Source organism: Triplophysa dalaica, chromosome 9 (genome assembly GCF_015846415.1).
Source record: "Triplophysa dalaica isolate WHDGS20190420 chromosome 9, ASM1584641v1, whole genome shotgun sequence".
NCBI lineage: Eukaryota > Metazoa > Chordata > Actinopteri > Cypriniformes > Nemacheilidae > Triplophysa > Triplophysa dalaica.
Genome location: NC_079550.1, coordinates 15,764,595 through 15,885,643, shown reverse-complemented (window position 1 = coordinate 15,885,643; position 121,049 = coordinate 15,764,595). Strand labels below are relative to the sequence as shown.

The 121,049-nt window shown below is 38.6% G+C and overlaps 1 protein-coding gene and 1 long non-coding RNA gene across 3 annotated transcripts; one reads left to right on the top strand and one right to left on the bottom strand.

The window, feature by feature from the left end:
* Positions 1-36,981: 36,981 nt before the first annotated feature.
* On the top strand, positions 36,982-57,675 carry LOC130429236 (sialate:O-sulfotransferase 1). Of its 2 annotated transcripts, XR_008907560.1 has the most exons (10): positions 36,982-37,275; positions 45,058-45,781; positions 45,957-46,071; positions 48,304-48,488; positions 51,210-51,331; positions 52,234-52,405; positions 53,164-53,328; positions 54,145-54,345; positions 54,608-55,114; positions 57,251-57,675. XR_008907560.1 is itself a non-coding variant. In XM_056757693.1 (9 exons), the coding sequence occupies exons 2-9, from the start codon at positions 45,364-45,366 to the stop codon at positions 54,958-54,960; spliced, it is 1,731 nt and encodes a 576-aa protein (XP_056613671.1). In that variant the 5' UTR covers positions 36,982-37,275; positions 45,058-45,363; the 3' UTR covers positions 54,961-56,152. The 2 variants fall into 2 exon arrangements, 1 of the variants encoding a protein (XP_056613671.1); XM_056757693.1 differs by lacking the exon at positions 57,251-57,675 and having other exon boundaries at positions 54,608-56,152.
* On the bottom strand, positions 45,595-87,180 carry LOC130429238 (uncharacterized). The gene is made up of 5 exons (XR_008907561.1): positions 87,019-87,180; positions 85,895-86,017; positions 46,621-46,721; positions 45,946-46,059; positions 45,595-45,721 (listed from the first exon to the last, which is right to left on the bottom strand). It is a non-coding gene; the product is annotated as an uncharacterized LOC130429238 (long non-coding RNA).
* Between the last annotated feature and the right edge of the window lie 33,869 nt (positions 87,181-121,049).

The following is a 121,049-nucleotide window of genomic DNA, read 5'->3' as shown; positions in this document are numbered from 1 at the left end:
AGGGAATTGTGAAAAACTGCATCACACCTTTTTGGTTTACAGTAGATTGTAGATATTTTTACTGTGTTGCTGTACTGTGGCTTTAGAGTAAGCATGTTAGACAGAGCTTGTCCACATAATTTACCACAAACCTGTGACGAAACGCCTTCTCTTATTTGGAAGAGAAATGATCAAAGGAAGGGAGGAAATAACAGAAGGCAGGAGATTTCAAGGTCGATTACTGTCTGCTCTGTGTTTCTGTACTAGAAAGACTTTCTTATGGTTCATCTTTACTTTTATTTGCCATAACTGAGGAAAATATTTTTAATGCAATTTAATCACTGAATGTTTTCTGGTCTGTAGTTATGTTAGCATATGCTTAGCCATGTACAGACTGGACTAGATCTCAAAACAAGGTTTGATTGATAATTATTATTAAAGTGAAAGTTTTGTCACTATTTACTGTTGTCCTTTCATATCTTCTGCAGAACACAAAAGAAGATTTAAATGTTGGTAACCAAACCACGGCGGTACCAGCTGACTCGTTTTAATGTGGCTCCTACAATAGAAGTAATTGTGTCCCGCCATTGTCTGGCTTTATTTAAATTGGTTTGGGTTCATCTTTAAATTACTTTTCACTGATTGTTTAGTAGTTTTGTAATTTCGGGTAAACTATGATCACAGAATAATCTTCATATGACCACTTCCTCAATCTAAGAACAGCTGCAAAGCTTCGTTTTATAATCTCTTTAATCTCTGCATTGTATGTTTCAGATCTTGGCATGAAATGAAAGTTATTTCGGAGATGTTTATGGAAAAAGCAGCAGCTCAGAAACATACATTTTCTCCATGTATTTGTGCTCCATGTATGAGCGTTGGATAACTGGTTGATGGAAGATGCATAGATTTAAATGCATAGTAATGTTAAACAAACAAAAATCTAAATGCTTGCTTTAAAAGTTATTTTGTGTCACGTTGCCTCTGGATAACAAAACAATTTCCTTTACTTTTTAAGCATATAAATATAAACTACTACCCAGCGTTTTAAGGAATTAGAGCATTTTACACATACATTTTTATCTTTTAATTTGATTTTGCAATGTTTTCAACATTGCTTTCAAAAATCTTTGACATAAAGGGTTAAATATACTGTATATGACAACACACTGTCATCACACTGTTACTGGACTTGGTGATCACAGCACTTAGACAGCTTTCATAGCATCGCGGACATCAAGGGGCTTTTCTCTTAAACTCAAGGACACACAGAAGTGCTTTTTCCAGACGTGCCGTCACTTCAGTCAGACTGAGGCTCTCATCTTTCCGGTTGAAAGCAGTTGTAGCAGAAGATGTGAGGACAGGAACGCTTCTCTGTGTCGTCATCTTCACCGCGAGCCTCGGCAACATCCTCTTTACAGTTTCACACACTCACCAATCCTCATTAGGAGATCTACTCCTTCAAACTGATTCTGTATAATGTGTTAGGCTATATGAGACCAGTCTTCTTTTGATTGCACTTATGCTTTTGTTGTACTTATGCTGTCCCAATTGCTTCCATTACCTACCCCACTTGTAAGTCCCTTTGGATAAAAGCGTCTGCTAAATGACTAAATGTAAATGCAAACTGAACCCCTGCTTTTCTTGACATGCGGAAGAGTACTCCTGAATTAAGCGCAATTTGGTCATTTTATATGGTCAGTTTTACATTTAGATGCATCAATCTAAAGTCTCATGACCATCAGGCTCATATGTTATTATTGGATATACAGACATGAATGAGAATGAATGACTTATGTGCCGTTCAAATGTACTAAAATGCAGCAAAATAAATGGCAAAAATGCACCTTTAGTATTTCGCGAAAGCACAGCAAGAAAAACTTTCTGGATCGCTGGAAACATCACACCCTCGAGCAAACGTAGATCATGGAGCTCATATCACAAAATTACTTTCTATTCACAACACAAATCCCTGCCAATATCATGTTTTTCTTGGTTTCTTTTATTTTTAGCCTTCATAGCCATGGTAACAAACTCTGTGCTTGTGCTCATTTGAAATGTGATGGGTCTATGAAACATCTAAAGAATGGTTCTCATGTTTGTCATTAAAAGCGTGTTGCATTTTAATACTTTGATGAATGTATAAGACGAGATATTTAAGAGCTACTGAGAGATTTCAACATACAAAATTTGTATGTTCCCATAATATAATAAAAGTATAATATTATAGTTTTTTCTCTTTCTTTCTTTCTTTCTTTCTTTCTTTCTGACAAGATATTTAAGAGCTACTGAGAGATTTCAATATAAAAAAATTTGTATGTTCCCATAATGTAATAAAAGTATAATATTATAGTTTTTTCTCTTTCTTTCTTTCTTTTTTCTCTTTCTTTTCTTTCTTTCTTTCTTTCTTTCTTTCTTTCTGACAAGATATTTAAGAGCTACTGAGAGATTTCAATATACAAAATTTGTATGTTCCCATAATATAATAAAAGTATAATATTATAGTTTTTTCTCTTTCTTTTTTTCTTTCTTTCTTTCTTTCTTTTCTTTCTTTCTTTCTTTCTTTTCTTCTTTCTTTTCTTTCTTTCTTTCTTTCTTTCTTTCTTTCTTTCTTTCTGACAAGATATTTAAGAGCTACTGTATGGCAGAGAGATTTCAATATACAAAATTTGTATGTTCCCATAATATAATAAGTGTATAATATTATAGTTTTTTTCCCTTTTTTATTCTTTCTTTTCTTTTCTTTCTTTCTTTCTTTCTTTCTTTCTTTCTTTCTTTCCTTCTTTCTTTCTGACAAGATATTTAAGAGCTACCGTATGGCAGAGAGATTTCAATATACAAAAGCCCATAATATAATAAAAGTATAATATTATAGTTTTTTTTCCTTTTTTTTCTTCTTTCTTTCTTTTTTCTTTCTTCTTTCTTTCTTTCTTCTCATCAGAACAAAGACATTTATATAGATTTGGAAAAACTGGAGGGTGAGTACATGAAGACAGACGTTTCATTTTTGAGTGAAAAATTGTGACTGGTTCAAATTGTAAGATTTTTCACCATGCTAAAACTCCCTCATTCTAATCTTTCACCCACACCATCTTTCTCTCTCCTTTCTTCTTCTTTCTCTCCGTCAACCAGTCCCTGACTTTAAATATATTTTCTTTATCTCTATCTCTTTGGTTGTCTATAAGGTGGTCCCAAGGCATGATGGATCCCCACTCGGCAAGATCAATAAAGGCCCGGGCATCAGACGACTAAGAAGATAAGACTCAGAGATGAGGTCACAGCACCCTGGCCAACTTTATCTTGCTTGTCTCCGTCAGCATACAGGCAGGTCAATGCTCACCGCTGGGCAGCTTTTACCTCTCTACCCGCATTGGTCCTCAATTTCGTGCAACTTTCAAACATCACACACTGTGTGCCTTTATTGATCGGTTTGTGTATTCTAGCGACACGACAGATGCGAAATCGCCTGTGGGATATGCTGCATCTGGTCCACACATGCGCTGTGTGTTCAATATTCCCAATGAAGCGTAAAATGTAAAACTGACTAATTAGGAACATTAGCCCTCACAAGGGAAGCGATAATTACAGATATAGAGTTAAGTCTTTAAAGAAGACCGATTTCCACGCCTCGCCAGTGCTACAGGCTACAAATGATTCACTCAAGTACGCTGGTAATTCTTTACGTGTTGCGCTGCTATTTAGTTTGCCTCCTACGGACCCCAGAGTATATGCTAGTGTGTACAACCTCACAACTTCATATGAGAATATCGCATCTCACCCTCATAGAATTTCAACCTGTAAGACTGACTTTCTTATGCAGACGACAAAAGAAGATATTTCGAAGAATGTTTGTAACCAAACAACACTGTTCATTGTTTAGACATAAAACCACCAAGACATTTCTCAAAAAAATCTTCTTTTGTATTCCTCAGAAGAAAGAGACATTTATAGGTTTTGAATGACATGAGGGTGAATAAATGATGATAGAAGTTTTATTTTTGGCTCTACTGTCAGTGCGTGACCAATACACCACCACCAAGTGTTAGAACAGTTACACCTTACAAATACATTAAAGGTCCAATATGTCATTTTGGGAGGATAATTGTCAGTAATGCAATATAATATAGATAACTTTCGTCAGAGGTGTATAAAGACCTTACATAATGAACCGTTATGTTTTTATTACCTCAGAATGAGATATTTCTCTCTACATACACTTAGGTGGAATTCTCCATGTTGTTTCTAGAGTAGTCCTAACGGACAAACTTCTCTACAGAACGTGTTTCGTAAATACGTTATAATCCTCGTCAAAGAAGCGAAAACATGACGACATCTAAGTTCTCTGTCAACCACCATAGTGCTTCGAAAGGGAGAGGTGGAGTGAGCCGTTGGTTGCAATTCCCAACCTCACCGCTAGATGCCACTAAATTTATAAATGTGTATTTTATAAAATTATGGATTACTATTTAGTTCAACTCCCACAGACCAGAGAGAGCACAGTAACAATAATACATACACTAACACTTCATACGAGAAAATCACATCTCAAAGCATATTCATTACGTATACTTGGAAATAGCTGATGTATTATATTGGAAAGTGTACTTCAACTCAATTATATGCCAGACTGCCTTAGTATTGTAAAATCATTCAGGCATGCAAAATTGCTCTCTCGTTGTAATATTTTAATCGGTGGGTGGGTAACAATCACAATACAGCCAAGTGTTAAAACCGTCATGGCTTACCAATACAATAAGTTATACTTTATATAAATGCCTGACTGCGGCCCAACAGCCTGCAGAAAGCTGACGAGAATGTGTAATTAAATTCTCTCCACAACATCATCAGTTTTTGCGAATAATTACAGCACGGAGGAAGGGAATACATAGTAAAACGTGTCATCTCAGGACACGGGAGTTGTAAAACATTAATACTGGCAATTAAGATGGATCTCTATGGTATGTTAATCATCTGCGACTACACCCAGATTCAGAACACCACAGAGTATAACATCCAACGCAAAAAGAAATATGTCGTCAGCCAAGATGAGTATTACAGCTCGGTTTGGATAGAATGTGGAACTCAATTACAATGCTGGACATCTCATCTGAATGCACATGGGGCTTTTGGGTAGTGCTTGAAATGTTAATGCGGTAGTTAATGCAAAAATGTGACCTCCTTTCATTCCCTCATCCTTGACTTGTCAACTGTTCCAGAATCAGCGCTGACACGTCCATATAAAGCCCTTTTCTCTCTCTATCACCTATATGTCTGGTACTGTGAAAAGGAGCCTGTCTCACATTAACGAGAAGAGTTGAAATGATATATGTGTATCACTCAGTCATCATTGCGGAGTTAATCGTGCCAGACGATGAGTATCTGTGAGAGAAACAGAAAGAGGAGGTTGAAGTGTTACTAGAATATCTATGAAGATTCACATGGAGGTAAACGACTTCTGAGCATGCTGTGGTGGGGTCACAATCTGAGTGATTGCAGTAGACATTGGACACTTTGCTTGATTTCTTTCAGGTCTGATTATTTGCAGAGACTGTCTAGAGTCTTGTGTCTAGAGTCAGATAAACGTCCCATCATCTGCTCACCTGTCCTTCAGAGGTCGAGCGGCTCTTGAGAAAAGCACACCCTGGCCTGCACCTGACATCAGAACAGGGAATGAAGATGGCGGTCTTATCAATACTGATGTAGTTTCAAACTATTATTCCCCCACCAAAAAATAAGTATACCGTAAACTCATTTTATTTAGCATACTTAAGCTCAACACAAGTATATTTCTATGAATACTTTATGTGGTAAGTATTCTGATATCACAACCTGATCGCACCCAGTTGCGTATAAATAACACGCTGTTGCATTACCGTATAATACGGACGCCAAATTGCGATTTTGCGTGCATATGATACGCCAATGTTTGCTTGTACCTGGGTGGAGAGCAGCCATTTTAAAACGTACATGAAGAGGAAACACTGAAATAATTTAAATAATAAGGTTAGGTTTAGGGTTTGGGTTAGGGTAGAGGTTATAATATGCACGGACGCTAACATTAGGTTTAGGCTTTGGGTTAGGGGACAGCGTAATGAGACAAATTTCTGTTTAAAATGCAAACACGCTAATTGCCGTATCATATGCACGAAAAAAAAAAGGGGCATTTATGCACGCAAAATCGCAATTTGGCATCCGTATTATACGGTAATGCACAGCGCGTGTTATTTATACGTAATTGGTGCGAATGGGCTGGATATCAACATACTTGTGTGTATACTATTATAGTATAAGTGTACCATTTCGATATTACTTGGGACTAAAATGGTTCCCTTTTTAGTTTAAAAAAGTTTACTTTAAATCATGAATTTAGTGTAACAGTAGTAAACTTTGAGTACACAACTAGTTTACGGCTACGTTTTCGTTTGTAATGCAACTATACTACAGGTGAACTTATAGGTACACAGCCTGAGAGTTCACTAGTTCCATAATTGTAGCAAATTTTTTACTTAATGAAGGTACACTTTGAAGTATACTCTTAGTTTTCTACTAGTGAAAGTAGAGAAAAAGTGTTTATTAGGCTGAATCCAAAGATTAGCCAAGTATAATTAATATTTCAATAGAAATATTGTAAAATTTACTGTATGATTGAGTACAAGTGTACTTATCTGTCATGATAAAACAACGTAAGTGTATTTTTAAGCATATTTCCAAGAAGCATGTAAAGTATATTTTTGAGAAGTAAAAGATTGAAAGTATACTTTTTCTATTTCATGTTTAAAAGAAGTGTACTAAAAGCACACTTTAATAAAGAAAAATCATTGAACTGAAATTACAGATGATACAATCTGATTCTAAATCCCTAAAATCAGTCTGTCACAAATGCAGCGTACATGTATGTGTATGGTCTCAAGCCCTGTAACATAGACTGTCCTGAGCTATGCTGTATGAAATAATAAAAGCTGATAATGCCTGTTTGACATCCTATAAAGGAAATGGGGACTATAACATCTACAGTATTACACTGAATGCAAAAAATATATATTTAGTCAGAATTCAGGGCTGTTTCAATTGTCTATCCAAATCCAGTTAGTTGGACCATGCTAACCAGCCAAACCTTGACTCCCTGATTTCAATAAAATTCACAGGTCGCTTGTGTTCAGTAGTTTATAATTCTCATTTCCCACTTTCTGTCTTCTTCCTCTCAATCAGGAGATTTGGCAGTGAGACGTGCAGGACTTCAAGCAGGTGCAGAATCACATTAATTTTTTTAAAAAGTTTATTATTGGAGAGAGTTTGACAGACTCTCGGCTCACATTATTGAGGCCAGAAAACGTCGGCCTTCAGCCAAAAAGGAAAATCCCTTGTTGAATGTCAAAAAACTCTGTGGGTGGTTCGTACAGTAATTGTAGATTAATGGATACAGCTTTCATAAACCATAGAAGTGCAGAACGTAATCTTTTCTGCCTGCTTGAACTTGTACCTGTGAATAGGATTTTTATTATGACACAAAGACAAAAGAGAGTTTTACAAATCTAGAATAATGAAAATAATAAATCATTTTTAAAGGTGTAAAATGTTGTGGGTTGACATCTCTGAGCTGGAAATCATGCTGGTAAAGATAACACATGTGACATCACCACTAGGCTCATGACCAAGGCACCAAACTTCATACTGTGTAACATTTCTAAACACAGATAAAGTGTCGTCTTGTTCAAACCTTGTTCTGTTAATGGAATATCTTTGTCGTCATTTTTATCTGTCTCTGATCTATAAAATGAATGGTTAAATACTATATAAGCATTAGAAGTTTTCTTATTCTCAAAAAGCAAACAAAGTGAAAGCACAACACATATTTATCTTAGCAAGGTGAAAAAAATCTTAACTGCAAATATAGATTAATTACGGATTCCTCGCCTCTGACATTCACATTCATGAATGAATCGGCCCCCTTACGGCAAGCATAGCGATCCTCTATGCTAATGATAACTTTGAGGACATGATTTACAATGATGCTGTTATAATTACAGCAGTTCCGTTGTTTTCTCAGTCTAGCTGCGTTAATTTATTACAATCCACATTTGCATTTATGCCTCATAAAAAATGTAAATGACAAATAATTCAAAACGCGATTCTTCATCCCTGCCTTCAAACGGATCTGCAGAGTTTTTGTCGTCGCTAGATCATTTTTATGTCTCATTATGAAGCAAGACACATTTTCGTCATTAAACTATAGCAGGAGTGAATCTCAATGGCACCTCACAATGGCAGACAAGCACATGCTGCAGAGAACCTCAGAGGAACACTGTCTTAATGAGGCCTGTAATTAGCGCAAGTCATAATATGCAAATTGGCAGGAACGCAAAGCACACAGTGGTAAGAAAGGAGGCTGGAAGTTTGATGGAGTTGGATTTGCAAGAATCCGAATTGCTCACGCACCTCCTGTTATATATGATATTTGCCTCATGCCTTTTCAAGCATTATCAAAGTGTTGTATGGAGGTTATTCTTCAATATCTTTAAGATATCTTTTTACCCAAAAACATGTAATAGAATACGTTGGAATTCATATTTAAACATTTTGATGGCATACTTTTAAATCTGAGCAAAGTCTGAGACATTTTGTACCCTTTAAATGAGCCACATGAGAAGTCTGTTCCTCAGGAAAAAATTTGAGAAGCAGGAAAATTCAGCAAAAGTATATTTTGCACATTCTGATATCACTGTGGTCAACGATAAACTATTTGTGATGCTAATATATAAAATGTATTTGAAACAACAGTGGAAACATTGAACTGTGAGGAAACTAGCTCTTATGTAACTTTATTAGGCTAAATACTAAAAATAAACCTGCCATGAGGTGATGGTAATGAACAAATTCAATATAACTCTTACTACCCTGAGGATCTACTAACACACGTTGTGTTTGTGTGTGGGGGTGTATTCAAGAGGCATTCTAATTTTTGGTGAACATCAAAACAAATGTGCACATTGTGGGCAGATTCTTCTGTTGTATAATGTCCCGAAAATATCTGGATTCCGTTGCGCTTATGTGATCTAATAAAGCATTTAAAATTGGGGTATAGAAGAGAAATTGTATTTTTGGGTTTGTTAATAATGCAATTCAACAATAAAAATTTACAATAGCAAAATTACTGAATGATCTGAGGCAGAACAGTTTCTTCTCTTATTTGTGACTCTGCACCACAAAACCAGTCACAAGGGTCCATTTTTCAAAATGATGATTTATCATCTGAAGGTTAAATAAGCTTTCCATTGATGTATGGGTTGTGAGGATAGGACAATATTTGGCCGAGAAATAACAGTTTGAAAATCTGGAATCTGAGGGTGCAAAAAAAATCAAAAGATTGAGAAAATCTCACAAAAATTACGTTTTAGATATTGCGGTAGGAAATTTACAAAATTGCTTTATGGAACATGATCTTTATTTAATAGACTTGTGGTTTTTTGGCATAAAAAAAATCGATAATTTTGACCAATACCATGTATTTTTGGCTACTGCTTTAAATATACCCGTGCTACTTATGACTGGTCAAAGGTCACTATGCAAAAGTTTTTGCAATATTTTTTCATACTGCAGAAAGAGAAATGTTCCTCCAGTCATATTGTTATATAAATAGAACAGTTCTAATGAAAACTTTCCTGTGCTACACTATTAAAGATCATTGAGAATTCTAGTTGTTTCCTCTGATGTTAGATAGATATCCATGACAACAGCAAGCTATAATAGAGCAGGTGTGAATAAGTGTTTAATAATAAAAAAATTAAGCAGAGGATGAAAAATACAGCAGAACAGTGTTACGTGCGCTAAAAGCGCTCAAAGAATTGCGCGTTATTTTGTGCTTGTATGTTAGCCTACAGTGAAGTAACACTTTCAATTTCAGCATTATACATGTTTAAGTTTCAAAAGCTGTGTTGTAAACATTAATGCGCAGTAAACTAACATGAACAATTGTATTGACATTAACAACTTTACCAAAGGTTGTAAACTAAACCTAAAATTAAATTTAATTAAATGTAAACTAAAATTATGTTAATTATATTAATATATTAAACTAAACTTATATAGATGACCTAGGTAACATTGAAACAAGTATTAGGTTTATTGAAATATTGCATGTTAAATGCAATTAAAAAGCCCTCTGGCCCTTGATGCTGATTGGTCTAAACCTGTGGCGTGACTATAAAATATGCTATAGCAATAGAAAACTTTTCTGAGAGGATTTTAAGGGAAAGAAAGTATATTTAAATCATTGTACACACATGGAGCATGTGGAAACCAGCATTAGGCTACCTTGATGTTGACCTGGCAGTACATTTTTTGTTGGCAACTTCCCTCGGTGCTTATTAAAATTCCATTGCGAGTTCATTAATGCTGGTACATGTTTTGAGGGATGCGTCAAATTATTTTCCGAGCAGTTAATAGCATATCAAAGATGCTGTCAAAACAACCCAGTTATATTTTACCCAGAATATTCCTTTAATTTCTCGCAAAAAGAGGTGCCCGTGTCCTTACAGTTTTGCAAGAAACTGAATCGCATCTATTCAACACTATTCAAGTAATGAAATCTGAACTATATTTTCAATGACAAACATACTGAAGTTCTTTCTTTGTGATTTTAATCTGGGATTCAACAGGTGAAACACGAAATTCCTTCTGGCATGCCGATTTCTATATTTAAAAATGATGTTAAATAGTAAATATTTGTGATTTTTAAGGTCCTATTTTGATTTATCGAGTGTCTTACAACAAGTATACATACATGCATGGTGTAAAAATACTATCATTTTATAATTTAGGAAGTTATTGTTACCTTATTTCTTGACTGTCTTGCAAATGATTAGTTCGGAGATTCATCTGTCTGCCAAGCTCCACATTCCCTGGACAGCATCCGTCGCATGCTAGGGAGGAGAGCTTCATGGGGGACGTCTTCGGACTCCTATGGCCAAGAGCTTCCCATGCCTCCCTCCGCTCCTTTGCAGTCGGCCAATAGCCCGGTGGTCCAGCTAAAGAGGAAGAGGCGACGGAAGGGGCAACCCAGCCCTATCCAGCCGACATCTAGCCCTGTCCAGCCAACATCAAGCCTGATCTAGCCGGCATACAGCCTGGTCTATCCGGCATCCAGTCTGCCGCAGCAGCCATCCAGTCCGGGTCCCCCACAGCAGGCATCCAGTCCTGGTTCACCACCGCAGGCATCCAGTCCGGCATCCAGTCCTGTACAGCTGGCATCCAGTCCTGTCTAGGCGGAATCCAGTCCTGTCCAGCCGGCATCCAGTTTGTGTCCGCAGCAGCAGGCATCCAAGTCCAGGTCCGCCACAGTAAGCATTAAGTCTGGGTCCACCGCAGCAGGCATTCAGTATGGGTCCGCCGCAGCAGACATTCAGACTGGGTTCATCGCAGCAGGCATTCAGTCTGGGTCCGCCTCAACATGCATTCAGTCTGTGTCCACCGCAGCAGGCATTCAGACTGGGTCCGCCGCCGCAGGTATCCAGCCCAGGTTACAGCCGCAAGTATCCAGTCCGGCATGCAGTCCTTTCCAGCTGGCGGTCAGGCCAGCATTTCCCATGCTCAACCCTACACCCTTGCCACACACACCTATTCCCCGCAGGATCTCCCCTGTCAGACCCCCTAAGAAGCCCCGCTCTCACCCTCGAACCGTCCCCCACTCAACCAAAGACTCCTCCCTTTGAACTCTTTTGTTCCCCCACCCCCAATGTTTGCTATTACTTTGTTCCAACACACTTATTGTTGTCTGCCCCCGTTTATGTTTCCATGATTTGTGGTTTGTGTCTTTGTCTCAGTCAATCTCTTGTCTGACCCCTTGAGGAACACCAGGTTGTCGTTCCTTAAGGGGGGGTCTTTCATGATTCTGCCTCCTTTGGACATGTTTTCCTTAGTCTTGTGACAGGAATCATGTCAGACCCACGTGTTTTGTGTAGAGAGAGACATGCCATTGCTGGTTTTGGCATGTCATGCGTTCTCTCCTGTCTCATCTTGACCCCGCCCCCTTGTTTCCTCGTTTAGCTTCCCCTCAGTATTTGAATGCAGTCACCTGCCCTATGTTATTATCCTCTGTTAGATATATATCTTGTGAGTACCATGCCATGAATTCTGTCCTTTTGAAAGTCTTGTGTAGTTTAAGTAAGTTATCCTATTCTCTTGTTTCTGCATCCTCCTGGGAAGTGTTTCGTTTCGTTTCTGTTCTTGTTTTGTTTTGTTAACCTTTTCACTGCATGCGCCTGGGTTCTGCCTCACCCCGCTGACATATATAATCTTCATATTATACGAATGTTCATATGAGGTAAAGATAATATCCATCGGAAAAGCATGTCATTGACTTGCTTTGAGCTACTTCATGGCATCACCATTTCATTACCTCTTTATCCTTCTGGACTGGAGCTATTCTGTGTAATTCCGTCCTCAGTGGAGAGGTTTATCATCCTGAAATATGCACAGCCATATGGCTCCACATCTCTGCAAGTCTCTGTTTTTCTTCCCCTCTTTTTCAGGTTTTCCCGCAGGACTGTCCAAATTCTTGACAACAGTTGCCTGGGTTATTAATGGAGCATGTACTGTTCATAATGTGAGGGATTTGTTTTCAAGCAAAGAGGAGGGTATGTCATATCTTCTGCCTCCACACTGCAATTTTTCACTTTAATTACTCCGAGCATCCTACGTGACTCAAGGATACAGCATGCAAATTAACCAGTGCACTTGTGATGGTATACAAAAGGACAGAATGGTTTGTTACGGGCTTGGCTGAGTTTGTTGTTCAGAGTTTAACTAGAAGTATCCAGTGAGAACTTAATAAAAAAAAAATTTAGGCAACTAATATTCAACATTAAAATGTCACGCAAAATACTTTCACAATTAAGCACTGCTTCCGCGAGGAGTAAATAAAAAACGATCAAACGTCATAAATTTTCACCTTTACATTGTCAGTGTCACACTAGCCAAAACCTCTTAAAGGACTCAGTACTTCAAGAGCAGTGTTCACATTGGATGATCCCTTAATAGCATTCACCCTTTTCCATATGCAAACCAGAGCACCAGTGTTCACAGGAAGGTGGTGACAGCAGAGAAGGAGAGGTTTCATTTACTGCCTAGTGATCTGAGAAGAACATATCTGTGGCTCAGGTGAAAGCGTTCCCTGCATGTATTATTCAGACGTTGTTCTCGTGGCTCACTTGGAGAGAAAGGGCAGAGCTGAAAAGACGCCTCAGTGAATTACATGGAGAGCAGAGAGTGATGTCATCTGTAATGGTACATTGTGGATCTCCACGGATACGGAACGAGGAAGCACAGAAGACCGGGCTGCCCATTGTGCGGTCTTTGGCATATATGAATCTAACGTAATTTAAATTCCACTTTTTGCCTCAGCAGTAGAATAAATGGAGAATACTGTTGGATCGACACAGCAAGAAGAATTTGTTGTGAGAGACAAAAGTGAAATCCAAAACTACAATGGTGCCAAAAAGTAGTTGGAGGCTTAAGCTGCTTTGAAAATCATAGAAAACAAAGACAAAATAATGGTTGCATCTAAAAACAAATGATGACAGCTTGATAACCATTTCTCAGCATTGTTTGTCAATCAAATGAACCCAAGGTCATTTTTAGTGGAACTATGAAGTCAGTTTCTCTCACATTTTTACAGGTATCCTAGCAGAATAATAACAGGTGTCGAAATGAAGTATAGTATAACATAATTTTAACGCATGTCTTAATTTCAAACAGTATATCTATTCAATTATGAGTTTTATTTAAATGATTTGCTTGATGGGTGTGCCATTTAAAAAAATAAAGGCAACTATTTTTTTGTTGTCTTAAACACTGACATTTACACAAGAGATGCTTAATTGACAATATACCTTTTAAACACACACACACACGCACACATAATTTCCATCTATAGCACATCTATATACATTATAAAAAATGTTTTATTTATTATGTTGCATAGTTACTTGGAATGTGAACTGAAGCTCAGTTTTAAGATGAACTTAAGGAGACTTGGCCAAAAATGACACACAACACATGTGCAAAGTTTATAAAGACAGCAGGAGAATGGATACAAAATGTTATTACACATGAGGATCAACAAATAATAATACTGGATCAATTTGTTGCTAACATTTCTGTGTATTTTTATATTTCTCTATTTCCTTTTTTTGTATATTTGTATCTAAATTCCTATTACCTGATATACAATGGCCCTCCAGTTTTTGCTAAGTGATTGATATCCTTAGGACAACATCACATTGACCCTGGGACAACATTTAAGTCAACCAATCAGATTTCAGAAATAAGTTTACATTTTTTTTTAAAATTTAATCTTCCAACCAGGATTAGGTGCTTCTACACCATTGTTTTTCACTTATCATTTCCCTCAGATCTTCGGGGTAAGTTATGGTTAGGGTTGGGCTTTGGTGTGGGTTTTATTTATAAAAATGTTGTCCTCGGGTCAACAAAATATGTTGTCCTGAGGACATCAACCTCTTGGCAAAATCAGGTCAAACATATACAAAAGCCTTTAGCTTTCAATTACGTCCAAAGGATAGGTTGAGTTTTTTTTGTACCATACAAAAATACAACCTGGGGGACCACTAAGGGCAAATGTTTTACAAACATGCCTCCCAGACATCACTGTTGCCCACTACTGTATATATAGTATACATATAGTACACAATATTCCTCCAAATGGACGAACTGTAGACATACAATGTCTGTATGAAGGCAGCTGTGCAAATAGATACAAATCTAGGACAACAGAGACATGCCCCGAAGCCATCACAGAGATAAACACACACACTATAAACAGAGATGCAGATGCAATACTAAACGTATTTTGCTAGGGCAGTGCAAGGAGGAGAATTCAGTAATAAGCATTACAAATGATACCCTGAGGTGTGTGCTCAAGCTTGCATACTGTATAGCATAACCACTTACTGCGAAGCTGTTGGCCATCCCTAACAAACAATAAAAGCATTTTAGTATGGTTCGTTGAAAAATACAATACTCCTACTTTTTAGTAGCTCACCAAAGTAGAGAAATTCTAAATGTTTGAAACGTCTAAGCATATTGTGTTTGAGAGACATGTATGACTCATTCAAAAGTGTTCTGCAGAAAATAGCCAGAATCTTTTTAAGTTGCTTCCTCGCTAAACTGAGCTGTTATGGGAATACAGAACATGAAAGACTTACTACAACTCCCACAAGTCTGGACTGAAAAGTGGGCCAAGATGAGGAAAAATATCTCCGTATTGAAATCATATTGCACCTTCATGATTTATAAATGAAGTAGCTGCAGAATTGAGAGATCATCAAACAGTCACTATTATGCGGACTGTGGACTAATAACTTTCAAAGCAATAAGATCATTTAAATGCCATTTACCGGCACTTTTGGAGAAATAGCATAACTAAGGAGGACACTGCAATACTTAACGGAAGGAGTCTTCAGATCACTGTATGGTAATTAATGTAAAGCCCGGTTTACTATGGATTACGTATAAGAACAACAGAAGCAGATAATGGACCAGCTCTCGTAACAATGTCACGCTAATCTGTGTGTGACTGCTGCCAGTCTAAAGACAATAGGTTTATGGATTAAATTAGTCAGCCCTTGATATGTTGTGCTGCTGGCAAGCTTTGCCTTTTTTGGGCTTGGATGCAATTGTAGAAGGAGACGATTGCTGAGGGTATAAAATACTGCCGGATTTCTATGTGCTCTGAAGGAAATGTGTGTGGTGCTTGTTACCATGCTAGGTGTTTTTTGTGTCCAAGGTGTTTCTAAGTGGTTGCCATGGTGTTCTCAGTGGTTTCAGTCATTGTAAGTCTATGATTTTTTTAATGTCCACAAATCAAATTCTGATGCTTAAAAAAAAGAATCCTCAAAAGAGCCTCAACACGCCACAGTATTAGAGGTCAGAGTTGCCTGGTCCTTGGTTTTCCTGTGCAATTGGGCTACTTTTGAACTCTTATCGCATATCGTATACAAATGGATTGCTTTGTTCTCTCCAAAGCCGAGTCTGAAGAATGTATTTTAGCGTTTGAAAAATGTGCTTTATAATTGTGTTAGAAAATACAATTTAAGAAAGACATTTCAGAACAAATGAAAGATGTTGTTGATACAGGTGCGTTGATATTTATCTGGTCCCAGATAAACAGCGTTCATTTAAAAAGTTTGTTTCCTTCCACAAGCAGTCTACAGTTCAACTAAAATCTGTAACGTACAATACCTACGGTGCATTAAAGAGGCCGAGTTATTCCATCAGCAGGTCACAGATCTTTCAGATTGGAAGCACTGGGGGGAAACAGTTCTGCGGAAACGATAGTTTGATGGGTGAGAAATCCTTCCTCTGAAATGGGATTACAGTGGAACCATGACATCTGCAGTACGAGGAGCAGGATGGTGCGACTACAATCTTGGTACATTGATCACAGATGGAAAACAAAGGCGCCAGCTTCACGATCTCCTCTCCTTTATATCTCCCCTCTGCTTTATCTGAATGAAGAAAGCAGGAGGAACAGACGCTCATCAAATGCATGACACATTATTGACCAACCCACAAATCTTATTTAAGTTGTTTTCTTTCTACTTCTAACGTTTAGAAAAACATGACTAGACAACTTTAGTCATAAAATCCAGTTCTATTAAAGGTAATATGCGTCATTTTAAGGAGGATCTATTGAAAGAAAATGCAATTTTATAAACATATCTATTGTCTTTAAAGGTGTATGAAGACCTTACATAATGAAGCATTATGTTTTTATTATATGTTTTATTAGAGCAAGCTTTTTCTCTCTACATACACCACGGATCCCCTTTCAGGAATTTGCCATGTTGTTTCTACAGTAGCCCTAAACAGACAAACTGCTCTACAGAATGTGTTTCGGTTTTATGATATTTCTTTCATCAAAAAAGTAAAACGTGATGACATCTTTGTCCTGTATTAGCCACCGTAGTTCTTCGAAAAAGAGAGGTGCAGTTCGCAAACTCATCAATAGATGCAGCAAAATTTCATACACCTGGCCTTCAAAGTGGAGGTAAGATGCTATGACATGCATTCTGACTTATTTACACTGGTGAACGTGCTGGCGTCAAGTTTGGCTTCGCTGTGCTGCAGCTCGTTACTCTTGCGCATGTGAAGTTGAGGTGTGTTTCTTGGTTCACGGCATTTCAGTGGATGTTATATAAATGGTGGATATACCGCTGGATTTAAACTTATAGATGGCGCGGCCCCAGACCTAAAAGATGCCGGACATGAACTGCACGCGGTAAGCGAAACTAAGTCATATGTCTGTGTTTTATAGGCAATCGGCGCATACGTGCATAATTGTGTGATCGTGCTGTAGTTCCGTCCCACAGCCAGTCTCCAGGAGCTCGTGTTTTTCCAGAAATAATCGCACAGCTGTATCTATCTTTTATAAATTTGATCAAACAAAACACTCTTCGAAGATACAATGTATGCAATACTACTGTATAGGTCCTCAAGATTAATATGAGATTGTCAGCAACTGCGTGTGATACCTGATCTTTAAAGTAAAGAGCAATTGGACAATGTCTGGTTCCGGATCAGTGGCAAAGCCATTAAAATATAATTAAATCAAGCTATTATACTCCTTCATAGTGAAAGCAACACTTCACTGCTTTTAATTGTGCATTTATAATATCTGAACAAAATATTTGCTTTTTCGCAACAGTTCTTAGACATGTTACCTTGCAACAATAATATCAGGAATTAGTGGTTCTCCAAAATATTTGTATCTTTTTTTTGTGCGGGTACATGTACTGCATATAATTGCTAAACAGAAATCATAATAGTTTTTGTTGTACTGCATATAATTCACAACTCCATTTCTGAATATTTTGCTCTCCAATAAAACTCAAACAGGCATTCAAACAGGAATAGATTTACCTCTTGAATTCACTCAGAGCCAAGACGCATCTTTGTGAAAGATGAGATTTCTTTCTTTTCCCAAATCTAAATAAACTTATCTAGACCTCTTTGTTATACATAAAAATACAATTTGCAGTCTCTCCTATTACAATCAAAGATCCTGCTAGGTCTGTGAGGGAAAACCCTTTAGACAGGATTCCAGTCCTTCACCGGATGCTCTTTCAAACACAAACTTCCTTAACATTGCTAATGCAGCTTTCATCCTCGCTAATTAAAGGCTTTGTGAAGTGTGTCTTACTTTTTAGACGAGAGGAAAAATGAGACGGGCACCGGGGTCCATGCTCTTGATCTCCGTTGCTGTGCTTGGCTCAGTATACCAATTACAGCGACACCGTCAAATTGAATGACATTGAAGCGCGAATGTGCGCCATCTCTAGGGGTTCTGTTGCCTCGAATGAAGAGCAAGTGACTAGCAAAGAATGGTCAGATTTACACTGGTGGCAGATCGCAGCATGCAGAGGAGTTTGTGTGTATTCATTTAACCTTGTTTAACAGTCTCGGCCAAAATACAAAGTGGCCAATGCGACAATAGTGCGAGAGGGGGATTTTTAAGAGGGCAAACAAATTGGTGGGTGTCTTGCACTGAAAACCAACACAGCTGTTTATAGACAAATATTAAACGTGGTTTAAATGTGGAATATTCTGCTTATCCTATAAGAGTCTAAAGGCAGAATGTATAAATGAGAAAAGACAACACCATTAATATCTTTATAATATGTCAATTTCTTTTCTGACATTAAAGCGGTTCTGGCTTGAATCTAAATTTGAAAAAAGTGAATGCGACTTTCTTCTTGAAAAATAATGCAGTAGGAGTTATAATACCACATATCCTTTTACTTCCAAGCGGTATAATGCGAGTGATTTGAGGGCAACTTTTTGAAGCTGCAAAAAGTGCATCCATCGATCAAAAACGGCTCGACACTGCTACGGGATCTTAAAGGAGATATCATATGAAAACCCCACTTTTTCTGTGTTTTAGTGCTATAATCGGGCCCCGGGTGCATCTAGCAACCCAGAAAATGTGAAGTATAAGAACCCAGTAAGTTTGTTATGGTGTGCCTTTCCCTGCAAGCATGTGAGAAATAGAGCCGTTTAGATTTTGCTTCGGTTGTGATGTCCAAAGCGGATTTTATTATAATGTTACCGCCCCTTAATCTACACAGTTCCACCCACCACGCTCCGCCATTGTTGTTTTCACAAGCGACAGCGGTGTAAATGAAGCCATGGCTAAAGTTTGTGGACAACATGCAATGTAGTCGCTACACAGAGTCCAAACCTAGGAGGAGACAGCAATGGATTTATTTCATTTTTAGTTGAAATCTCTCAGAAAACCATAAGTAAAAACCAGCTTGTTTGCGCGAATCACTTCAAACCGGAGTGCTTTTTCAAACTGGGGCAGCACAAGAAGGATTAGCTTCAAAGTTGTTCTTCAAGAGGGATCGAGACCGACTGAACATGACAAAACTGCCGATGTGAGTAATATTTATCAACAGTCTAAATTGACGTAATTTACCGTATATATAGGAGCGTACATTTTATAATTTTATAATAAGTATATTTTTTAACGCTTGCTAACATATAAGCTAACATGCGATTGTAAATGCCGTTTAACACATCACATGATAATATATATAGGCTCCATAAGAATGCGATGTGCTTGTTACACACATTAAGTTTATTGTATAGATAAACATATACAGTTACCACACGAGCAAGTGAGATAAATCATATTATTTTATTCTTATGACAAAATTTAAGATGTGCTTCAGAAAATATTTGAGAATGCTTAAGAAATGTTTGAGAATTGCACTTACGAACATTCTTATATCCTATAATTTATCTTACAAAGGTGCTTATATTTTGTCTTAAGAACATTTTTATGAATCCGGCCCCTGTTCTTTAAACCCATGCCAAAAGTTGTTGTTGTTGCGTTTATCTTTCCACAGTATCTCTGTCTGACACGTTTTTTCACTAGCTCAGACATCCTCTGGACTGCTGATACCTTCCCGAATCACATTCCCTCCTCAAAACTGAGGCTGAGGTCCATAGCAGCTATATAACCCAGCAGTCTCTCAGTCCAGCGTTGCATGTTTTATTCATCAAGAAGAAAACTCTGTTAAAGTTTTGTCTGTGTAGATTATAGGCAATGCAACGACACAGTCAAAACACCTGAATTATTCAGAACTTTTGGTACTCCTCTTAACAAATCTAAACGATGGCTTGAAACATCGATTTATTTCAGGACTTCTCACAGTCTCTGTGCTCAGATGTTCAAAAAGTTGAAATAGTGAAACTTCATAAGTGGATCAAAAAATTCTATTGGATGAAGCTTTTGAAAAAAAACATAAAGATGAAAATTCATTTGTTTGTCTATATGCTACTATTATATATATACTATTTATTACAAGCTATTGATGGTCTAGAACATCACATCAAAACTTTTCTATGCATCCAACCATCCCCTCTGTCCATCCGTTTATTAATAAAATCAATCCATCCATCTACATTAATTTCTGTCTTGGTACTAAAAGAATGATGCAACATACCTGCAACATTGATGGTACTTTGTTTACTTTGGCTATCAAAGCAACCACTGGCACATAGGACACCCTGTAAAACAATACCACCCTCAAGGAATTATAAGCCAAAGAAATTCTGTTTATACTGTATATATAATTCCTTGCTGGTACCTGTCTGATGTATGAATAAAGGACGGTCTAAATAAACAGAAGACAAAACCACACAGTCCCCTAAAATCAACACCTGTCAGTGCATTGTCAGATGGGACTGCAATGATTTTGTAACTTCTGAAGAGTGTGTTTGAAGTTACAGTAACTGCGGGTCAGCTGTACGAGGCAATTTCATGTGGCTCTTTTGCTCATCTGGTCGCCCTGGGATGTTTTGAAGGAAATCTAGGCCATGTCATTCGTGAACACATATTCCCTGGCGCACTGCTTGATGATTGCCAAGTCAAATACACAACTGCATTCGCGTACAAACACACAAAGGAGTGACAAAACATTGAGCAGATCTATTCGCCTTTTATTTGTCCTCTGTATTGCATCATTGTTTCTTTGGTATTTCTTAACACGGGAGAGCAGAATCTGAAGCGCTCTAGACAATCATCAAAGATTTGAGAATGGATGACTAAGGACAAAACTAAATAAAGACTAAAATGCGTTTTAAGGGCCAACGAGTGAAACTATGCATTTGAATAGGTACAGTACAGTATATTCTCTCTCTCCCATGGGAACTCATATAAAATGTATTGAGGATATTGCGCTACTCTTTTTTTATCCAATCAAATGCTCTCTAGAATAAGAACTGCTGTGACACAACTATAGCCTATTGGCTGATTAAAATGAAGTTTTAAAATTGAAGTACCATATTGTCCGCCAAAACGTCCTGTATCAATAGAAATAACTCAATAAAGAAATTTCATCCTGGCAGAAACTCCCTTTTGAGCAATATAAGCGAATGACGCAATGAACTGACACCCAGAAAAATAAAGCTTATAATTGAAATAGCAGGTGAATCAGAGATAAGCATTACACCGACAGTATATGGTTTCATGATGTCAGTAATGAAAGCACCTTTACGGTTGAGCAGTCAGCGAGTGATGCAGTCTTTTCAAGAATCCACGGCTGCTGATGGATAGCTCAGAAAACGCTTGTCGATACTTTGAGCACAAAGGTGTCTGCCACTATCTGAGCTCATTCAGCCTGTGTAGGTGTGCTCTTGTGCGCTGGGTTTGTGGATAAAGGATCTTAAGCAAGCGGGCTCTGACAGAGTCACTCAGTTATTGTTAATGCTCATTAGGAGACGCATCAATCAGCCCCGGGGTGCAGATGCAGGCCGTGATCCTGAGCATTGGTTCGGGAGATCTGTAATCCACCTCATTCTGGATGCAAGTATAATACTATAACCAGACAAATATACCAGCCAACTACTTTTACATGCAAGCGTTTACAAGAAAACTGAATACATTACAGTAAATTTACTGATACATTTTACAGTAATAGAGTTTGACGAACATATGGAAGATGTTTTGTAATTAATTTTATGTGGATCTCTAAGAAGTCGAGCTGCACCTCAATGAATGCAAAACCACGATAAATATAATTTCATCCAATTAACACATGATAAACTTTAATGCTTAGCCCATACAAAGAGGTTTCATGGTAACAGGGTTTTTCAATGTAATCTTTGAAAAAACACTATAGTATATAGAAAAATAATATAAAAAAAGTATATTGTACCGTAGTGACAGAAGTCCTTTATAGGAACTGTTTTTCTTACAGTATATTTTGTTGGGCCTGTTACTAGAAAATGATTTTGTAATAGTTCCCCATAAAGACTTGACAATAAACCACAGTTGTTGAAGGTTACAAGTAGTCAACAATACAGGAAAAAGGTCCAGTCATGAAGTCCTGAGCCTGTGAGTTGATCGCTTGTCCTTTAAAACAAGAGAGCTAGTAGACCCACAGGTGCCGTTTCAACTTTATGAGAACAATTGTGTCTATATCAAACCAAAATGTCAAGCAACAGCCACTACTCCCAACTAAGCTCACAAACATGTTCAGAAAACCGATTAACGCAAATTATTTTCCTGACATGGTCAGCAGCGCTTCGAAGTGTCTTTTTACTAGTATCTGTATTAGTCATACTACTGTTGTGTTTTTGGTTCTCGGCTGACTTGTGCATAAAGGAACATCATCATTACCGATGTCTGGGATTGGGTCGCGCCTCTAATCGCGCCTCTCATGTCCAATCTCATGCATATAGACGAGGCCTATTTTCCCATAGTCGAGACTGTTGGACTTGTGTCATTGTCAGCAGCACTCATCACCACCTTAAAGGGTCAATAGATGTCCTATCTTCACTCATATAACAAATAGGGCTGATATTTATTAGTAATAAGAGAGAAAATAAAATATGACTACGTAAAAACGGAGTAATCTCACATGATATTGCAGCATAGTATGGATTATAGAATAATAATTAAATGGTATGGGAAATAATATATTTTAAATTTATTTAAACAAATAAAGAAAAGAAAATAGCTTGAGTACAGCACGACATTTTACAGAGTGCAGTCGAGTTGTTTTCTACAACATTGACATTAATTTATTTAGTGGACACTTACATTTTAAGTGATTTACAAATAACCCTTACAAAAAAAGATGCTTAATCAAATGCTATGCTTTTAGTGCACTTAAAGCACACTAAAATAAGAAAGGATAGATCAGTCTACTTTTCATGTGACTCTAAGAAACGTTTTACATACTGTTTCACTGACTTAAATGTACAATTTATAAACTAAAAAGTGGGCCAATGTAGTCCAAAGTATATCACTATTCGTACTATATAAAGCACACTTACATACTTGAACTTTTATTAAGTATACTTGTATATTTATCCGGCGATGTTAGGATTGACCAGTTGAATATCAACAGGCTTTATGAACCACTTTTACATCAGGACAGTTCCAGATCGGGGCGCCAGCTCCCTGTTTCAGTTAGAAGGACATGAGTATATCAGCGTCACAGCGCTATTTTTAGTTACGTCCTACAAGATGTTCATGCATCTAGTCCACTAAGACAGGCTCAAGGTTTATTTTCACATTTAAAACTACCACACGCTTTGGCGTGAGCTTATTAGCATCACTCGTGGAGGTGGTTTCCATAACAACACCGCGACCCGCTATTCAAAGAAAGTCATTAATTTCTCGAGCAGAGTATGGATTCTTTGTCTCGTAAAACATTCTATCTGCAGACACTAACAAGGATAATGCTGGCAGTCTCGGCGGTGCTTTCATTCTTGCCTTGTTGGCACTCATTTATAAGAAATCATAAATAAAAATATAAATGTATATTTTAGTTCTTGGTTTATGTAAGCTGTGTCGGGCTTTCAGAGCTTGATCAAGTATTGGCAAGTAACTTTTTATTATCTTGAAAAATATGTTCTATTGAGATTTTTCTTAAAGTAATCTCTCCTGACTGCAAACACTTATTATTACATTTATGTTTGTCTTTCCATGTTTCTCTCGGGTCCTCTCAGGCAAACCAGCGGCTTTTTGGAAAACAACACTGTCAATATGCAGTTGATTCCCCATTCCCGGAGCCTGTGTGGCCATTTTACCTCCATGTTCCAATTATTCCGTTCAGGCATGGGGACGCAGGGGAGCGCTCCTTATCAGCAGAGCCTGTGGGGGCGCTGGGCAGCGAAATAATGAGTCACAGTGGAAGTCAATCTTCCAACGCCCGCCCATGACCAAGCAATGCTCACAGTGTCATTTTTGTTCCACCTGACTGGACTAATATGCTCTGATGTACACCCGAGGCAGAGGTGGTGCATAGGCCAGGACTCTAATGGGAGAATAAGACATGATGGAATACTATTTGTGTAAGCTGTTTGTGTTCCTTTTTATAGCACTCTAGACAAAAAAAGTGCAAACAGAACTTCTACACACCAAAATGGCACGCAGAGAGTAGTTCAAGTTCTTCTCTGTAGTTCACTTTTCATCATATATATGAGCAAGCGTCTGTAAATATCATCGATATTTCATCAGCGGTGGGTAGAGAGCCGAGTAAGAGCTACCCATGATGGAGGGGATGGGAACCTGCAGCTTACGGATGCTGGGAGAAACAGGATCTCAAGGAAAGTAATATTGATTTTCTCAGTCTGCGAGAGTCCCACTGGTTGGATTTTCACACTTCATCGTCCATCTTCAGCCTCACGTATGCTCATCAGCAGAGCTCCGTCTGCTCGGCTGAAATAGAGAAGAAATCAACACCGCCTGCTGACCCTTAAAGCAAACTAGATATGCGGTGTGGTGAGCTCATTCTGAACCATTCTGGTTAGTTAGCATGAAATTACATGAAAGTTACATTCAAATACATTCAGAACCTCAGCAAGTAGTATTTGAATTGTTGTATTTAGGTTGTATTGTTGTATTCTTTGGATAAGAGCACACTTAATTTTTCTATAGAGGGAAAGTTCTAAATCCGGAAAAGAGGACATGCCAAATATAGAAAGAATCTGAAAAGTGTAGTATTTGAATCATTTTAACTTTATATATCGGGTAACATGCTATTTCATGCAATCTTTACACTGTTAAATGTGCTGTCTTCTCATGCTAAACATGGTCTACTTGTAAAAAAACGAGTTGGACGTTGTATTTCTATTTCTGTGCTTGAAACACTCCCCCAGCACTCCAACTTGTTTCGGAAAGGTTTTTATAAGTCTGGATCCCTGCTACGCAAAAGGGATCCTATTCATTTTATTGGCCAATTCTCCCTGAAAAGCATGCCCACGGCTAGGCGAAAGAAAAAGCCCACCTAGGCGCCAACCAACGAGCAGCAGGAAGACCCAATTATTAAGATTGGCTGCGCTGCGTCAAGATTGGCTGCGCTGTGGGCCTCCTTCAGCTGCAGCTCGTTTCTCTTACCATAAGTGAGACAAGTTGTGTGTTTGTTTGTTCACGGCATTTCAGTGGTGGATGTTTTTTTAAACGGTGGATATAATGCTGGATTTTGAGATCGTTTGAAACTGATAGATGGCCCAATTCCAGTGCTAAAAGATGCCGGACATTATCTGTACGTGGTAAGTCAAACTAAGTCACATGTCTGTGCTTTGTTGGCAATTTGGGAGATAGCTGTATGTCTCTTTTATGAATCTGATTAAACTAAATACTCTTCAAAGATACAACGTATGCAATACTAATGTATAGGTACAAAAGATTAATATGAGTTTGGCAGTACCTGAGTGTGTTTTCCAATCTTTAAATAAAAAATAAGAAGAATTATTTAAGAAGAACAACAAAAAACGTTTCAAACGAAACGCTATAATTTAACCGTAAAGATAAAATGATTGTTTTTTCTGTCCGAAGGGACAGAAAAGTTCTCCCAAACTTAATAATCAGCCATTTATAAATGCAGACAGGCTTACAGCCCCTCACTTAGAGTTCATTTAAAAGCAATTGCAGATTGCAATAAAAATCCAGCAATGCAATTTCATTTCCAGACAGGTAAATTTGATTTGCCGACCTGCTATTATATGAGCTTCATATTCACCAAATGTTATGGCCATTTGAGAAACTGGGTAAACCTGAGGGTGGACTGATATAGACTGCTTTGACACAAATAAACCTACAGTTTATGTTTCACATGACAGAAGCATCTGTTCATCCTTAAAAAAAAACATTAAAAAAACAAGGTGCCAATAGGTATTTTAAAATAGTTTAAATAACCAATATGATTTAATTGAACAGTGATCCTGATGCTGTATATCCTGTCAACTGATTGTGTGAGTGATTGTTGTTCACAGCAACATGCATCACTAACACTTTCAGTCAACAGAGAAAGAACACATGTCAAAGTACCAAGATGAGAATAATTACGTTAAGATGGCCCTTGTTTAACTTCACATCCCTCATTTGAAATCTTCTTAGATTTCTGAAAAGGCTTCTGTGTGGGAAGGGTTACCAGATAGAGATTTTCAGAAGCATAAAAAACAGAAATTCACTCTAAGAAAAAAGATAATGCAAACACAACTGTGCTCAAGATCATAATACATATTGCACGAAAACAAGGACAAACAAATATACAACTGAGAACCTCAAAACACTATGCACACATCATTGTGAATTAAACAACCTGAATTAGCTTCAAACGTCACTTTTTTTAATTACTTGTAGAAAACAATCATACTCAACAACAATGCAGTAACATCATCTTTGATGGTATATTATGTAAGGGACAATGTCCAGTCAGACAGACACTCATTGTCATAAAAATAAATCCCAAAAGCATATCCGAATCAAGCAACGAAGTAAATCAGAATAAACGTTTTCGTTTGACATAAAGGTGTGCATTAAACCTTTGCTTGCACAGACCTATACTGTCTACATTCTATTTTTTATGTGCTGTAAATGTATAATTCAGTTTTATTCCAACTCGTTATTATTGATAGTGTTTTATACCGACTGTAATTACATTTTGGATTGGTTTCTGTGTTTTTCACCTATCCATGTGATAGATGGGAGTGGAGCACACATCCACACTTTTTCACAAACTTATTCACGCACGCAGGGAAGGGACTTGGGCGTGGATATACAGAAATCGTTATTTCATCCGAAAAGCGCAAATGGTCTCATCTCCAGCCATGCTCATCCTCACACTCTCAGATTCATGTTGTCTGCGATAATCAAAGAGAGACAGAGTCCACAGCAGCCCAAAACAACAGGCTCTAAACATCCGCCTCACTGGACACTATTCATCCTCCGTAGAAACTGGCTCCACAAAAAAAAAACGTTTTATAAGAAGCACTGGGTCCTGTCATGTAAAATGCATACTGAGTGCACCACTGCACTGTATAGTCAGCTCTAAGAGTTTTAAACCCTGACTTACTGAATTAATACTGAAGTTTGATAGCCAAAGTAGATGCAGAAAGCATATAGCAATGTTTTTTATGGGTTGAGAATAAAAAGTGGGAGGGGTCTTAAGCCATAAACAGACTCAGTTGATTTGCATAGAGTTGATACTTCCTGCTCATAAATCTTGTAAGATCAACTGTTTTAATATACTTCTATTTCAGCTTTACATTTGTCACTATACTGTAGGTATAGCATTTGCTGTTTCTATCTAAAGACCCAAAGGAAAAAAGACATGGCAGCTGCTACATTCCTCCATTACCCTTAATAATTTGACTAAACCCAGGTTGAGACAATGAAATTTACCACATTTACCCCCTCTTTACTGAAAGATTTGCATTATACACATATGTCAAAAGTAAAAAATGCTTTAGCATCACAACTGACCCAACACAGCAGCGAAAAGAGTTCAAAACCTTGACCTTAGATCATAGGCTTTACAGAAGAAATCTCACTAGACACCATCAACCTTATGACCTTCTTCAGTCTACACAGGTCAAAAATATACCTGCAACATGAGCCACTGAGCTCTTCATAAGCAATGAAGGTCATACAAACACAACTGAAATATTTATCACTGTAAGCAGAGTGCAGACAGATAAAAAGAAAATCTTTTCATTCTCAATGACATTGCAACGTCTCAGCAACCTACAACTTCTATGTCAAGTTTTGGCAGGCAAATAATGCTGAGTTTTGTGAATAAGATGCAATCTACACCAAGTAATTAGGAACCACATTTGCCTGAAAAGAAGGTCAGCAACTCGGCACAGTTTAAAATACGAGTCATTTTGAAAAGCACGTTAAAGTTTAGTAGCCTAAATGCAAAGCACACATGACATCAGCTGTTATGAGGCAAAAAAAGAGTCCATTTCCATTCTCTCAGCGGTCCTGTTCAAGGTGGCAATTTCATTCAGAGGGTCCCACAATGTGACATTTACAAATCTTTTGCGAAAAGGTCACCTTCTTATTAGAGCCTTTTATTAACACTGGAGAAGAACGGCAAGGGAAATGTCACACCTTTTATCTGTAATTTTATCTATTATTCAAAGCCGCTTTTTGCTTCTAGCACTCAAACTGGATCAAAGGGTTGTGTTTGAGTGTACATGGACAAAGTTTGAGGACAAGTTTACCATTAAAAGCCAAATCTGCAACATTCTATTAAAAACTGCAAGTTTTCTATTAAAACAAAGGTAAAATTATTTTAACGACAGTCTTCGTATACTGTATATATCACGGTCCTAAAGTCTTGTAAAAGCTATTAATCGAAAACTTTATTAACTTTAGTTTTTTATTATTATTATGTCTATCCTGTGTTCATTTTATTGGCAAGGCAATTATGTATGTTGTAAAAAATATATATTTCTTTAATAATAGCTTAGACAAGATTTTTGGAAATCTTTGTCATTTTAAAGAAATTTTAAGGTTGTTTTTACCGATTTTCACTTATTTTTGAAACACTGTCAAAAAAAATGTCATTTTACAGTAAAAAATATTTTGTTCGCCCTCAGCTGGTGGAAAATGTAAAGAATATTTTTTACAGTGAAGCACATGTGTGGACTCCAGACTTATAAAAAAAAACACACCCAATAATGCTACTAATTTCATTCTGTCAATGTCATCGGGTGTTGGGAAATGTGTTGGGAGGGCAGTTTTAAACAAAGCTCTCCGCCGCCACGTCTCAACATGCGGCTCTCCCATTAACATTTCATCTACATGCATTAAGCAATCAGTTACAGGTCCCCTGCCATGAGTGTCAACCTCATTACGTCGGCATTTTCCAGAGGAGTTCTTCATCCCCACTCCCAAGAGAGCTTCCGACATTGGCACGGTAATAATGATTAAACTGCCATCAAATGCATGGCTGGACTCTCAAGCCCTACGCCAGTAAAGCTCAAGTGTGTCAGGTGTACTCATGGACACAAGGAGAGCGTGAGCGGAGGAAAAAATGAATTTAATTTATGCTTCTGTAATAAAGGAGTATTTTATGGTTCAAGGAAGGCTTGCTAATGCTGAGACGGGTCTACTTAAAGGGTGACATTATTTTAATTGTAGAGAAAATTCGCTCTGGTGTGCAATGTCAGACAGGGAACGACACAAACAGGGAGGTGAGAAAAAGGCCAGTTGTGTCCGGTACTGAATGTTTCAAGCAGAAATACTTTACCAAATGTTTTATCGTGAGAAATATTTGTCCGTTGAGTCTGAAAGCATAATCCTTGGCTTGTAAGATACTGGTACCTATACAGAGGATAAAAGAGAATCAATTATTTTCAGCCCTGACGGAGAATATATCTTATCTTATATTTACAATTCTCATAAACTCTTTGTTGACAAGAGCTTGAGGACAACACTCTGTTCATTGATAAAAGGTCAAATTCACTGTATTTTCTTATGCATCATTAAGTCCAGATACCTAATACGACGAAGGCGATATGGAGAGAAAGTAATAACTGCTGTTTTCCCAAATGTTTGCCTGCTTTATCTCTTGCTGCCAAGCCCTTGGCATAATCCCATTTATCCAGCACACCAGAAATATTGGTATCGTTTTCCAACACCGGACATGGATATCAGTCATGCTGGAGAGATTGTTTGTGTAAGGGTTTGAGCAACTCCTTGTTATGATTGCCTCTGGGCCGACACAAGGTCCGGATCCCGGCACCTGTCATTGTGTGTCTCAGCAGACCCAGCTGTTTGGAGGAAGTGGCCAGTCAACAATCTAAGATGAAACTTGACTGCAAAACTCTATGAATTGCTCTTCTGTCATTATTATTGCATTCATGGACACAGGCTCTTCTGTCATCATTATTGCGTTCATGGATACAGATTTAAAGCACATGGCCACTGGTTTGTTGCTTGGTTCCATGTGCTCTCCTGTCCATCTCTTGACCCCGCCCTCTCGTTTCCCCGTCTATCTTCCCGTTAGCGTTTCATTCCCCACACCTGCCCATATCATTATCCCTCATTGGTGTTCCCTATTTAATGCCCTTGTGTTCGCAGCTGTGCTGTGCTGGTTTGTTCTATGGTGGATAGGGGAAAATTACAGTTTTATTGATTATTCAATTTGATTATAAAAATGAAAACAACTAGCCAGGTTAGCAGAATATGTCCAAAATCTAAAGATATGGCTGATATTACATACGGCTATTACCACTTTCTCCACACAAGTGGATGTAGCGAGACTTGTTTTCTGATTTAGTCATCTGACAAAAAGCCTATTTCCGGAAGCTGTTAAGAAAAAAGTTATTTGTTTTAGCCATTTTTTGCCCGTTCTCTATAAACGAAAGACAGAAAACAGCTGTGGCTGCCCAGAGGAAGATGGAACGAGTGTCTCTTAGCATTTATTAGCCAGTGCAGTGACAGTAATTGGTTTAGAATCCTGTCATACTTTCATCGTACAGTCCCGACATCATCAGCCCATCAGTAGGGCTATTTTCAGCTCTCTGGTCCATAGACAGCTGATGGACGTGGCTGACCTCCTTCTCTATGTAGTCTGTAAAATTACTAGATATTTTGGTCTTACAGCACAGGAAGCCAATCTCCATGGCAAACAAGGTCCTAATCAGTAAATCTGTATCGCAGAGCTAGCTGGACTGTTTGCATTGAACTGCATGGGTTGTTAGCTGACAACAAGATGTACTTAATGACAGTATGCTGACTTTACAAGAGTGAAAATTAAATGTGTAAAGGTTTGTAGGGCGTTTTTTACACGGAAAACAAAATTTCCCTCACAATTTATGCGATGAAAAGTCAGAATGACAGCTAGTAACCAGACATGTGAGGAAACAATAACATTTGAAATTGTACAGTAAATGTGCCACCAAAGATGTATTTTGTGCTCGTATATGCATTTTACACTTAAGTTTTGCTAAAAACCTCAAAATAATATTTTTTCTCTCTCAATTATACATATAATTTTGCTTAAGGAGACATTAACTCACTTTAGTCATTTGAATTGGCATGAAATATTTATTATGGAATTTACGAAGACATTTAAAATTATTTTTGTGTGTTCAACTAAAGTCATATACATATTGGATGGCAAGACGAGGTGTAAATAATGAGGGTTATTTACATTTATTGCCTAAAATGTACACATTCCATAGCGCCATATGACCATTAAACTCAATGATGAACAGCACTACAGTGCACGTCTTCAATTGTAACACCCTGGTCCAATCATTCCCATTTGACTGCTTGGAAACAGACGCCCCGAAACTCACTAGTCGGTTATCAGCTTAATGATAGTAATAATGCTATAAAAAGATGCTAAGACAGGCTTTGTTTTAACGTTCTTTGAAGCCTTCCACCCGATCCACTATTGTCAGATCCGGCCCACCTCTCTCTTATCCTAAATCTGCTGACGTGTGTTTGATGTTCGTATGTAGGAGTGGGTGTGTTTCTCTGACTTTATTGTTGCAGAAAACGCAGCTCTTTGTACATCAAAAGCCCTGTTCCACTGTTATCCCACACTCCACAGACACTGAAGAGCACACAGGAGGAGATGAGAGGAAAAGGAGAGGGGGGAGGGAGATGAGATGTGAGAAGCGGAAGAAAAACAGAGCCGTCAGAACGGATGCGAGGAGCGGGAGCCGAGACGCACCTGAGGGAGGGCGAGTGGCGAGCACATCATTTCAACAGTTTACACTCAGCGTCTGATTCAAAAGACAGACTTAAATAAGCCGTGTTAAACCCAGATATATTTTATAATGCAGCGTGTATTGAGTGCAAATTTGGATCGAGAGTATAAAACAACATGATTTTTACTATAAAATGCAATGTAAACTAGTTTGATATTAGAGTGTATCATACTGTAGCACAAATTAAAACGGAAGTGGATTTGGATGGGACAGATGAAGAAATGCCATGATATGAGTCACTGTATAAATAACATCCACTCCTATAAGTTTGATTCTGTTTGAAGTTTGAAAAGTGGCGGACATAAAATATTTCAGAATCTTAAATGCATTTTATTATAGAGAAAAAAGCATAGGGGCATAAGGGCATAATTAATATACTGTAGGCCTTGTTGTCATACACTTCTAAAGAGTCAAACTGTGCTTTTTATCTTCAGCAGATTTTTTAAATACTGATTCAGCGATCAAATAGCTGTGGAATAAATTAAGAGACCCCTTCAAAATTATTTTCTGTTTCTCAGAAATTACTATTTATGATCATTATTGTTTAATTCGGTTAACTGCTAACAATATTTCTCCTAAATGTCAAAATATTGTTTGCATTTATTTGCAGAAAATGAAAACTGGATAAACAGGTCAAAATAGCATATAAGATTCTCTGTATATTTTCAGATCTCAATTCCTGCAAAGAAAACAACTTTAAAGTTATATTTGTACATGTATTAGGAAAAGTAAAAAAAAATCTGTTTTAACCTGTTTTTTTTATCAGTTTGCATGTGTCTTGTCGTCTTTCACATTGCTGTTGGATGACTTTATGTCACTCCTGAGGTTTGATTTTGTTGAAATTCAACAGACACTGGACTGGAATGACCACAATACATCTTGAAATATTGATTAAATAAAAATTGGGTCTCTCCATTTTTCCATAGGTGGTTGTGCACCAGGTTGTTTGTTGGTTTGAGCCACTGCCAAAGTAAATTATTGACAGAAAATACAATGATGACTTCCAAAATACATTTACATTTATGCATTTGGCAGACGCTTTTATCCAAAGCGACTTAAATTGCATTGTATATTACATTTTTGTTTGACCGAACCCATGACCTTGGCATTGCTAGTACCACACTCTTACCACTGAGCCACAGGAAAGCTATGGGGGAGTAATGCATGTTCTGCATGTTATTACGGTTGCTATGCCAATGCAAGTCCCCAGATCAATAACACAGACTACTGCCACTCCTCTCTTCTGTCACACTGCTGTCAGCCCCCGCGTGCATAATCTACCAAGCAAAAGCTATTAAAACACAACATAGTTCCTTTCAAAGCCACAGGCTGTGAATTTCAGTTATGATGGGGTCTTGACTTATAAAGAGAGATGGGGATTTGACTCCGTGCTTTGTTCCGCCTAATCCCAGATTAATTGCACTCCAACAATGTAAGAGATTTCGATGAATACATATATCATAACCATGGCAGCTTGGTTTGCTTTCCCTCGTGAGCGTTAAAGCCCAGCGATTCACTGAAACGGCTTTGCTGAAATTGTGCCTGGTGGGACCGAGGTATTTCTGAAAAGGTTTGGGTCTGTTGTTTGGACCATGCTCTTTCTTTGCCTCCCAGGTCTATTGTGATTGGAAGGTGTTGAAGGGAGATAGGGGTCCATTGATAAATGGAGCCTCGGTACCAAAGACCGGCCAAGCGGATACACAGAAAACCCAGGTGGAATTGAAGCAGCGCCGCTCCCTTTCAGTCATACATCACACAAGTCCATCAAAAGTCTATTTCTCTCAGATCAGAACAAACATGTCACTGTGCTGCCGACAGTACAATACACAGTCCTTCAGAAATAAAGTGAATGATCTTTCAGTCTATACCTGAATATTGGCTTCGGGTGCCAATTTAGTTGTATTTGAGGAAGGGACAAATGACATATACAAATGTTTGTTTGTTAAATGTTTAAAATGACTGCTTTATCCACTGCTATCATTTTCTGCAATTAACCTGTAAACTGAAAGAGAGGAATTAAATAAACATTTAATAAATAAAGATTTATGTCACCGCATTTGAAGACCTCCACAAATAGTGATATGTGCAATTTTCTAACAGATCCCTCGGTGGCTGAAGTGTGTGTTTGACAAGAATATTATGAAAATGAAACTCTCTGTACTCTGGGGATAGTGTTTGTGCCAGTAATCACGTTTCTCTCTGCTTTCACTTCAACACTGGATCTGAAGAACTGGCAGAACTAAACGGATTTGGGGAGACATTGATATTCTGAGGCCACGTTAATGTTTGGCTTAGATTTGCCCGTTGACAATAACCTCATTGTTGAGATAGGAACTAAGATTCTGGAGTTCAATGCAAGAACAATAAAGTATATAAGAAAAGTTTGTATGTCGTTGAAACATCCAAACAGGCACATTTACCGAACAGTCAGTCGATATCTTGGTCTCCTGTGCGAGCTGCCATTATGTCCAAATTGCTCCTTTGGATGAAAATATCAAAATTCATGTTATCTTTCAATGTTTTGAGTGATCTCCTCTGGGGGTTAGCAATTTAATTAATAAAAAATGTACCACCCATTGAGATCTCATCCTCTAATGCTGGTCTATTTAATCCGATCGCCCAAAACAAAAAATGCATCCCCTGAGCGTGGTGTTTTACAAAGCTAATGAACAATAACTCCCTTACAATGCGATGTTGTGCCAAACAAAAGCATTGAGAGGCATTATGGGTATGAAGAGATTTACGCTGATGCTTATTTTAACTTTAATGAATTGTAATTGATAATGCAAGTAGGCGTCTGAATGGTAATACATAGTGTAAAATGGACTTCTATAAGGTGCACCTCGTTTGTCATAAACAGAGGGGAAAAAAGACTTAACTCAACCACTAACCTCACTTTTCTATCCAATTACCCCGCAAGCATAATAAGATAATTGCAGTCTTGCTGTTGTTCATTTGTCATGTTTATGTGAAATTTACATGACTATAGAGGGAGTTTATGGATGATGGCAGAAGTAGTGACATCAGGGACATTGTTCAACTGTAATGTTCGCTTTAGTAGTCTATTTAGCAAACATAAGAACACAACACATTTCACATATATACGGTGATGTAAGAAAAAAGTATATGTACAGCTCAGTGATTTGTCAACCTGTCTCCACCTTCCATGCATTAGACTGCAATCATCAGCATCACAATCAATTTGCATACAATTTAACTTCCTACATCAAAGTCAAGTGCTGCCAGATCCAAATGGACGTGCAAGTAGGATTCAACGCAGCGCTTTGGTTCTCATCCTCTACCTTTCAGTGGACTTTAATTCAGCCATCTAAATTGCTTTGCATGTGTGCTGGGGCCCTTGAAAGAGGCTGCCAGTGTAAACTAGTCATCTAGCCAGTCATCTGATCTCTTTTTCTATCTAAAATGTTGCCGGGAGAGTTTTCAGCATAAATGGCAGTCCCTGCGCTGCTGTCTCCAGACCTGGAGTAAATGGCGGCGATTTATATTGTGCCATGCATCTAAACATGGTCATTAAGCTACAACAACAGTTGCTTTACTCTTGCTTAAGCAGGTGTGTTGGCCGTATGTTTCATGCACATACATTTATGCATATAATAGATGCGTTTATCTACAGCAACTTGCAGTGCCCTTAAGGCATAATGTATGTTTTACGTAACATAAGGCGAGTTCCCTGGGAATGTTACCTATGGCGTTGTAAGCACTTTGCCGTGCTACCATTAGGCTTGTGCATGTGTGTGAGGCATTTTCATGATCATTAATTTACAACATCAGATTCATGTCTATTCTTGCTTCTCTCAGCCACTGTTTCTTTATTAATTCATAAATTATTTATTTTGCGTCTGCGTGGGTTTAGGTGTGTGTGTGTGTGCGAGTTACAAAGACTACACTGGCAGCAGGGTGTTTTTAGAGCTGATAAATATGTTGGTACTTCAGCAGCAGCAGCTACATACACTCTCGGAAAACAGAGTGCAAATCTGACCAGTGAGCTTACTGTGTTAACAATCTTGTTAGCGTTCATGAACCGAGTATTCAGACAAAAAAACGACATCTATGAACTGTGGCCTGAAAAGAAAAAAGAAAAGGGAGAAACGAATCTGTCAAGGGTGATTTCTTTCTCATTATATAGTATATCCATTTCCTTAAGAGCATTTCAAGTCTCAGTGACTGTGACAGAAAGAGATGCTCTTTTAGACATAGTTGACTGTGAATGTGACCAAACTGGTGAATTGGTTTTCTGCGCAAAGACACACACACACAAGCTAATACATGTTTCCAAAATATTATATTCTTTGAATAGCCCTGGTTCTCCTATTGTCAGATGTTGATGAGCAGATTAGATGCTCGATTTATTCTCAGAAACACAAGTCATTTGTAAGTCACAGGTTAAAGGCAACGTTATAGATATCAGTAGTTTCTCTTCTTAAACCTTAAATTGAAAATGAAAATTCTGTCATCATTAACACAGCCTCTATGCATGTCCAATCTGTTTGAGTTTCTTTCTTCCACAGAAAACGAGAAGATATTTGGAAAAATGTTGTTGACCTAACAGCGGTGGCAGCCATTCACTTGCATTGGTTTAGTGTCCATAAAATAGAAGGCAATTGCTGCCACCGCTGTTCGGTTAGCAACATTCTTCAAAATATCTTCTTTTGTGTTCCGCAGAAGAAAGAAAGCCATTCGAGTTTGAAATGACAAGAGGGTGAGTAAATGATGACAGCACTTTCATTTTTGGGTGAACTTTCCCTTTAAGAGTTGAATGTAGAGCGCTCATGTAAGCAACAGTTTTCTCTGAAGTGACACGGATGATCTGATCGCAACTCTCTTCCCCTGGTGCGGTCTGGTCCCTTTGACTTCGGCGCATGCGCAGTGAAGCGGCGCTGTCCGACTTAAAAACAGCTGGGCTCTTACGTGCGTTCACAGAGAAACGTGGGACCGCAACGCGAAGGGGACACGGCAAGGATTTAGATAAGGATTATCGCTGTTATAGCGGTTTCACGGCTATGCAAAATAAGAAACACCACGAGGATTAGTGACACATCAAGTGGAGCAAAACACCGAAACAGAGTGAGAAAGCGAGATGCGGCTCGCCTCGGATGAAAGAGATGCTTGTTGCGACTGCTCATGCTCGCGAAGAATGTCTTAAAACACAAGATATCTGAAGCTTCGCGACACACGCGCATCTTTGGTTTAACAGGCTGTAATATACTGTATTCTTCATTGACGGGGTTTAAGAAGGTAAGATGAATATTGTTTTAATGGCTTGCATTTGTTTTTTTTGTGTTTACTGAAAGAATGTTTTAAAGCCTTAGATTTATTGGAAAGTTATAGAAAACGTCATTCTTATGCACTAACAATGGCTAATATATATCGTGGGGAGTTTTGTTCAAATTAACGCAAGTATTTAAAACGACCACGTGAATGAACAGTTTATTTTTTTACTTTCTTTTCTGCAATTAAATTTTTTTAATAACATTACTGTTATATACCATATAAGAAAAACGAACAATATAAACATGAACAGGGAAACATGTTTCAAATTTGATACGATAACTACGCTATACTAAAGTGACTTACGTAAACGAGAAAAGCCATTTTTACATTTAAATCAGATCTTTTAATAAACTTAAACCATCAAACCAAGCTTGTTTTTATCATTATTGTGTATAGACAAGAAACGAAATGACACATTTGATTTCAATAATAACAATTTTACCATTTGTTACTTAAATCATGTTACTTAAATCAACACCAATCAAAGACATGGCTTTACTTTAAAGCAATACATACAATAATGTTCCTTACACTTGTAGATCCCAGCTGCTGTATTGTAATACCTGTACATGGTCACACCTGGTGCTATGTTTTAAAATGGTGTCATTTTCAATAAAGTGAATAAGCCTATCTTATCTTACCAAGTGCACTTGTGCATACAGATAGCATAGATTTAGAAGACTTCCTCTTGCATCCAACATCATCATTGTTCTTTTGTGCTCATGGCGACGGAAGTCAAATATACCCCTGCTGACTGTTAATGATTGAGACTTGATCATTTATGCCTCACATGGTTGATCAAGATCATTTTGTCAAGGTTGACCTTTCAGCAGCATACATTTGCAGCCTATGTGGAAACCCGCCTCAGCTCTAGAGGCATCTACGGTATAGTTGAATGAATGCATAATCCTTCATGATTGCATCGCACGAGGGGGTCTTTGTGTCATATAGAACTCATGCTGTGCCTTTTTTCCCCTGTTCTGCAAAAAATATTCTTTCTCTTAAAGGTGTACTTTTATCCACTTTTAGTTCATGCCTCAAGGCCGAATTTTCCTGGATATGTTTTTAAAACCTTTAGTTTTAACAAAACAAGCTCAAAGGTTTTCAGTATGTGATTAAATTTCTGGCAACAAGGTCAAGTCTCTGAACAGTAATTACAGAGAGACATTTAAAGTTGAGGCTCAGCTTACTAAAGCAGTGAGGGAACGGGATTTCTTCAGAATGATCTCACGGGAATTCGTACATTTTTTTAATGAGGTGGCGAATTCGTAACAATTTGTACGATGTTAATCATACAAAATGTTCGAAATACACTATACTGAAGCCCCTAACATCACTGACAAGAACAAACCTTACTAAAACGTACAAATTCGTACAAATTAGCCTCACAAAATAGTTACGAATGATGACTCTGAAATGAAGTAGAATTTTTTTCAGGCTTTAATCAGGTCCTAATGGAGGTAAATATGTTTTTGGCAGTTTATCATTAGCACAGGCTGTCTTTTTTCCTTCCTTTAAATTTCAATGGTTTAACCAATCACAGGAGACTACAACAAGAGTCCCGCTAAAGCCTATTGTGAATTATGAATGCATAGAGGGTGGTTGATTGTGCTTTTGGAAATTCTCCATGGAGTTTACTGCACAGTTTGCCAGGGTCTTATATCCCTCGCGTTTCCCATGGTTCCACAAAAACAGCCACAGCATTCTGAATAGACTAGACTAGGGTTTTTCCTTTGCCAGAATAATAGTTTTTTCTTTGCCAGAATAATAGTTTTTTCTTTGGCAGAATAATAGTTTTTTCTTATTTTATTTCTGCATGCTTTGGGAAGCAATTCAGCCATTAGTTTTGTAATATCAAATTACTTCTTGTGATTGGAATTGAAATGTGTCAGACGTCTATGTACTGTACATTCATGTTAAGAACGGGATTAAACAGAGACATTTTATTTAGATTGTTACATTGAGTCTGCATAGATTCACAGCAGATTCACAGAAAAAGACAACATTCTGTTCAGCTATTGCAGAGGGATTCTTTAACAAAATGCATGAAAACCATGCTATAGTCTATAGTTTGTTCCACAGGAGCCTACATGAGTTGCGGTTTGCCAAGACTCACTCAGATCCCTCCTAAGGGCAACAGAACGATCACACTTCCTTGTCTGTGGTCTGTGGGTGTTAAAGTGCTCCGGTGTCACTCAGTACCCCAGCTACACAGTTTCGTCCACATATCCGTTGTAGTTTAGTGGTCAATAAACAGTGTCCGGGGGCCAACATTCGCCATCTTTTCAGCCAGCATTTATTGAGCGAATTTTAGTTATAGTGCCTTGTTTACAGCCAGACTGTAAATCTGCAGATGTAAATGTTCCTCAAGCAACACAAGGCATAAATAATCAAAGACAAGCTATTCCTAACAAAATTTTAATGCACCGCCTAATTTATTTTCTTTCCACTCTTGATGCTGTAAGTATACAGCAAATACTGGACATGACCCAGCGAAAGTTGACTTGATTCACAATACTCTAATAGTGTCTCTCACCTGCAACTCTGCAAACACAACAATCCTAACTGTACGTTACAACCAAGAGCTCAATCGCACAAAATCACCTGAATTATTACCAAATAAAATTTACAATTTATACGGAGCTTTTTGACTCTGCAGTGAAATCAATCCCTGCAGCGGGCGATCAATAGGTTGAGAAGGCTGTAAATAAAGTGATTGGCAATCACCTGCGGCTCAGCTCACAGCTAGAGATCCCTCATTCAGAGGATTTGGATTAGGCGTTAAGAATGATTCCTAAATAATTGAAGTGTTGCAAATCAGGTAGACGTGTTTCTGTCGGAATATTGGAAGACTTATAATTAGGTTTGACATAAACTACTGAATAAGATGTTGCTTGTCATTTTTCTCTTTAAATTGACGTAAAACTTAAAGCTATTTTAAGATGTTACATCTTGAATAAATATGTCACCTAAAAAACACATTATCATCTACAGTATGAAACACAAAAAATGTTTTTTTTGCTTTAAACAGCTTTTGCTATTCAATGACAGTATACACAGTAGTCAGTTCCAACAACATTCAAATAAATCATCTTTAAAGTAGGATGAAGTAAAAAATAACATTCTCACATGACTTTTATGACACATTTGTGCCCGTGTATATGTCCTTGACCAAAGTTGTGTAACGATTCTTCAAAAATGTCATCTTTTGGGTTCCAAGAAAAATATTACAGCCCACGGCATTGGAAAGACACAGTGGCCAGTCAATGTCACAAGTTTCATTTTTTGTTTGAACTATTCCTTTAATCTGTCACAACCTCACTGGGAAAGCCTCCATGCGCTATTTTACATTTACTGACAGACTCCCAATCTGAAACATCTCCCTATATTTTTTCGATTATTCAACCCTGAGGTCTACAGCCTGTGATTCAGAGTATGATTAGAGAGCATGTATGAAGCATATAAACATTTTGAGACTCTATAAGCACTGACAAACATATCTGGAGTGGTTAAAGGAAAAATAAATATAGACTTCTTGACTGCTTTAATGCTTAAAATGTGGTTAAAATTTGTTTCAGTCAGATTGTGACAGATAGCATCACCTAAACTGTTTTTTCATTATTTTCTTGGACTTGGCCTTGAAAATATATTGAAGTAGAACAGATTAGGTTCACAGCAGGCAATATGTCAAATGTCTGCTGTCCTACTGTGACAATCTTCAGAATCAAGATTATTAAATTCAAAGCCTTCAATACCTTCTTTGCTTAAGCATATTTTAACTGTTCACGAAGCAACAAGAAACATCGCATTCGGAAGTATAAAGAGTAACAGAGGACCTGTTAACAGGCAGATGGTCAGAGATGGTGGTTAGATGCTTAGATGAGAGAAAAGAGAGCTTTCGAGCGCCTGAGCTCCAGGGTCAGTCCTATCAGCCTCTGAGATGGAAGTGTGGTTGCCCTAGTGTAAGTGAGATAATAACATGCTGGGAAAGCAGATGAAGACAAATGAGTACACCAGTCTGGAGTGGACCCACAGCACCCGCTTGCTGCTGTCCACTGATAGCAATGAAAACTTGATGGAATGAGGCATTTTGCATCGTATGCCACATTAACGGCAAAATAAATAATACAACAAATGAAGTTTGGTAACATTTGATTTACAACATTTGATTTAAAATGAAATGCCCTCTGAAATGCACCTTGAAGCTAACACAAGCCTGAAGGGAAATGGCACCTGTCCAAATGGAAATGACGATGGCTCTATGTTGCTATTTATAAATGAATTTGTTACTGTGCGAAATGTAAAACCATTTACCGACAGGCACAAAATTGTGTTAGAGAAGGCTGTTGAGTTAGATGCTCCACACATTTGATTGCAAAAGCATTTGTTAACAATCTTTGTAATGCATCCTTTAATACCTCACCTCATATTAGTTCTATAAACGTCAGTGAAAATAATATAATAATATTACAAAAAAATTATTATATATTTTCTGGTTAATCAAAACTAGATTTTCATCAAATACACCTATTCTAGTTGTCTGTTAGAGCTAAGTACCCTAACACAAAACCACAACATAACGTCTTTTAAAGCTACATAAAATAAAACATATCACTCTGTGGGGGAAATTTCGTTTTAGTAGCTTGATGTGAATCTGGCTTTTAGAAAAGTGACGAGCTATTGGATTGCTGTTTATTCAAGAAGAACAGAAATAACGATTCACGACACCATGCCATCGACTTTTGCATTAAATCATGCTGTATACTGGGGTCATCTGGTCAGTTTTTAAAGGAAGTATTGAATGAGACATGCTCTTTACTGCCTACGACAACCCGTCCCTTGCATCCAGTGCGCCAGCCACCAGGTGGAAATGATAAAACAGCTCATTTAGAGAATTTATCAATAAATGCAAGAAAATATTTGTCTCGTCAAGGTAACTGTTATGACTCAATTACTACCCAGAAACTGAATAAAAGTACGATTGGAATCCAGCTTCCTTACGCTTAACCTTCACATAACGCTCCCTTTGAAGTGATTGGCTGGGGAGTGAAGCAGCAACACACATGCGGGTTATGATGTTCCTCACTGTGCTTCTTTCCTGTTTATTAGATATTTTCTTTGCGCTGCTGCCTGTCATTTTGTAAACCACATGCACCGTTACGCGGTATTAAGTTTAAACACCACCTGGCATAGCGATAATTCCCCAGGCCGCCATGGGCTAACACCAAACGCAAAAAGTGTATTCAACTTCGTGGGGTGCTGCGCAGACAAATCAGCAAATTACATTAAAGTCCCAGTGAAATAAAAAAATGACAATGCCTATTTTTCATGAAATATTGCAGCGTTTATTGTAAATAGTTTATCAACGTGGATCATATTCTCTTTCAAAAAAAATTGTGCGCCCTCATAATCTTTAGTTTAAATCTGAAAATGCACTTCCTTCCTCTAATGACTTTCCATCTTAAATGACATATGTTAGACGGCTTGGGCGGAGCATCCGTTAACTCCCCTTCAACTTTCCATTTCAAAATTCAACGGCTGTTTTTATACATCGCAGAGAAAGACGAAAGCCACGCCCACTATTTTTATCATTTGAAATTACGTTTTTCACTCGGAAATGCGTCAAAATACAGAAGGAAAACGATCGCAACTAAATAACTTAATATGACTTTATTCTTTTAGAATAATTTAGAATGGGAGTCAATGGGGGGCAATCTTTTGAAGCTCCAAAAAGTGCATCCATCGATCAAAGAATGGCTCCACACAGCTCTGTGGTCTTAACAAAGGTCTTCTGAAGCAAATCGATACATTGGCCTAAGAGAAATATCCATATTGACATTAACATTAATGTCTAGCTTCCGTTATCCATCTGGTACATGTGAACCGGAGGCTTGTTTTCAGGACCACATAAACAAACCTTCATTAACGTATTTCAGTATCATGTAACGTTAAGTATGTTTTATTCAAAAACACTGTGGAACCATGTTGCAGCTTGTTACGAATAGTTATATTCTGATCGTATATTGATCGATGCTGTTTTTTCCATGCCTGTGTTTTTAATATCAATATATTTGTGACAGTTATAACATAGTAGGTTTTTTATTTGTACAACTTGCAGTGACTTGTGATTATGCAGAAGCACATTTCTACAACTGATTACATTTCGTATGGAGAAAACAAGTCTATGTTAGGTAGAGATTGTTCTTTTGATCTCTGCCAACTATGCATGCCGTTGCTTAGCTTTGTTAGAAGTTTCTTCATGTACAGGCAGTGTGAGAGAGAGAAATCTAGCAGACGGCAGTCACTCACTGTTCATAACTCGAAGAATAATGAGCCCTCAGGCTGATTGACATTCTCAGCCCACTCGTAGTTATGATTTCGCCTAGTGTTGGCAGGAATATCCGCCTATGAATCTCGAGTCTTTATGCAAATGTGGGCCTTTTGTCAGCTCTAGGCCTAAAAGGAAGGGGTACGCTGACAAAAAACAAGGTTCATTTAGCGGAGCTGGCTGTCTTTGTGCGGAGAGCTGCAAAGGGACAAGTTTTCTGTAATAAAATTACTTTCTCATAAAAATAAGATTTTCTACCTAAACACATAAAGCAGTGAATCTATAGTGAAAAGAATCAGTAAAAATAGAAATACTACAACCAACATGAAGAATATGGCTATCCAAGCCTTTCTCTTTGTCCGGCCTCATACATTAAACCACATCCACAGTTATATTCGTATAGTTTAGTGGTTATATTAAATGTCTAATCGGTGTATGGCTCAGACTTTGTTTTCTTTTGTGGGCTCAGCAGACATATTTTAGATGAAAAAGAACGGTAGAATATGTGGGACACATAGCGGTTCTCCCGACATTGGCAAGAATGAATGGAACCGAGGGACAGCCGCCCACCCCTGAGTTTATTTAGACTTGTAACAAGGCTTGTTTTTCAAGTTTTGCCACACAAAAGGATTCTCAGTAGAGCTGAAATAATGAGCTGTAAGTTTCAAGAATCACTTAATCTGTGAAAAGGCAAAAGTACTTCAGGTTCCACAAACCATTTGGCTACAAACCAGTTTTCATTTAGTTACATAAAACAGCAATTGAGAATATTGTAGTGGGAACCAAGAATAATTTTTAATTATAATTTCAAGAACTATATTTTAAAGAAATTTTAAACATGTATAACTTTCTTTCTTTCACAGAACACAAAAGAAGATACTTTGAAGTATGTTATTAACTGGCCCTCATTCCCTTGGATTGGTTTTGTCAATGGGGGCCAGCGCTGTTCGATCACCATCATTCTTCAAAATAGCTTCTTTTGTGTTCTACGTAAGAAAGGAAGTCACCAAGGTTTGAAATGACAAGTAAATGATGACAGAATTTAGACTTTTGGGTCAACTATTACTTTAACAAATGCAGAAAGATGTGACAGTTGTATCCTGTGGAGTCGGTTTTGAAAAGATGTCGGTTTGCTTATCAAATTGAGAGACAAAAATGCAGACTTTTTTGTACCTCCGTTACATACTTCACATTTGTTGTTGTGTACTTGTAATGAAAGACTAGAAGCGCAAACTGGAAGTGCTTCTTCAGTCAGCGAGGTCTCTTCTCGTCTTAATGGAGATATACTACCAGAATAACTGCCACACACACGCTCTATATTTCTTTCTTGTCCCCAACACGCCGCTCTATACCTGAGAATAAAAAAAGTGAAAGATGTGCTATGACTTGAGTCTAACTACTTTCTATTTTCCCATCAGGTTCCCTGAAGTCTTTGAGCCATAAGAGCTCAGAGTAGATCCTAGCACAAGTGCTTCTGTCATCAAGGGATGTAGCACCACAGTCGAGTCTTCGCTTAATCCTTTCACAGGTAAACGGCAGGACGTTTTGGCGGAGGATTTTCGTGCTCAAAGAGTTTTTAAACAGAATGTGAATAAGAAATCAGCAGCAGAGCTTTCCGGAGAATAAAGCTCCAAGAGTTGGTCCTTGCCGTTCTACCTCTTGTGGAACAATGACAGCATGAAACCATAAAACCGAGGCTTTGCATTTATTAACCGGAAGGCAACATGGCCAAACCTTTCTACAGGCTTCAGCGCTTCCTGCGACGGACTCAACTGCTCTTCTTGTTCCTCGGTGTAGCCTACATCATGGCAGGAAGCGTCCTCCTCCTCCAGAGACATGGCTTGGTGGTGTCACAACGTGGGACGAGCAGTTACTTTCCATCGCCATCTTTGCCGTCTCCTCCCAGGTCCCTGGAAGCCCCTGCCCTACGAACGGTTTATGGAATAATGGGCAACCGGCTTACCGTGAAGGGGATGGGCTACCAAGGTGGTCTTTCGGCGGACAACACTGGACCGCATTGGCTGATCTCACGAAACCAGGAGATCCGCCACTTGAGACGACGCTGGTTCCACAGCCTGATGTCTGAACAGGAAATGTCCAGAGTGGAAAAAGTAACCCCAAAGAGAAAAATCAGACACAAAGGTGAGGTATTAAAAGAGCTTATTGCCTTTCAGGATGACAAATTAGTTGTTTATGATAATTTGTTTTATTCTCTTAATTTTTCTGATTAGAAGCTGTCCTGCGGAATCTCAGCATCTGTTTGCAAAGATAAAGGTCACGTTCTGAATTTCTTATGAGAGTTTTACTCTTTACTCAGGCACGTATATTGGCTGCTTTCTGGATGATGCTAAGGACCGGGCCCTCAAAGGAATGGTGTTCTATGACTTCAGGAGAATGACCAGCACCTTGTGTCAGGACACCTGTACGGAAAGGTAGACGATTAGGATCCAATAATCTTAAAGGAATTTTCCCCCCAAAAATGAAAATTCTGTCATGCTCAAGTTCTTTCAAACCTGTATAGAACACAAAGAAAGATATTTGGGAAAATGTTAGCAACTGTCAATTCTAGGAAATATTTGATCACCAAAGTAGGATTTTCAATGGTATTCAAAGGTGCGCTAGAGCTGTTTGCTTATCTAAATTCTTCAAAATGTATTTTATATCTTGCTTTGTGTTCAAACAAACAAAGACATTTACACAGGTTTAGAACAACTAGAGGGTGAGTAATTCATGAAAGAATTTTCTTTTTTTTATGAATTATCCCTTTAAGTCCCCTGTGGTGAAAATCAAAATATTCATCATGTTCATAAAGGGTTTTTTTTGTGCTCATTGTTAGTTTGTTGTTATTGGATTCACTAACGTTAACAAATACAATCAAATTCCAAACTGTTACCATTTACATTGAACCATTGAAAAGCAGACAAGTTCTGCTCATCTTAAATCAAGAAATAATAATACAGTGGTTAGGGAAAAGAACATACAGCGAGCATCCCTGTCGCAGCTGTTGAAGCTCATGCTGAGAACCGGATCAGGTCAAATTAATGTAACGCAGCTCTGAGCCTTTGCTATGCAGATCTGGTTTCTGGTGGAGAAAGGTCTATCTTCAGTGATGGAGTGCACACTTTCTGTAGTTCCAAGACCAGTAGATAATTGACCACCAGAGAACAAGCGTGAGACAGGTTGACCTCATGTAATTACACCCAACGTTTCAGAGCTCATTTAATTACCCGGATGACATTTGCGATGTTCAGGGGTAATCTAAATAGTCGATTAGCAAACGTGAAATCTGTAGATGATATTCTTACTTCATGCTGAAACAGCGTTGACAGCTTCCTGATGGTTTTAAATTATGTTACATTTATGTTTACATCACAACATCGTTCCCCGACATTATGTTCTAGAACTGAGGCTGGTCACGCACATTTTTGCAGTTAAACCGCAGTTTCCCTTTAGTTTGACTGGGAGAGCATGGCGCTTGCAATAACACCAGGGTCATGGGTTTGTTTGCCAGGAAACAAAAATAGTGATCAAATGTCACACCTGTCAAATCCATGAACGTAATGGTTGCTCAGGCGGACGTGGATCGGAGATCTCATATCTCATTACAATTCATCGAGAGGCAGCGGGGAGAAAATCTCCTTGTCTGTTTCTGCAGGTATACGTCTGCTCAGACCTAACGATAAATTCCAACCGCAGATTAGTGGTGGGAACGTCCCTGGCTGGGTTGCCATGGCGCTGCCAATGCCATGTTTCAAGCAGAGGATCATGGAAACAATTTGCAGAGGAGCTCAGGCTAATACCTGTTGAGCCCTACACCAACACGTCTGAATAGAATCGTGCTGTGCCTTTTTGCAACCTCTACAAAAGTCAAGAGGGCCAGAGGACAAAAGCTTTGAGATAGAGGAAGATCTTTTGCCAACTTCTTGTTTAAATTGTAGAATGATGAATCAGTGTCTAACATGCCTACAGTGAAATGATTTGTGGTAAACAGAAGGTCTACGTATTTTGGAAATTAGATGCTTGTAACACACCTGTCTTTTAAGGGATAGTTATCTTATTCAGTAAGATACTGGATTTTTTACATAACTGCACATTATACAGACATCGGTATAGGTATCAGTATCGGCGAGTACCCAAAAAAATATTGGTACTCGACAACTCGTCTTACCTGTTGACTGTCGTAGCCCTTTTTGAGCCTACACATTAAAACTCATGTTGGAACTACAATGGCGGTAACTCATAAATTCTTTGGAATACAGGATGGAAAAAGGATAACAAAAAATCTAAGCACACTTTTTATAAAAAAAAAAAATTACTCTCCCTACATAAATTATTAAAAAAAACACCAAAGAAATCTGTATCCTAGAGTCTAAGACCTTTCCAATGATATATAGTTTGTCATGATTCGATTAAAAATTACATGCACAATATTGACGCAAACTTAGGTGTCCCGTATACGGAACGGATGACAGTTAACGCACTACAAAGTGGTATGGGGGCATCCCTTCATACATCATAAAAATGTTTTAACCTTTCCTGGATGACATATGCTTTCCCTTGTCACGTATTCAGAAGAATAAGATTCGACAATTAATGTTATTCATCTGCGGTGAGTGTCTTTTTTAGAGAGTTCAATTAGATTTTGAATGTTTTGTTTTACACAGCGGGTACCAGTTTGCCGGCCTTGAATATGGGTCCGAGTGTTACTGTGGCAACCGCATCACAAGTGCTCGGATGAAAGAGGAGGAGTGTAATTTGGACTGCAAAGGCGAGAAGGGCTCCATCTGTGGAGGCGTGTCTCGTCTGACTGTTTACAAGGTGGAGGAGGTTCTTCCTGGCCAGAGGAGATGTGAGTGCCTGAAATAAGTTTGCCTCGCCGCAGGGCAGAACTTCCCTTCCCACTTCCATGTGTCAGATGTCAATTATCTGCTTGTCAGATGTCAATTACCATGAATGTCACATAGATACTGGGACATATGTCTGAGGTGAACGCTTTAGCAGCAGCACATTGGAAAGAATACAAAATCACTCGTACTGTTCAGGAGGAGACATTTCTTAGACTTGACACAGATTGAAACAGATTGGCACATACATATATCAGTCTTAAAAAGTAATATGCTTGTGTCTGGCACAGATAAGTCGGCTTTGCAGTAGTGCTTGGTCGTGTATCTGAAATTCACAATATACAATATATGAGATCATTTGCTGTTGATTTTGAACAAGCAATATCACAGTGACCTTAATAGTCTTTTTATGTGAGGAGTACACTTCCAGAAGGCCGCATGTGTAGACTACTTTTGTGATTGTTTCCATTCTTTGGACTTGCGGGCATAAGAACATTAATACATAGGAGACACTTTTTGGATGTTTTAACAGCGTATATGATTTAAACCACATTAGGTTATGATGCTAAATTGATTTACACAAACCAGGTTAATATGTTATTTTCAAGTAATCGAGCCATTTCATAACTCAGATTCAATGATTGTGTCATCATTAAAGGAACAGTTCACCCAAAAATGAAATTTCTGTCATCATATACTCACCCTCAAGTTGTTCCAAATCTCTATATTATAAACAGACATATAGAAAGATGTTTGGAAGAATGCTTGTTACAAAACAGTTCTGTTCCACCATTGACTACCATAGTAGGAAAAGTGCTCTATAAAGTTTGTTCTGTTTAACAGAAAAGAAGATTTTTTGTAGGAAATGTAGGAAAGCAAACAGTTCTGCTGCACTTTTATTGACCATTTTTATTTATCCTACAATGCTAGTCAATGGTGCCTTGGATACAAACATTCTTCCAAATATCTTTTTCTCTGTTCAACAAAACAAAGAAATGTAAATAGATTTGGAATAACTTGAGGGTGAGTAAATGATGACAGAATTTTCATTTTTGGGTGAACTGAACTGTCCCTTTAAAGCATGTGCATTAAAATCTTGGCAATACATATAAAATGTATTCGTTAAAAATATGCCGGCAAACTATTAAAATGATTATTTTTCAGATTCATGTATTAAAAGCAGTGTGTACAAAACAGAATAAACATGTTTCAAGAACTAAAAGTAGAAATTACAAATGATGATCCCTTTGATTATAAACCAAGTCGTTTCAGAGCAAATACAAAAATTCTGAGCAAATATCAAGATATTATTTATATCGCCTAGCTCTAGGCTGCAGTCAAATATCATTCCAAATGTGTCGATCTGAAATATAAGAACACGCACACACATGAATGCTCACACCTGCTACTTCTGCAGGTGATTCGCAGTCTGGCAGTGATGCTTTGATGTGGCCATATGTTAGAAACTTGTTCATTCATCAATCGCCTCCACATGCCGTTGGATCTCGAAGTTCTGATTCAATGTCCCTCTGCAGTTTTAGGCCAACTGGAGTCCGCCCAGCTCAACACTCACAAACAGCTATTAAACCTTGACCATATGTTTTGTAGCCCAAATTGGAAATGCTATTCATTCTACTAGATAATAATGTCTCGTTAGAAAGGATTTGTGCATTGGTCGGGCTGTTGGTTTTAGGATCTTAACGCAATGTAATTGGACGCCCTAAAGATATCTCTAAAGAATCATTTGTTATGCTTATAAGCATACACTTGTAAGAATTGTAAATGTGTACATTTACGAGCCGTTTGGATGCACAGTACATCATTAAATAATACAATTTAATATCGATTTTTTTACATATAAATGCATGCAGTATATAGTTAAATTACAGCCAGTTTTAATATCGATTTGTTTAAAGTTTTTATGCAGCTGTGTCTCATTTACGGCCTTTTCACCGAATCATGTGGTCCCAACAAAAGCAAACAGCGTTCTGCATGGCCTCTTCATTTATTTGGAGATGAAAACAAAAGCCCTGGGGTTTCACAGAGTGCTGGTTTACTCTACAAAGGTGATGAAGGGCTTCATTGTGTATCACGGACGCACGGCGCACACACGCAAGCTTATGCAGCTGCACCTGCTTTAATCACAGTGTCTATCTGACATGTTGATGAATCTGAGGTGAAGATGTTTTTTCTTTATTCAACCGGATTTGTTTTACTGTTGGTTGTGTATTTGCATCCGTTATATTAAGGTATACTGCAGGCCGTGTAATAGCTTGTGACATTAACACGGTTATATACCAACAAACATTTATTATGATTACAATTATGCAGACGTACATTGTGTGGGTTGCATGTACAGCGCTATAATGTTTCTAAACCTTCCGCTATCATGAAAAATCCAATCATTCAAAAAAATAACATGATGAATTGTCGGTAAATTCAACTTGCTGAACTAAACGTGCAGCTGTGTTTAAAAGGGGTTTGGAAAAAAGAAGCAAATGATGATTTTATTCATACGTTTCCTATTCCTGTGGCTGCTTTACTTTTCGCTCATTATCCATATACAGCCCCAGAACTGAAGTTTTTTTGAAGGTCTATAAGGTTTTCACATCTTGTACCTAAACTAATTCACTCCAGCATTTCCGACCTTAGAGCGATGAATTAAGCCCTGGCATGAAATCTGGTGTGTGTCTCTTACGTTGTTAAATTACTCTGTGTGCCTATAGACAGAAACGTCCGCTATCGGGGGTGCTTCAGAAAACCTGACGAGGCGGGAACGGCTTCTCTGGTCCATGTGGTTCAGCCCAACCTCACCTCCCAGTGGTGCATTGAAACCTGCATGGATCAGGTCTGTCATGATTTTTCTGCTTCTCGACCGTATCAGTGCTGGATAGATGTGGATCGAACATGTTTTTTTTGTTTGCTTTAGTTATTGCTCTGCTAGGTGGACATGCGATAATCGAGGTTACGCAAAGATTTTCATCCACAAAGGTTGAGAAAACAATCTGCTCGTTTAAATTTCAATTTGAAAATTTACTCTGTAAACAATCTTCTTTGCTGCTCCAGTGCTTTGATCGTTTGATCGTGCCGTTTTGCAACCGTTTTTTTCTTCTCCTAAACTTTTGAGTAACGTGAAATCAAAATTGCTGTAATTTGAAGTGTGGAGGCAAAAGGAGATTAGTTTAGTGTTAGTGAAGTGTGTTTAAAGAAAACTTGCCGAAAAACATCATGATTTTCTTAATTGTTTTTATTCATGTCTGCCACAATAATGAAACCTTTGAAAATATCAATATTCAGGGTTTAACAAATGTATTAGATAGCCTTGCCCAGGCTCCAAACTGACGTTTTTGCGTAGCATATCAGCGCCCATCGTCGGATGTTTTACGATCAATTCATTATTACAATGGAAGGAAGCGGCGTCACACTGTCCATCTTTTATACTGTCTATGGAATGCACAATTAAAAAAAACATGATTTTTGGACATTAAAAGAAACAAGTTATCTTTTTTGCAAATAAAATCTTCAAATAGTCTTTTTACACATTATACCCAAATTGAGAATAAAGAACTGTGACTAAAGAGCAAATACATACTGCTGGATTAACCATTACAGAAACATAAAAAACCAATTCTGTAAGTGGCAGAATCCTTGCATTGGATGGTGGTTTAAGAAATTTGTTAAGCACTGTATGTGTTTAAACTCCAGTATATGGATAAATGCGGTAAATTTTCTTTGATTCTCCCTCATCAGGAGTTTCCTCTGGCTATGGTCAGTAAACCAGACTGTTACTGTGGCTACACCACCCCTCACTTCACCCTCCACGAGCCGGTGAGAGAAGAGCTCTGTGCCTCTGATAACAGCAGTACATCCACCCAGAGTTCCCATCATGTCTTTCTCCAGGTCTATCAGACACCCGTTCAAGGTACGGTCTCACTGGTCTTAATTATTGCCTCAGTGCTCATATTTCCCACTCAAACAGCTCCTTCATCTCACATACAGCTTAGCCTTGAGGTGTAAATAGTTTATAAGCCATAGTTTTAGACAGGCGTTCTTTTGTTGTAGTGTTTTATAAATCTTATACCTTTGGCTTCATGAACAAATGTATGAAAGATGAGAGAAAAATGCTTGAGTTGTTTGGCAACAATGACCTTTCCAACATGTCTTTTGAAACTGATACAGGCTTGAAAAGTTATCACAAATATTCTGAACATGCTTTTGTTGTATTAAAGAATTACTTGAATGGGCTTCTGTCATTGTTGGTGAATTGCTATCTGAAGTCCTTCTGATATACGATAACTTGTGAAACATTGAAATCCATCATTTGCAATCTGGATAATGCTTTAAATTTATACCACTTTAAATCTATTAAAATTGATTCTATGAAAATATCTAAAAACAGAAAAGAAAATAATATACAATAGGTTACAAATTCTGCAGACTTTTCATGAAGTGAATAGCTATGTTTTACAGTTGCAGTACAAAATCAAATCTATGCACATACTGTATAGTCCGATAATATTGAGATATTTTAGACAATATATTGTGCAACCCTACTAAACCCTACTTTGCACTACTTCATAAAGAATGAATTTGTACTCATCTTGTGTATTAAAGGGTCAAATCATACAATCATATAATGATTTAATGTGTTTTTGATATGCAGTGTCCAATTTTCTTAAGATTCTAGATGCACGGACAAGAAGTTTCTGCCGGAGAAGTCAAGCACGCTGGTGGCTTTATCCAGTTTTCCCGGGGCTGGGAATACCTGGGTCAGGCACCTGATCGAGCTCGCCACAGGCTACTACACAGGCAGTTACTACTTTGATGGCACCTTGTACAACAGAGGTAAAGTTACTCCCGTCTTGTCTGTGATCATAAATCTTGTTATTTTAGAAGCTTGCATTCATCACAGCTGATCTCTGCCACTCAAAAATATGTTAATGCATGAACGTGTTTATGATGGGACGTGTTTATCATCACGGCTATCTGTTTAATGAGCTCTTCAGTTGTGACACACACCACACTATTCTCTGCCCTTCTGTATTTTTCAAATGACATGTAGGCGTTAATAAAAATGTTCATGCGCCACCACCGTGTATGGTGGTATTTGTATTTTTAAGGTAAAAAAATCTATCCTGGATTTGGCTCAGGGTTGTGAGTTTGGGGCGGGGCTATCTGTTTACCGACCAATGGGGGATGCAGAGAGTGTTCGGGAAAACTGTTTAAAAACACAATATCTTTGTATTTGCATTTTGTGGTGCTTGCCCAGAATCGACACTCTCCAGATTCCAGAGTTCTAGGGAAATTACTCTCATTTTTCATCCTTCAAATCTGTTAACTTGCATATCATTTATTTCTCTTGAGCTTTCACAATGGAGCTGTTTGAGACTGCTCGGTGTGCATATAGTGGGCACTGGCTGACCTTCTGTTCTCTTTCAAATGCCAAATTTTATTGAGCATATTTTTCAATAAAGAACTCGACCTGCCTCAAAAGTCGCAGCACCTTTTTTAATCCATAGCAGAGCGCACGGGTGATCTCTGTCCTCGCGCCAGTCTCGGCACCATTTTTGAAGCACGCGTTTGGATTTAGAGGCGACACGGGAGCGACGCCGCATGCACTTGGCTGTTTATTCTAATCCTTTTCTTCTTCCAACTGCGCAGGCTTCAAAGGTGAGAAAGATTACTGGAAGAGCGGACGAACCATCTGTGTGAAGACGCACGAAAGCAGCCAACGGGACGTGGAAATGTATGACTCAGCCATCGTGTTGATAAGAAACCCCTACCGCTCGCTTATGGCCGAGTTTAACCGCAAGTGTGCCGGGCATCTCGGTTACGCTTCTGATCAACACTGGAAGAGCAAGGGTATGATGAGCATATTTAAAGTTCAGTTCTGCTGCGTCAGTGACTCGCGACTCACAATGACTCAGAATAAGCGCTATGACAAACTGTTTTTTAAACAGAAATGCTTCAACAGAACTAACTTATGTAGTATGTCAAAGACATACAAATCTTTGTTTGCCTTCATAAGAAAGTTTTTTTGGTTTTGAATAATAAACAATAATAAACTTCTAAGGTAATGTGTGTGTACAGCAATACAAATTCCATGTCATTTTTCTCTTTCTAGAGTGGCCAGAATTCGTTGGTAGTTATGCGTCCTGGTGGGTGTCTCACGTTTTGGACTGGCTACATTATGGTAACAAACTTCTTGTGGTGCATTATGAGGACCTCCAGGAGTCATTGGTGCCCACGTTACGAACCATCACTTCATTTCTCAACATCAGCGTCAGTGAAGAACGTCTACTTTGCGCTGAATGCAACAAGGACGGTCACTTTAAACGCTCGGGTGCACGGCGACCCGCTTTTGACCCCTTCACCCGGGATATGAAACGGTTGATTGATGGTTACATCACAGCTGTGGACCAGGCCCTCAGAGCCAGCAACTATACGGGATTACCACAAGAATACCTGCCAAGATGATTGAACTAAAACATAAAGGTTTCACATTCAAGGCCAAGGGCCTGACACTGATGCCTAGGACAACATTTGGAGATATTTTACATCTTCAAATGGATTTCCTCCGAAATAATGGAGAAGAAGAATAGCATCTGATGCTGTTCTTCAGTTTGTAAAGGTACAAGTTGTAAGTTTAATGATTTTGAAGATTAGATCTAACAATGAAACGCTTCAACTTCAAGGCAGTAAGAAGTATTGCCTATAAACTGAAAGGACATTTATCCACAATAACAAAAAATGATATTTAAACACAATAACACCATTACCATTTCACTACTAATGTAGTGTCTAATATGTAGAAGCAGACTTTAACTCTATTATTGAATTTGAATCTAAGCCGTTATTTCCCAGGGTGATATAAACACCAAGATTTTGCAACCTAAAAACATAGTGGATGACAAGGATGTCGGCACATATTGAGAATCGGTGTCGAATGTAATGATTTAAGAATCAATCACAGAAAAGCTACACCGTGGGACATGTCTCACCCAAGGTGTAAACTCCTAAAGGATGATAAACATAACACTCAGTATTAGAAAATGTCACAATGATCAAAACACATTTTACTTGCTAGTTTCCTCCGAAGACCTATGAAGGGTAACGTAGTAAATGGACTTGGCATACATCAAAGTCAAACGGGAGGCAACTGTCCCCATACTGCTTCCTTAAAACATGAAATAAAAGCTTGTAGTTGGACTAAACAAGACTTGCCTAGTGGAATGATGCTAGCCTGATGCTAATCCTGGAAGAGCTGATTAGCACGCCGCCAGTCTGCTCCAGATTGGTCTGGATTAAGCGCCGGTATAATACCCCGTCACGCTCCGCCAAACTGGGATGAGCTGTAAATTCAGACAATGTCGCTGTAGTGCTGGTGGCGGGGGTCCCACAGGGTTCTGCGGAGTGATTCAAGCAGATGCTAAAGATCTATCAGCTCTATACATCATTTGATGTAAATGTTACGAAATTCCACACGACTGTTGTTATAGAGCTCGAGCCATGGTCTATTACTATACCAGTCATGCTTTCTTTCATGTTTTAATTTTTTGCTTGCAAAAAAGCGTAAACCCACGTTCACACAAAGTTATCATTCATGGTACAGTGTAACGTCGAAGGTACATTTCCCCCCAAAATAAAAATGATGTCTTTATTTATTTACCGTCATGTCATTTTGTCATCTGTATGACTTTTTTGTGGAACACAAAAGATGATATTATGAGAAATGTTTTTGTGGTTTTGTGTCCACACAACGAATCAATGGGGATCAGTGTTGTTTGCTTACCAATCTTTTTCAAAATAACTTGTTTTCTCTAGAAGAAAGAAAGTCATGCCAGTTTGAAATGACATGAGGGATGAAAATGTTAGGGTGAACTATCCCTTTAATACATTTATAAGATTTGTTTAAATCCCAAAGATCCTGAAAAGATGTTATATGTACATATAAATTTGTGTATGTATATACTGTACAGCCGCAAAAAAAATTAAGAGACAATTTCAAAGACCGTTTTCAGTTTTTCTTAACTATTTATAGGTATGCGTTTAGATAAAATGAATATTTTTGTTTTATTCTGTGAACTACAAACTATTTTTCATACTGACATACTGGCTATTTTAATAAATTATTTGTCTGGCTTTTTGCCTTTATTTTGACAGTACAGTGAAAAATTGACAGGAAGTGAAGTCAGAACGGGAAATTACCACAGGCTGGGATTCGATCTAGGGTTAACCTAACGCAACCGAGCCACATGTCGGAACAGTGCCCAATATGCCATCGGCTCCGACATTCATAGTGACTCATATCAATACAACAGTTATATTTGTAAATGCAGGAAAAGCTAAAAAGGATTTTACGTTTTAACCTCGATCTAATCGCCGTTTTCACATGTCTTGTCACCCTGTCTGTCTTTTACATTGCTGTTGGATGACTTTGTCACTCCTGAGGTTTGATTATGATGAAATTCAAATGACACTGGACAAGACTGACACAAGATACATCTAGAAAGGCTGATTAAATGAAAATTTGGAATGATCTCTTAATTTTTTCCCGCTGTATTTACAGTAAATCTATCTTGGAAAGGACCGAAAATTTTGCATTTCAGCTATAATTAAACATAACAGGTTTTGGGTTGGTCTCGAGACAGTTTTTTAGGAGGAAAATAGGATGTTCTGTAAGCCTCGGCCATGAAGAACAGAATGATGTGAGCCCAGTATGAATTATAAATGAATTCTATTGTACCCTCTCTGTGATTTCCTGCAGGCTCGGTGCTGAGGTCATTGTGTCCCGCCCGGAGAACTGTGACAGATTAATGGCTAAATGAAAAGGATTTCGATTTCCACGCTCTTGTTGTAGTTCGCTGCAGTATACGGCACACGTATGAACTACACGAGTATGTGTAGGATACCGTGCAATTACCTGTGTCTTGTGTGTGTGTGTTATTGCACACACCTGTGTTTTGTTCTAGTGCCTCATTCTGTGGAGAAAAATGTATGATTTATGTTTCCTGATCTTTCCACAAGAGGAAATTGCGTCCTTTCTGCTGTTATACAGCAAAGGAATGAGAACAAGAGGAATAATGAGCATTTTCAAAACTCTGTCGGCAAAACCTGGCGAGTAATGTTCATTCGTGTGGCGCTCTTAAGAGGGGCCGGCCCCCAAGGTTTAACTGATGTTGTAAAGACACACTCAATAAAATTCATGATGCAAGCGAGGGTCTACTTTTATTTCTTAAAAAGCTCAGAAAAAAGTTTGTTTGACACCATAGAGTCACTTGGATGTTTTGGGTATTAAATCAAAATATCAAAAAATATTATGGTATTATATCAAAAAAATCTACAAAAAACTTCTGTCGGTACTAATCTCAACACTGTGTGTTTGTCATTGTCTTTCTTTTGCTGAACATAACACAAGTTATTTACAGCTAAACGTCCAAACTGTTCTGTTCTCATTAACAATGGATGTGAAGGTGAGATGTTTGGATTCAGAAGACTTGAAACATAGCCCCATGGTCCTTTGATGCTTTTAAGTGATCACGCTTTTTAGACCTTGGCAACCATCCACTTCAGTTCAACATGGACCTTTTTATAACATGGTTAATCAAATCTAGCATTTCTCTATTGTCTTAAACAGAAAAAATGTCAAAATAGTTTAAGGATGACTTATAAAAACAAAATGCAAAACTCCAAATTTTGAAAAACAGTTCAGTTTCAACACTATGATCTAACGCTTTTCACAGAACTCAGGTTGCCTGCATCTCTCTTGCATCAGAGCTTAATCATATGTTATTGCTTTGAGCCTCCTCTGAGCACAGCGTACAGTAAAATGCCTTGCTTTCATTTCCTTGAGTCATCGGAAGCTGCCGGCAATCTGTCTTTTAAATACGGCTACGTGCCTCTCTCATGGTATCTGAGGTTCAACCTTGCTGACTCCTGCCCTCGAATGTGTCTGTGCATTTCAAACATGCTTAAGATGCAAAGAACTGTGAACTTACAGAAGAAAAGATGGATAATACAAAGGTTTGTCAGAATTCTGAAGGCTGGTAGTGATTATACAACTACAAAGATCTCAAACTGTACTGCAACACATCCCATGTCCTATGTTTTTAATAACTCAGGTAATGATTTCTAAAGTCATCATTGAGTTTCCAAACCTCGGATGTCCAAATTTGCTTTTTTGAAACTGAAAAGTGAAACTGTATTTTTAAATGATTAAATACTACGTTGTCAAAGTTGACAAGCACTTTTTAGATACTTTATTATTAGACGGCGTTAGATATTTGCTAAACCCAGTGACAAACATAAAGGGTGACTTATAATAATAATTAATAATTATGGAGATACAAATTTTTAGAAGGACATCACCAAAGTTGACTAGATAAGGCATTAAAGATATCAATGTAAAATCGGTTGCACTTTATTTTACAGTAAGTGTATCTACAGTATAGTGTACTTACAGTGTACCTAAGAAAGTATTGGGTACTATATGGTAACTAGATGGTATAAATTTAGGTTTAGAGTTAGTACCTAGTTATCACCCAGTCATTATATTAACTGTAATAAGTACACTGTATGTATATGGGAAACAGGACTGTAAAATCGTTTAAAATGTAAAACATGTCAAAGATACTGTTCACACGTCCCTTACATTCAAATTAATGTAACCTTATATTGTTTAAAAAATTTTGGAATTAGCCATCCGTTCATGAAAGAGATACAAATAAATCAACATCAAGTACATCATATAACATTCATATTGTTTGCGCTGTGCTTTCTCGAAATATCAGGAATTTGAGGTGCTGTGGGTTTCTGTGTATTCGTTTTTTTGCTTAACTGTATATCTACCGGATCTTATCGTCCAAGTTCATACTCACCCAGGCGACGTCACCTTATGTAAACTAATAGCTGCGGCTGAACAGATGGACCCTTGACATAAACACTTTTTACCATTTCAACGAAGCCAGGACTGAGATTCATATAGATAGAGCCATACAGATGGCATTTTACCCCCAGTACTAGACTATATGTCATATTAACATTATAATGGCTTTCATTTCCAACATCTTAAAAACATCAGGCTCATATGCACATACACACACTCAGTTGGTATGCCTTTCTCTTATTATGTTAATGCGATATTCAAACCTCTCACCCTTAGCTGGCACATCTGTTTTTAATAACATCTACAGCAGATTTTATGAAGGAGCACAAGGACATTTTCACAAAGGAAAATCATCTCTGTGGAGTGGAAGAAGAGTCTTAAGAAAAATATTTTTTACTACAGTACATGCCCTTGGTGATATTACAGTGGGCCGTGACTAACTCGTAATCTTCTCAGAATGGTAATGGTCACAAAGCATCAATCACAGTCCAGCCGAAACCCGCAGTCGTGCAGACATAGCCTTGAAATGATTTCACAATGAATTTATATTTTTACATTTCGGCTGTGATAAAGGGCATGGAGGAACTAAAAGCATATCCCTGTGAAACGCCTCGCAAAAAGAGCTCGTTTCGGCTACACGCAAAGCGAGCTGTATAGTAATGCTCTATTACTGATGTCTCATGGCCCAGTGCCTGCTGGGAAGAGGGCAAATTGGGTTGAACCACAAAATCAGACAGAACCCTTGTCATCATCTCTAATGCTAATGGAGGTTTATTCTGTTATCATGTTCGACCACAAATTGTTCAGGCAAGCACAGAGTACTTCTACTAACCGAAAGTCTACAAATGTTAAAGCAAATCTATACGAATGAGTTGATCTGATAATCAAGATGAATTCAGTACTCCTGGCCTCAGATGGCTTTATCAGGACAAAAAAAACTTGTTACGATCATTTGATATTCTCTAAAACCATTTTTTCCTTGTGCGACTTTGCCATTTGAAGCCACAACAAAACAAAAACAAAATAACAGAGCGAGTCACAGATGGTCAAGAACCATTTCCCAGAGTTTTATGATGTAATTATTGTTTTGTTAGGCAATCCTTCAATGTCATATTTTAACAAAACACTCTCCGAATAATGCACATGCATCTAAGTCTGACAGCGGTCAACAAAGCAGTTGATTTCTCAGAAGGAATATTTTGTTTTACCGAAAGCACCGCACTGTCATCTCGCATTGTGGAAAGGTTTCCGACACGCATAACCCCAACACTGTGCGCCGATTGCAAACTCACGTCCACGTTTTGTGAAATAACACCAGCGCTGCATTCTCCCTTAACTTTATGCACATTTTAAAAAGGTGTTTAAATGTCCTGCAGTCCAATGAATAATAATTGGCCGGATCTTCATTTAAATTCACAGAGCGGCTGAGCTGTGGTAACGTAACGTTAAACATAAGATAGGTTTGAATTGATAACCTCATGAAGCTTTGCCCTTCGCTTTTATTATGAGTTTCAAGGAAGCCGAGAGAAGCGGGGGAACAAAGTGCAGTCATAACAAGTTCTCACTAAACCACTAAAGATCAAGCAGGCCAGCCCAAAGGCGCTGAAAAGCGTACAATCGCAATCGTCCTGTTGAAGAAAAAGGGAGCGAGCGCCACGTGTTTCAGCTTCACAGTCGATAAAAGATGAAACTCGATGGGGACTGTTTCTGTATGCAGTGTTTGTGTGCTGGGTTGTTTACGCTTAAGGGGTCAAAGCCATCGTGGGTGATCGTGCAGATGGGAATCAAACCAAGATTACTGGATGAGGTTACATTTCGAAAAAATGTATTTAATATTATGGTTATGATGAAAACATGGGAATTAAAATTCAATACACGCCCATGCACATGAACAGACATCGCAAGCAAGCCTCAATAACACAGTGCAAATTTAAAAAGGGTATATGGAGCGTTGCTGAGCTGAAATAATAAGAGACAGTGTAAGAGACTCAGAGAGTGCCGAAGCATCATTTAGCTTTGTCAGAGAAAACCATTAAATCTCCTGGGGACAATGAAATTATCCCATTTTGTTCACACAGACAGCACCATTTCTCAGAGGGTGGACACAACCACGGACACAACTTTGAAAGAAAGGAAATGGCCGTGCAAAGGCTGATGGATGTGCAGAAAACAACTCTACTTACAGAGTACTTACTCTATGGGCAGGGGCGGTGTGGGGTAAACTGTGCCACCTTTTATTTACAGTGTCCTCTAGGCAAGGAGAAATGAGATGGAGGTAAAACTAATAGGCCTTTTATTTTTTCAGATGAAAGTGTCGATAAAATTGCGCCACATAAAAAGTGGTCTAGTGTCGCAACTTGCAGCGCATTTGGGGTCATGTCAGGGGGGAATAATATTTGGGAAATACATGAATGATTTAATTCCGAAATACTAATAAGACAATAAATGAGAAGCCTTAAATACAACATATATATTTTTATAATCATAAAGGGACAGTTCACCCAAAAACTAAAATTCTCTCATCCGTTACTCACGGATGATTTGTTTCAAATCAGTAAATTTCTTAGTTCCGATGATAACAGAGAAAGATACTTGGAAGAATGTTTGTAACCAAACCGTATTTGTCACGCAGTTTTATTTGACTACAATAGTAGGGGAATTTACAACGGTAGCCAAAAGTGTCCCAGAACAGTTTGCTTTCCTACATTCTTCAAAATATCTTCCTTTGTGTTCAACAGAGCAAAGAAATTTATAAAGCAATTTTTCCTAGTCAGTTTTGGCCAGAAACTGCTCGGTTACAAGCGTTCTTCCATTCTTCTCTCCCTATAATATTCTCTATGCGTATGAAATTGGCTAAGGATGAATGGATAAAATGGACAAACAGCTCTTAAATTCAAACAAGGTTAACACATTCAGGTTGAATGCCAAGATTAACAGTCTAAGCCAGTTGTTATTATGGGGTCCCATATCCTTCTTACACAGAGGGCACCTGCTGTTACTCATTTCAGAGAATCATCCAGCTGTTGACATACCCTGCATTGGATTAACTTCACTTGGCTCTCTTAAAAGCTCTCTGCGGCACAAGAGCCATTTACAGGAGGACGTTTTATATACAAATATAGCAAGCTCAGTATATGACAAGTATAGCCTATACCAAACTACAGTAATACCATATGTCATTATGGATATGTATTCAATTTAAATAGGCTTTTAAACTTACACTTTATAGATGGTTTCAAAGCAACAACATAAACAAACGTTACTGTGCATGCGCACGTTCGTGGTCTGCCCTTTACTTCCGGTACACATACGCAATTAATAGAGTGTCTGTAGATTATTTCTGAAAACAAGCCAAAGAAACCGAGAAGAATCGTTAATTGGCTATACTTGTCCCTATAATATTTCAAATATTACCAAGCTCCACTGTCCCATATCATTTCTTTAAATGCAACAAAACTATAGGACCTATTCAACAAATTGTTTATTTAATAGAATCATTATGCAATAAAATAATAATTTAAATTAATATTAACATAAATTTAATAAAATATAAATAGTTGTACATAATTATTTTGTATATTATTAGACATTAGCCAGACCGGAAGTAAACTGCACTACAGGCGCACGCATCTTATGAAGTCTATAGGTTGTGGGGGTTCAATAAAATCTATTTCCCACTTTACACAATAATATTGGAAGCTGGTTTATATGTCGCTTGCAAAAAAGAAGAATTGAGATCCGACGTCAATGGAGAAAAATGCTTTTTGCAGCAGGGCGGAACTGTGCTGTACTAACCAGCCCAACCTTGACCCCTTTGGAACAGTCTGAGAACCACTTCAAACAAATTCTGAGAAGGGCTAGTGGGCAAGAAGTGTTGTGATGAGCACGAATAGCACTCAGAGGACCTCAGTGGAGAGCAGTACACTGAAAACTGTTATTCTAAGGTCACTCTGTTCCATTTTCACTTTTGTCAACACACTTCGCAAACACATGTTCGGTTCTTCTGGACAATAAAGAAGAATCATAGACACACTGTAACAGGGGAACTTTTAAACATCTTGACAGTGGAAATCTACTGATATGATATTAGGAAATTACTTGTCATTTTAGCACACATCTGACAGTTCAGCTCAGTAAATCTGACGGGTAAATTTGCCTCACCATCTGTATATTGTGAGGTCTGTGATACTTAAGATTATCATTCAATAATTAAGCATGCATTTATTCATTCTGTCCAATCTGTGTAGTTGTTGGTTTTGTAAGAAGGAGCATAGCTATTGTCTGAATGACTGTCTCAACCAGATTTTAAGTTTTATAATTTCAGAATCACTGCAGCGAGACCCAATTAAACTGATCACTATTTGTTCATTGTCAAATTGTGTTTTCAATGCGCCCTTTTCACAATGACTTAACTTCTGCCTTTTTGCAAAGCAATGTATCATAACATCCGTCTTGCAACAAACAAGGAGAAGAACTTCTGTTTTGCCGTCGCGCTGGAATTTAACAACAGTGAAAACAGACAGAACACGTATTCAAGTATTTATCCTAGCACCTTCGCTAACACAACAAGAAAACAAAACACTTACCTTCATAATCAAACAGGTACTGTTCAACAAAGAATTTGTATCCTTTATCTAGCTTAAATCTTGTCGTAAGCAAAAACTGGTCTGCAAGATGTTGTACATCATCTAGTTGTATTTGTAGGAGGTCTGCAAGGGACTTGGTAAAGTCCATTCTGAGGCGCTAGCGGAAGTAACGCTACACTGTGAACGAAGTGAACGAATTACATTTTTGTCACCTTTTAAGGTTTTAAGGTTTTGTTTATTCGCCGATTCTCTCAAAGTCACCAAAGTTTTTGATGCTGCGAGGGACAAGGTACAAAGTTTCCAACATTATTCACAGCCAGAACTCAGATTGTAGGAATATTACATGCAATTTTCTATTCTGTCAGAGGCACTCAGAGCCTACATGCTGAGCCCCCTTTTCTTTTCATCTCTGGATTTCCAGAATGCTGTTCATTTTTTAACCTTGGGTTGCTCTATTCCCTCTGCCAGCTTAAAGGGGTTGTCAGGTGGTGCACTGATGCAGGTGGGGTGTAATTATGCCAGACATTTCTCTGGAGTGATCGGTGATTCTTTTTGAGTAGGTCAGGTGATCTTGACAATTTCCAGAAAATTTCAGTTACCTTGAACATTCACATTTACATTTTACATTTAGTCATTTGGCAGACGCTTTTATCCAAAGCGACGTACAGTACACTTATTACCGGGACAATCCTCCTGGAGCAACATGGAGTAAAGTGTCTTGCTCAAGGACACACTGGTGGTGGCTGCTGGGATCGAACCAGCAACCTTTTGATTACCAGTTCAGTGGTTTAACCCACTAGACCACCATCACCATCACTACAGGTCACTACATGACCTGTAGAGGCTAACTGTAACACATCTCAATAAAAGGGAAGGAAGGAGGCGGAAACCGGCAAACATTTAAACATTTAATAAAGTAATTTAAGAGCCGGCGGCCCCTCACGGACGACCGCCGACGAACATAACATGAACATAAATATAAATACAAACATAACATAAGTTCGGGCCCGGTCCTCTCTCTCTGACGGTCCGGTCGCTCGTTCCTTTTATATGCTCCCATCTCCTACGTGATTCGAGGCCGGTGTGCGCACAGCTGGCGCTAATTCACCATTACTCACCGGACTCGAACCACGGTCTCGCCCCGCCTACTCTACTACACTAACATATGAACAATCATCAGTATTCGGATTGAAATTTGATATAAAGCAGGCCAACTTAAGCTGTAACTTTTTTATATAAACAATTTATAAATAAACAAAAATCAGAGCAACAAGCTCAAAATTGTCAACCTAACTTAACCTAACTTAAGGGATAGTTCACATAAGAATACAAATTGGGCAATCATTTACGCACCCTCTTTTATTCCTCTTTTCACAATGGTAAACTCATAATAATGATTTGAGTTGTTGATATACAATATTAGAAAATGACAGTTTAAAGGGGTCATATGGCACGAATTCGTCTTTTTCTATGTTGCCCATGCATGTATTAGACACGTAAAATTGCACAAATTAAAGTGTCGGAAACAAAAGATGCATTCTATCTAGAAGCAATGCTCAAATGCCTGCCTGAAACGCCTCGTGTAACCACACCTCCACAAATCTACGTCATTTCGTGGTATAGTTTAACTAAGACCCCCCCAAAAGTGTATACACAGGTAAGGTTGGCTTACCTGTCATTACAATTGCTTTAGAACCTGATGATCCAAATATGGTCAGAGGCGTTACATTTCTGTCACACGCTTGCAGTATTCGACCAATCACTATGCACTGGTTAACTGGCCAATCACAGCACACCACACTTTTCAAAGAGGGGAGATTCAGAGAGGGGCGGGGCAAAGAGGAGATACAAACATGCATGGTATGTGGAAATATTTCAACATTAAATCTTGCATACACGTTGGATTACATCTAAAACAAACAATAATATTTGTTTTAGCCATGTTATATGACCATCCCATATGATCATAATATATTTTGAAGAATTCTGGTAACGGAGTACTCATTCACTCCAATGTCCACAAAACCAAAACAAGTCAATATGTATCACAATGTTCATTTACCAGCATTCTTACCCTTCATACAGGTTTGAAATGACAAGAAGGTGAGTAAATGGTGACAGAATTTTCATTTTTGGTGAACTATCCCTTTATTGACCCAATGATAGATTAATACATATTCAAAGATATGTGAGTTTTTTTCTGAAGTGTGTAAACGGTCAATAGTGTTTGTACACTTAATTTTGGCCCTTACCCTTTTACTTTTATACAGTTTAGTGGTAGAGAGGACAGGAAGCCAACTGGGAAAGAGAAGGCGGTGGGACCAGGAAAGGACCTCGAGCTGGGACTTGCCTGAAGCGCTGTTGCGCTGACACGTCTGGAGCACTATCCACACGGCCACAGGCTCCGACTAATGCTTTAAGTTTATGTTACATGATGAATGTACACTGTATTAACAGATTTTACAAAAATGCTGATGAAATTGACGTTTTACCACGGCTAGGGACTATGTCATAATTACCTGCATGAAGTATCAACAGACAGCTCCCACATGAGAGAAACAGCTGTTGACAGCTCTTTTTGCACTCCTGACAGATTCAAACTTAAGACAGCCATGTGGGACTTAATGCCCGAGCTGTCTCTCACCTGTGAAACACTTAAGCATAACAACCAACTGGCAATGACCCAGAAGAAGGTTCTTCTATAATTCAACTTATTTTATGACATCCTATCTGTACACTCCACATGTACACTAATCTAAATGTTGAATTAAATATAAAAAACAGATATTTTCTTTTATTCTTTTTTCAGATATTAACGATTGAGTTAGAAATGGCAGTAAATTACTTTAATATATAACAGATAGCATCAACTATAGAAAGCGTAGCACAATCTCTACTGTTATGATACAAGAATATTTCATACCTAAACGGGTCTGGCTTAATCCTGACATTGTCCAACAGGGTACATCTAGTTCTTAGTCAGCTATAAAAGAGTGTCTACACCCAGAGGAGCAGTCCATCACTCTCAGAACAAGCCTACTGACACCAGAGCCCCCATAACTCTCTTCAGAACAAGAGGCATTTGCTTCAGTCCCACGGTCACGCTTATCTAGGACTCGACTGAGATTCAGAGCATGTTCTGCTTCTCTCCACACACACGCACGCACACACAACGATCACTCTCTTGGCTAATGAGTCGCGGCGATTGAAAACCCCAACTATACCTCCATTCCGGTGCCACTCCGTAATGTCGACCTCTCCCATCTCCTGGTCTGAAAGACAGCCAAAGCTTTTCATTACAAAAAGTGGTTTGTGTCTCTGCTCTTAGACCAACTCGCTCACTCGTTTCTGTACGCTGCCGAGCCATTAACATGATTGAGATTAATTGTGTAAATATTTCTGGCGGCCCGGCGTAACGTATGTTGTACCAGCAAAAAAATAAAAATTCAACCACAGTGCTCAGTTTTTATTTCAGTAAAAATGATGCTCATTGTCTGCACAAGTCTGAATTTTGCATTGTGTCGACACACACCCGCGCTTTCTGTATTTGTAAATGTCACGCGAAATTTATTTGCAACGCAAGCCGAATGCCGCGAACTGAATCATTTCCCAAGCTTGCAATATGTTGTTACTCGCTGGGACCAATTCCAGCCCGGGGTTTATCAGTGGAGCCGATTTATCACATTTCTGTGTTCTCTTCAACAGAAACATAGATTACAACTTACAGCCTGCATGTAAAGGAACCAGGTCAAGGACCAATGTGACGGATGTGGTACATTTAAAACATAGTTTACAGCCTCCCACTTCCAAGCTTTTTCAATGACTTGAAGTCCCCTGGAAACAAATCTTGAAGTCCCCTGGCAAATATTCACTGGTGTTTAGTTGATTAGCCGTTTCTTTCACCCGAACACAGGGGGGGCTAAATTAAAGAGCTCTTGTGGTTTCCAAGTGACTTTGTCAGTGAGAGGTTATTGCCTTCTCTCTCTCCCTCCGCTTGTGACCTGTCAAATCAAACTTATAATAATTCCTCTTTGGCAGATTTAAGCAGGATCAGTGGCTGAGTTGTGCGGCCGGCTGGGTCGAGGCAACTCATTCAGATTCCGGCCACACGCTGTTTTTAACTCCCCCTAAGCAAAGACATGGATAACCGGAGCTTGTTTTTGCTGTCTGGCTAAATGGCAGAAAAGTATCTCCTGTCACATGCTTTTGGGAAATATGAATTCATTTTTCAGGAAGATGTCTGAACTCTTTTATTGATGTCTATTTGTAACTGAACTTGACTGGAGGTGAATTATATATTTAAAAATTTGACCTGATTTACCTAATAATTAGATAGCTAGTTTAAATTATGGGAATATGATTTTCTTTAGTGCTGATGAATCACGATTCATTTATTCTAAAATAAATATTTGATATATTTGAATACAAATACACACACATATATATATATATACACTCACCTAAGGGATTATTAGGAACACCATACTAATACTGTGTTTGACCCCCTTTCTCATTCAGAACTGCCTTAATTCTACGTGGCATTGATTCAACAAGGTGCTGAAAGTATTCTTTAGAAATGTTGGCCCACATTGATAGGATAGCATCTTGCAGTTGATGGAGATTTGTGGGATGCACGACGTTCCACCACATCCCAAAGATGCTCTATTGGGTTGAGATCTGGTGACTGTGGGGGCCATTTTAGTAAAGTGAACTCATTGTCATGTTCAAGAAACCAATTTTAAATGATTCAAGCTTTATGACATGGTGCATTATCCTGCTGGAAGTAGCCATCAGAGGATGGGTACATGGTGGTCATAAAGGGATGGACATGGTCAGAAACAATGCTCAGGTAGGCCGTGGCATTTAAACGAGGCCCAATTGGCACTAAGGGGCCTAAAGTGTGCCAAGAAAACATCCCCCACACCATTACACCACCACCATAATTGCATTAATGAGAAATTGAACAGGTGTTCCTAATAATCCTTTAAGTGAGAGTATATAAAGCTCTACACAAACATACATATACATATGTACAATATTAAATACATATGTATGTGTAAACACTGTTATTTACGTATGTATGTGTGTGTGTGCATTTCTATCTACTTATACATACTGTATACACACACAAGACATATATGATACAAACAAACATTTAATCGCGATTAATCGATTTAACAGCATGAATCATGTTGCCTTATTCCCCATTTTTATAAGAAAATATTCTATTTCAACTTTATGCATTAAAATCTATTTTTTATTTCGTTTTTATTCATATTTACCATGCAGTTTGTTTACTGTAATAACCCAATAACCTTCACCAGTACCCAATGTTTTTTAAGGAATCGGGAAAGTGTGAAATAGGCTTATGTTCTATTTCTGCAGCAAAGAAGTGTAACAGTGTCATCAGTCACATGACACTCATGGCTCAGGTCATTAGCTCAAAAAATGATCTTTGACTGAATGCTGTAAGGCAAATATGACAGTATACTTATGGGAGCTGCATGCACCAGCAAAGCAATCGGTTGCCAACTAATTTACAAACAACAATACACATATATGTAATGTATCATTTACATTGAAATAATATATCATCCTTTAATCACCTTCATTTTCAAAACCTGTATAAAAGAAAACAAGATATTTTAAAGAATGTTGGTATCCAAACAATGACCAACAATTGACTTCAATTGTATGGTTGCAAAATTACTGACGATTCATATGAAGTCATAAATAGGTGTAAAATGAGGATAAATAATGATGACGTAAAATTATGATTTTTGTCTATGGTGATGATCATGGCACACAATTTTAAAAATAAAATGGGCAGGTCGTGAAAACTTGGCCTAAAAAGACAACACAGTCTCACGGGAATTTGTGAAATTGTCACGAACCGAAATCTATTAACTTGTGCTCATCAAAACGAATTTCTCCCTTTTTTCGTGTCAGTCAGCACGCAATTTTCGCATGTCGCCCAGCACGAGTTTCCATCCAAAGCACTTTAATACGCGATATCTTCATTTATATAAATATATATCAATATATATTTATGATGGAAAATCATACCTTTTTTACAAGGCGGCTCACTCATGTGAATTCCTATTTCTTACGATCTGTTTCTTATGTTTTGTTATGATATGACTTTTCCCCTGTGACCTTAGGCTTAGGGGCGGGAGTAGGGGATCCATTTATCATTGCTTGCCAACCGTGAAACTAGCATTTTTAGCTAAATTAGCCGTTGCGGCTGTGATTTTAGGGTTTGAGTGGAGGTATGGTGTTGGTTACACCTAAAGTATTTGCGACTTCTCTTAATACCAGGTTAGAAGAAATATATAAATATACATACACACTCTGTGTAATGAAAAAATGTGTTGCTGGTGATACAAAAAAAAGGTTGTGCTAAATGAACACGAATTAATAGATTACATTTTGTGACAATTCACGAATTACCGTGAGACTGGGTTGAAAAAGCTGATTTAAGCTAAATTTCATGATTCTAATAACATTGAACTTTGATTTCTGCTTGCATGCTGTTTTATTGTCATCATCATAGTGGGGGACATTTAGCATGCAGCGCATGGTTAATCTTCTCTTAAAAGATTTTTGCTAATCTGTTTTGATAGAAAAAAACAGAAATAACCAGCTCGTCTCAGTAAGGGGACACAGCTCAGATAGCAGAAGTGATGCACTGTAATGTTGCGGTTCTATATTCTCATTTATCCTTGTCAACAGAGATGTTTGCATTGATCCATCAGTGGGAGCTATTTCACATGCTTCATCTATCTTCTGAATGTCACACACAAACACATACACACACTTGTTCCATTATATAAGGACATCGCAATGTTCATAGCAAGCTAATGATATTTTTATGATATCACGCAGTCCTATACAAACTAACACTCATGAACCTGATGACATTATTAGATTTGAATAAAACATGACGTACAACAGCAGTCAGCCTCAATAAAATAATATAGAATCTTGACACTTGATATGACTTTTATGGTTTAAAAAATTGTTTTGATATTACATTTTTTAAACACGCCAAGTTCAACTACACATTTTCCTTTCCATTAATTTGTGGACCAAAAAGTAGATTCCAGATCTGCTGTTGTTGTTTCAGTGGTGTCGGCCTCAATCCTTATTCAATGGACTGCACTCATTGTGATTAAGACTAATTGACTTCAGTGCTTTAAGTAGAGCGTGAAAAAGAATTTGGAGAGAGAGGCATTCATCAGAAAACACTTACATGGGTTTTTTTCTCCTAAATGCCGCTTTTGCACTGACTTTATTAGACTATTAGCTCCATTGCAGTGTTTTAATTGCTTTCTCCTAGACTGTGAGATGGTGTCCATAACTTTTACCTTCTCTATATGAATAACAGTCGTACAGGTGTATAAATAAGTTGACCAAACAGCTATTTCAACCCCTTGGATAATTACTTGCCAAAAATTGCTTTAGCATCTAAAGTCTTTATTATGAAAAGCTCCTATAATCTCAAAAAGTGTGCGATTCTGCTCCCAAAGGCAAAATTAGCCATTTCGGTTCATTTCAGTACTCATTTTCACTTTCTAGTGCTCAACGGAGTGCGCACTTAACGCGAGGCTGGATACCCTTTTCCGTGATGTGAGGTTTAATCATCAGAAATCTCCCGTTATATTCGAATTAGCCAACGTTAATTATCATTGAAACACTGACGGCATATCTGGGATTATTAAAGAATTATTGCATCTAGACTAAATCTGTGCAGATGTATCAGCTCTTGAAGCCTAATTCAGAGATGAACAGTTTAGCTGCAGGAGAAGCTGTTGTTTAATACAAAATGGAGCCTCATTTGAAATACAGAATAGACAGCCCGAAGCCACTCAGGTCCTGCGGTGTCACGGTGAGCAACAACAGCCATTTATTTAAAGGCTTATGGTGCTCGATCCTGCCTCCCAGCTGCATTGATCCTAGTATTATGTCAATGGAATGGATGGATTTGGACGAATGCATTTAAATTTAAATGTAAATCTGATGTGGCCTTAGACAGAGCAAGAGGTGTGGACTTTCTATCAAGGAATACCATCATAGATAAGGTCAGAGATTTGCCAAAACAATAGTTTGTATTCTTGTTGTGATTTTGGATTCATCTACAACCTTATCTTTAGAAATAAAGTTTTGCATCTCCTCTATTTTTCTTATTTAACTCAAGACTAGTCACATGAGCGTGCACGTCTTAAAGGTCCAGAGTTTGATATTTAGCTGCATCTAGTTGTGAGGTCTAAAATTGCAACCACACTTCCCTTTCAAAGCACTATGGAGGCTGACACAGAACTAAGATATTGCTACTTTTTCGCTTCTTTGCCGAAGGAGATAACATATTTATGACACGCGCTCTGTATAGGAGTTTGTCCGTTTGGGGCTACTGTAGAAAAAACATGGCGAAGTGTATGTAGATAGAAATAGCTCATTCAACACTTCATTATGTAATGTCTTTACTTTATACACCTCTGAAGACAATATTGTATTTCTATCAATACATCCTCCAACAATTACACATTGGACATTTAAGATATACATTAGCAATCCATATTATTTTACCTTTAATCTATTAATGCAATAGTTCTAGAAGTTTAAACTTATTTTAGAGAAGACAAAATGTGTAAATGGTGCAAAACAAAATATAAAAATTTACATAGAACTATATGTAACAATATATACCAATGCAGAACACATTAACATACTGTACACAGTCTCTAAACACTCATATACACTTGGCACAATCACTCAGCAAGACATTGCAGTGCAGAATGAAGCTCTTTTGTGGCTCTTGTGAAATTTTTGAGCGAAATGCATGGAGCCACTGCGTGAAGCTTTTCATGATAGAATCTGTCAGTTTATTTCTTATAACACTGGGAAAAGAAAAAAATGAATGAATAAATTCAACCTGTCTTTTACAGACATACTATAGTCATTATAAGCCATTATTTTCTTTTTTCATATATGATCTATGAGTGAATAATGACATCAATTTTGGTCACATTGGTCGGAATTGTATGGTTTGGAAAAGACAAAGAATATAGAGCAGAAGTCATATGGACTTATTTTGTGGAGGACTTATCTTGAGAGACTGCTTATATACTGCCATCATATGGTGAATAAAGTTATTAATGGGTAACAAATGTATTACTGTGTGTTGGAATACTCCAATCTCAAAAATTTTATGTTTATTGTGCATGTACGGTAGGCGTACCCTGTACTACAGTGTGGCACAAAACGATAATGTAAGGTTTTGGAATTAAAAAAATTTAATGTAATGTTATCATTATTTTATTCCACTTTAAAATAAATATACATTACCATAGAGTAGTTTCTTAAAAATGCAACTCAATAAGTGTTATTCTATCGGGGAACCCATTATATCAATAAATCTCAATATTTCACAGCCGCTCGATATATCAGCTTCACTTGCTTGTAGACAGTCGATTGTTGGCTACCCTCTGCATTCCCATCATTGCCCCCAGCTTTTCAACATTATGAATAATTCACAAATCATAGAAGTAAACAAAATGATAAAACAAGGGGAAGGACCCTGGCTAGTGGCAGATGCATGGCGGGTTCAGTCTGTCTGCTGGAGGCTCTGTGTTATTTAAACCGGCAAACATAAATATGCATTCATGAATATTAAACCACATGAATATATCCCCCAGTGATAGGAAGTCCTATCATCTTATTTTAGCGCCACACTTTCCAACTTCAGTTTGTAGGGTATTCTTGTTTGCTTTCTGCAAGAAATGATGGGTAAATTATTGTGGAGCGAGATCTTCCTTGGAAAAATGTAATATGGGTGTGGGTCTAAGATTTGTGTACCACATGGAATACCAAGGAGGAGGTTTCGTTCTCTTTATCATACAAATATTGTAATGCGGCTCGAATATTGTAATGCGGTGCCATTTTTCACAAAAGACCATCAAATTTGAAACTTCTTGCATAAGCAAACAAACAAAGAGAAGGGGAGACTATTGCTTTATGAGTGTTTTTAAGTCAAAATATGCCTGTGAACAGAAACATGTTTTCAAACATATTTTTATATTAATTTCAAGCAACTGAGCAAAATGTATCACAATATTTGAAGAGCTCTTTTCCAAAACGCAATAAATGCCAAATTTTAAAATCGCTATATTTCCTTGTTTAAAATGTACTGCAAGATGAAGTTTCTTTCCAAAACGCTAAAAATCCCAAAACTGTTTTTAGCCTAAATGCAATATGTCCTCTCCACCAATCAGAATTTGCTCGTTAGTGTTTTTTTTATATGTTATTTCTAAATTATTTATTGTATGTGGTGGAAAATATTGAAACATGAAATTTTAAATCTTTATTTTATTTAGTATTTTATTTGGCTGTTATTTATTTCATGCATTTGCATTTATTTGATTTATATTAATTTATAGTATGAGTCCCTGATGTCATATGTTTCATGTTCTCTTGTTTGTTTGGTTTAAAAAAGAAATAAACCAACATTTTTTTTAAAAAAGGATGGATTTGTAGCGTTTTGAAAAAAAAAGAAAAATTTTAATTGACAATATTGTTGTTTCATTTAACATTCATTGTTTAACATGTTCAGACGGAGCCAACAGACCATTTTAACAGGATACATTGAATATTAACAAAATGTATGGGTCAAGGTAAGAAAATGTAATTTTCATGAAAACTATTAAAATGGATTTATAGCGTTTTGGAAAAGAGCTCTTCATTTGTTGGTCAAATAATTTTTCCATACCTTGGCTACACAGGTGTTTGTAAAAAAATATTGCATATTTAAAATAGTTCATTTTCAAAGTTTAATCATAATGCCTAAAATCTTAAAGCATTCAGCAATTATTTCAGAAGAAAAGGAAATTTAAAAAAATATGATAACTTTCTTTGGGGGGAGGGATTTATTTCATCAATGACCATATTACAATGCCATTGCAAGAAATATTACTGTTGTATTGCTTAAAAGTGAATATTAACTTGTTTTCTTTGCGTTTTGTGAAGTCTGAATAAAATCTTTCTTCCTTTTCTGCAAATAAATGCTTATAGAAACAATATTTTCATATGAAATTTGGAAGAAATATATTAAAAAAGCATCACTCTAAGGCACTTGAAACTACTAAAAAAGATAAAATGCCTTGATTTACACATGGCGTTTTCTACAAACACATCACACACGTGCTACAACACAAGTGCTGCTTACAAGCCTTCATCAGGGTGTCAAACTATAATCACATGAAAAGTCCCTTGAAGCAGTTCAAAACTAATTATTTTTCATAAATATAATAACTAACATAATTTGAATTTCAAACAATATCAAGGAGAGACATTATTTTACAAAAAAGGTAAAAATTATCGAATTCTCCATTTAAACCTGGAAATGTCATTGCCTTCAATGTATAGATCCAAAAGGACTCTCTGTTTTAACCTTTTTATCCTATCTCCTCCTCTTACAGATCTCTTAACATGCTCTATACCAACAATTTTCAATGTACTAGCATAACACTTTTGGGTGCCTTGGAGTTTTTTTAAGAAATCCTAGATACAAAGAGAACTGATACATGGACTATATACCCCAGGAGCATTCATGGGCTTTTCTTTAAGTATTGGTGGAAATATTGTTAGTAGCTCGCAGAATAAAACACAAATGATCATTTGATCTAAACACACAACTAGTACATGTTTTAATAAAATAAACTGTTTTTAAAATGGACTCATATTTTTCCGTGTCTGTAATATATTTAATTATGTAAAAATACCATAGATCATACTGTAAGGTATAGCAAATAAAATATGAAAAGCTGCACTATTTTCATTGTTCTCGGCAGTATTGTCTGATACATAATGAAAAGGTCACAGAGGTATTGTAACACACAGTCTGTAGCAATTTCTCAGTTCTAATTCAACTCTAAACTCTAAAAGGCGATTTCTTGACGGAAGAAGCCTTACAATCTCTATTCCCATTAACTGAGCCACTTAAAGCAGGCAAATTATTTTAATTTGGAAATTTCCACTTTAGGAGTTCTATAATTAGCATTCCTCAAAGGTCTAATAAAAATGTTTAAGTGCTAATTGCACTCTTGCCATTGGAGTTAGTCATTGACTGTAAACTCAAGATACCCCCTCTGGCATGAACACATTTGTAAAGAAATCCAAAATTATGCCTAAAACAGCCTTTAAGTTGTAAAAAGCCTTTTCATCAGTCATTTAACTCAAATTCAGCTCAAAGAGTCCCATCATAGATTCAAGGTATACAGTATATCAAGGATTTGATTCAAAAACCAAGACTGTTTGGTATCAAAAACAACAAAGAGCGCTTTACGATCAATTATATTGATTGGTTTGGGCCTAGTTTATTAGCTGTAAATGGATATTTGTCTGGTAGTCAACCTAAGACATTCATAATAGGATTATCCTAATTTAAGTCTTATAGTAGCGTATAGTAGTTCTGAACAAGAGCATTTCATAAGAGTTTTAGCATTCTGACTGAATGTTGAATGGCATGGCAATCAAACGTTCTCTTATAGCAGCTTAGTTTTATTTCCTCACCCACCATTTCAGAGAAATCCATTTTTTTATCTTCTGAAGGGTCCGGTGCTTTGACAAATTCTAGGCTTTTAAACTCAAAGAACTAAAAAGGGCAGTGTGTGCTAATCTATACGTTTTCGGGTTAAAAGCACTTTCGAGTGCGCTATTCATAGACGTGTCTTTCTGAATGACCTTTTCATCACGAAATGCATAAACAGCTTGACAGTTTCAGAGAGGTTGTGTGAATACTTTCATTTTAAAAGTACTTTGGTATGGCTTCGTGTCCAAAGGTCATATTTTAATCATTCGTTTGTAGATGTCCTACGTTCAAATACCTGTATTCATCATTCCACAAACATTAATCACATTTTAAGTGCTTTTATACTGCTGTAAATATGGGAACGCTTAAATGTGGTGATCGCACAACTGTTTGTGTCTGAGTCATTTATAACAGCAGCGTTTATTGAGGCAATTCAAATCAAGTGCTGCAAGCAAACGTTGTCATCATTTACCTTTACATTTTCCTTTATTTATTTAGCAAGTGCTTTTATCCGAAGTGACCTGAAAATGAAACATAAATTACCTACAATGGTACCATGGTACACAATGCTAAGTTTAAAGTACTGTATGAGATTATTACACAGAAGTCATCAAGCATCAAGTGCTCTAAAATGCTTTGGAAGCGGATGGTATTGGTCAGGCATCACTAAATGCAACATTACCACTCAAAAGAACCATCTCTGTCATTTCTCCATAAAGGTGACCAGCTGCGGTGACAAAGAAAGTAATTGGTATGCTTATAGCACCAGCTTTTTTTTCCTAAACATTGCCTCAGAAATCCATGGCAGCGTAGTAAAGCATCTTGGCATACCTTACCACAACACCGGAAAGGTTGCACGACGTGCTTGTAACGTTTGATTGGTCGCGTGAACAAGTCTATGAATATATGTTATTTAATTGATACTCAGATATGATATGGTTTTACTGTGCATAAAACCTTGAATCAGACCATTTTACTGACACATAAAATCCAGGTACCTTCTAGTCTGACACCAAGTGAAACTTCAATCAACAGTAAGAAATAACAGGAAATGACACAGTCAATGGGTTTCTATGACTTTGACTGGCAGTGTTGCCAATCCTGAGGCTCCTGAGAGGTGCTTTGTGCTATTTTCACCTAAAGCCCAGTAGATACGTATGTCAACACCATCCTGCTGTTTTCTGTCAAGTAAGCGAGACTACTGCTATTGAGATGTTTTTAATGATATGGCTTCAAGCCCTCTCTTCAATTGGCAGTCTAGATACAATTGAGGCAATTTTCACTGGAATTTGGGCAAACTTTGTAAATGTCTTCCTTCAACATTTAGTTGTTTCTTGACTACACCATTACTATGATACAGGTCATATAAAAGACACATACAAGTCTACAAGGAATATATAGATACTTTTCAGTATCTATATATAGATCTATATCTATATATACTCACTATCTTGTAAAACTGAATATAAAGTGGTAATTTGACATGATAAAGTATCAATCATGCAGTTTTTAATAAATGAATATCTTAAGGAATGACATACAACATAGCAAACAAGACCAATATGACCAATATTGCTTGTCTATAGAGATAATGGTAAGTAAGGCTTTTTTGTATATAGACATCATTATTTTGTAGTGTCAGGGAATTGAAAAACAAAACTCACAATTCAAAAAGCAATAACACTGAGAATCTCCTCTGGGCAACGTCGATTATTTACACTGTTACCTGTCACTGTTGGGTGACAACACTAGCCATGGCTTGAGGGGCACGAGGTAGATATTATGTCTTTAAACTGGCGCACAAAAACATTGGTTCTGTCTGTACTCTGTGGTAAATGGACGATTCAATGATCGATTTTTTAATGGTATAGAAGATTGTGCCAAGTACCCGTTTGGTCATAAGCAGTATAGGATAAAAAAGGGAAAAAATAATAAAAGATTTTGAAGAATAAATGGAGTTTTAGCAAAGTCTTTTGAGAGCTTATGATGACTTCCTTATAACTGTGTAGGGTTTATCCTTAAAGATATAGTTCACCAAAAAATATATAATTTATTCAGTGATTTCATCATTAACTCTCCGTGATGTCATTCCAAACCTGTATGACTTTCATTATTCTGCAAAACACAAAAGCAGAACATTTGAAGAATGCTGGTAACCAATCAACATTGTCTCCCATTGACTTCTATTGTATGGACACAAAACGTCTTGGTTACGTATGTAACCTCAGTTCCCTGATGGAGGGAACGAGACGTTGTGTCGAGAACGACAGATGGGGTTCGCCCTTGAGAACCAATCAACTCTGACTACTATAGAAAAGGCCAATGAAATTTGGCGAATGCAATTTGCATGCCGGGCTCCGCCCCCGGAAATCCGGTATAAAAGGAGGCCGGCGTGCAGCATTCACTTACCTTTGTTCTGAAGAGCCTGAGACCTCTCAAACTGCAGCAGAATACGATACGTGTTCGTGGCATAAGGGACACAACGTCTCGTTCCCTCCATCAGGGAACTGAGGTTACATACGTAACCAAGACGTTCCCTTTCTGTCGGTCTCTCGACGTTGTGTCGAGAACGACAGATGGGGTTGCCTATGGAAAACGCCACAACGCTGTATCGCGTCACAATCTCTAGCGAAGCGACGGTAACAAGCCTGGGCGTGTCATCTCGAAGCTTTCGTGAGACTGTAACCTTCCAGTGTGGTGGTCGGGGGGTTCCAGAGCTTTCTTGGAGAAAGATGGGTACAGCCCTGACCGGTAACTTTCACGGACGGGGCCTTAGCTCTCTATAGGCGAGAGGCCGTCCAGATCAGTTTACACCGGGTAAGCGCGACTCTTAATCAGAGAAGCGCTACAGAGGCCACCTCCTACCCGTGGGGAGGAATATGGTGGATATAGGTATGGTCTCGTCCTTGGAGGAGAACGCATGGAATGTGCGGACTGAGTAGTTAACCGCGAGGTGGAGGCCCACCTGGGGAAGCTCATGGGTTACCAGGAGTGGGAACCATTCTCATGAGGATACATCAGACGGAACAGCCCACGGAGGGGGTGTTACAGACGTCCGGTAGCACTAGGTCCGGTTAGAGCTATCTGTGATAGCTCACATGGTATCCCGGCCTAAGGGGGAAGGCTGCTCTGCCCAGCCAGCCCCCAGGGGGTGCTTGTTTGGTGATGGATGGAATGCCTATTCTTAACCAGTGTCTGGGTAAGAAGGGAGGCTGGTGAGGTACCAGTTTCTTAGCGATGTGTTCGGGTAAGAAGAAAAGGTAAATAGCACACTGACCCAACCTGTTAGAGGGTGGAAAGGTGCTTTCGCAGGCATACGCCCCCCCGGATGCCAGTCCTACATGTCGCCACGCAGGACGTGGGCTGACACCGGGTTTACGCGAAGGTTGTTAACCCTTGCGAAGGTGTTTGGGCATAGCCCAACCCGCAGCTCTACAGATGTCTGCTAGAGAGGCGCTTCTGCCAGTGTCCAGGAGGTGGCTAAACTCCGTGTGGAGTGAGCCCTCACTGCCAATGGGCATGGGAGATTCTGAGATCGGAATGCCGTCGTAACGGCGTCCACGACCCAGTGCGCCAGCCTCTGTTTGGAGACAGCCTTCCCCTTCTGCTGTCCTCCAACAGACACGGAGCTGGTCAGAGCTTCAGAGCTCTGCGTGCGGTCCAGTACGTACTGGACACAACACTAATCGGGTTGGGTCTTCCTCCCCTATGGGGAGCGCCTGCAAGTTCACCACTTGGCCCCGGAGGGAGTAGTGGGAACTTCTTGGGCACGCATCCGGGCCTGGGTCTCAAGATAACGTGAGAGTTTCCAGGGCCGAGTTTAAGGCAATCCAGGGACACGGAGGATGCTCGGTGGTCCCCTACCCTCTTGAAGGAAGTGAGCGCCGTCAGGAGGGCCGTCTTACTCTATGAGGAAGATCGGAACCTCCGAGGGGCTCTTTGGGGGGCCCTGAGGCTCCCCAGGACCACTTAGGGTCCCAAGAGGGTATGGAGCAAAGATGAGGCGGATTCCGCCCTCTCGCTGCTTAGGAACCTGGTGACCAGGTCGTGTTGCCCTAGAAACTTTCCACCGACTGAGTCGTGATGAGTGGCAATAGCGACTACATACACTTTCAGTGTGGAAGGGAGATGTTAGTCTCCAGTCTCGTGAGGAGGGGAACACAATCCTGATCAAGCACCTCAGTGGGTCTTTCTCGTTGAGAAAGACACCAGGACGAGAAGAGGCACCGTCTAGAGGCGTGTAACCGCCTAGTAGATGGGGCCCTAGCCTGGGTGATGGTCTCAGCCGTATAGGGGGAGTAGCCATCTTAGGATCTTCTCGTCCCGTCTAGAGACCAGACATGGGTGTTCCAGAGGTCTGATCTGGGATGCCAGAACGTGTCCTTCCCCTGAGAGAGCAGGTCCTCTGTCAGGGGAATGGTTCAGGGGGAGTCGCTGTCCAGAGCATCGGCTCTGAGGCCAAGTGCGGTTAGACCGGTGTGGTGTAACCAATAACACTTGGTGCTCCTGCTCCCTGACCTTGCACAGAGTCTGTACAAGAAGGCTCCTGGGGGGGGGAAGGTGTGCTTCCGCCCATCCCGCGGCCAGCTGTGCGCAAGGATATCCGTGCCGAGGGCAGGGACTATCAAGCGGGCAAATGGTGGTGTTACGGGAGGTGAACAGGTTTTACCTGGGCCTACCCGAACAGCCTCCAAATGAGCTGGACTGCACGGGGGTGGAGTCGCCACTCTCCACGAGGCATAAACTGGCGAGAAAGCACGTCGGCTGTCTAGTTCAGTTTGCTCGGGGTGTGTGGCCTGCAGGGAACGAGTCACCTGTTGACTCCACCGGAGGAGGCGTCGAGCAAGTTGTGTTTAGCTGCTGTGTGCGAACGCCACCCTGACGATCTGTATTCGCTACAGCTATAGTGCTGTCCTCGGAACAGCACGTGCATGTCTCGCACGAGAGGCCGTAGCCTGCTCAGTGCAAGTAGCATAGCCCACAACTCTTGGCAATTGATATGCCAGCGCAGGCGGGGGTTCGTCCAACACCCCACCTGCGTGCCCGTTGCACACTACACCGCACCCCTGCAGGGAGACTTCAGTCGTCACCACGACCTGCCTCATAACCTGCTCAAAGGGACCTGAGTCCGTCGAAAAAGTCATAAAGACTAGGGGTTATGGTGCGTCGGCAGCAGGGCGGCATCACCATGCGCCTGCTGCCGGTGTGCCACGCTCTCCTCGGAACTCGACTCTGAAACCAGTGTTGGAGCGGTGTCATGTGCATCAACTCGAGGGGTATTAACCCGCGAGGACGCCATGTGTCCCAGGAGCCTCTGAATTGTTTCAGGGGGACCGCTGTCTGCCTAAAATGTTCATTTCAGACAGTTCAACACTGGTTGGGCACAACTGCGGACAGGTGTGCCGACATGGTGACAGAGCTGAGTTCCATACCGAGAAAGAGGATGCTCTGCACTGGGGAGAGCTTGCCCCTCTCTTGGTTGACCTGGAGTCCCAATCGACCTAGGTGCCGGAGCACCAGGTCCCTTTGTGTACATAACAGATCTCGCGAGTGTGCCAAGATAGGCCAGTCGCTGAGATAGTTTAGTACCCGCTCGCCTTCCTCCTCTCAGGGAGAAAGGGCGGTCAGGGACAGACCGAAAGGGAGGACTCTGTACTGATATGCCCGCCTCTCGCACGCGAACCGTGGGAACGGCCGGTGTCGAGGAGGATCGAGACATGAAAGTAAGCGTCCTTCAGGTCGATTGCCACGAACCAATCCTGACACCTCATAGATGTCCGGACGCGCCTCTGTGTGAGCACCCTGAATGGCAGCTTGTGAAGGTGCTCTGTTCAGGGTACGCAGCCTTTGGGGGCAACCCGCCGTCTTTCTTGGGAACGATGAAGTGCGGGTGGTGACCCACTGAACATCTTGGTTTTGAGGGACGAACTCGATGCCTGTTTTGCCAGAAGGGTGGTGACCTCTACCCGAAGTACGGAGGCGTCCCTGCCTCTGACAGAGGGAGAGATGATGCCCCGAAACTTGGGTGAGTCTCTGGCGAACTGGATCGAGTAACCAAGACGGACCGCCCTCATTAGCCAGCGAGACAGTGTGGGCAGCTCTCGAGCTCCCAGGGACTGTGACAGGGTGACCAAGGGGACGGTCTGCTTCATCATTCCCACGGGGGGTGGTTCGTCGGCTGGCGGAGCTAACCATGTCGCGGGGAGTCCCCGGAGGGAAGGTTTTTGCTCCGCCTGCTTACCTGCCTGGCGGGACAACGGCACGCACTGTCGGTTTGAGAGTGGTGACGGCTGTCGTATGTGTACGACCTCACGCCTCGCCAGGGTGTGAGGTCGGTTCGCCGAGCACAGTCCAGTGGAGTGTGCGATCGGCTGCAAGTAAACCCGGGGAGAACAGAAAACTCAGTGAGTAAGTGGGCGCCAAGCCCTAACAAGGGCCCGGCTTTGGTGACGAGGCAGGAGTCGTCCCGTACCGACCGATCAGAGCCGTGGCTGTGAAGGTTCGGGCCCGATGTTGTTCTCCCTGGGGTCTTCCCGTCAGTGTCCCTTCTCGCGAGGAGGTTGCTGACGGGGTGGAGGTTTCCCCCTCGACCTCTGCTTCCGGGGTGCCGCCTGTGGGGGCACAGGAACCGGAGCCGATGTCGAAAGGGTCCTGGGTTGCAGGGAAGCAGACGTCACGTGAGATCTCGGAGGCCTGTAGGCGGCCGAGTCGCGGCGTGAAAAAAATGTGGTTAATTGCCACTGTCTGCTTCGCCGTCAAAAAACTGCTGAGCGCAGTCCTCGACGGTGTTACCAACAACCCACCCTGCGAGATGAGTGCATCAAGAAAGCGGACTTCCTTGCTGTCACTCTTCTGCACAAGGTATAGCCGGGGGTGTCTCTCCTGGACCACTACCGTGGACATCGTCCGACCCAGGGCCCGTGCCGCCGCCTTAGTCGCCCGTAGAGCGCTGTCAGCGGTGGCACGGAGATCCTGCATTATACCCGGGTCGGCCTTACCCTCGTGGAGCCCTCTCAACGCCCTGGCCTGGCGGACCTGCAGGATGGCCAAGGCATAGAGAGAGGAGGCAGCCTGGCCCGCAACATCGCAAGCTTTCGACACCAGTGATGCCGAAGTCTTACGTGCTTTGGACGGTAGGAGTGGTCGATCCCCCCCCAGGTGGTAGCCGTCCGCGGCACAGGTGCACCGCAGGCGGACGTTCCACCCGGGGGATCTCGACGCAGTCCTTGGCTGCCTCACCATCGAGGGAAGTAAGGGAGCCGGAGCTGGTTTCACTGGAACGGTCCGTGAGTGGAGCGTTCCAAGTTTTACACAGCTCCTCATGCACCTCCGGGAAAAACATGGCACCCGGGGTGGGCGCGGTTTGCACCGCGCACCGACCTCGGGAACCACGCATCCCCGGGTTAGCACGGATGACATCACTTCTGCTTCCTCCTGAACTCGACCGCTGGGGGTGGAGTTTGGATTCGGCAGAGTCGGATGCCAGTCTCCCTCCGATGCTGCGAGCGACATCTCATCTACGTCACACATCGTTTCCGAGTGTGTGCGTGAGGATCCGGACGGTATGCCACCGCCGGTTGGGGAACGTTCAGAAGAGCGAATCGGGGTGCGATCGGCCCGTGAGCACTTGGCTGGCGGGTTTACGTTCGCAGAGTTCCCCATATCACTAACGCTGCTAACGTGGGTGGTCATCGGGGCCGTAGCCACAGATGTCACAGCCCGGGTAGCAGACGAAATGGTGGCTGGTTCCCGTAGGAAGACAGCCACCCGTGACCGCAACTTCTGAATGACAATCTGCCCGCAGTGCAGGCAGATGTGTCAACGAACGCTGCTTCAGTGTGCTGGACGCCCAGACACCTAATGCAGCGATCGTGTCCATCCCCCTCCTCGATGAGGGTGCCGCACCCAAGAGAACAGCGGGACATGCCGCGCTGGAGAATGCTCAGTCAGTCCTGAAAAGGACTTTTAGAAAAAATCTCTAACACCTCCGGAACCGCCGAGACGCCCAGGGGAAGGTCGCTGCAGGAAGGGACGATCCGCTGTAACACGTCGTAGCACCAGCGTGTAGTTGTAGAGGATTGAATCCTGAGTTGTACTCATGAGCGATGGCTCTGAAGAACAAAAGGTAAGTGAATGCTGCACGCCGGCCTCCTTTTATACCGGATTTCCGGGGGCGGAGCCCGGCATGCAAATTGCATTCGCCAAATTTCATTGGCCTTTTCTATAGTAGTCAGAGTTGATTGGTTCTCAAGGGCGAACCCCATCTGTCGTTCTCGACACAACGTCGAGAGACCGACAGAAAGGGAACCACTGAGACATTTAAAAAATATATCTTATTTTGTTCCTCAGACGCAAGAGTCATATAAAAGTGTTGATACGAGTGATTAATAAATAATGACAAAAAGGCTCAATTCTTAATTGTAAAATATCACTCTTGTCGCTGTGAGAGCTTTGAGGCACGTTCTGTCTACAGATTCACTTTATACGTATATATTGGAAGCAGGATTAAGAGAGCTCGGTAAGCCATCTATCAACCCACAAATGGCTTAGCAAAAGTCTTCCCTAATTATTAGACTTAAAATACCAAAAAAGGTATCTTAAAATATGCCTTCATCCATTGACAATACCCAGTATACATACTGAGGTCACAGCGAGTTATCTTAGGTAGACAGGAGATGGTCAGTCCATCTCAAGGCTAACACAGAGAGACACAAACATTCACACTCAAATCTACCATTTTAAAATCTATGTGAAATGTATTTATAAATATAATAAAATTGAATCAAAACCTCCAACACTAACAAGATTTTGAACCAGGATTTCAAACAAGAATGGTCTTTGAGATGACACGAAGAAAAAAAGCGAGGCTTTGAAGCATCAAAAAACGAGGAACATCAAACGCTGAAAAAGCTCTACAATAAGTCTGAAGTGGTGGCATACATGCTCAGTAAAGGTGTAAAGATATCAGCGTTCACCTGAGAAACTGCCACAATAGCATGCAAGTTATTTATAACATAAGGCTGTTGAGCCGGTAGACCTCTAAGCCTGAATAACTGCCAGAAGATAAATAGGTAAAGCATAAAACGCCATTTCTCTGCACAGTTTGCATTATTCTTTTGTGAACACGCTTGGGCGGTTGCTTTTGTCAGCGGCACACAGATGCGGACAGATAGGAAAGGATACAGAGAGAAAGAAGGATATCACATTCAACATCAAATAGATGGCAGTGGGGGAAAAAAAGAGGCTGAAGTCTACAAATGGTCAGCTATCTACTGGTTTAAAATGGTTTAAAGTAGCACTGCATGTGGTCAACATGGTAAAATAACAAATGAAGAAAACATGTATGCAGACAACCTGACAGCTGAAAGTGAAGACGGGCTGGTCTCTTGTCAGTCACAGCACTATTCTGTTGGAGTGGCTCTATTCCCAAGAGTAAAAATGCTTTTGTATCAGCAGCTCGGTTTCTCCTGGTTCACTCTGATTTTGGGGGAAAAAACATAGCAATCTGTATGGTAGGAACAGTATGTGCACTTTTACTTCGAGGCTCTCTATTTGTAGCTGTACTTTGATCAAATCTGCAGGAGAGCAGAATATTGTGAGGTGTTTAAGGTGAAATTCTGAAGGGGTTTGACAGCACTGTGCCACAGCGTTACCCTGAATATTATTATAACACAGTTCAGCCTTACAGGAACATGGAGGTGCCACAGGCGCTATTTTACAGTGTTGCAGTAGATATCTTACATAAGGCAAAGAGGAAAGATTCAGAGTTAATTAAACTACAGAATTATATCCTTTTGTAAGATCACATGCTCAAAGTATTTGTGGTATTACCTGGTTTCGCTTCCTTTGTCATTTGCCTTTATTAAAATAGAAGACTGCGAGGCATGAAATTGATGAATGAATTATTGTCAGTTGTGTTAATATTTGTGGAATTCGGATGTACAAATTAGGATGAAGAAAAGTTATTGTAGGCCTACTTATAAATGTTTAAGTTTATTAGAAAGGGAGCATGTACAATTATAATGTTCCCATTTCATGCATTGTACCGAATTTAGCCGACATGCTAATTTCCATCAGCAGTCCCTTGGCAGGTAAACATGCATTTAAAAAACATACATACACAAAACACAAGAGAGCAATATAATATAGTTTCTTATACACATCCCGAGTAAGAGAGAAATAGGTAAAATCAGCTAATATATTCAAATTGGTAAAAGCTTTCACTGAGAAGGAGGATAATCCAAAAGCAGACCGAAATATTAGGAGACCAGACCATCTGTAGCTCAGCGGTAAGAGCAGGGTTGTGGGTTCGATCCCAGGTGATTGCAAATAATTATGCATAAATGTATAGGATAACGCAATGTAAGTCGCTTTGAATAAAAGCGTCTGCTAAATATGTAAATGTAAATTTAAGATTTTATAAACCATACACAGATTTGGAAAAAGTTTAAAGCTGTCAAAAGTTAATAGATTTGTACCTGCACCACTGGACGGCATTTTGTACCAGTTTCTATTCTTTGAATCCCCCAAATACAACGGGCCTCCATTTCGACTTGAATCTTTGCACAGAGATTAACAATAACCTTCTTTTTTTTAACAAAAACATTCGATGAAAACAAATATGAGGGCTTTTACGTCACGAGTTACGTTACCAGCGCCATTTTACGTATTGGCAGCATACACTGCCCTCTTGCGGGCAGCACTAAAACACCTCTATCTGTCTCTTAAGAGTCAAGATTCAAAAGCTTTATTGGCATGATAAAACACATTTTTACATTGCCAGAGCACAGCAGAAAAATATAAACATGCACAGATACAGATTGAGATTGAAATAAAATAAAAGTATATAAACACTGTTGGGTGTGACTTGTCACTAAGTAATTAGTTACTGTAATTTAATTACTTTTCCCTTAAAAAAGTAAAGTACGGGATTACTCTTATTTTTTATGTAATGTAATTACAGTTAATTTTGATGTAATTAAACTAAATACTTTGTGTAATATATGTGTGTGCAATAGTGGAATTGACATCAAAATTCAAAGTATAACTTTAAAATCCATGCTTTAATTTATACTTCTTACATTTGTAATACTTTGGTCAGTTAATACTACTTTATGTAGTTTAATATTATTTATTTGATTGAATTAAAAGAGCCGTTTCATGTCTATCCTTGAATCACTTAACTAGTCAAGGTGGATATAGGATACAGTAATTAAATACATTTTGGTGAGAGTAATTTGTACAGTAATTTAATTACACTGTTGAATATGTAATTAGTAACTAGTAATTAATTACTTTTTCAGAGTCACTTACCCAACAATGTATATATCTATCTATATCTTAATATAAACAGAAAAAGAGCAAAGTTTTGGTGAATGTTCTGAGGGAGGGTGACAGGATCCTGTCATAGTGTCAGTTTGTGTGTTTTGTTTTGTTGTGTTTTGTTTTGTTTTGTTTTGTTGTGTGTGCTGGTTGTTCTTTTGTCGTGATAGGACTTGACATATCGTGCTAGGTTTGAGCTTGAGTAATGGTAATGGGTTCTCGAGAGACTCTCTATCTCTCTCTCTCTCTCTCTCTCTCTCTCTCTCTCCTAATAGTTTAATATGGCAGCATATATATATATACTGCATTGAATATACACTGTATAAATTACTGTTTTGTTGTCATAAAACTTTAACGTCTGTCTGTCATTACGTCTCGTGATGTCAATCGCTCCCGAAGCTCCTCCTCTTTATATAAAGCGAAATATGAATTGTCCATATGAAGCAGCCACACAGAATCTCTCAAGAGGAAAGATGAGGATATTAATACTTAGGTCCTACTTGAAGTGTTTTATTTAACACAACGTGACTTTTCCACTGGCGAAACGCAGGTGGGTCTAATAGAGAACATTGGTATTTACTCATGATTTAGAATTATGAATAATATTTAAGGTTTTGTAAGCATTTGAACATATTAAAAATAATGGCTCAATGCCGCAGCCTAAATTTACTGTAGTGCAAGGTCAAATAAACCTTAAAGCATTTACAGACTTCACGAAACTGAACTGTAAACAACTTTTTTTAATAGGCTACATGTAACTGGATTTAACCTACCCTATAGTCACTGTAAATATGTAGATCATAAATATTATTCTAGTGCATCTCAGTCAGTTCTTATAAAAAGTTCCTTAGATAGGGAGATGAAAGCCCAGTTCTGGCTATTATTCAATGACTCAACAAAAGAGCTTAAAGTTCAGTTTCACAAGTCACTTTGTATAGGCCAATCTATATTTAAGTGTATTTCTATATACATTTAGTTTAAAAGTTTTATAAAATGTCTCTAACCAGACAGAATTCATGTAATTCATGGTTTACGTCACTAGATGGCAGACTTTATCTAGAAATCTCATAAAACAGAACATGAGAAGAGAATACTTTTCACTTGATATATTTAAATTTTGTGCATTGTTTATTTTAAAATCTACCATATAGGAAAAGACATGTTTACATTTTTTAAGTGCAGTGTGGTTCTATGGGCATAAATTAGCTGCTGGAGCCCTTGGACTGGTTTAACTTTATTTACTTACCTGTTTTGTAGTGGTCGTTCATTACTGCGGCATCCTCAGGACTCATTCTGCCAGGAGTGAACTGTAGCTGCATAATCGTGAACATAGTAACTAGGTGAGTAGTAGCCTAACCTTAGAACATCAATTTATACCAGAATAAAAAGCAATAAGACCTAAGACATATGTTATGTGAATGACATATATTTAACATTTTGAGCAAGACTTTGAAGCAATCATAAAGGTATAAATTGCCTTAATGCAGATTTTTTCTTAGAGGCGTTGGCTGTTGGTAGTAGTACATCCAGCCATTAACTAATTTTAGTTTGTCTTTCCTACCATGTTAACTAATGTTAACGTATATCACATTATTGTAGAGTGTTACCCATTTTCAAAGACTAAAGAGGCAGGTAATTCATTTCAGACAGCTGTTATTCCCAAAATCTCTCTTGGTTTATTTGACATGCATACGCCTGCTCCTCCAAGGCTCTAAAAATAAATAGATGTGAACTTAAGAACATGAACATGTGTAAACACTTGAGCAATGAACAAAAACAACCTTGCATCAGCACTTACTTTTCCTGTTGTATTTACACCAGAAACATGTAAAATACTGAATGCTGGCAGGCAGCACCGGGCACATCATCAGCGCTTTTGGATGAAAGGTAAGAATGTTTGCACATTGTTTGCTTTGTGCCTAAAGCCAAATGCTCTCATGGACCAGGTCAAGGGTTTGGACCTTTGCTTTGGGGTTTTGGCAAGTTACTTACAAGACTCAAAGGTGCTCATGCTCTGTGGTTTAAAATACATTGTGATCACAGATACCTATCTTATAAGTGGTACTGTATATAGATTTTTTATATAGGGTGTCCTTGGGATCTTAAAAAGTATTAAAAGTCGATAAATACATTTAGAGAATATTAAGGCCTTTAAAAAGTCTTCTTAAATGCCATTTTCCAAGGTATTACATTTTCTATCATCTTTTCATATTTGTCCAAAGAGGTCATCTGCAAAATTGTGTCTGAATTTAATCATTACGTAAGCAAATAATGGGAGGTCTATTAACACCCATTAAATAATGGGGAAATGCTAGTTTTCGTGTAAATTGTTGGAGGATAAAGAGTTAGAACCATGGCTGAGGGTCGTCTCTGGAAATAGCCGTGAGGCGTACAGCTCTGTGTGTCGGAAGGTGTGAAGCGTAGCCTCGTTTCGCTTTCTTATAAACCTGGCATTGGGTTAGTCGCTCAATTAATTATCTTGTGCTTCGTTCCGGCCCTTCTGAATTATGTTGCATTGATACAGAGTCATCACAAACTAAGACTGTTTAGTTGTGCTATCTTACAATCGGTATGTAGTAAATGTAAGTCAAAGTGCCGCCAATGTAGCATTAAAACTTGACGTGGTCTTAAAATGTATGTAAAGAGTCTAAAAAGTATAAAATTTAGCTCCATGATTTCTGTATATACCTTGTTGTATCTTTCTGGGCTGACTTACAGTTGGATATGAATTTGTGCAAGTAGGGAACAGGTCACATGAGTGGAGATCGCTCACTGGAATGTATAATTAGACAGGGGCCTGGTGAAGGGAGAGAGGTACAATATGTCATCTCTCCAGCGTTTAAAACAGAACAGCTTCAAAACATGACTCCCTCCAATATGATTTAGCTACAGTATGCTTTGAAACGTACATTTCAATTATCTGAAAAAGAAGTGTCCTTACAGTTTTATGTTTCTGTAAAACAAGCACATTATATGGCTTTTAATACATTTAATATTTGAGTTCAGAGTTTCCGTGAACATGATGCTTTGCAGAGTACAAAGAGTTATATTTATGTGTTGGATTAATATCTCTGTGTAACACACAACTTGAAAGAATGTTTGATTTGGCTGACTCAGGGCATTACATCCGTGTAGACTTAGGTCTCACAGTTGTGAGGTTTGTGCCTGACGCAAATCTGACGCATACAGAGGCGGCAGAAAAAAACTGGAGTGACTAATGAATTTACAATCGAGGCTTATGATAATATGTGTTGCAGGCCCGTGGCTGTGTCTAAGCCCGTCTGCCAAATACAGTGAGGGAAAAATGATTTGATCCCCTGCTGATTTTGTAAGTTTGCCTGCTTACAAAGAAATGAAGGGTCTATCATTTTTATTGTGTGTTTATTTTAACTGATAGAGACAGAATATAAAAGTATTTCAGAGTATAAAATATTTCAGTCGGTAAAATAAGTATTTGATCCTCGAGCAAAACATAACTTTGTAGTTGGTGGAGAAACCCTTGTTGGCAAGCACAGAGGTAAAACATTTCTGATAGTTGGTCACCAGGTTTGCACATGTGTCAGGAAACATTTTAGTCCGCTCGTCTGTAAATCTTTAAGGTTTCTTAGCAAATTTGAGTTTTAGCTTTCTTCACAGATTTTCTATAGGACTAGGTTCTAGAGACTGACCAGGACATTTAGTATGCTTCTCCTTAAACCACTCTTTGGTTGTCTTGGCAATATGTTTTGGGTCTTTGTCATGTTAAAGGATAATACCCACGACCCATCTTCAGTGATCTAGTTAAGGGCAGGAGGTTCTGGTTCAAGATTTTACGGTACACTGACCCGTCCCTCAGCCCCTCAATGCGGTGAACTCATCCTGTGACCATAGCAGAGATAAAAAGCCCTAAAGCATAATGTTTCCAACACTGTGCTTCTCTGTAGGGATGGTGCTCTTGGGGTCATAGTCAGTATTTCTCTCCCTCCAAACACAGGAGTCAATTTTGGTCTCGCAGCAGTGCCAAACACTTTCGCCAAAGCCTTTTCTGAATCCTTTTGATGTTCATTGTCAAACTTCAGACGAGCCAGGCGGGCCTTCTTGGGGAGGAGGACCTTGCGGGTGCTTCAGGATTTCAATCTATTGTGGCATAGCGTGTTACCAATGGTTTTCTTGCTTACTGTGGTCCCAACTGTCTTGAAATCATTAACATGCTTCTTCTGTGTAGTTCTGGGCTGATCTTTAACCTTTCTCATGATCATCTTTGGTCTTGACCTTAGTGGTGGAGAGGTTGAATGGAAGATACAGATTATGTTGGCATGCATCTTTTATATACATAACAAGCTGTAGTTTCTTAAAGTGACAGGACTAATATGTGGTCCATATAGGCACAATGCCAATCTTTGGAGCCAGAATTCTTGCTATTTGGTAGGGTACTTAGAATACTTATTTCACTGCAAATCAATTTATAACTTTTATAAAAACAAAATCCCCAGATTTTTCAGATCAGTTAAAATAAACCTACCATAAAAATGTTAGACCCTTCATTTCTTTGTAAGCAGGCAAACTTACAAAATCAGCAGGGGATCAAATAGTTATTTCCCTCACTGTATATACCAAAAGAGAAACGCTGCGTTTTTTTTATCTGCCTCATTAATTTTCAGTGGACATCTTAATAAAGCTTTAATACTCGGAAAACATCAAAAGAGCTATTCTTCGTGTGCCACGAAGAGCAAGCAAACAATAGGGGTTGTGCAGCAGGTGTTTTCTGTGTCAGGTAAGCATGGGGCTTATGTCTGCTTTGGGCTCCTACGGCATCCTGTACTCCATGACCTGCCGTCCCTCTAATTCGTCCTTTTAGGATTCAGATCTCATACTCTGCCTTAAACTGGAAGAAACAAGATTCTGCATCCACGATCCAAAACAGATGAAGCACACAATGCATACGTTGTACATCTTCGACATTGTCATTCTTACAAAAGCAAGGGCCAATTTGACTACAAATATTCATTTCTGTGGATAAGTTTCAAAGCAGCAGTACTTCAAAAAAGTAAAACAGAACAAGTTGATTGCTTTGTATACTTTATTTGACAAAAAAAGACATTTTGGATAGTGTTGAAAGAATTTGTTTTACATTAGGATCATGCAATAGTGAGTGTGTGAAAAGGGAGAAACAGCGAGAGATTTCAGAGTTTCAACAGTTTTATTATGCATCTAATAGAGTGTGTCTGGCTGTACTTGGCAGTCGCTGTGGCAGCGAGGAACTCACTGACCTTTCAGCTCATCTATGTCTGAGGAGCTTCGCTCAAACACCGCAGGCTGCCTGCAAATGAAACACACAGCACCGTTTCAGCTACAATCGCACATATACATCACAAAATGGCACTCAGTCTGCGTTATTTCGGTTTGAGCTCAAACCGCACATTAACCATCTTATGACAGGTTTTAGAGTTTGGCGCTTGACTCATCTGTGGTAAACCAACATTTTGACCGTAACTGACTGCTCTGTTTCCAAATAACGCCCAAATACTTGCAGTTACTTAAAGTTTTGGGTGTGTGTATATGAGATATGCTGTGAGGTTTTCCTTCATATATCTAAGGATTATTTTGCCAGCTTTAAAGAAAATGTCAGCAAAATGTGTTTCACCTCAAGATTAAATACACACATCATATAAATCAGTATTGTCTCTGTACGTTGTGTCTGTTCAGTAGTTTCTGCCAGAGAGTGACCTTGTGGTGCCGATACAATTAATGCCACAGAGTACACCTCATTGTCTCTTGCAAACTGAAATACATGTGAACGGAGACCGGGTTGTCATGGCAACGCCTCCAAAGCAGTGCGGTAGAGGCTACCAGAGAGGTGCAATCGAGTGACAATGGGAGATTTGGACCCAGAATATCATTTGCATCCGCTGTGGTCAACAGTATATGGTTATATAAACAGTATGTGTTCAAAATGTTAAAAAATTAGAAAGTCATGAAATAGTACAGGAAATATTTTGTGCAGGGTGTATGGAAATGAGAAATAGAAGGATAATTGGAAATGATCATGTTAATAAACATGTTAATATCCAAATAGTCAAAGTTCTGACGAACATGGATGGATTGTCTGGTTGCCTACTGCAGTGTCTGGAAAACCAGACATCAGCCAACTCTGATTACCCCCCCAATTGTGTGCCTGCAAATATGTGTGTGTGTCTGACAGAATAGAGATCTGCGACTATAGAACAGTCCTTATTTCACTGCACTTGCAATTAATAAATGGAGACAATAGCTTTAACTTCACACTTCTCGCTTGTAAAGAGAGATCCACCTTGACATCCCCTTCACATGAGTGCATATTTAATGCATCACTTAAATTGGGTAATGATTGTGCCAGCTCTGCACTACAGAAATTACCCACAATTCCTGGTTCCTACTCTTGGGGCTGCTGGTGGTGACAGTAATTGATAGTTATTTGCGTCAACATTGTCTTTAACTTAAACTTTAAAATGTCGTATCAAATAGCTTAATTCGGATCATGATATGCTGTTGCAACTAGCATCACACTAAACTTCTTTCTTTCACAGTAGCCCATCTATTGTGCATTTTGTGCAGTAGCCTAAATGATAAAGAAAGCCCACTACTGATAAATAAATCGCTTTTACATTACTAGTATGTAATGTCGATGTCATCATTGAACTCCTAACCACAAGTGGACAAGAAACACAAAAGGACACAACTTTAAAGTAAAGGCCTCTGTATGATGTCTGCTGATTTGGCCAGCTTGCAGATAGACAGACACACTGTGGCTAGTTTTCGATGGGCATGCGTATTAAACTGAGTCTAGTGGCTTCAGGCGTACTGTGCCTTGCCTGACTGTTTTGTATTCATGGTGGAGGACTATCTCTCTACTGTTGCTGGGGGCTCTGTGGTGCAACCACCTATTAGCTGGAAAACTGCCACAGCTCAGAACGAAGTTTAATAAATATAAAGGCACACAATACTAATTGGACGGTTAATGTCACAGGAAAATCCATTTTGTTGAGGCAGCATTTAAGATCACCTTTTTTCTCTCATACTGTAGAGAGTCAGGAATTTAAAATAAGTAAATGTGCATAATAATAAAATCAAATTGCTCAGTATATGAGTAGTTGATTAATAAATTGTGCAGGTGTCCTATAGTGTGACATAGCAAAATTGCTAATATTACATTGTTTTGTTTTAAAATAAAATAAAATAGCATAAGATTTTTCTTCATTCAAAATTTTTACCGTCAGACCATAGGACTGCATATTAGTCTTTCAGCTATATATGTATGTTATATAAACAGCCACAGAAAAGAATAGGAGGCTTTTTTCTAAATTATTATGTTTAGTTTTTTTTTATTTTCTGTTGATAGTTATGTGTTTAGGTAAAATTATCAATTTGTTTCATTTTATGAACGACTTACAATATTTCTCCCAAATTTCAAATAAAATATTGTTTCTATTTTCATTTATTTGTCGAAAATGAAAAGTGGAGAAATTGGTGAAAATAACAGAAATATACAGTAATATTTGTTTGTATTTATAGTATGTAAGAAAAGTTAAAAAAAACTTATAAAAAAGTTTTATCATAACTTTATTGTTATCATAGATTTCATGTGTCTTGTCATGCTGCCTGTCAGTCTTTTATTTTGCTGTTGGATGACTTTGTCACTCCTGAGGTTTGATTTTGTTGAAATTCATCAGGCACAGGACTTCAATGGCCACATTACATCTAGAAATATTGATTAAATTAATATTTGGAATGGTCCCCGAATTTTTTCCACTGCTATATATGGATATATGTTTCTTACATTACACATCCACCATAACTGTAATTTAAATGAAATAATTATTTAAAATAAAAACTGAATTCACTGAATTATGCTTTTCAACTGTGTCCATATTCAGAAAAGATAACAAAAAAGTTAAGTTAAGGCCTATAAGAACTATAATAATAAGAGCTTTGTAATATGTTGCAACGTCACATCTGTCAAGAACACTAATATTCAAAAAGTTAGCTATAAGGATGAAAATTATTTGCGACAATAAAGTTTTTAGTGCTGCACTACAACAATTCTACAAATACAACAATTCTAGTAGACAAAAATCCACACTTGGTTCTCATTGTTCCCATGAACATCACATGGACAGTTGTAACGGAATACAGTGACCTTTTCCCCCTTTTATTTCCACTGCACGTCTTTCCTCCACAAAAATTCCATAATAAAGGAGCCGATCTGCTTTTAATTAATCTGCCAAAGAATGTCTTCAAAATATTAATGAAAACAGCATTTAGCCTCCCTACACTCTCTACAAACTCTGTGTCTGCCAATATACTGTAATAGTAACCATATGCCCAGCAGGAAGCAAACCAAAGGCATTACCTTCAAATTAAATTCCCAGCAAATTCTTCTTTTGATATACCTTTAAGTGCATTAGCTGTGCTTGTGGAAGATCCACAAAATACATCTTGGTTTACGGAAACTACATGTAAAGAACATGTCTAATTGATTGCATTTAACAATAATTTTCAGTGTATTATCTAAACAAATGTATGTTATGATTTGACTTTTGGGGGGAGGACAGAATAGAACGGATGGAAAAAGTTACATTTATATCTTACGCCTGTATCTCTTTAAATGTACGAACCAGTTGTGCCTTAAAGTGTTGATTTCAACTCAAGTCTCAGCACTCCTCAATATTTATAAAACTGTCAAAGTTCTCGTTTCAAGGTTTTGTTCAGAGGTGCTGAAGCCCTCCACCTGTCTCCCAAGGTCCTGGCCCGTGATTTTAAAAGAAGGACTCACGAGTTAGGGTCTCAGGGAACAGGAGGAGGGCAGACATAACCAGCGCAGCCTATCGCTTTCCTCTCATTAGAGCCTGACCCGGCAGCTCCTTAACTGTTTTGCCTCTGAGCTAAGCACGTCCGCCCAGACCCAGAAGTTAGGGTCCGCGTCTGGCTGCACAGGTCATGAGCTGTCTGTCTTTGTGTCCTGCAGCGCCACTCGTCCTGTGTAAAGAGAAAAGACGGTCGGAGAGAAATCCTCTATCAAAATGAATCACTTTGCGTACACGTAAGCGATGCAGTGACATTTAAAAGTCTGCATTTGTCGCAGATGAGTTCCTAATAATCACTGATAATTGTTACACACAGAACACGAAATAAAGACTTGAAACAGAAAAGTGGAATAAGACATATTTCCTCTTTTTCACCGATTGAACTTGGACAGACAAATGCCCTCTGCTCTGTAGTCTTTGTGTAAGCAGAGGAAACCCCCCCCCCACCCCTGAGCCAGACGGTCAGTCCTTCCTCTTTGTTGTCCTCAGTGCTCCACAAGTCTTGACAGCACATCTCTCACCTGCAATCCTGATGACACCCAACAGAGTCTCAAGGTGCTGCGCCGTGTCTGCACCCCTTTCACAGGTAGGACGAAGCGACCTTGCGCCACACGAGACAATGGTACGGCAACAGACAAGAATCCTCAGCCGAAGTCTGACACTTTCAAACAGGCTGCATCAGACTATAAACCTCTCAGCCCAGACACCCACTTTGCTGGAATGCACCAAACAATCTCAAGACTGTCACTTTACCATTCGTAGGTGTGATCAACATTCAACTACATACAGATGTGCCGAGCAGCCGTGCACCAAACCCCACCCCCCCTCATTCGGTTAGCCTAATGAAATCTCTCCCATCTGTGGCAGCGACTCGCCCCAGCCAAAACACGAGTGATGTTATTCTCATCACCTTCATCGGCTCCTCCCCCACCGCGGTCACACAGCCCCTGTCCTTCCCCGAGGCGGACGGCAAAATACTGACCGAGGTGATGCTCCCGGGAATGAGCAGATTATTATCGTTCCCAATTTACCTCTGGCTCTCCGAACAAACAAGTCGCCATCGCCGCCATCACCATCTATCCATCTTTGAGGGGTAAAAAAAATCGGATGGGAGGTGAAGAGAGGAGCTGGGTGCTGAATCAGACGCAGACTGGTCTGAGGAGGGGGGCGGAGGCGAGTGGAAGGCGCAGGTTATTCCCGCCCCCGCGTTGGCTGCCATTGGCTCGGAGGAGACATCCATCAAACTGTCCCGCAGTGGCAGGAGGGTGCGGCGCATTAGTTTCATGCGAAGAAAGTGACGACTGTGCGGTGTGCGCGGGTATCTCCTGCATCTTTTGCTTGGTGCGGTCTACCCGGACCCGATGTCTTTCTCCGTCTTGACAGGCGACCTCATCAACCCCGACTTGGCTCCGGGGACGCTAACTTTAATTGAGTGTGGAGAGCAATAAACCTTTAGCACGGCTGTTCTGCGGTTGATCTAGGTCAAGCGCTGACATATTCTTTGAGAAATTAACCACCGAGCAATCATTTACACCTCAGCTGATTGCATGTTGTGAAAACGTCTGTGTCTAATGACCAATTCATCACCAAGTGTGTCTTACGTTACAGCGCACACATTGAGAAAGAGAGCGCACGTAAAGATATAATGACTTGCAGAACGGCTTATCCTGTGGTTCAGTCCATTCCCCGTTTCATTAACACTTTTGCCCTATGCAGGCATCCTCGGCGGAGCACAGCACTCTAAATGTCAGTATATAATCTCCACTGCACCACAAGGAACACGCCGATTTCTACAGCAACACATAATTCAAGTCCAAGTCCGTTTGGCTTCCAGACTGCAGACACTGGAGACTACAGAACCAAGGGACCTTTAAAGCAAATGAAATCAATGCAGGCCCCAAACTCATGCCTGTAATCAATCAAGTCTATTACTGCCTCTGTGTCTGGCCATCGCTGACCTCCACTCCCACCTTTTGACATTAAATATGCAGCCGATATATTTCCAGCTTTACAGAGCTTGTTAGTTTTTGCGTTTGCAAGCGACTCCACACCGGCCTCTTGGGGGCAAATACAAAAACGTTAATTGAGCATTCTCTCTTTAAAGTATTTATATAAACAGTATCATCTCAACTCAGCTCAATCTATAACAAAATGCAGAATGTTTTAAAGCTGAGATCGGCTACACAGGGCGACGGTGCAAAGTGTGCAAACATTTATAACCATCATATTTTGTCACATTAAATGACAGCCCACTCTATCGACGCTGCCCATGCCCCTCACGCTCAATTCTATTGATTTCTCAAAGGGGTCAAAGGGCAAGCCGGCATTGATCCCAGAGACGCTCTGACAGCAGCGAAAAGACCAGGCCCAGACAAATCGATGACACCTCGGTGCCCCACGTATACATTATGGTTATTTACTGGACATGAAGCAAAAGTAAGCTTTATCAGTCAACTGTCAGGTGTGGCAGGGCTAAGCGTAAATTTATATGAGAGAAAAATCAACTCAAGTGTAACGCGTAATTTTGATCGATATTTTACAAATTATAATTATTTTTGCAACTTGTTAAAGTGAACAGTCACCAAAAAATGAACATTCTTCGATCATTTATTCACCCTCTGGTCATTTTAAACCTGTATGACTTTCCTTCTTCTGCAGCACACAAAAAAAGACTTTTGTCACCCATTGACTTGGATTGGTTTTGTGTTCTGTTACCAACCTTCTTCACAATATCTTCTTTTGTGTCCCGCTGTAGAGAGAAAGTCACACAGGTTTGAATTGACAAGAGCGTCTAATCTACTAATCTACTAATAGTATCTTTAGCTGACATGCAAAGTTCCTAGTCAGTATACTATCTAAAGTGGACCATCGAAATAAAGTGTAACCGAGCTCAAACGCTCGCTGGTGGTTTAGAAGACAAATGGACCGAGAAGTATCCAAATACAAATTAAATTCTATTCATGCTGTATATGAGCTTCATTTTAGTGCCACATTACTGATCTACATTATACGCTTATTCTGAATGAATATTATGTTCGTTCATTTGCCTTAAGATACTTCCAAAAGCAGAATAAAAGTGTTACTCTACATGTTCATTTTGGCATACTGTATGCTGTTCGATGACTTGTGAGCTCCAAGGAAAGCTAGAAGGTTGTACAGTTAACTCCCAGTGCAAAATTCTAAACCATACAACCTACTACCTCAACCTGGATGCACACACTTTCAGATGTTGTCACCCCTGTTTATCTTCACTTTCGAAGTTTACGAAAATGTCAGGCGATAATAAATGACACCGTAAGACAAGACCTGGTGAGTAAGGAAACCCATGTCATGTGAAAAAAATGAGCTAAACTCTCAAAGCATGCTGGGATTACATGCTCGACGATTTTCCACCACAGAGACAGAGACCCAAAGAAACGAGCTTGTGCCATTAAAGTAATCACAAGATCGGATCTACGGGTTAATGACAAGTGGCTGATCGCTGATGAGATACTTGAAAAGTAAAACAACTGCAGTGATTGTGAACTATTTAGAGAGCTAACGAGGTTAATATATGTCATGTATAGGAATGTGGCATGGGGAACCTCACAAATATCTGGATTTTAAATATAACTTTTAAGTTGCAATCATGCAATTCAATGCACAGTCATGTACAACTTTTCTTTTGGGATGTATTAAATTTTCGCCTAACCATGCAATGAAACAAGAAATGAAGGAGGCAGTATGCCTTTGAGAACAAATTCCAGATATAAGTTTTATCGACTGTTCACTAAGAATTTTTACTGACACAATCACTTTACTACACAGGTTGCTGAAGTTTACATATATTTCAGATAATGTGGATTGGTAACAGAAAAATCAACCCAAATTTCTGTTACTGTTAAACAGCTATAATAGTCAGGGAAATTCTTTGTGCAAAGCCCTCAACTCACAGGAGGGCTTCTTGGGAAAAATAGCAGGTAGCTAAGAGATCGTGTTCCCCGTTTAAAGTCCTTGACAAGTTCTCTGATTGATAGCTTGCAACCTTTGCCTAGTCAAAAACCTCAACAGCTTTACCCACTTCAGTGCTTATGAGTCATTGAGGTAATCTTGCTTTCACAAAAACCGTGCCAGGCATTCAAACATCGCCACGCCCTGGGCTGTTAACATGAGTTCTGTGAGGTAAAGAGTGAAGTTGTGTGCTAGCATTACTGAATGTATGATAATAATACTGATATTTTAGGCTTTTTAGACACAGACAACATCTCTTTATTAGTATTCTGTAGTAGGAGCAGGTCACAATGGTTGACTAGCTATCCAATAACAGAAAAGTCTATTAAAGCATAAGGGTTGATTTGTTTTCAGATAGCTTGTTTACCAATTCTTAGATTCTTATTTTAACATTTACATTTATCCATTTGGCATACGCTTTTCGCATTTTACTATACATTTCTTTCTGACTATGTGCAATCCCCTGGGATCGAACCCATGACCTTGGTGTTGCTAACGCCATGCTCTAAACACTGACCCACAGGCAAGCGTTTTATACGTTTATAATATAATATAATATATGACAGTTAAAAAGTACAAAGAATAACGTACTTTAAAGGTCAAATTAAAAAAAAGTATTTTAAAGGATAACGCATTAATGAGTGTGCTTTAGCTGATCCACAGTTTGGGCATTAAATGCCCTTGAATTGTTCTATGTTATATCTATCTTATCTTTTTTATGTTAAAACAATTTAAACTGCGAGACATCTGCATTCTGTTTGACTTTGTTTAGCTGTTTTTTAACACATGTCCTGAAAATCTATTAAACATGCATCAGACTTCAGACTACTTTTATGGCTTCATTAAAACCAGTTTGTAACTCGTAGATGCCCACCATTTTCTAAAATATGTAGTAATCAAATCATATTTTATATATTTTATTCTTTTATTGCTTTCACAAAACATAAAATAATGAAAAGATTAAAATTACTCCAACACAACATTCAAATTGGTTTTACATGTTGTTGCTTGTAGAGTTTCTTTCAGTTGTCAAACAAAGGAAAGTCGGTTTTAGGATCGCTTCTCTAACCCCTCTACCTCATTCAATGTATGTAATAAATGGCAATGTAAGGACAGTATGAAGACTTGCTAAGAACTGTATCAGTTTCATTACCTCTTGACCTCTATCTTGATTGACAGTTTTTGTAGAAAAAATGCTGCATGGCCTCTAAATGGACGTTTTACAACCACCATCTGAGAACTTTACTATCGTCCATAAGACATATGAACCGAACATCCCTCTCCGAAACGGCCATGTTAGGTCATACTCGGTTCTTTGATTTTCCAGTCAGCTTCCAAGTTTAACTTCAGCCCATAAATTGGTTCACATTACCAGTGAATTTCAATGGAGCACAGTGAATAGGATCCAAGCTATGCTGCTTTGCAAATAAAGACTGTGGACATGTCAAATTATACCAGTCATGAAATAGCATTTCATGCATCTCCCAACACCAAAGTCAAATTCAAGCATCATTAACAGTCCACAGTACATGTGTAGAGCTCCAAACTTAAAAGTGATCATAATAAGGATTGAGTACACTTTAAAAAATCAGTTTCAACCTATGGTTAGGGAAAAATGTTGACAAAGCAAGCCACTAAAATGGAATATGTCCAGTCTGATCCCACAAGAATTTGTAGCTATTTACAAGGTGGCTTATTCGTTTAAATTCTTGCATTGCAATCGTACAAAAACGTACGATTACTAGAAGAAAGTATTACTGAAGCCCCGCCCCTAACTCCGCCCCTATTTCTAATGTCATGGTGCGAAAGCAAATTGTACTAAAATGTTTGAATGAAATTGTATGAATTCATACGAATTTGCCAAAATTATCCACCTCATAGAACCGTTACGGCTTTGCTGTAAGATTCCATATTTAAAGGAATAGTTCACTCCAAAAATGAAAATACATACTAATAAATACAATGAACAACCAGTACACATAATGAATGAAAAAAATCATCAGAAAATCGGCCAGTTTTGCTAACGTTACTCCACCTTCATACATTCGTGTCATGTTCACGCCTAGAGGAGTCGAAGATTGATACTGACACATTTTCAAGTGGACCTGCGTGTCTGTTACACGCTTTGGCTTGCACCTGTGTTGCATGTGTATGACACAATTTGAGTAATTGTTTACGTTTTGAAACTTTTCCTTTAACTCAAGCATGAATTATAACAACCTAGCATTTAGGGCTGAACAACCCAGCATAGACCTAATGAATGGGTTTGTCCATTTACCCATCCATGGGTTAAAAAACTGTATTGTAAAATTTTACCAAAAAACAATATAAACATATGTAAAAAATTATTATATCTAGAGTCAAGCCTCTATGTGAAATAAAATCCTTAAGAAACAAGTTATGGAAGTTCTTCAATATTTCCAACTAGAAAAGTTGATTCGTAGACCTTCACATGCCTGCAGTTCCACATGATAATGAAAACCTGGAGAGAGATTTATTAGTCAAAAGCCAAGCATGAAGAAAAGTAATAAAAGCACGGAAAGATAGGGATTGCTTGGACGGTTTATCTGGAAAAGCGAGGTATTTTTGTCCACAGGCGGACTGTATGCACACACATGTAGTGAACTCAATGGTGCCATTAGTATTAAACAAACAAATGCAGGCAGCATCTGAGTGGGGCCCCTCACGTGCCATTTGGCTACAAGGCAGTGTTACATGCATCGAAGAGTCATTCGGTTCATAGCAATTACTCAAACATATGACAGGACCCATGACTCACACCGCACTGTATTCTGCTGAGTGAAAACAAGACTAAGGTCTGAATCTTATTAAAGTCAAAGAGAAAACTCAGATGCATAACACTCCTAAAACCAGACCTGCACTCTTCAGGGTTCAGAGTGAAATTTAAGAGTTCCTAGAGGGAACCGTTGCCAGAATTTGATTTCATCCAAAAATAAACGTGAAATGAAAACACTCATTCCATCCGTTATTTCATTAATGCTTCATCACATTAATAGAGGTTATTAATGATCTGTGTGGTCAATATCTAGTTTGTATTTCACAAAGTGCTTTTATTCTTCGCCTGACACATCACACGTTTCTTATTGAACGCTTATTGCTTTTATGGCATCTTGTATTTCATCTAAAGACTGTAAAGATCAATTAATGAAATTAAATTTAAGACTGACAAAGCATAGCACAGATCCTAGTTTGAGATTAAGCCAACCACATAGTCAACCCACACTAACTGAAAAACAATTCGCAATACCATCCTGGGCCCTCCGCAATAACTCATAGGCAATTTTACAATGTTATGCACCTGCATGTGCCCGTCCCAGAGAATGTTGTAGTGTTATACAGCACGCAAAGTCCACCGTACCTGGAACACTTTTCCAGATTTACGGTAGTGGTGTAAGAAGGTAATTCTTCTTATGCTTGATAAATAGCCCAAAATGTACCCAACAGGGAGGTATTCATGAGGTCTATGAGGTGCTTATGTTCCATACTTCATCATTTAAAGCCATAGCTGTAAATTCTGCCCTTCACTCATTTTCAGCCATTTGCGTCAGCTTTAAGCAATTATTATATTGATGGATGGTGGGATGGACAGAGGCTAAAAGGTGCAAGGAAACCTCTTTTGTCAGCCCGTGTGGAAAGGGACCTGATGGTTAGTTTATTGCAAGGAGAGTGTTGCTGGGAGAAGTGCCAAGAAAATGACTTTGTTTGACCCAGCTGTCAATCAAACTCCTCGATCAGTGCCAGAATAAACACGGTCAGTTTTAAGCAGGACGTTTTAGTCAATTGCCGGTTCTAAAGCTGCAGGCAGAAAAAGTGAGGGGAAAAGCGAGGGGTCCTTTCGGGGGAGCAACTGTTAACACGCTCACATAAATTTGTGTCCGCAATAGAAGAAAGTCTCCAGTAGTTGCATTTTAAATTTGACCATCACAATAGAGAGCTTTTTATTTTATAATTTTAATAATTTGTGGTGTCATAGTAATGTTTCAAACACATTTTCAATTGAAAATAGAAATGCTTTTTTAAGTTCATTGTTGTCCTTTCGAATCCTCAGATGTCCAAATTTGCTGTTTTTCAGGAAATGGATAAAACAGTACTTTTTAAAAGGATTAAATACTGCGTTGTCAAAGTTGACAAGCACATTTTTATTTGTTAGATAATAGCAAAACCCAGTGACAAACATAACAGATAAAAATCACAAAATATGGAGATACAGGGTTTCATAAGGACACCAGCGAGATCTTGTTTTTTCTGCGTATTACCAAGAATAAAATCTATAAATTGTACATTCTGTCAATTAAACTCTATTATTCATTTAACAGAATTGGTGATAACACAAACTTACTACAATAAACACCAATAACGCCAAGTATTTCATTTATTATGTCATGTAACAAAGTGTGTTCATTTTTTGAGCAAGATTAGCCATGTCTCATGAAGATTGAATTTTTATGATAAATTAGATCTTGTAAAAGCTATGCTGAGTCCAGGAGATAAATGAATAGGAGAGTACAAATACTGTTCATTGGAAATTTTTCGCTATATGAATCACTGCTCCCAAGTGCTACATATAGAGATGAAAAACATCAATACTTTGTGAATATCAAATGATCTTGGCCTGAAAACAAACATTACCATCAATGTGTCTAAATGAAGCATTATTTCAGGATCAGTGCTTACACCATTTCTAAAGCATGTGATAGCATTCATTAGATTACCTTACAAAAGATCAATGGCATTTCGGTTTAATTACTGTCTTTGTTAATTAATCTCCTTGTGTGCGGCTTAACTACGCTTAATGTTAATTGCTTATCAGTATCTCATCCATAAGAGTTTGAATCCTAGTTCAAGATTGAGTGAATGCAAATGAAAGGAACGTATTTTATACCATGCAGCTGCAATCCGTACTGATAATGTTGTTTAATCTCTCTTAATGTTTTTCAGATAATGACTCAGTTCTGGTCCTGATTTAATAATAGAAATTTAATATAGAAATTTCCCCTTGATTTTTACTTGTCTTAAAAAATAGCAAACGTCTGGGAGTTTCATCTGAGGTTGATTAGACTGTAGAACGATGCTTACAAATCAATTTCAACAGATGCCGTGTCAAAATAACAATTCTCTCAGTTCCATGCAATTGCTGCAATCCTAAGAGCTAAGTGTGTTGTGATCTAGACTATATACAAATCTGAAAATTCTAGTTCTTTGTAGTTTAGATATTAGTTTTCTAATAAAAACTATGGTTTTAACTCAAAATGCTACATTCTTTCAACCCATGGTGGGGTAACAACAGCCCAGCATTGGTGACCATAGATAGTTTTAGTGTCTGATGAATCTGTCTATTCAACACAAAGACTGGTTTTGTCCAGATTTGATTCAACCATTGGTTAAAAACTACCCTGTATCTTATTGGAGTGCATGCATAATGGATCCTATGCATTTCCAATAGTTTCCAATTCTTGTATGATTCACATGAACAACTACGCCCAGGCCTCTAGACTCATTCCAGATCACAGCAAAGGAAGATTCATTCAGACTCAAAACAAATCATTTTAATGATACTATAACTTCTGGCCCTAGTCGCCCCTAGTGTGAGACTGCAACAAAGAAAAACAACCACATTACCAAATGTGCTGGTGGCACCATATTAACACCCCCAGAAACAAAATGTTGAACCCCCAAAAATTTCAAAACTTGAGGTTCAGAAGAAAGTTACAATGGACACACTCACAATCATATTTTAAACTAGCTTGGAACACAAATATCATATCCTGAAGTCTGCACAATAGCACTCAATTCTCTCACATCTCTGAAGAAATGTGGGTTGTGGAACAAATAAATAAAATCATTTACCACGGCACCACAACCAATGAGACAATAATGACTTGTGGCATCATGTAAATGCTAGTCTGAAGGTCATGGGAAAAAGTTTTCAAAAATGAGCAGATCTACACTGACTGCTTTCATAATGACCATTTTAAATCTGAGAATCTAAACCAACGAAGCATGTAGAAGGCAGACTGACAGATCTCATGTTTTTCAGTCATCTTTTCACAGCATAAACTGATTGTTGTTGTGTTCTCATTTATAATATACAGTTTTCCTCCTTTCTGAAATCAATTTTCCTAGAATATACAAAATATAAAGATGTTAATAAAATGCATTCTTATATTTAATATTTGTCACCCTGGACAACAAAACCAGTATTATGGGTAAATTTTTTCGAAATTTAGATTTTTAAATTATCTGAAAGCTGAATAATTAAGCTTTCTATTGATGTATGAGTTGTTAGGGATAGGACAAGATATGGCGGAGATACAGACGTTTATAACTCTGGAATCTAAGGGTGCAAAAAAATCTAAACATTGAGAAAATCGCCTTTAAAGTTTTCCCTCACAGGTGCTGAAGCAGGCCATCCACTCTTTATATATTTAAGGTAGGAAATTTACAAAATATCTTCATGGAACATGATCTTTACTTAATATCCTAATGATTTTTGGCATAAAAGAAAAATCGCTAATTTTGACCCATACAATGTACTTTTACTAAAAATGTTCCCATGCTACTTAAAACTGGTTTTGTGAAATAGTGTCACATTAATGTGTATTTATTTCCTTTTAAAATTAAGTTGTCAAAAACAAAGCATTTTTATGATAAGGTCTATTAGCATTTTCTATTTTCCTGTCAGTATGGTGTAATTTGAAACTTCACAAATCTAATCAAAATGCATGCAAATGATATTGTGGGCAGAATAAATTGCCTTTCGTTCGAACTGGAATGTATTGTATTGCAAATTACATTCCCTCGGAATTTTGGTATCCAGACACATCGTTGCCTTATCATTTTTAAGCAAATTTATAGCTGAATTGCTTAGAATGTGAAATCTGTGCAGTCTCTGTGGCAGGCTACAGAAATGCAGAGTGGTCTCCCTCAACAGTACAGCTAATGGAAACAGAGTGGAAATGGATCACAATGAAAGCTGGGGTCAGATGAGGCGAACGATTCCTCAGGGGTGGAATCAAAATAAGGAGCCGCATGAAATCGAGACTCAGATTTCACTGCTGCACGATTCAATTGTGTGTACCACTCAGTTCTAATATAATATTCATAATTACGGTAACATGCTCAGAAACGATCACGTTTTTTCAGATGATATAATGTGAGTGCTTGTTACAAACTAAGATTTTAAAACTACAATGCACTTGGCATGAACTACATGGGATAGATCTCCTGCCAGGGCACCGAAATGCACTGTGTGGTCCAATACATGCACGTCTTACATTTTCTTTTAACATTTACATTTGAACCTTCCTTTGCACTAATATCTTCATTTTCGCAGTTGATGCAAAACCTAAGATTAACAAATATAAATTTTGGGGGCGGACATTTAATGTGTTAGTCTTCTGTACAGACTTTAGTATAAATATACTCTTTTTCTAAACTAATTCAACAGTGACAAACATTTTAAAATGATGTCACTCCTCTACTTGAGCTTCACACCATCCTTTCATTTCTCCTGAATCATACTCCGGGACTCACATCACTTCAGGGAGAAAGGGAATAAATGGTTATAATCTAGTTTTATGGAAAGCAAACCAAAGAAATTCACAATCAAAATCTGAGCCAGCAGAACAAAGAGCACAACTGCAACAATAAATATTTGGCATAACCTAACCATGGTATGCAGTCATGTAAACCTTGTTTAAATCAACTACTCGAGCACAGTGATACTCAAAACAGTAAGGGCTTTTTTCTATAACTAAACAAATCATTTTTTAGCATTACCCACAAAGCCAAACTTCCAGCATCCACATTTTGTGGGATAAAGAACCCCAAAAAACATATGGAAAATATGCAAAAGCCAAAGTTAAATGAAGGCCAACTGTTAGGGAAGTGAAGCATGTAGATTCCTGGTGTTTCCAATGTTCTACCCCTGCTGTGTTACATGGCCTCAACCCCTTTTGTGTAGGGTTAACCCGTTAAATCCCACCAAAGTGGATATTCAGTGGAGTGCCATCCACCCCAGGGGTATTGTGACTGCCCTTTGTAAAGAACAATAGACTTAAAGAGGATAAGATACCAATAGCACGTCCTAACTTCCTCTAACGCCGTCTCACTTTCTTTAACCCTGCTGGGCAAAGTGCCCACAATCATTGATCCCCCCTTCTTGTATACTCAGATTTGACGTCTGTTTGAACCTAAGTGAATTTATAGAAAAATGTCAAACCAAAATTATAGTCATTTAACAAATTAAAATAATAACTGCTTTTAGTCTGTGGATGAACCAAGGGAAAATATTTTGCCTTTTCCTGGTCTGAGCTAATGATTATAGTAAAAAATGAACGAAAATTAGAAAAGGAAAATGGCATATCTAATATATAATGGCAGAAAAACAAGTTTGATCGTAACAAATGCATGAAACAAGAGGAAGCTAAAATTAAGGGAAAACCTCAAAGCAACCACCCGACAAAACTCACCATAGAGTACAAATCCTGACAAATTAATATAAATCAGGTAACCGTTTTATGTATTAATATGATCGCAGATTTTTATTTTAATCGTAAATATTAAAACGATGAGTATCCAGAATCAAAATCCGTATAAAATTGAAGAGTTCTGTACTCCCAAATCTTCCTTATCATGAAATCACAGATTACAAAATACGTTCACTGCTCTGAATTATACGACAATTTTAGCATTCGCGTTTCATGGGTCACTGGTTAGCAAACACACTCTTGCTCTTGCCTCCCTCGAAGCAGGTGAACCGAGCGCAAGACTTTCCCACGATCCCTCAGTAAATCTCTCAGTGCTCTGCCTCTTTCCTGCTTCAACCATCTGTCTAGTTTTCAGGGGGCTTCTGGTGAAACAAGTGTCAGCTGTTGGGACGAATCCAGCATTCCCAAATAGATTTCAGCCAAATATTTGGCCAGCGTTACAAATGTTTGATAAAAAAAATTATGTAGAATTTCTATTGCTGAAAATGTGCCACCAAATAATGCGTCACGCTTTAGGTCTGTGTGTCTTTGTTCATCATTCTCTTTTTTTTTAAACAGCAAGGTTTTCTAAAAGACTGCAATTGAATTTTGCAAAAGTAAGCTTGAATTTCACCACAGTTCTTTAAAAAGCCGTTCAACATCTTTTATATTAATATCATAACAGGTGTTTAAAAAATGGTCAACTTAATAACTACATGGCAAATTTAAGTGACATAATTATACATTTAGGAACACAATCCAACACTGATAGCACCCTACCTGAACGAAAAGAACCAAACTAAATGAATAGGCAACAATATTTCTTTATCGCAAGCGAGCATCGTCGCGAAAATTCACAAAACAATAACTGTCACGTATCTGTGTTTGACCTTCACGCTCCTCTTTTTGTTTCCGAGAACAATGGACGCTTTTTTAAATAAAATAACCCCCGTCAAAGGAAATATAGGAAAATAGGAAATATAACGCTCGGATTTCGAAAAAAATGAAATAAATAATAACAGAGGCATGTTACGCAGTCATGTGACATAGAGTCGTCCTTCTATCCACCATTTATTCTCGCTCTTGTGAGCAGCCCACGCATCATTTGAGTATTAAAAGAAGCGCGTCTGGTGCCGTGGCTCTCCTCCCTTCTAAATGTGTGACATTGGCTGGCTGAGAGCATGAGAACGGAGCCTATTCAATAGCAGAATCCTCATACTTGGCTAGTAACCATGGAAGCAGATGCCTACTCCTCTGCCCTTCTTACCTCCCTGCTCTCTCATTGAAAAGAGGGCTCGCCTCGCTTTCTTCTTCCTGACCGAACTTGCTTGGCCCTCAAAGGGAGCGATTCAGCAGGTCACTGGTCTAGACTTGTTTGCACGGTCCACGGATCAGCCTTGAGGTAACCCTTGGTCCGCATGCGTAGCACCGCCGCAGTCTGCAGGGGGGGACATCGAAGATGTGAATTTGAAAAGGAGCTCCGTCCGATTTTGCCTTTGTGCCTTTTCCCCCATCGATCGGCTGAATATCGAACCCTTGTTCTGTGCATGTGTGAAACGGATAGCTTAGTAAGCATTTTTTCTAATCAAGCTTGCGTTGTGGGCCAACTCTCTCTCTCTCTCTCTCTCTCTCTCATACTTAGCCACCACTTTCACTCTGTCTTCAACCCTCTCTCTCTTTCTCACTATTTTCTTTCCTCAATTCTCTCTCTCTTTCCCTCACATTGTCTTTGCTTTCTCTCTCGCTCTTTTCTTCATTCTGCTTGTTTTGATCATCTGGGACATCGGGATAAGCATGTTGTGATATGTCAGATCAGTGCAATTTTTATCTGTTTTTGATCCAGTTGGGATTTCAGCAGCGTGGATTTTGCGTGCTGCATCAACGTCTGGCTTTTTTTACACTGACCAAAGAGGGACTTTTGTGATCATCAACTATCAAATGTGATGCTTTTATTAGCTATGTTTTAATTCCACTTGTGAATGATATCTGTGTGGCAATTGGAGCAATAGAAATAAAAACTAAGGCTACATATAACAAATTTAGGGCGCCTGTTTTATGAAATACTGATCTCTCATAAGGTGAGTTTAATTGTATTCTGATATCTTGAATTTTAACTGCATGCAGTTATTTTCATCAAAAAAACAGTAAATGTATTTTTTTCTGCTGTTTCATGTGTGCACTAAAACATTTATGTTGATATGGCTGGATTAAAGCTGTGTGTCTGAAAGCTTTATGGTGTGTTGTTATTATTGTAGGATTATAGGGATTGAGTATGCACAAAATGAAATGACATTTCCAGAGAGCTGTATTCACACTGATCTTTAGACATCATAGAATTTATGTGGGAAATTATGTACGCTTGATATGGGGACAGGAAAGGTTTTACACTTTCATGCATTCATCATTCTTAATTTAGAATCATTCTTCCATTGAAATGATTTACATTTTGAATTAATACTGCAAAACTATACAGTAGCCTAATATTAAAACCGTTTCAACTAAAAATCGTGTTTCCTTTATAAAAATTCTTGACAGCTATCACTTACAAAGAATAGTTGAATTCAACAAATAGTATAAATGTGATTAAAATATGATTCATATTTTTTATTGAATTGTGTTATACACAATTATCCAGTTATAATTTAGAATGAAAATGTAAAATGTTATTTCAACATAAGCACTTTAATCAAAAGGTCTAAATTGTGAAATTTCTGATATAATATATCGTCAGTGATATTATATTTTTGAAACAACTTATTTATTTACAAATATAATTTAGATAAGGGTTGTGTATATTAATTTGTTGGAATAATTCAGATAGAAAATGAACAGCTCATCGCTTAACTTTGGACCACAAAAAATGAATTAATATTTACAATAGAGAACATGAGCTCTGGTTTGAAATAGAGAATGTCCCAATCTGGGTGGTTTAAGAGGTGTGTCGTAGAGGAATTTGATTGGATGAAGCCCCTCACAATGTTCCACACACGCCATGTCAGTAGCTGGTGGTGAGGTCACAGAAAATGGAAGTTCAATTTGGAAATTATTGTCTAAATGTGCAATATTAAAAAATATATTCTTGTTTGTGTTTAAAAATATTAAAAAGATGAATTGGTAAATTATTTACAGTGTTCGGATCTTAAACTGTTGAAAGGCAAATTTTTATCACATGTTTTCATTATATAAACTCTATTATTTAATGTATGTATTATTTAATGTGTGTGATATTTACTCTATTATTTTCTTGTTTTTGCATAATATTTATACGATATACTATGAATTGTAGGAAAATTAATGTACATAAGCCTAATTCATAGGTGCTAGCTTTTATTTTTACAGTAAAGATAATATGCATGATAATATTGCATAATATTTATTAGAAAATAAGATTATAAAGCTAAAAGAAAAAATAACACTTTTACTTTTTAGTATTAATTGATGTGCCTTCTTAAAGCAATTTTATGAAATTGTCCAAACAGCATGAGATAAGACCTTCCAATTTGAAAAAATATTTCCTGTATATAAATGTATATATTTTATATGTATTTAAAATTATTTACAAATGTTTTTAACTTTGTAAATGCAGATGACGATAACTGATCAATTTCCCCCTAACAGACATTAAGACCCAGTCGATGATGTTTAACATGCAGTAATGTTACAGTATGTGTGGTGTGCGTTAAACAGCCACATTCCAAATTGTAATTTGTGATGCACGTCTTGTGTTTTGACTTTGAGACAGCAGCTCAATATGTTCCCCTGCTTGCTCGAACGTGAGACTCGCAATGTAGACAATGAAGCCAAGACCAGCTGTGAGTTTCTCTTCAGCTCACTCTAATGCATTATTTATAGTCACATCAGTAGATTAGGTTAAAAGCTTGACCCTGCTGCATGACATTGTCTCGGGACCATTGGCGTCCTGGTCACCGCAAACAAATGATAACCTGCTCTATCTGCCTCCAAATCGTCTGCCTTGCTGCCCTTATAATGCATTACAATAGAGGTGTTATTTTAGACTGCCTCTTTATTTGCTATTGTTCAGGCATACACACAGAATTTGTTTTTGTTATTTTGGATACTTATGTAACAATATAATTCAGATACTCAATGTAAAAAATAAACAAGACATTTACACATGGCTCGATACGTCAGTTTTTCATGGTTTTACGTCAAATGGCATTCTTAAAAAAATCAAACGGACACAAAATTCACGTAAGACATCCCCGACTGCATTACCCAGGCTAACAAAACACTATTATCTGTTTAATTGCCTGAAAACTGTTAAATAGCCTCTATTTACATGACAAGATGAAGCTTGTTGTGAAGTGTGGCACAAATGAGTCATCACACAAAAGATGCTGATGGACACAACCGCGCCCCCCCTAAACGCAGGACACTTGCTCGTGAATGACAAACACGCACACCTAATTGGTTTTTAAACAGGTTGACACTGATTTAGAAAGAAACTCAGCACTTAAAAATACAGATAGGCTTCACTGAACAGGTGTTTAGTAAAAAAAAATATATATATATAATGCATACAGTGCTGTGTGGTCCAAAAGGCTGAGACTGTCAGTAAAAAAACATTTTGTGCTACATTTTGTTTTAATGAATTATAAATCTTCCATTACAAATCAGCACAACAACTTTTTCTTGTGAAAATGTGAATTGAATTTTATCATTTTTGTGCAAATCAAAGATCCATGATTTTCCTGTATGATTTGAGGTTGTTCCAAAGACCATTTTATATGCTTCAATAGAGGCTAGCAAACCTTAACCTTTGGTACAAATGAGTTTTAACACACTTAATATCGCAGAATATCAAAACGTACTGTGCAGAATATTAAATATGGCTTCCTCATTTTTGACATTTTTAAATCTTAAAACTGTATTCTATTTCCAGGTATAAATGTGATTTTCAGACTTTGAGACCCATCTGTATGATTATTGATCTTGGATGGATATGAAAAAGAGTGAGAGTCTGAGCAGAGGAGCGATGACCTGAAGGCACGATGACTGGGAGAAAAGCTTGATATCACACTGGGAGAAAGACGAGAGAGAGTGAGAGAGAGAGATGGGGTTCCTTCTGTCTTCTCCCTCTCTCTCTTTCTCATTCTCCTGCTGCCATTGTGTGCCCAGGAATGTGCTTGCTTTTCATTTCTCTCTTTGTGTCTGCCTCACAGGCTTTAGCAGGCAGTGTCTTATGCCACAGCGGGGTCAGAGAAAACACAGAGACACATTCATGGCCACATCAAGTTTATGTGAGAATCTGGTCCTTCCTTGACCCTAATTTCCATATGAATTGTTAATAAAATAGCAGTCCGCTGAGGGGGGATCAGTCTAACAGGGGAAGTCAAGCAAAGCAACCTTGGTTTTAAAATGGCCCCGTCGCTTATGTTGCCTAGGTGCTGAAGCGCTGAAGTCATTATTGTTGGCGATGTTTACTTTAACTGTGAACAAATTGAGAGCATATAAAGTATTTAGAGGCTTTAGGGACGAATAAATCATGACAAATGCATTTTAAAATTTAGCAAAATGTAAAATTTTGGTACAGAATCTAGTAAGCAATACTCTTTCACATATGCATGAAGTGTATCAAAATGGCAACCAGTATAATTGACTAAAAGGAAAAAAGATCAACGTGTTCAGTTTTTGGACTTTAAGATCACTCAAGCCAATCACAGTTTGGGATTCTGGACATGGAGCAGGATACAGCTTGAGGGGCTGGCCAGCAGATTGACTTTTCTTTGGGTACAACACACGTGTCCAGTGACCCTGCCACACTTTCCCATGCCCCCGAATCCCCATCAATTCTAACAGGCATCCCCCATCCTACATCCTAGACAGATCAGATTTGACAACGGTAATGTTTAAGACTTCCCTCTGTGATGTCGTAGAGGTGTGCTTTAAAATTACAAGACAACATGGATGGAAAAATTATTAGAAAATGGGAAAATAAATGATGATTGGACAAAATAGAGGTCACTGAATCACCCGTCTATCTTTTAACACATCTTCATTCTTTTAATGTTTCAGAATATTTTATTATAACATTTGATAAAAGTATATCGAATTATTAATTCATATAAAAGATTAATGCAAATAATATACATATAAAATATTTATATTTTTTCACTAATAATATTTAATTATTAATTTCAATACTAAAAAGAACAATATTTAATTACATTCTTAAATACTAAAAATTTGCACATTTAAATAGTTCAAATAGTAAAATCTATTTTAAATAAGCAGTTAGACTTCTTAAACATTTAAAACAATTAATCATGATGATTAATATAACCATCCAAATAATTTACTTTTATTATAAATGTAAAATGTTTTTTTTATAGATTTACAAATTGTTGCTAACAATTTATCTCTAAACTTCAGATAACAAATGATAAAAAAGCATTCCTTCTGACATGTCATGATATATCTCAATCTCAAATCACTTAATCTCTCTCATAATAATTCATATTATCATGTTCTATCTGAAGAGCTTTTTTTCTTCTCAGTCCTGCTTTGTGGCTTTACACATCTGTTATTCATACAGAGATTTTCTTCTGATGAAGTTGTCTCTCTTGGACATGGATGTCCTCACTCTTCAGAATTTTTGGACTTGTGGACAGATCTCGCTGTGAAGCGAGAGTATTTCTGCCAGCTTGACACATACAGAAGAGGAGCATGACATCAGGGCTTTGTCATTTGGAAGATCTTTTCAAGGATTACAGTGGGGAATAAGCCCTTGCCTAGGGAAGGCTTATTTAACTGAAACTCTAGCTGTTTTCACTGCCATTTTTCTCTAAGTTCTGTAAATGTGTTGCTTAGGGGAGCATAGTTGGCATTACATGTACCTCCTGATTCATTATTGCGACATTTAAGGCATGGGCACTAATTTTGAATACAAAAGAAGCTGTGTGACCACATGACAATATCACATGACAACCCCACCCAAAGACTACACTGACAGAAGTCAGAAAATAACGTGATTTATTTAATTTGAAGGTCTTAAATGTTTTGTGAAAATCTGTTTCAAAATATTGTTATTTTTAATATCTTGGTATGAATTGTGACTTGAAAGTTATTGCCTGTTCAATGAAACACAATTTACACTTGATTTAAAAACAGTGAACTGTCTGATGTTCATAAGCTTTTGTCCAAAAGTCTAAATAATAGCTAATGACTATGTATTAATCCATACAAGTAAAATATTAAAACACACAACAGACACATTTTAATAGCAATCTTCAAAGCAATGCTTTAATTATAGTATTACCTATGATTTTGTCTGAACAGTTGCATTTAAATTAATTTAACCTTTGTGTTTTATAATGTAAAAACTAATTAGATTTTTCTGAGATTAAATGAAAACCAGTTATTTTCCTCGAATATTTACAGTGAAGCAGCTTGTTTTTAATGTTGAAAGAAGTGTTTATTTTTGTAAGCAGAAAATCGCACATCGAATAATAGTTAACTATTTTAAAAGGTTGTTTTCCTTTAATAAAAAATATTTTGGCATGACTACTTGTTATTTCTGTGTTCGACTGTACATCCTACAATCTCTTACAGAAACAAAACAGAACATTTCCTGGGAATATCGGTGAGCCACATAGTGCTTCTTTTGTTTTGTCATTTCCCTCAAACAAGGGTTCTGTGGCATTGGAAAAATATTTTGGAAATGTTTTGCTTTCTTTTATCGAGCACAGGTGTTGAGATTAGAACGTGTTCTGACAATGCTGCCATATCACAAGTCAGAGTTGAATTTCGTTGGGATATCAGCCAGCAGGATGTGCATAAAATAATTGTTACAGATTTGATCTTACTCAGATCTTTAAATATTTATGGACTGTTGAAACCTGTTTTTCTATACCATGCAATGAATAACAGATTACCAATGTAGGGGCTTTTTAAAATAAGGAAAAGTCTCTTGTTTCTTAAAGCCATCAGTGCTTCTTTATGGAGATTTCCTCTACACATTAATCTACAACCCAAGTGGAAATGAGAGTAAATGGCCGTGCCGATATGTTTATAAAGTAATGTAACAAACTATTAAATAAACAAAAATTCACTTAAGAATTCATCACAGTTTAAAATATCCGAAAGTGCCTTATTTATTGCATTTGCTGGAATGCCTTCAAGGTCCACAATCAAACAATTGAACAAAACGGTTTGATTCTGTCTCCATTCCCTGTGAACTCCAATTCCAGTCACCCTGATCAACACTTGACTTACTACCTCAGACCAAGAACCTCAAAAGGATCTAACTGGGCCATCTTCCATTCTCAATAAACCTAAATCTGCATTCTCAGTAGTGTTATTTTAGTGAAACCTCCAAAGAACAACCTAACTCAATATTAACCCGATTTGATACAATTATTTCAGGAGTTCCAATCAAGCATAAGTTTAAATATCATTTTACAGACAACTTATGAAATGATTGCACTGGCTGACCAGGAAATTGGATGTCTAGGTAGATTTCACAATTATGTATTATAAATTGCTCGGTAAAACCATGCAGCCAATCCAGGAAAACATTGAGAGCTACAGTATGCACAGAAAGTGCTAAAAGTGATAGTTCTCCCCAAACTGAAAATTCTGTCATCATTTACTCACCGTCATGTCATTTCATACCTGTATAAATTATTAGAAAGATATTTGGAAGAATGTGAATTCTGTGACATCATTGACTGCTATAGTAGTGAGAATTAAATGGTGGTCAAAGGTGCCCCAAAAATGATTTTGTTCCCAAATTTATCAAAATATCTCACTTTGTGTCCAACGGAACAAGAAAATATAAAATATTTGTTCCTACTATGGTAGTGGATGATGTCACAGAACTGAAAATTGCTAACATTTTGTCAAATATCTTTGTGTTTAACAGAACAAAGAAACTGATACAGGTTTGAAACAAGCTGAGGGTGAGTAAATGATGACAGAATTTTTGGGTGAACTTTTCCTTTAAAAGTGTCAAAGCTTTACTGTCGGGTTAGAGACATTGAACAAGGTACTGCTCAGAAACTCTTCCATACAAGATAATCAGTCAGCGTGCATTCACTTGTTTTATAAAACCGTATTAATTCAACACCTATAGGAACCTATCAAAACGCTTTCAACAAATGAAATCAATATTGTTATTCAACTATACTCACTTATTGTAACAACAACAACAGTGAGATACACTGTAACACAATAAGGAACCAGGAAATGTTGAAAATAACTTGAACCTTCTGTTTTCACTTCATGCAAAAAGACTGAAATTCCTAACAGGGCCATGAACTTGTCTGGAATTTAAGCACAAAGCTCCCTTTTCACCTTAATGTCAGCCTCAGCTGATAAGGCACACAGATATTGTTTGAATAGTCAATGCAAGCACTGAGAATTCCCATTATTAGGGGAAAAAATCCCTGTAAAATTGCCAACATGCATATATTGACACACGGACCCTTAACTCTCCCTAAATCGAGTACAGAAGCAAGTATACACTTACCATATAACTCGTGAGCAACATGAAAGAGAGTTAAGCATCCTCAGTCTATTCCATTTAAGCTTTTCAAATAACTGCTGTCTAGACCTCGCAGAAACTTGGAACTGCAGAAGTGAAACGACCTTCCCCCTTCCTGCGAGCGATCTGTTACCCCCCAGCCGGCACCCCCCTACCTCATCCATGAGTGGAATCGCTTTAAGTGCCTGTCAGGCAGAAAACCGGCTTCGGCATTGTGCAGCTGTAATGTTTCTCCCGGTCCGTCCTCCAATGGGGTGGGCCTTTTCCTCACCACATGACTCTAAGAAAGGCTGAAAGCGAAAAGCAGGGAAAGATAGCACAGAAGTGCGGAGAGTACAATCCTGTCCGCGGGGCCATGTACAGAGGAGCAGGTTTGAGTTTACAGTGCTTTTCCGACATACTTTATGGTGCGCTGAGCAAAGGTGGGAGGGGGAGGAGGCGAGGGAGGAAACTGCGCATAATCCTTTCCCCGCAGAAACTTCCTCTTGCTCAGAAGAGCCGCTGGCTCTCGTCGAAGCAATGGAATGCAAAGGCCATGCTTCAAGAGGCCCAGTCATACAAACCCCTAAGTCACTTTTCTATGACCTCGGGCTTAACATTAACACGTGTGTGTTTGTGTGTGAGTGTGTGTTATGACAAGGCTGAGATTGAATATACAACATGTTTAGCTTTTTCTGATTTGATGGGGGAAAACGGAGAAAGTGGAGTTCAGAAAGATGGATAAAGTCATATTTTTTGTTGTACTGTGAAATTATTCATAGTCCATTATTTTAAGAAATATAATATGTCATCAAAATCATATTTATTCAAACAATTTACAGTTTATTTCTTACTGAACATCCTCTTTTGGAAACAAACATTGCTAAAGTCACATGATGTGCAAACGGCTTTTCCACAATTAAAGGGATAGTTCATCCAAAAATAAATATCTGTCATCATTTACTTTACCCACTGTCTGACTTTCTTTCTTCTGCAGAACACAAAAGAAGATATTTTAAAGAATGTTGGCAACCAAACGACAGCGGTACCCATTCACAGACAGAAAGCCAACAGAAGTCAATGGGTATCACCATTGTTTGGTTACCAACATCCTTCAAAATATATTTTGTGTTCCCCACATGAAATAAGGCATAGAGGTTTGAAAAAGAAATACAAATATGATGGTGAGATGACATGTTTTGATTCCAAGTGTCAGTTGCTCTCTTTCTGCCGAGTTCTGCATCATTCTGTATGGACCTGAATGTAACCTAAGAAGCTTACATAGAAGTACACAATGTAACAGTAAAGCATGCTAACAATTCCTCCACCATTGTATCTTCGCAAGTGTGCACTAGGATCGGATGATATCGGTCATGTTACTAAATGATGTAAACCTGGAGTTTTTCCAGAGATTGACTCATATCACATGTCTCCTCTCCACTCCTTATTCAGCCGTTCTAGATGTCAAATCAAACAAGGGTCATTTTCCATGAACAACTGTATCAGCGAAAATAAGTTACCAGGCCTGAAGGCGGGTTGCGAACTCAGGCAAACTTTTCCATCTGCTTCCACACTCCCTCGATGGACAGAACATCAGTGTTTGACCATAAACGAGAACTTCATACTCATATGATCAGGAAACGCTTCCTCCGACCTCTGCCTCATTCAGACCGTCTCAAGGCGATCACATGAGTATTGTCTCTCACAAAAATAACAGAAGCACGACACACTTTCACTTACAGCACCAGATATGCACAAGTGGGTTGTAGAGCACAAGCGAGCGCTCGCATCTGTTCTAGACCACACACTCGCTCTGGTGCCTCTCAGCACTTAAATTAGAATGCACCTTGTCTTTGCCGTGCCCTTTTCGAGAATTATTCGAAGACTAATCAGACCCCCGGGATCTGGACCACAGTGCCGAGGGCCTAGAATAGGGTCTATTAGACGACCATTTGGACTCGAGCCAGCGCGTCATAAATGACAAGTGGAGTGCTTGCTCCACCCGTGAGGCCCTTATGAAAAAAGTAGTTTGTCAGTGTAACCACACAGAATATTTTTGTGTGCTGTATTTTTCCTACTTCAGGTCTTTTTTAAATCTTGTTTTTGAAAAGTACAACATTACAGAGTTAGCAGACCTGTTAACAGTTCATAAACACCTTATTTGCTCAGCTGTGCTCTAATACGAGGCTTCAACAAACATTATATAAACAATATTCTGGAATAAACTTTCGTTTTATTCCACGAGCTAGAAGGTTTACACCTTAGCACACGTTTTACAGGGTTTTATAATTGTCCCAGCTTATGTTTCATCACCCTTGAGATGTTTATAAGGAGGGTGAGATGCAGACATATAAATCTTGAAGTGCTCTACCATCATAATGACACCTAAATCTTTCATGTAC

Bases quoted from the DNA above. Each gene is read 5' to 3' on its own strand.
- LOC130429236 (XM_056757693.1), top strand. From the start codon at position 45,364: ATGGCCAAACCTTTCTACAGGCTTCAGCGCTTCCTGCGACGGACTCAA. The intron at 46,072-48,303 runs GTAGACGATTAG...TGTTTTACACAG, and splicing joins CAGGACACCTGTACGGAAAG to CGGGTACCAGTTTGCCGGCC. The intron at 53,329-54,144 runs GTAAAGTTACTC...CCAACTGCGCAG, and splicing joins TGGCACCTTGTACAACAGAG to GCTTCAAAGGTGAGAAAGAT.